The 144,179-nt window shown below is 39.3% G+C and overlaps 2 protein-coding genes across 2 annotated transcripts; one reads left to right on the forward strand and one right to left on the reverse strand.

Annotated features, from left to right (window-relative positions):
- Positions 1–20,218: 20,218 nt before the first annotated feature.
- On the reverse strand, positions 20,219–113,076 carry OLA1 (Obg like ATPase 1). The gene is made up of 11 exons (XM_063162163.1): positions 112,999–113,076; positions 112,676–112,776; positions 110,879–111,022; positions 101,871–101,998; positions 69,257–69,432; positions 56,780–56,860; positions 56,402–56,499; positions 27,587–27,727; positions 26,801–26,897; positions 24,607–24,729; positions 20,219–20,740 (listed from the first exon to the last, which is right to left on the reverse strand). Exons 2-11 carry the CDS (start codon positions 112,774–112,776, stop codon positions 20,639–20,641), a joined length of 1,191 nt encoding a protein of 396 aa, XP_063018233.1. The 5' UTR covers positions 112,999–113,076; the 3' UTR covers positions 20,219–20,638.
- A 27,411-nt stretch (positions 113,077–140,487) lies between these two features.
- On the forward strand, positions 140,488–142,734 carry SP9 (Sp9 transcription factor). The gene is made up of 2 exons (XM_063161376.1): positions 140,488–140,616; positions 141,339–142,734. Exons 1-2 carry the CDS (start codon positions 140,596–140,598, stop codon positions 142,689–142,691), a joined length of 1,374 nt encoding a protein of 457 aa, XP_063017446.1. The 5' UTR covers positions 140,488–140,595; the 3' UTR covers positions 142,692–142,734.
- Positions 142,735–144,179: the final 1,445 nt, after the last annotated feature.

Consider the following 144,179-nt stretch of genomic DNA (forward strand, 5'->3'; position numbering starts at 1 on the left):
TTGTTAGAATCAGCCCAAGTGTGGGATTCTGGGGGTAGCCTACACAGGTCTTTCCTTTGCAATGCAAGGCAAGGATCCAAGCATCTCCTAAGTGAACTGTGCCTTTTGGTGCTGATTCCTTAGCTGCTATACTGGATAAACCACAAGGGACTGCAAAAGAAATCATCCATTCTGCTGGAGTCTGGTCAAGCAGGAAGCAACAGGACCAGTAGAGTCACATCCCAGTGGTGTGGCAGGGACAGGCACCTCAGCAGGGCTGTGCCATGGCCAGTGTCTCAGTGACCAACAGTGATCATCCTGTCGTGTCTTGTGCTTTCTTATATCCCACCCCAAAGCTCTTGCTTCACTTTCCTGACCCCGTATCTTTTTTGTGCTCCCTTTGTCCCTAGCCATTCTTGATATTCATAGAAGTTTTAATTATCTTCCTTCAGCTTTGTTAATTTTGTTTTCTTATTTTTCTCAGTATTTCCACCCAAGGTTACATGCTTTCTCCTGTCCTTTCCACTTGCACACTTGGTACAACAGGCACTCTGTGAACTCGGTACTTATCCCTGCACAACCAAGGAGAAGAGAGGCATTGAGTAGAAATGAGAAACAGGGAACGAGGCTGACTTCACTGCAGCTGCAGTGCTGCCTCTGAGCAAGGCTAGTCCTCCTACATGAGCCTAGAGCCACCTACCTGCTTCATACCAACAGCAGTGACTTCAGCAACCCAATGCCTCATGGCTTTGCTTCCTCCTGCCTGACATTCAGATAGCGGAAGGCACGTGGGAAAGAACTCACCCTCTAAAATAACACCTTCAGCAGATCTTTCCTGAGCCCTCTGAAGTGCCAAGTGACTGCAGTTCTTGCAGCAGTTCAGTGCACAAAGCACACAGCTCCCTGGCATAGCCCACCATTGTTCCCAGCTCTTTTCCTGAACTCCAGTGAATCCTGGTGACTCCAGCATTGCACCCAGCCCAAGGGCAGCTTCAGCTGGCACTCTGCTGCTGTGACACTGGGCCCTGCCAAGAAAGCTCCTGTCTAAGGTCCCGGTTCCTCCAGCACGCTGGTGTGGAGGAAGTGGATTGCTGCTTTGGCTAGTGGCCTCCAAGTGCCCCCTCAGAAACCCCAGGGAGATGAATGGGCCTTGTGAACTCTTGCATACACCTTCCTTGATGTGATTGGAGGGTCACAGACTTCAGAGAAAAGCAGACCAGTTCCTCCTGTCTACCCCTCCGTCAAAGTAGTCTTAGAAATTCTTTTAAGTAACAGCAAGCTATTTTTAAGTGGCTGATGTCTTTCAAATACTGAGTGATATCACATATTCAGAGAGTCACAGCAAGGTTTTTTGTCTTGAAAAAGCTTAATTTCCTGAAGCACATATCAAAATCCTACCCTATGAATCCCTTCAGTGCAACAGAACTCTCCTAGTTAAAATTCTACACAAGCAGATTCCCTGCTCCCTGAGGTACCATTCTCTCTATGCACGCTACAATAACAACTGTGCCTTTACTAAAATTGAACAAAATAACCAGATCTTTGTAGAGGATAATTAACAGCCAGCAGTGAATCTTTGTGCTGATTCAATGGGATATGAATGAGTGATGAAAATTCTCCTTTGCTGGAGAGTTAATGGGATATTGTTACGTTTACATATGCTTTGCCTCCTGTATGATAGCATGTTATGGTGTTCATCGTTTAAAGTCAGAAATACGTACACAGATATTTTGTGATTCTGTTCAGGCAGTTATGCCTCAACATGTTTGCCTCTCTTTCCGTCATTAACAAAATCCCCACTCCATCTGCATCTAATCCAAATTCCTCGTGTCCATTCTGAGCAGGATGAGTAGACCTGAGCCTCTCCAGCTGTTCCTAGAGATACGAAGGTTCATTTCTGGAATTGAATTTCTGCAGTCTTACGTAAACTATCTAGGTTAGTGCCCTCACACAGGATACTTCACAGAGCATTAGGAGGTAAATCCAGTGACATTACACAGGTCTGAAATACTTGGAGCCCCCAGATTTTTGTGTGCTTTTCATTCCATGATAGAAAATTCTCATCTTGTTCTTTCCTATTGGATAACTAAGCATGTGGGAAAAGTAGCAACTCTCATTTGAAATACTGCATGAATATCCATTGAGTGCACTCATACATTATATATTTAATACAGGAATACCTCTCAACTCTACAGAACAATTGTAGAATAACTGAAATGAGAACATGGGCTTTCTAAAGTAGAAATACTAGTGAACATTCTTAAAAAGGCAAGAGGAAGAAAATATGTCCATATACGCTTAAAAAATAATTGGTAAATAAAAATTTATAATAATTAGAAAAACAAAGCAGCTCTCACCTGGCTGCACATGCAAGTGAACTCCTGCATCACCAAAACATATTGAGATGCATTTGCTTGAGTGCAATGGCCAGACAGGGACAGGCAGTTTTGTCACTGCTGTTACCTGGGTGTGCATTGCTAAGCACACAAAAAACATGGGAATGCTACCAGAAGAGGAGCCTTTTTGTCTGACCTTAGGCCTGTGAAATGGCTGGAAAAGCAATACCACGATCTCTGGCACATCAACAAGCCTGCCAGGCACCCGGGCTGGTGTCCTGGAGTCCTGGCAGGCAAAGGGCCTCAGCAGGGAATTTGCCATTGCAGGTCAGGGTTTGCCCAGACTGGAGGGATGGTCACACTTCACAGCAGCCTCCTTGCAACAGGCCTCACACCATTTCTGCGACTGCTGCTCAGGAGGTGGGCCTTTTCTTCTCCCCTGCAGCCTCAAAATCCCCCTTCAGTCTACAGAGTTATTCACACCAAAGGTGTGTTTCCAAAGCGGAGATTTAAAAAGAGGATGGGGAGTAAATAAAAACATTGCAGCCATCAGCTGCGGACAGCAGCCCTCTGACATGACCTCCAAAGGTGCCCTCAGAGCCTCTGACCTCCTCTGCCCTTGTATCATATTTTAAAAGCCTTGAATTATATTTTTCTTTGAAAACTAACAGGGATGAGAGGTTTTATAGGATGGTGTATTTGTTTGTTTTTCTTTTGACATGTAGGGCCTGTCTGTCCCAGAAGGGATTCTGGCTAACTGGGCAACTAATGAAACAATAATATTGTCTGAGACAGGGGAGCCAAAATCTGGAGAGGCAACTTTTTTTCTTTTTTTTCCTTTTGTTTTTAATCTGACTGCTTAACATTCCTTCTTCCTGACATCTACAGGAGTTTGATCACCAACTGACAATTTGGAGAAAAAAAAATTTTTTGTAAAACATTCAAGAGCTTCATTCCTTCTAGCAGAACGTCCACATTACCACACAGCTGCCAGCCCACAGAATGGTGTTTCAGGGAAAACAAGCATTTACCACTGTGCGCATTTAATGGGTTAAACAGAGCAGAAAAAGGGGATTCGTCTTTTAAGTATCTGTCCACTGCCTTTTTAACCATCATACAAAAGAAAACAATAAAAAGAAAATAAGAATTGCCCTGTAAGTCACCTGTGGACAGGAGACCTGATGAGTAGGAAAGATATTTAGTTCATTTGGAGGGATTTCTTCCACGCATCGTAAAATATGTGCTCTGTAGTCCTTAGCAAATGTATCCTGCACCGTGGTATAAATGAATGTGAGCAGTTTGAACTGCTGGCCAGAAGGGCAAACTCGACAAGTGCTGCACTTGAAGTTATTCATTGCACAAACAGTTGAAAACGAGTCTGATTCTGCACAGGTGCAAAAAAGTCACTCTTTGTAGAGGAGGGTTTTTTGACATTAAATTAGTTTCAATAGATGGTGATGGAGATGCACATAATGAAGTTGTAGCTATGGGGAAGCAGAGCGTTGCTTCTGACCCAGATAAAATGCGAAGAGCTCTGCTGATGTCCGCGCAGGAGCAGCCCTGGCCGCCCGCCCCCGCGGCTCCCTGCCTGGGCTGACGGCGCTCCAGCACCTTTCCCAGCTCCAGCAGCCTCGCCACAGCACAAACACAAACACGGATTACTACACTGAACACGTCAGGCTAAGTCAATAGTTTAATAACCACTATTAAGGCTTTTCCAAATCCATTTAACAACTGTAAATTATTCCAAAATAAAATAGCCTCAGCCAATCAGCTGTATAGTCACTGACCCACAACTATGTGCTTATTTCTCAATTAAGCAAATGTCCACATGCTGGTTGGCTTCAGCTGCTTTTGTGGTTTTGTATGTTGCAAGTTTCAGCATACAAATCCCGGTTCCCTGCCTGAGAGCCTCAGCTGTTTCCGACACCAGGTACCGCGGCTTCACCCCGGCTGAGCGAGGCTGGGATAAACTCCCCGTGCAGCCGCGCCCGCTCGCATCCCGCCCAAAGCCGTGTGCCCACCCGAACCCGCCGTGCGTACCTGTGCCAGGAGAAGCGCCGCCCTCAGAGCCATCCTGAGCTGGCCGGGCCAAGCCGGGGCAGCTGCCCTCGCCTCTGGGAGCGCATCTCGGCTGCGGTCAGGCTCCGGAGCCGGCGGTGTCCCGGCGCTCGGCGGGCACAGGGAGCCAGCCCGGCAGCGGCAGCGGCGGGGATGGGGCGGGAGCGGCGCGGAACGAGCCCGCGGCTCCGCTCCGAGCCAGAGGGGCTCAGGTAGCCAATCAGCCCGCCGGGGGGAGCGGGGAGAGCCGGCGGGCACAGCAGGAATAATTGGAGGGAGCTCCTAATTAATTTGATAATAACCCTATCCTGTGTTAACACACTCCACATGCAAAAACGGCTAAAAAGTGCCAATTAGCAGTGAAAGTGAAAGAAAGCACGTAAGGGGGAGTAACGGAACCTCGCAGCCAAGACCTGACAGCACACAGGTGTGCCAGGCCCTCACAGCACTGTCCCTCCTCCAGGACAGGGGTGACATGCCTTCGTAGCCTTCTGTCTGCTACAGATGTGTCTCCCATGGAAAGAGTTAGGTTCCTTCTCCATACTTGCATCCAACAACCTACGGTAGATGGGCTCATGATACATTTAGGTGAGCTGTAAATTCTTTTCCTGGCTGGTTTTGAAGGAGCTAAAATCCTCATCCTTCTCAAACAGAGGGTAGACTGTGGGATCTGAGTGGCTGCAAGCCCTGGGGAGAGGTAGAGGCAGTGTACAGGGCCCCAGCCTCTTGGAAAGCAGGGCTGCAGCTGCATGGCCAAACGGGGCATCAACAGGCATCCTAACCCTTCCACAGCCATCAGCTTTTTCATTTCTCCTGCCACTCGTCCAGTCTGTCTGTTGGGAGGTTTGGGGTGAGGAGGGCAGAGCAGCCTCAGGAACTCCTTGCCCAGCACTGATGGAGCCAGCAGAGCCAGCTGGGGATGGCACCTGCAGCCCTCTGGAGAGCCAGGACATGCACAGGCCTCAAAACTGCCCCTTGCCCCCTGCAGCACTCATCCCAGGCTGCTGCTAGCCCACAAATCAGATTTAGGATTTAATTTCTAAATACACATATTGGCCTACCACCAGCATTTAAGATAGCCTTTTTTTCCCTTCTCCTATTACTCTGTGTCAAGCTGTTTTGTATTTTTACTCCTGAATTTTCTCAAAACTATAAGTGTCCTGTATTACAGTCTAATCCCAGGCCAAAACTGGCAATTTCAATATATCTTCCAGAAAATAGACAACTCAGATGTCATTACATGTTGTTAAAGTTTTACCAGGTATCTTGTACTCACCACTTACAAGGCTTCCATAAAGCATGTGGCTATAATGAGTCCCAGCTTTCTTTCCAGACAAATATGAAAGAAGGCTTTTTTAAATTAATATTTGTGAACCAAAGTCCATGCTCTGTGGATGCTGTTGTGATTGCCAGAACACACAGATGGCTGTTTTACTTATTTCCTAATCCTGCAAAGCAGAGGGCAGGTACAGACATTTGTGTATACCCATCTCTGGGCAGGTCACAGAGCTGATAAGGAGAGGAAAGCAGGGAAGAGAGAGGGAGCTGGTGCAGGCTCCTGTTGGGACTGGAGAAGAAAAGGGGCCTGGAGTCCAGCAGCCCATCTTACAGCAGCTCCCATTCACAGAGCATGAGGTGACTCCCAGCCACTCGATACCCAGCACGTGCTCTCAGGCACGGTTGGGATGAAGCAGGTGCCTCCAGCACAGCAGTGTCCCACATCTCAGGTTCACCAGCCCTTGGGAAGGTCAGCTGGGGGCAAATGGATGAGAGGAGAATTGCAGGAGAGTCTCACTTGGGTGGAGGTGAGCTACACTCCAGCCTCAGAGGGACTCCCACCCTTGAGGAGCCTCCCAGGCTGAGGAAGCAGAGGGACTCAAAGTTGCAGCATGCACAGGGGTGAAAAGTGGGGTTTGCACCTGTACAGGAAAGCCAAGCACCACTCCTCTCTGCACGTGGCACTGACCTTAATGCTGGGGCCAAATCTTGGGTTTTAGACAAAGCCATAAAAGGCAAACTCTCTCCAAACATTCATAAGCCTCTTTAGAAAGGTTCAATTTAAGACAAACCACAAACTAGGCACCTTGCCATGGGACTGCACTGCTTTTAGCTGACCCCATACCTAATGGCAACCTGAGCAGGCTGTCAAATGCTGTAATGCAGCCTTCTGGCCCCCAGGGCAACTTCCTCCTGTGAATGCCAGAGCCAAATCTCTGCAACAGCAAGCTTTAAATCTGGAAACACCAACTGCCCTCCCATCTCATTAGAGAATCCAAGTATTCACTGGGACACTGTGAACAGTAAATTGAATGCCCAAGTTAGGGATAAGGGAGGCTACATCTCTCACTGCTGTGAGAGCACTCAGGTTTGGGAAGTGTCATTAAATAATAGTGGCAGCACTTGGTCACAGCATAGTCTGCCTTCTGCCTTTTAATTAAATGATACCAAGAGGCTGTGCTTCATACCATGTGCAACAGAGAAGGCATTGGCTGTGAAAACCATCCCTGCCACTGCTGTCAGCTCCTGTACCAGCACACTGCACAGGAGGAGGCATCTGCTCCTCTTTCCCTGGGAATTTATTAATTTTAGACTGCATTGCAGTAGAGCAGATTCACCCCCCAGTAGAAAAAGAAATAAAACACCCTCCTTCCTTAGAGCAAAGAGACCAAAACTGAAGCATGAGACAAAGTTAAAAAACCCCAGCAAACATAACTTTGATGTACTTGATGCAGGAAATGACATGGTTTCTCTAGCTACATTGCTATGAAATCTTAAGTGAAAGATTGCTTCCAGCAGAACACACTGATTAAATCTGAAGAGATTTAAGAAAAATTAAGATTCCAAGGCCAAATTAATTTTCTGATCAAGACATCAAGATGGGTAAGGAATTGGGAGTGGCAGCTGAGTTGTAAGTCTTTCTTCCTTGATTGTGCTTCTGTATATTAAAGAAGCTTTAAAACCAAGGTACAGGAGAATAAAAGGCTGACCTTTGATGTATGTGATATGCCATAAACTAGAACCAGTCCTCCAGATTTCTGTTTGTCAGCTTTGCATTTATGAAACAGAAGCTGCCTTTGAATGCAGTTTAACATGATTACAGGTCTTTCTATGACTGAAGTTCACTCTTAAAGAGAGTAGCCTACATATATTGCCCCTTTTCCTTCATGGAGTTTAAAGAAAAAAGGTCTGAAAGGTTTGAGAGCCATTGCTTCTTACTTGCCTCTTTTCCCTGGAATCTTAAACTCATGCAAAATCTTGTCCTTTTTTGCTAGAAAAATTTGTAGATTATTTTGTCCTCTCTGTGAGGATAGAGGGGCTTCCTTGCTCCTATGGAAAAGTAGGAGAAAGACAGTTCCTCACAGAGAGAGCTTTGCTTGTAGATGTACTAGTAACAAGCATAACAATGAAAACAGTCCAAATAAGACACATCTGTGTGCTGAGCAAGGATATCGTGCACTTGGCAGAAGTGAGCCCATATCCTCCAGCCAGCCACAGAGCCTTGCAGAACAGATGTGCTGCTCCAGTGTTTAAAAACTTACAGCTGAAAAGTAAAACCCTTTCCAAGATCTCCTTCACACATTAATAATAATGTTATTTTCAAGGAATAGTGACTAGAATTAATTTCTGCAGAACCATGTTCCTAACAAAATCTAAAACTCCAGCTGAAAAATTTGACTACAAAGAGGGAAACCAGCCAAACTCACCGGTGTGATGAGGAGTTTGAGAGACTTCTCCATGCCCAAACCAGCCACATGCAAATGCTAGAACAAGGATTCACCTAAAAAACTGGGGGGACAGGGAAGTCACCCAGGAGTAAAGTGAACTATAACTGAGATTCCAATGCACTGCAGGTAGTGAAAACTGTCTAACCCCCTGAAGTTTGCAATCCTCATCTAAAGTACTGTATACTCCATAAGTAAAACCTCCTGCCCCAGAAATCCAAGGGAGGGTGAAAGAACTCACTTGAAGGTTTGCCTCTTTGAAAAAGACCTAAGGAAAGGAAAAAAGGTCCATTTCAGGGCTCACAGAATAAGAGTATTTAGATACTCCTCCTTAAGAAAGGACCCAGACGCAAGCCAGGTTTGTGCCATAGTTTAAATCCAGGTTCCCAGGAAAACTTGCTTACAGAAAGATGTGAAGATCAGAGGATCATTACTGCAGAGGATTCAGAGAAATTATCTCCTAATACACAGTTGAAGACAGAACTAGTCTTGGTCTCTCTTTGGCTTGAACCTCTACTGAAATTTAATGCTGACAAATCAAAAAGGGATATATCCAGAATTTGTAACCCTGATAAAAATGGGAAATCTGTATCATCTTAATCAAAGGATATGCCACCCTGAGCTGGATCTGTGTCTTGTCCCTTGGCCTCATATGACTCCTGTGTGCTAGAGGTTAAGGGTTTGTTAAAGAATATCGGTTTTGATTAAGTGTCACATATGGTGTAAAACATCCTCTTTATCACTGGCAGTGAAGGTTGGGGGCCAGACAGTGCCTTTTAGAGAGCTTCTAATATAAATTAGGTGTCTTAGGTAATGGGTGGTTTTCAGACAGGATTGATCTTTCTATGGTCCAGTGAAAGTAGGTGTGTTTGGTGAGATGTCACAAAAGCAGCTTCCTGGCACCTATACTAATGGGCTGGTTACCCCTTTTGGAGTAGGACTTGAAAAATATAGCACAGGAATCCCCCCCTCCCCCTTCCTAACTTTTTCATTTTCTTGATGTAATGGGCAAAGGTCTATATATCCTTTACTCCTTTGGTATTTCAGTCCTTGTATTTGCAGTATCACTCAGTGAATCTTAAGCCACTCATCCTTTTAGTCACTTACACCTCCCTAAACTTGCATGAACTTAAGGATGAAGTGGTTATGAGTAGACTGGGTTACTTACTATTTTTATCCATGTACAACCTTTAAAGAAAAACGTATCAAGGATCCCATCACCACCACAACCAAATGATTTCTGTTCCCCATTAAGTCCTTCTTGGAAACTTTGATGGCACAGAAACCTAAGAAAAACTGTTGAGATGTTAAACCCAAAGTTCCCCTGCCTCAAAAACAAGAGCAAACATGCATTTCTATAGACATCAAAACGTGTCTGTATTTTCCTCTTTATGAAGCAGAAATTCTCTCAGCTTTGTGCAAAGAATGGCATGATCAAAAGCACAAACTGAGCACATGAGATCCAGAAGCTGTAATGCAGAGTCTAACTATGGACCTCAGGTAAAGAGGGTATACACAAAATAAATCTTTCCTTTATAGTTCATTGACATATTGTAGTTAAAACTTTTCTGAAAAGTTTCCATGGGTTTATGAAGAAGTGAAAGCATAAATGTTGGTATTGAAGGCTCAAAAACTCAGCTGCTGAACAAAGTCCTTAAATCATTAAACATATAAGAATATTTCACAAACATTTTAATATTTCATTGCATTTCCCATATACCCATTCATCACAGGAGCTCTGGTAAATAACAAATTTGATAAAAACATTTAGATAATTAAGATGCAGAAGTCTATTCTGATTCTGGCCAGAAAGGTTTCCTTGGACCCCAATTTAACTAACTGGGATAACAAAGATTTAAAGCATGATTACCCTTAATTTGCTTATAAAAATGTATTTGTCTTTAGGCAAAGATAGGCAGATCAGTAACTCCAAGATCAGAGCAGTTTCACTGGATACAGTGGGATCATTATGATTAAAATTGCATTTGCCTGACAACCAAAACAGAACTGGCTCTAGATATGGCCTTCCATTTAGGTTATTTCAGATATGAAGCATAAAAACTCCTCTGTTAACATGGGACACCTAGAAAGCATTTCTCCTATCTCATGATCTCTCCTGCTTATTTTTTCTTATTTGCTCATTGTTATAATGAAGCAGCTTTGGCAAAGTGCTTTTGAATATCTGTCTTACTAGAGATACTTTCCAAAAATTGGAATAACTAGTTGAGGTTTGGGTTTGGGTTTTTTAATACCATCAGATGAAGGACACTCATTCCTACACCCCACTTGGGTAGGAAATCCTAAGGGAGCCAACATGCTTGCCAGGCCCCCAGCAAGGCTCAAGCACCAAAATGCCTTTGATCTCCTGTGCTGGCCTCTGAGCCCCCAAAAGAAGGTGCCCACTGTGACTGTCAGGGGTAGTACCTGACTTGATTTCTAATGTATTTAAAGATATTTTGTCCCAAGTAAAAACATCTGGTGGAAAACAACACATGTATTCTTATTGATTGCTAGAAATAATCCATGAGTACTTCTAAGATACAGTTTGATACAGTATTAAAATACAAGTCCTGCAAATAGACCTTCACTGCCTTTGAAAATAAAACCACTGATTTCAGAGTGAACATACTCATCCCAGACCTGCTGCCATGCCAATGCCCTTCCAAACCATTCCAGGAGCTTACTTAGAAGATAAAAACACATTTTTCAAGCCTGTCTTATACAACACCTCACATTATTCCTCATGGAAGAACCAAAAAATGTTTCAAAACTGCAGTTTGCCAGAATAGGTTTTTGCCCATTAGAAACACTCCCCAGTCCTGCAGGAACAGTGGCACAGCAGCAGAGTCCCTGCAATGCTCAGCACCACTTAGCTTTGCCAATTTGCTGTCACTGGGACCCTGCCATCAGGAGCACACAGGACACTTGTAAAAGCTGATGCCAGAAGCAGGGGAGGGAGGCAGGGCCCCCACAGCAGAATCACCCTACAAGCTGCCTGAGCTCTGGCAGGGCTGCCTTGGGAGCTGTAGGCAGCCTTGGGATCCCACCCTCTGAATCCCATTGCCATACTAACTCCTTGTATTTTTAATTTGTCTTTGATGGCTCAGATACAAAGTGCTCCTGTATCCTAAAACAGATGTTACAGGTTCAATATGCCTGATTTGTCACAGGAGCACCCCTTCTCACTGGAGAAATGGAAGGGGTGGTGGGATGGAGCACAACGGTGCCGTGCTCATTGCTCCACTCCCAGGCACCGGGCTGGGGACTGGCACAGAGCCACAAGAGGTTATTGGTCAAGTTATTTCTCCATCCTTTCCAAATGTGCTTTCATACAGTCTTGGGATTAGTGAATAAGAATGTTCCCAGCTGGTTTATTCCCAGCTTGCCCTGTGTGTCAGTAGTGCAGGAGTAAATTAGCTGTTTACAGGACCAGGAGCAGCCTGCACCTCCCTGCAGCCCCATTTATCCAGTGGAGAGGTAAGGTTGCCTGGGGCTTACCTCACACAGCCAGGATGGCAGCAGCATCCCAGCAGCACTTTCTGACCTTCATTGCCATCTCCTGTTTCCCAGAGACATCACCTGTGTGGGGTCACGAGGAGCACAAACAGGATTCAGCACCTGCCAGTTCATTTCCTCTGTTCCACAGCAAAGACACATAATAGAGATTTATCACTGCTGCAAAAGGTTATAGAAATATAGGAGGCTCTCCACCTATTTCACCCTATGGAAGTTTTGTGCCTGCCTTGTGTTATTTAGATGGGCAGAGAGAGCAAGGGCTGAAAGGGTAACATCAAGCAGAAGCTGCCTGAAAGATCTGTCCTAGATTAATTACTCTCTTTTTTGTGCTGAAAATGCAAATACAAATAATGAAAGTTATGACCAAAAAAAAAAGTGATTGGATTCCTGGGGTTCCCCTGTTCATCCAGTGGCCATCAAACAGTGGGCTGATGTCCTGGAGGGCCAGCTGCCCTTGCCCGAGGTGTGAGGAAGGGGAGGTCCATTCTCTTTGGGGATGAAGCATGGAGAGAGGGGAAGATTTAAGACCCATAAGCCATGGGGTGCTCATGGGGCCTTGCTGGTGGTCCTAATTAAATGTACAATAGATTGTCCTACTTGAAAGGCCAACCAACTGTAATGCCAACACAGCCCAACAAAGAGCAATTAAACGCAGTTTGATACCCCATCCCTTCTATGTACCCCTATAAAGGGGCTCTCCTGCAGCCCTCACCAGTGCAAAATTGCTCTGTACAGAACTGGCCCTTCCAGGGTCTGATGGTTTCCTATTTGTGAATGGAGGAGAGGTAAAATATGGCCAAACTCCCTTGACCTCTAAAGAACAGGGGACAATTTTCATGAAATGGAGTGTTCAATTGCTCAGCACTATCCCTAGGCACAAGGCCCTCGATTACTACCCCGCACCCCTTTTGGGTTTATTAATAATTTCTAATTCCTATTAGTCTTTCTCCATTAGAGGAGACAAGAGTGGGTTTCACGTTCTGTGGTACAGAACCTCCTCTGCTCTGGAGTCCAACCAGAGGCTGACCCCCTCTCCCGGGATCCCTGGCTGCCCTGCCCGGCCCTTCCCGGCCGTCCCAGCCCCTCCGCCCCCTTTGTGCCGCCCCGGAGCGCCGGGCTGTGCCTCGGGCTGCTCTGGCGGTGGTGACAGCCGAGCTTGACAGCCTGCCCAGTCCAGGTGACTGAGCATTAGCTCGCCCGAGAGTGCAGGCGCTAAGTAAATCTCATTCCTAATCCAAATTGCTTTTGATAAGAACAAAAGCTGTGTGCAAATGAATATTTCCATCTTATTTCAAATTCTAGGTTTCAACTGCAATATTAATGCTATTTTACAGTGTAATTTACTTGTAATAATATGTCATTATTGTCATTTTACAGTTTTCTCTTAAAGTAGTAAAGAAAATGTTTTAAAAGGCACAAATAGCTGCAGCACAAATCTCCATTCAGCCTAAGAATCTGTGCTCTCCCATCAGAATGCACGTAATTGAAAACAATGACATCCCCAATGGGCTAAACACTCCAGTCATTAACTCATTTTTATTTTGGGATAAAAGGGTGTGCTTACAGCTTTTTTCCCAAATAGTAAATATAAATTAAACAGTTCTCTTTCTTTTCCAGAATGGCATCTGCCAGTGAAGCCAGCAATGACCTCTAACACTGTCCAGAAGCACATCCCAGGCCAGCAGCTGGTGTTGGACACAAACCTCCTCCAGGTGAAGGGTTTCCCACAACACAGCAGGTAGAGGTGGCATGCAACAGCACAAGTGTCCTTATTACCTGGTGGCAGGCTCCTGAGCACCATGAGACTGCACGGCGGGGCTGGTAGGAGTCACAGAGAGCCCAGGCAGCCTGCAGAGGCCGGGCTGTGTGCAGGGATGGAGGTGCCACAAGAACTGGCATCACTCCATGGAGATGACGTGTGTCACACTGTATTCCAGCTGTGTTCCCATCCCTCCTGTGTACCTGTGGATGAAAACTGATGCACTATGAGTACCCTTGAGGACAGGCAGAACCCATCAAAGGCTGTCACAGACCTCTCGTCCTCCTCCAGGAGGATTCCCACCACACTTCCCCCATCAGAAAACTCCCCAGCCTGAGGAGGTCGAGGCTGTTTGAGATTGGTCAGGAGGGTGTAGGTTACACAATTGTCTCCTGCAGGCTGGGAGTTTATCCCAGCAGCAACTATTGTGGAGCAGCTGTGAGATTTATACCACGTTTCCAAAAATATGATTTCTCAGTGTGATCTCTGTCTGAATTCGACAGAAAAATATTTAATGGCTGGCAAAACATTAGTAAATAAAAGCAGATCAAGATGATGTTGTTACAATAACAGATTACATTACTATTCCCTGTCCTCAGGAAAACCCTGATTAGACCAAGATCCTCATGGGGTCTTATGAATAAGTCAGGAAGGGGCTCTAATGACCCTGCTGAGCTGCAGCACAGCCAGCGAGGTGCCAGGTGCTCTCAGAAGCAGGCTCTAGCCTGGATGACTAACAGCACTTATCACAGGGGGATTGTTGATTTTCTTTAACAATTTGGGACATATTTTCTGCTAATATAAACTAGTAGCCAGGATAATGCTGTCAATTTATAACAGCAAAATCTGAATCTATTCTTAATCCCTTTATTAGTCATTATCTTTTTGAAGACGTGTACTTCAGCCTGAATATTCCCCACTACAGAGAAAAGCCACAGACTTTTCTTGTTAATCTCTATGGGAAACTCCAATAGCTGAAGTATCCTTCCACCTTTGCAAGCACACCTAGCACTGATTGCTGATCTTATATCTTGAAATGCATAATTACTGAACTAAGAGAAAATTACTTTTTGCTTGTGAGTGTCAGGACAGCTCTGAATCCATGAATGACTCACCCTCAGGCACTGGTGTTTAATTTATGAGTTATTTATCTCCTTGCACACACCCCAGCACAAACAATTATGCTTAGTAATTTGTTGATCTTATCAAGGCTGTTTGATGTTAGTATTGCTACCTCCAATAACGCTTGTGCTTTGAAACTTAAACAGGATTTATAACCAAATTTGGATACTTTGCACATGATTCATATTACAGGGAAGTTTAACTCTTCAGCAACCAGAGGGGTTTGCATGCACTGTTGAAAGAATCTTTTGCTGACAGGTTTGGCAAGGTGTCCCTTCAGCAGCATGAGAGCCCCTGGTTAGTTTGTTCTGTCCTTACCCAGCATGGCTGAGTGTTCCTACCCAGGACAAGGGAAGGGAGCGAGGCCTGGGCCTGGCCCAGAGCAGCAGCCCCAGCCCATGCCCCTGCCTGGGGCCTGCTGCAGTGCCCTGAAGAGCTCAAAGCCCCCAGTGTTCACAGGCTGGCCTGCAGGGTCTTCCCTCAGAGCCTGCCTTGCTCCTGGGAACCCTTTTATGTGGGCAACAGCCTTCCTCATTACTGAGCACAAGCTTTATTAGCCTTTAAACTGTGACATGTTTACTATAAATGAAGCCCTGTGAGCCCCTTAGCCCCGTGTAACTCCTCTGTTGTCATGTGCAGGTACCAAGCCTGGGCTGGGCGCGCTCACCTCGTGCTGTGCTGTGGGGCAGGCAGCTCCTCTAGGCCGTGGGGGCTGAAGGTCCTCACCAAGGGCTTTCCCAAATCACCTCACAAACCCTCCTCCCTCCCCCGTGCATGCTGCTGTGATCATTACACCAAAATACAGCAAGGGAACTTGCTATCAGAGGCACAAGCAGTGCAGGGATTTTACAGACTCACAACATGGTTTGGGATGGGCTGGCAGAGACATCAAAGATTGAATCCGACCCCCAGCCTTGGGCAGGGACACATTCCATTACACCAGGCTGCTCAAAGCCCCACCCAGCCTGGCCCTGAATGCTTCCAGGGATGAGGCATCCACAGCTTCTAGGGCCTCACCACCCTCACAGGGAAAATTTTTTCCCAGTATCTAATCACAAACTCTCCAGTTTAAAGCCATTGTCCCTTGTTCTGTCCCTACATGCCCTTCTAAAAATAATTTGCCTTAGCTCTTTTGATTCCAGGCTCAGGTGCCTTGAGGCGTGGTGACGCTGCCTGGGAGGGATGGAGGGTCTCTGCTGTGGCTGTGGTGGGGCCCAGTGCTGGGCCTGGGTCGCTGGAGATAAAAACATGGTCAGTACTTCCTCCATTCCCACTCTTACCTAAATAGCCCTTGATGTGTTATTTATCTGTGTTTGGAGAAATCCCCATACCCAATTTAAGCCTTCCCAATTCCCTGTTGTGCAGAGTTCTGCCCTCAGGGCCCAGCAGTGCCAAAACCACAGCAGCAGCAGAGCTGCCGAGGGCAGGAAAGCCCCGTGCTCCTGCTCGGCCCGCCCCCGGCTGCCAGGCCCTGCCTTTCCAAAACTCACTGCATCTCTTCTGTTAACTTACACGTCCCACACCCTCCTCCGACAGCTGCAGATTTGATTTGCTGTGTGGTTTATCAGTTTCTCTGCTGAGCACGCTCATTTTGCATGTAGAAAATAAAACTCTGCAGGCACTAAGTGCACAGAGCCACAAAGAGCTCTGATGGCAGCACAGACCCAGCCCCGCTCCTGACAGCAAGTGCACACATGGAGCATTCCTCAACATGCAACACACTGCCATGTGTGTCTGTTCCATGGACCTGGAATGGCCACTACCCATGCAGAGAAGTCAAGAAATAACTGCTCCAAAGACAGCCTTGAAATGCAGAATTTACTTTAAACTTTCTAAACCCAACCTTTACACCGTTATTTCAATCCACAGGGATACTGTGGTGAATACCATTACTTCGATTTTTTTTAAATCCTTCAGTGGTTTTCCTGTTTTAATTGAGGTGAAACTGTGGAATAGTGTAATCAAACATTTGGAATTAGTATGGAGGGAGTAAAAGCTAAAAGAAGTGATTATTAATTTTACACAATTACAAATTTTTAATGACTTTCTCTGCTTCATCCTCTGTGAGTTGAGTCTGTGAGTGGACAACAATGGTAAAATTTAGCCAATATTGTTCAAACTGAAAACTTCACCAGACATACTGATTTTTCAAAAAGCAACATTATGGTCCTATCCTGCAGCTGGCAGAATAAATGGTGTTCAAACCACCCATTGGAAGGGGGTATGCAGCATCCCTACCTCAGTGAGGACCAGCAGAGCTGTGCAAGGGCAGCTTGAACAAGCCTGGCAGCCACCAGAACATGGAACACTGTCCCAGGAATGCACCTCCCTGACGTTTGTGAAGCTGCAAGGATGGTTTGCCAGCTTGCTGGGGGCACAGTGGGGCTGTGGGGACACTTGGCCTGAGCAGGGCTGTCCCTGCTCTCAGCTGGCACCACTGAAGTGCCAGGAGGTGCTCAGCAAAGCCAGCCCAGCTGCAGTGCTGCCACTCCAGCTGCAAGCCTGCTTTCTGGGAAAGGAGGAAAGGAAAACACAGCTAATAGCACAGGGCTCCAAGCAGGCACTCTGCCATACAGAGTCCTTGACAGGCCCTGTGGGCTGCAAAGAGATCACGGTGACCTTGGGTGGGAAAAGGCAGATGGAAAGCTGCAGCAGGTAAGAAAGGATCCTTCAGGAAAAGAAAACCTTTAAAACAACTGTGGCAATTCTACCAATTTCTACAGGGCTAGACATAGGCAACGAAAGAACAAATAGTCATGAAGGTAAGACAGTGCTTCTATATTTTATCTGATACGTTAATCCCCACAGAAAGGCCAAACCTGTTTCCCATGTGTTATTAGGAAATGCCTATAAGGACAGAAAATTGTATCTTACACCTGAAGTATCTATGGGTACAAATAGTCTTCAAAAGTTAAATTTCTGTGCTTTTTATGCTTCTTAATGGTTTGAAATGTCGCACCCTGGGGTCCCCAAGCACATCACCTTGATATTGCTATTGATTCTGCCAAAAGCCAACAGTCATAAGCCCTTGTCTACAGCATTGCTGTTATTTGACAGGAACATAACTTTAGAAGTGAACCTTCTTAGCACACCTCTTCACACACACACACACACACACACACTCTCCCTGCCTGCTCTGCACAGCACAGGACTCTCACAACAGGCAAAGCGGCTACTCCTTGGCTATCTTAGAGCAAACTGCTTCTCTTGGACCTGAGGTGGAAATTGCTCTTGTAACTCCTCACGGGACCAGCCTGCCACCAGCCCGAGCAGCCCCAAATACCAGGGGAGCATCAGGTCTCCCAGCCAACTTCTGCACTCTCCAGATCTGCTCCTACATAGTAAACCTGAGGGGCAGTTTTCACTGCCATCTCCACAGCATTTTGGGTCACTCTCTTTTGGAAGCTTGGAGGCTGGTAGCAGCCTTTTCCCTGTTCCACCAGTGTTTGTGTAACCTCAGAAACATGCCATCAATGTCACTGAGGAACACCAAGAGGAAGAGTTAGTACTCCTCCTCCCTTGCAAAGCTCCCTACTCTGTATTTTAGACGACCACTGCCTACAATGTTTTTTCATCCTCCTGCTGGAGAAACAACATGTCTCCTACCCACTGCCACCAAGCCAGTGGCAGTGAAAAGTGTGCAGACAGATTCCACAGGTTTTTTCTTAAATAGCAAACCTGAGTAGGATGGATACATTGCACCTGGAGTAGCCAGTGCAGGTTGAAATGCAAAATAATTTGTGTTTAGCTGAAGTTAAATCACAATTCTATTTACAACAGAGTGCTTTACATTTGCTGTATATATCTACAAGTTTTAAGGAGTTGTACATCCTGAATGCATAAACCCCCCTAGGAGAAACATGGGCGGCACATATTTAACATGGCAGTTGTCACAAGTCACTGGTGATAGAAATAACAGCTTATCACATTACTCTTTTAATAAAATTCGTGATTATTCTGGAATAATTTATTAGCTTCAGTAGTTAAAAGAATCTAGTTGAACAGCTCAAGAGAGAACTATTCAGGCAAATTAATAAACTGAAACATAAAACATTACAGAATCTATATTTTTTAAGATATGGTCAACATTTCAAGTTCATTTTCTATATTCAGGATATTGTAGTAACTTCAAAGAACCCTGTCTACCAGGAACAACTTAGTTTGATTTTTAATTATTTTTATTTTTAGAGCAGGGAGGCATCATGAAGTACACACAAATAAATAGGAACAATTCAGGACCATGGGAGTATTTTGGAAACCAGAACAAATTTCAGCCAGGACAAGAGAACACGTTTCAGTGGGTATTAGTGCAGTAAAGAGGTTACTTCTCTTTCAGCAGCACACACACTCCACTTCTCACTCACCTTTCATTGTGTCTAAAACCCAGCATGAGCCCTTCTCTGGTACTAGCACCTTGCTGACTTCCAAGAGAAACAGGTAGGCTCTGTTTTCTTTTGGATTTGACTTCTAACACAAGATTTGATGGTCCTAATCTTTTCTCAATTATGTAACATCAAAATAACACCAGCAACAAATACTGGCCATGCCAGGGAGATGATACAAAAGAGAATTTCAAGGATTCCAAAACATCTGACGCCCCAATACTGTCCCTGCTCCTGCCACCATGAAAACAGGAGATGCTCTTTAAAACAAAACCAACAACTACGTGTTGAAGTCATCTGCCCTCCCTCCTTCTCTTTGGCGCAATTAAAGGCACGATGCCAACAACAGGCTCTTGGCTCTGGCTGAAGCATGTCTCACTCTCCCAGAAAGGAGCAAGGAGGCTCAAAGGTGGCATCTCCAGGGAATGTCTCCAGCAGGATGCAGCCAGCACTCCCAGTGCCCTGCACACAGCAGGGGGTGAGCTGGTGACAAGCTGCCTTTTCCAAGTTCCCAGCGAGGGAATTTATCACCAGGACACAAGAGGCCTGGCACACCAACAAGACACAGGTAACAACAGCATGTCTCCCAGCCTCAACCCCACTGAACCTGTAGCCAAAACTCCCAGCACAGGGGCACTCAGACAAAGCCAGGCTGTTTTAAATACACTAAACATACTGTGAGAAAGGGCAGCTCTACACCTCACACTGAAAGGACAAACTTGGTTTTATTTTGCCAACACCTTATATTCCTGTTACCCAGAGTGACCAGCTCTCCTTCATGGTTAAAAAGCAGAGGTAAAAAGGCACTCCCAGCTGCAACCTCATTTCAGCAGAACAACTTACCTATCCAGCACGGTGTGACCTCTTCCTTCACAGCACTATCCGTGTGTGGCCTGGCTTCAAAACCAGACCTGAGAGGACAATGCACAACATCAATATTACAGCTCCAGCCTGATTTATTAATTTCAAGGCAAGAGTGAAATACTTTTTCAAAATGATTTGAACAAAAAAGCTTCAGTCTCATAGATAACATGATTTTTCTACATGTATTTCCTCTCTCTAGTAAAAATAATTTATGCTGCCATGATTATTATCCTTAGTATCATCTTTCAGTGAAAGTCCATCTACAAATTCATTAACTTTTTTGAGACAAATCATTGGCATCCTAATCTTCTGATTCCCATGAAAGACTCACTTTCAAGATACAATTGCAGCTGCCCCACACTGCCAGTTACTGTATCATACACGTCTTAAAATTCTGTAATCAGCATCCACCAGGTGCCGTATCGCATTCAGCACACCACAGTCAGTCAATACAGACATCCCCAAACACACCAAGGCTGGTTTTGTCAAATGTTTTATTGAGTGTAGACATCTGGAGTACTGTAAAACATGCATTATCTGTAGATTCAAAAAGGAGCAAGCCACATTGTCCTCACTGTCAAACGTGTCAGGCTTGGCATACATGATGGAGATTAATGAAGTATCATGAGAGTAATATGGTTCCCGAAAAGCTTCTACAATTTGGAGTAGGGTCTTAATCGTTTGAAATGCAAAGCTGTTCACATTTAGTGAACTTGCATGTTTGCTGGAGGTGCCATATTTTAATTCAAAACAAACAAGAATAATTTCACTGGGGGGAAGGGAGGTTCCCTAGGTAGAAACTGTATGCTTTTTGTTTCCAGATATTCCAATTCCAAATAAAAATTCATATGCTTTTTGAAGCAGCACAGTTCATTTCTGAGCGAACAAATCTCGTATTCATTTCTTCTTGGGTTGTTGGGGTGTATTAAATTTAAAGAAGATAATATCTCCATCCTCCACTACGTAATTTCTGCCTTGTTGTCTGTATTTTCCAGCAGCCTGTAAATGGAATAGACAAAAGGAAAATTGGTTACTTCATTAGACATTTTATAGTATTTTCAAATGGCAATTATTTAAATACATTTTGGCTAAGAGATGGTAATACTTCAGCTTCAGAGTTTGACAGTCACAATACTCCTCAGTTTGACACTTGGTTTGACATATATATAAAATATATATAAAAGTAATTTAGCCTCCACTGGATCTGTAGTGCTTAAAATGCACCTGCATTATAAAGTGGTAGAGCCTGGCAAGATAAAGGACACTAAAACAGTTCCTTTTTTTTTTCCTTTTTTCTATTTGGCTTTCTTTTCCTTCATGTGAAAGCCCTGCAAATGGCAAACACTGGCACAGGAATGGAAAGCAGCATTGCTGGAAAGGGCTCCCAGCCCCCAAGCCGCTGGACACGGGGTCCTGTCCCCACTGACCACGGGGACACCCAGCAAAAGCCACAGCTGTGCCTGGCTCGGGCCCAGTGGGGCTCTCTTGTCTGCCTGCACCCACATAATGAAGGGCTGAGGAGCAAAAATGCAGGCTCAGCTCTTCTGTAAGAAATTTCCTTTAGAAGGCATTTGCTTCAGAAGGACAGAGAGCAGAGCAGATAGGCTGTGAAACCAGGATACAGGAAAAGGCATATGGACCAAAGACATGAAAAGAAAATTCGTTATTAAAATGCTGTACTTGAGGAGAGCAGAAAATAGGCAAGGAATCTATTAAATATCAGTACTTTCTGCATTACAATTTATTATTCTATTTTTCTACTGTTATCTCATTGTAATTAAACCCAGTATTACAGAGGCTGTGGCATTAGGCCTGACAGGCTGGGCGGGAGGTGGTCTGTGGAAGCATTTATCTTGAAAAGTGTCTACAATATGGAAAAGTTGAGAGCTTCTGCTTCAGTTCAATAACCATTCCTGTTTTGAAGTTTTCTCTTGCAGGAGAAAGTGCTTCCATGCAAGACCTCACTGTGCCATTATTCTCAATGACACTATCACAGTGGTGGCATGCTAAGATCCCATTACAGGAAAGCTGTTAACTAATGACCTTAGTTGCTGTAGAACAGATGAGATTAATGGTACACAGTTAACTCAGACACCTTTCTTTCACAAAACCTGCTCTGTAAAGCAACCCATTTCCCCACATTGCTGCCTAGAAATTTAGAGGCTCGATATCCTTGTTGCTGCCATTCCTTATTTAAATGTGGTTCCCAGTGATGCTAGCCTATGGAAAACAGCTGCTAAGATAGCCCTGACAATAAATATATACTGAAATAGCAATTGACCTTACCCCACATGACATTATTGATACATAAGAAATAGTACTTTGCAAACATTTTCCTATTTCTTTCCCCTAGAAATCTGTTTAGACTGTAAAATGTTTCAAGTTCTTTCCTTTGAAGATCCTAATAATGCTTAAAGTCAAGAGTAATTAGACAAATTGATGGCATAAATACTAATAAAACAGTGCTGTAAAAATCATCAGAAAACATAAGCTGCAGGCACAGGTACAGAAACATTTACAGTTGAATACATTTATTACTCACAAATATTTGTAGAAAAAACTGTCCTCCACAAAGTAACACAACATATTTTTTTTAGTACAGTAGTGCACACAATCAGTGTGACATAGACTTCTTTAATTAAATACATTTTGATACACTAATATAAGTTTATGTATTTTTGTTACCAGTTTACAGTTAATTAAAAGTGACAGTGTTCCTTTAAATTCTCTAGAGACCATTTAATCCATTTCCATTGCTATCAGAAACACTGGTTGAAAAAATCAATACCCATTTGTGAATCTTGAGTATGTATTAAACAAGACACGTCTAACCAGTTCATTTGCACTTGAAAGCAGCCATCTGTAGAAGCCAGCTTTGCCTAAGCAGATATGATTGCTAATAATGTGATATCCCTGTAGACTACAAAGCCCACACAGAGCTATTCAGTGCATAGTTCACAGCACTGGCATTAAATTAGTTATGCTGTACTGGTGTTAAACACACACAAAATCAAACTTAAAAATCGATCAACTTGATAACATACAAAGCAAGCAACTCCCATTACCACTGTTATTTAAGATGACTCCTACAAGCGCCTAAATTTAATTTTGAAATTTACCAGCAATATAAAAGCAATTAGCATTGTCTATGGCATGAAACATTGTATTAAATGCAAATTAGAAAAGACCAGAGGAATATGACACTTTATTCTAAGAACAAGGTTTTTTCCCCAACCTTGACTTTAAAACTGAGTAACAAATGCAAATCTGCTTGTTTTACAGCTACATCATAACAATAAAAATTTAATCATTAAATATGATTTGAGCATGGAAGTTTCATTTCTAGAATTTCACATTGTGAAAAGCAAATAAAAATATACAAGCAAAATACTGATTAATTTAATAGGTGTTAACTGATGTAGCCTCTCAGGGAGAACACTCATATTTGAGCATCAAAAATGATAGTGGCAAAATTTGAATCTGTTACGTAAAGTGGTTTCTGACTGCAGAATATTAGATTTATTTATAGCTGTGGCTTCCCTTTACAACTACAACTCTACTTCCCTTTTCATAAAGCAGTTCACATGCCGCAACGAACCAATTATATGGGATTTTTTTCCCTCACTTCCTGGGGTTCAAACAAACCTATTAAAGTCCCGCTGCTCAGTATGATCTTCCTTAGTGATACCACTGAGAATAGGCTGAATTTGAAATCATAGTTTTGCATACCTTTCAAGCTATCGAATAGCAAACAAAGCCGAACCTCTTAAATTCTTTAACACATTATTGTGTGTAGAAACCTACAAATACTGAGATTGAGTAAATCAAACTAATGTGCTTTGTAATTGCAATTTCATAAAATACAAATCTTAAGAAAACGTCAGAAGTGCCAAACGAGAAATCAAATGTATATGACAAAAAGGTAAGTTTTTCTGCTTAGAAAGAAGAAGGAAATAACGCATTAGCAACACAGAGAAGAACAGCTTTCGTTATGACATTTTTTTGCCATGTACAAGTTCATTTCATACTTAATAACATCAAATCAGATATAATTTGTCAGCTCTGAAAGGGCACAACTTTGGGCACCCGAGCAGTCTCTGCCCTCTAGTGTTGAGAAAGCAGATGAACCTCTTCTCAACACAAGTGTTACCACAAAGAAGAGCAGGCTCAAGGAGAAAAGTTTTACATTAAATATCTTTACTGTCTATTCAGCACATAGTAGCCACCCTGAACGACCAAAGTAAGGCATGGCATTTTTGATTGAGACATCAAAGGGCAAATGAATAAAATACTGAAAGGGTAAATTGTAAGATCCTAATTATGCTTACCAGAGCCTAGAAGTAGAACCCACTAATCCTGAAAAAAGGGTACAATTTTATAATATAATATTTTCTTAACCATTTGCATCTGACACTTTTAATACCTTTTTTCAAAACAAGATGACACATTTTTAGAAGAAACAGATTTTTCTGTTTCATGCTTCCCTTTAGAAGTGATTAATAAAATCTCTTGCATCTTAAAAACCTGATTTTTCAAAACCAAGTCAGTTTTAAAGCTTATTAAATTCTGAACACAAATATGTAAACAGAGAGAAAAACACCTCAAAACATTAGAATTACATTTAGTCTTAGTGCTGACTTGTAGTCCATGCACTGCTACATCTCGAGTACTGAAATAGTTGCATTCCTGTCCAGTAAGTTGGTGCATTTGAACTCTTTCTTAAGTAAAAGATGAAAATGGATTTTGATCAATTGCTAGAAGTGACTGAAGATTCACTTAGCATTAAGAACTTTTTCCAGTGAAAATTCAGATTTGAAATGGAAGAATGGCACATTTGGAGGGAGAAGAAAAAGTGGGGAGCTCACCTTGACAGCAGCCTCTGAACCTTCTCCTTTAAAATCTTCATATTTCATTACTTCAGCCATAATGAATCCCTTTTCAAAATCTGTGTGAATCTTCCCTGCTGCCTGAGGAGCCTTCGTCCCTTTCTGTCAAACGAAAGACAAGAAGAAAATTAATTGCATTTAAGAAGATTGATTGCAGGAAAGAGGTTTCTTCTTTTTTACATGCTTTAAGGTTCTGCTGAAACTTTGTTTCATATCAGCTAAAATGCCACACATGCAGCTGGGCGATCCTCAATACTGGGACACAGACAGTGCCTTTGCCACAGATAAACCAACCGACATTACAGAACAGCAGCTTTGTTTTTCCTAATAGCTATCGACAGCAGTATTGATTTTAGAAGCTATGACTGTGTTTTGTTGTGAGATTTGCTTCGACCCCTAGCTTTCTACACAGAAAGTGAGGAAGATAAAGATTTTTAAGTAACTTTAAAATCTGAATTACTCAAGACTTTCACTTACATCCAAATAATTTCAATTAAAGATAACATTCATGGCGAACAACATTTGCAATGAGAAAGGATGTATGGATGTCAAGCCGTACACATTAGCTTATTTTTATTTCAGAAAAATTTTAGTAAGTTTGCTATAGAACAAACTGAGTATTCTTACCAAAACATCAACAACTGAATCACTAAAAAATAGAAAATTACCGACAACTATACGATAATTTAAGTTTATGCAATAGAGGAGAATGCATTATAGCTGCATGCTTCAAATTACAAGGACATACATTCTGTGCACACACAACCATGGAGAGAAATTTGAGCAATAATGGTGACCTAAAGGCTGCTTAATAAAGCATGTTAAAGTGCTAAGGAGTCTGACACTGTAAAGCACAGTTTTTACAATAAAAGATGTATTGGCTTAATATGGCTACTCACTGATGCTTACCTGACTAAGTATCTTTGCACATTAAATCAAAGATACTCACAATCAGTCTTAAGATAAACCAGCTTTCAAATTCTCTAATAAAGAGCAAGCACTTCTACTGAAAAAAGTGGAATTTCACAATATGCTTTTTTTGAAACTATGGCAAGAATCAGAACATGCTTTTATATTATTTTGGTTGCTGTTTCAGGGACCTCAGCAAGCAGTTATCATGTAAACAGAGATGAGAAAAAAAAGCTAAAAAAACCCCACACATGCTTTTAAGAAAATAAGTTTAACGTGCTAAAACACATACACAAACATCTGTAGCAGTACTATTAAAAATATAAATTTACAGGAAATTATGTTGATTAATGAAAACAAATTAATTCCAGTGAATGAAATTAAATACAGCACTGAAACTCATTGCACAGCCCTAAATACACTGATGCAAAAAACAGAAGCTCAAAGACTGAACTGCACCTTCAAAAGTTCATATTGCTGTAATTTTTAAGGCAAGAGCTTGGAACTGTACACATTCCAAAGTATTTGTTCTATATTGATCTTTATATTGCAACATATTTACATTCAAAGGCAAACCATTACAGCTCAGCTCTTACTGTCCTCTGGGAATAAAGCGAATAAATCCGTTGATGTCTGTGGCTATAACCATTCTACATCAATATTTAAAATACATAATATTGTTTTAGACATTACCTAAGTTCCCAGATAAACATATAAAACTATCAAAATAAACTAGGTCTAAATACTAAAGTCAGTAAAAGACCTGAATTACTGCACACTGATTTTAGGATTTGGAGCCCAACTGTGTATCCATGAGGAATATAATGACGTTATATTGCTTTTATTGCTAAAATGTAATCCCAGCAAAGCACAGGAGGAATGAACCATCCGCAACCCAAACAAACTTAGTGAATACAAAATGAAAAGCAACATCAATTTCACTGCAGACAAACCCAGTCACACAGATTAAGCAAGCACAATACTGGTACGTCTTATCTCTGACCACAGGAGGAGGGTAGACAGATTCTACAGGATGAAGAAATTCAGACTATGTAATAGGCAGAATCAATTGTTACCTGCCTCAATCAATGCAGCTCCACTTTCACTGTTCAGCAGCTCACAAATAATTAAAGTTATCCTGGACAAAAACCTCATCTGTAATGACTAGCTAACCGCCACCATGACAAACTTCAAAGTCAGTGATATCAATCTGAATTCAATAGTGTGGAACTGGATATAGCTGATGAATAAGTATGAATCTTACCCTGATGGTCCATGCACGCACTTCATCTGGGCCTGCAGTGAAAAAGTATTCTAGTTGGAGTGCTGCATATCCAGCCTTAATGATCTTTGCTAAAGCACTGAAAAAAAAAAGGGGGTGGAAGGAATCCAATTCATTCAGCACATACACATAAAACAGCTAAATGCGCCAAGTAATCAATTTACGTGGAAAGACATCACATATTTTGAAAATATCAGGTCTACTTTTGAACAGAGCAATAATTGCAGTAGCCTTTTACTTTGAACTCTCCTCAAAAGAAATACTTTTTTACTCCAAAATCATAAAGATAGCATTTTGATTTGTTTATTTGGCAACCTACAGAAACATGGGATAAATATAAATCACCCTATCAGGCAGCACTCTTGTCTCATGCAATTTTCAGGACTCCAGGTCATGAAAGCGTATCTGTTTGACTGAAATTCAATATTGAAACAATTTATTATAGTTCCTCAGAAAATTATGGCAAAATTTTCTCCACTGTCCTTATTCCCCATAGATGACGAAACAGTTTTGGTGATCATTCCTTCTCAAAAATATACATAACTAATACCTATGTTATAATTAAAACACTGTACAGAGATGACAGATGACATTAAAAACTTAATTTAAAATAAATCTTTTCACTCTGTCTCATGGTAAAGAAAGGAGAAGATTCTCTCTTTATAATGGTAATTACTCTGTCATTTATTATTCTATCAGCGCAAGCAATTAAATTACTGCAAGGAAATAGTTGATAATAAAGTGTAGGGAAAATGAATGCTAATTAACCTTTGTGTCATGTTCTCTTCCAGATACTTCTGTTTCTCCTCAGCACTCATATCTTGCAACTTGAGTTCCAAGGCCCCACTAAAAGGAATGACCAAAGCTCCAGGGTCGTGCTTGTCCACCCACTCTTTAATTTTTATCAACCTGTAGACAACAAAGGGCACAACATTATCTTGTAGTGCATGCATGGCTGTACCACATTCATTATTATCAAGTAGCACATACATATTCATAAGAATTGCACGGATTTATGATGCCATCTTTTTGTGTATTGCTTTCCAAGGTCAAGGCATTAACAGGCAGCAATTGCTTCAGGTGTACTCCATTAACATTTCACTGTTTCCTGGTTTCTGTTTGGCATTTAATCTACAGAAATAGGCATAATTTGGGACAATAACTAGGTGTTTGGTAGAGGTTAAATACTTGCAATCTAAAAAGTGAATAAAACTTTCTGAGAGAAAAATGTACTTCCAAGAATTATATTTACCAAATGTGGTAAAACTGAGGGCCTTCAGTTTTTCCTGACTTTTTTTTTTTTTAAATTTAAAAAAAAAAAAGGCATCTCAGTAGCTAAGACTGCTGATATTAGCAGATAGGAAAGAACACTACACTCCTATATAGCAAGCTGTACGTCCTTTTTCTGCATATTGATCTTGGAGTATGCCATGGCTGATCAACACAGTTCCATGTTTCTACTGGTTTTTCCCACCTTTTTACTGTTGTCCCAGGGCAAAGCTTCCGCCTTCTATACTACAATTATTTTTAAATAAAGAAAAAAAATTCCTATTCATCTTCAGTAACTGGCAGCATTTACAATAGCTTGCTATGCATAATTTCTTTTAGTTGAATGAAACAACAAATTCGGAGCTAAAAACTCAGTTTTTGAATGTTAATTACTCTACTGAAGTAAACAAAACTGGCAGCCTCCTGGCAGCCAGCAGGGTCAGGTGTGTCCTGGGGTACATCAGGCACAGCATGGCCAGCCAGGCAAGGGGTGTGATTGTCCTGCTCTGCTCTGGGGCAGCCTCACCTCCGGTTCTGGGGGAAGTTTTGGGCACCACAATGTAAGAAGGCTATAAAGGTCTTAGAGGGTATCCAAAGGAGGGAAACAGTGATGGTGAAGGGCCTTGAGGAGGAGCTGTGTAAGCAGCAGCTGAGGTCACTGGGCCTGTTCAGTCTGGAGGGGACTGAGGGGAGACCTCACTGCAGTGACCGTTTCCTCTGAGGGGAAGAGGAGGGACAGCACTGATGTCTTCTTTTGGTGACCAAAGAATGAGGGAATGGCCTGAAGTGGTGTCAGGGGGGGTTTAGTTTGGGTGCTCGAGACAGTTTCTTCACCCAGATGGACAATGCTCTCAGGCACATGGCGTGACTCTTGGGGATGGTTTTGTGCAGGGTCAGGTGCTGGACTCAATGATCCTTGTAGGTCCCTTCCAAATCAGAATATTCTGTGATTCTATGAAAACTTTAGAGCAGTAGATGGTGTTTAAAAATAATCTTTAAACACAAGCATCATATTCATGACTGCAAGTATTTATTGTAAGTTTAAGGGAGACATTTATAAATTACCTGGGAGGAGTTCACTACTACTAATAGGACACTATTTCTAAACACGTATGAAAGGTAAGAATGACAGCTCTATGCTCAGCAAGCAAACACAGGAGCCATGGGAATACTTCCTGTACACGAATAATGGAATCATAAAACACAGCACTTTGGGTGCCAGCAATGTTTCAGACCTGAAGCACCCACCATACAGCACAGGGCTTTATGCTTGCTGAGTTCTTTTTCTCAGTCCTGCTAATCTGTAAGATTTAGACCAAGGTTTTAGCTGCTATTATACTAAAGTGCTTTGAAACTGTGGCCTGCAAACCTTTAAATAATCAATGCAAATGTCACTTCAGAAAAAAATGAAGTCAACCACAAGTTCATCAACACACATTTGTCAGAGAAAATAGCAGGGGATCAGAGCTATTATGAGATTAAGTGCATGGCCGACTGAGTAGGGTTTTAGATGGTACAAAGAATATAGAAGTTCACTCAACAGTTTTCACACATTTGTTATATAAGGCTGGTCTTCTATCATTTACTTATGTAAATACCCCGTCAATGTTCTTCAATCCTCATTATACTAATCTTTTCCTGCCTCCAGTTATCCAGTGAAAACAGAGTTTGGTATCCAGGACTGATACTGAAGCACTACTGCCTCCAGAAAAATCTGAACTGAAAATCACAATTAAGGTGTGTTTCTCAATGGGAGATCTGACACTTAACAGCATTTCTAAAACTAACATTTGCAGTTAACTAATTTATTTTGGCTAACAAATTGGGTGTCAAAGTTCAGAGCTTATAAATGCCAACATTTTACAGAAAATATGTCTCAAAATGAATCTATGATTCATGAGTGTACTTCGACACATGTGCATACATCCTTTATAGATGGGTTTTTTTAAGGAATTACCTAACACTGGTATCCAGACTAATTAAATAATGTGCCACATGAAGAAAGATGGAATGAAATGTGTAAACCTGAAAAAGTGAAATGAGCATGAAAATAATGTCAAAAATTTGATTCAAATTCTGTTTGGTAAATATGGTCATCATAATTAATAAACTAAGAACTATTGTGGAACAACAAGATAAGAAATAATTACTTTGGCTAAAACACCAATTCAGAATAATAATAGTCTTAGACTGTCATTTTAACAGCTTTTCTATTGAGTCCTTAGAGGGATTATTTGCATTCCTCAGGTATTCTATTGTACGATTCAGATGAATAAAGACTTACAAATCATTCCTCTACCGCCAGTGTGAGACTTTGATCCAGTGAATACACCATTGTACCTTAACTATAATTGGCAAAAAACCTGACAGTGTAGAGCATCACAAGCTTAATAACAAAGGAGAATATCTCAAAGTGTTGACAGACGATCTTCATAATGCAGGAGCAAAGCTGGTACATTTTACCAATAAATGAGCACTGAGGTCTAAAGGTCTCTGAAGTGACTGACATCAGACCTGCTACAGCCTCTCTAAAAGAATAAGGTAGTGCATCACACTCTGTACAGTCAGGTTCTCTGCCCGAGTCTTTTACTTTTGTGACTTTCAGTGTCACAGGAATTACTAAAAAGTACCAAGGAATTCCCCTAAATGTGATCAAAATAAAGAAAACACACAAAAAAGTAAACACTCAAACATAAATACTGATGTATTTCTAATTCACGTTTTCCCCAAAGTAGAATGCTTAACTAATAATCAGTAAAATAATAGTGCATGTTTGCCTTCCTGTTACAGATAACAAAGTGTGCCAAACAGATCAAAATGGTCTTAACAAATGGTAACAATTAATGTCATAGTCTGTTTTATTTGAGCACATAATTTTTCCAAAGAAAATTATGTATGTCTGTAACAGGACAGCAATAGTACATTCATTTTGGGCCTTTAAGATAAGCAAATTCTGGAGTATCTCTCCATTATTTCATGCTATACTGGAAAATGAATAATGAAAAGTATTGGATTTTATGCTTAAAAACTTTTAATACTTAAAAACTGCCACTGCATGCTAAAATGTAACAAAATGAAAAGTAAAAAACCAAAAAGTAGAACTGACAGCACCAATGACCATGATTAACAGCTGAAACTACTTTAAGAAATGAGGACTTGCTTGAGATGAAAACCCTTCTTTACAAAGTAAACCAAAAACTAAGTGAAAACAGTGTAAGAGAGTGGGATTTCTGCAACATCCAACAGACTTTCTCGGCTGGGGTAGCTTGGTTCCTCCCTTCCCTGTGGAGAGGAGTGTGCCAACAGCAACTAGAGAGGGTTCCACAATTGAAGTCTGCCTGATGCCAGAAAACAGACAAAATATCTTTTCTGGAAAAAAATACAGACTCAAGAGACAGCAAGACATCCATTCATTCTGTGATGGCAAGCAGAAAAGCATATTATGACTGTGTAAAAGCCTGACACAAGAACAAAACCAAGGCAAGTGCAAAACCAGACCTCATCAACTTGCAAGTGAAGGCAGCACTCAAATTTCTGATCAGGGAAAACACTTAAGAGGAATTCAGATGCTCATTTCCACCTAGCACTGAGACTGTTGTTTGATAAGGACATAAGGACTATCAGCAGCATGATCAGTATTTCCAGTAAACCACAGGGGCCAGTGACTTCAAGTGCAGATGGATCAGGACAACTACCAGAGTTAACTCCTGATACTAAATCAGGATGCAAAAGACCATGGAGAAAGGTTTAAAAATGATGGCACTCACTGAGAAGGCCAATAAGCAAAGAACACCAGAAATGGGAGTTGTACAGAAGGGGGTGCCTTCACTTTAAAATGGGGATGCTTACTGAGGCAGAAAAAACCAAAACCTGCAGCCAACCAAAATAAAAAGGTATAAAAGTTGCAGAAGGTACATTACCTACAAATCAATATTTGAGAGAGTTTCACATGAGAGATCCAGCTGGGAACAGAGACAGAGTTCAGATGGAAATCTGAAGTAGTGATGGAAGAGAGAAGCTGCAGAGAAAGCTTAAGCTCAGTGGACACCTGCAAGACAAGATGATCTGAAAACCTGACCCCTGAGAAGGAAAGTGATTTGTGAAAGTATGCTTTTGTACAAGCAAGACCAAAAAGACTAATGGAAGAGAAACAAGTGTTTTTCTGTTCTACACCTGAACTACAAGTGAAAACCAGCAGAAACAAAAGAGCACGGCAGGGAAAAAGAAAATATCAGGCAGCGCAAGAAGGAAAGAAACAAATGTAGGTAAGATAAAACTAAATGATCAAAATTTACAAAAGAATGGGAAAAAGATCCACAGATAGGAATGAGAATAAGGACTTAGAAATTCCAGCAGGCTCTTCCTGCTGGCAGTTCTGTACAATACCAATTTTTAAAGGCTTCTAAACTCAATCTGTTTAGTGCTTGCTCCCTATTGTTGAAGTTTTCCATAGGTGGAGCCTAAGCCACCTTTATTTTAGTTAAACTGAGCCTATAGACTGTGGACCAAGAATATACTCTCCGTATTTAGATCTTTTAAAATGTAGGCAGTTTTTATTTTCAGCTTTCCTTGTAAGCCACGTATTACTTCTAACTTTGAACCTTTTTGTTTGGACTTTCTTCAATTGGTCTAAAAGTTTCTGAAAGCACAGTCCCCAATGCAGTTCTCAGAGCTTTCAATAACAGTATCTTATAAACATTACAAATAGATAGAGGATTAACTAATTTTTCAGGTGATTTTCCTGTTTATTAAATCCAGTCTAGCATTTGCTTTTTTCTGACAGCACTGCAACATTATCTCATGCTCAGGTTATAACTTATTGAGTGACCCCATTTGACTAGCTATTTTTAATACTATGTTTGCATAGCTAATTATTTCTGTATAAAATCCTTCTCAGGAGCTGCACCATGGCTATTTTTTCCTAATGATTTCTTCTGTTTCTTGAGATGCTCCTAAGTTCTAATTTTGTTCTACACATATGTGGACATCTCCTAGACTGGGGGTCATCCAGAGATTTAACAAGAGTGCTCATCATCCAGCTCATTAATGGCAATACATAACAGCATTCAACCAGTAGCTGCTTCTGCAGGTTTCATAATGTGATATTCTTTGTTGGGGAAGTGTACCACTGATAATCATGCTCTGTGTATTATCTTCCAACCAGTCTTGCACATTCTACTTCCAGTAGTTTCCATCTAGCCAATATTTCCTATCTTGTTCATGAGAATGCTGTGAGGCACTGAAACCTTTAAAGGCTTAATAAAAATCCCAATATGCAGTATATTTTTTCACTATATGCAAGACTGTTACATTTACCACAAACAAAATATTAGACTCATCTGACAATCTAAACAAGTAATGAACTGTCAACACGAATTTGTGAAGACAACTGGGTTGCTTTTAGGGGATTAAAAGGTTGAATTGTTCCAACATTTTTCTTGAAATTAAAAGAAAAATCATTGACTTAAAAATACTCTATTTCTTCTCTCCTCTTTGTGAATTTCTTTTGTCTTTTGAAATCACACCCATTACGAGGTTCCAAATGAAACCACAAATTATCAGAAATGATGATGAGTTAGGAAGAATTGTTTCTTTTGCCACTACCCAAAACCATGAGGACAATTAGGTTTAGTTGATTTGGCAGGATGGGAGAGGAAGGCCTTATCTAGCTAAGCACCAGTACTGCATGGCACAGCGCCTAGGTGATGTCCTTCCCTTCTGTTCCGGTAGCAGGCACAGATCCATGGAGATCTGGTCCCACTGTTCTCACATGAGGATAATATGTATATTATCCTTATGGATAACATATATATGTACCCTTATGGATAATATGTACATGTATCCTTATGGAGATAAGAAACACCGCTTCAGTAACCTTTCATTCCAAATTTCTACAATTAACAAAGGATGGGATGGTACAACCAACAAAACAAATGTATATACAAATACAATGTATAACAAATGTGTGATTCTGTATCACAGAAATGCTCTGTGCCAGAAGTGAAGAAGGGGAAGAGGAAAGCACAGGTGGTTGTCACTCTGCTGTAGTGGAGCACTGTGCTCTAACTGCCTTTCTCTGAGTATCCCTTTCTTCTTGCATCACATAAGAAGACAGAATGACTAAACAGGAAAACATAGAGGAGTAAAAAGGTACCTTCTCCCTCACCATGATGAGTTTTTATGAAGATGACCAATCTACAGAAGGTTTGGGAGTACCTGTTACAGACCTCAGCAACCACGTCTTAAATCACCAGTGATGATTTTAAGTTTATTTTTTTATTCCCTGTTCCCAGCTGGCCAGATGAAACACAGCAATCCTTCAATTTCAAAAAGCCCTTTCCCAACCCTCACCTGCAAATGCTTTCTAGAAACAGTTCAGAACAAAAGCCCTGCCTCCATGCACTGGGCTGCTCCCTGGCCAAGCACTTCCTGTCAGCCCCTCAGGACAAGAGCTTGAGGAGCTCAGCTCTGCATTTATCCTGCATATCCTGAGTGCTTTCAGCTCCTCAGCATCTTCCCATAGTCCAATGTCCATAACACCTCCAATATTTAGTCACTGCACCCACCTGAACATTCTAAGAGGCCAGCGTGGAGGACCCATCTCAAATGATTGATGTCACTGACATCTCCTAACACAGATTGACTTGAGCCTCAAAACAAGAAGTGGAACAGCCCTTAAAATTCTTTACCTTTTAGGGACTTGCCACACATCCCATGATCACAGGAATCTTATGGCAGAATGGGTACATCAAGTATCTCATTCTACCAGATCCAGATTTAAAATTTTTAAACTTCATTGTAATTTCAACTTACACTGTTATCAAAAACAAAATCATGGAGGTTCCTTTCCTGACCAATACTTTTATTTGACATTTATTACAGATGGGTTTATAACTCCTTAACATTCTCCTTTGAAATGTAAGTAATCCCAGGTTCTCTGCTTCATGTGTCAAAGCAAGTTCTTCCAAAGCCTTGATCTCTATCATGGCCATTATCTTAAATCCCCAATAATTCTGCAAAATCATTTGTTAGATGGGGTGACTAGTATTGCACCTACTACTTTATTCAAGTTGCATCCCAGGTTTTAAAGAAACATTTTCAGAACCTGGACATGAGCTTCTCATCTCATTCCTTACCCGTCCAGATGTTACACTTGCTTTTCTGCTAGCAGCTGCAGCACATGGAGCAGGGCCCCTACAGCACTCCCTGCAGGCATAGTCAAGCTGTTCACCAATAAAAACAATCCAGTAAAAAAGCAGCTTTTGGAGGGAGAATTTAGTTCTTTCATAGCTCCCCTCTCCAGCTATTGCCTTTAAAAATGGACCAGTTCACTTTCCCACATATCCTTAGAAATGGCTGTGCCAATATAACTGAAAGGTGCTGCAGGAACAAGTAAAGACTACTAAGGACAGGATGTCTTAAGTTAGCCAACCACCCAAAAAACACCAATGCCATGGAGCCAAGTTCAATCAGGAATTTCATTAATTATTACTGAAAAATGCTTATAAATGGCAGGACTCCTGAGTAAAAATTATCCCATATGAGATCACTTATAAATGGATTCTTCCAAGCTGAAAACAATGGTTGACAACAGAATTTTAAAGATCAAGGCAATATTCTGAAAATCCCTATCAAAGAACTTTATGCCCCCAAGATAAAGCTCTGTTAACAAATTAAGATAATATGGCAGTAGCAGAGGGTTCTCAGCTTGCCTGGTCTAGAGAGCTACACAGAGATATTGGCTGTTTAATGGTATGCTAAAAACACACAAGGACACAATGCTTCACTTACAAATCTGTATGTATGACCAACCACTTTTTGAATGTATTTCATATAAAGATTTGCCTCAACTGACATGAAACTTTTTTGGTTGGCAAAATGTGGGAGCTGTGAAAGAAGTAATATCAGAGAACATGAACCTGTATATCAAGAATCAACAGTAGTTAATGAACAGAAAATTTCTGTATCTCGGAGAAGCATGCATAACAGAAAAATAAACTTTGTGTATTGCAGCAACTTTTAATTCAAAGACACCAAGATGGTAGAACGACAAAGAAGTAAAATAATCCAGGATGATTTTTTCTGCAGATATATATATGTATAGCTCCCACTAAAAAAAGATTTAGCAGTACATTATACAGCTTATATAATCTAACAAAAGCTCAGTCAAGGTAAAACATTTGTAAGACGCATCACTTATTAAGAATAAAGATCTTAAAATCCAATTTCAAAACATTCATTTCTGATCTGATTTCCAAGACTGTAGTAACATCTCTATCCAAACTATGGTCCCCACTAAGGTGAGTGAAACCAATTACGAATTGGTATCACAACCAACTCAAACAAACAACAAGTGGTACTACACTGCCACTGCAGCACCTGCTGGCACATGAATGGCTTACAATTCTCCTTGGGCTGCCAGCTGGGAACACTAATTCTGTCTGAACTAAAGAGACAAAAAAGAGATGGCTGTTGCAAGGATCAAGAACAGCCAAGACTCAACTACTGATGAACCCACATAACAACAGAGACTGCAACAAACTGTGCATATTACATTTCCTAGTTATGGGCACAACAAGCCCTACTTAAGCACATATACTTTGGACCAGAAAGATACTTTTAAAGTCCCGTGTTGTCATTCTTTCTGCTATCATTTATAAAATGCATAATTTACAATGGTTATCTTGAAAACTATAACAAAATAATTTAACAATTATTCATTCATAAATCATAGCAGAAGGAGCAAATCTCAGTCACAAAGCTTCCATGCAAATTGGTGATAACTGAGATACTATTACAGATTAGTAGAAGAGTTCCTATTCCATAGTCAGGCTTATGCTATGGCATAATAATTTTAAGTTTTGTCTCTTGACAGGACTTCTTTATGTCACATGAAAACTATTCTTGAGAGTCCTGTACATTGCAAGACAATTCATATCAATGCTACTATAGTAAAGTCTCAAATATATAAACTCAAAAAGTTATGAGCCATTCATAAATAAGAGTATTGACCAAAAAGACATCAAAGATATTGAATGGTTAATACTCACTCTAGAGCAACTCAAAGAATACAAGGCTTTATTTCAGACCCCTGATTTAGGCACCTAATCTAGCTCTGCTCCCTATATGGTTAATGAAGTAGGAGGCTCTTCTGAGGGCAATTCAGAGTACTTAAATTAGGGCTCCATTTCTCATTTTCTTCTTAAAGCATCTCCCCTCTCCTCTTTTCATAGGCTGCTTTAGAAACTAACCCTTACCTTATATGCCTGAGACACTCACATAAAATTATGTGATGGGCCTCAGTCCTGCCTCCTGCTGATAAACTTCCCCAAAACAATGTCTAATAAATCCAACAGCATACACTGTACTGTCATATGAACATGTCCATGTCTGAGTAAAGCACTAAATGAGTTCAGGATTTTCACAGCATGCAGAGATGCCTTGTATGAAATGTACTTCACTAATTTGAAAAGCTGTCACAGAAATGTTCAATTCCACAGACACAGTCTGTTTACCCATTGTCTGTTGTCCAAACTATGGTGAAATGAAAAAAAAAATTAACCATGTCTGAATCATCTACTAAAACATACTTGTCCTAGGGGAATGGTAACTTTGATTTTTTTCAGATGCCAGAATAAGTATCTGGATCAGTGTCACGCTTAATTTATCTGACAGACTAAAGGATCTGTTAGACACAGATTTTTAAGGCTGAAAATGGAATGACACAGTATATTTCTGTCAGAAGTAAATAATCTTATTCTGTGGGTGGGTATGCACAAAACATTTTTATTTGAAAGCACAAAACTAAAATTTGATTTATCATAAAATTGTTCGCTTACCAAGCTTCATTTTTGTATCAGTTATGGAATTAGGAAGCATTCAACACCCTCAGCAATTTCAACAATAAAAAAACCAATTTCACTGAGAAGAACTCCACCTTGAAGTTACAGTGCTCTGTAGTATGCTTTACCCTTACAAACACTAGCACTAACAATAGGATCAAAAAGCCAAACCTAAAAAGCAAGCTACTTTTATTTTTGTGACTTGGCCCAGAAACCATTTTTCAATAAAGTCAGAACGTAAGCCCAAAATCATACTAATCCATGTTCAGTCTCTCCTGAGTAAAGAAAAGGCTCCATGTGTGGTGGCAAACATGAGAGTTGTCAACATAAATGAAAATGTTCATGAATAAAAAACAGGCTGTTATAAAGAGCTAATTATAATATTACTATCAATTGCTAGCTTGCACTTGCAAATCTTTCATATCATATAAATGCATTGTTTTTGATGTTTCTCTGTAGCTAAACATCACATCATTTCACTTTTTCAAAGTAGTTCAAACATGCATGGGATATACTATAAGGAATGTGATCTGATCTACAGTTACACTGAAAAGAAAAACTATGACAAGAAATGTGCAGTCATTAAAAATGTAAAACATTAATCATCTCCCAAGCAAAAAAAAAATCCTGACTTCTAACAGCCTCTATAAAATGATTTCTACTTTCTTTAAATTCATTCTTACTGTCCAAAACAGCAGTTGAAAACAGTTATGTGAGTGATGACAAAAACAATACAAACATCCAAAGCACTACTGACACTGAACTATTCAGCTTCCATCCAGATGCTTTCTTACCATGAGAAATGCTGTTTATTTGCTTCAAGCAATCACCTTAGCACATACAGTTTGAGAAATGTTTCAGTAACAATGAACTTCTCAATGACATTTTCAATTAAAAGCACTGCTCCTATTTTAATGCTCACATTTTCTTCTGTTTCAGAAGCAGCCTAGAATTTGAGTTTGGAAAAGACCTGTTCAAGAGGGAAGAGCCCCAGTAAGTAACAGATGGTTAAAAGTAGACCTAGCCAAAGGAAAAATACTAAAATATCATATTGGGCAGCTATTCTGGGCAATGATAGTCTATGCATTTCTCCACCAAAGAGTCACTTAATCAACATACACAATGCAATTTTAGTCTTAGTTTGGTTGAGTAATGACACCATCAAAGAAGAAATGATGACAGAAAATAACCTTGGGTAAACACAAGTAATTTGGTTTAAAGGAAAAAATAAAGCATGTCCTGAAAATTTATTCTCTCATTGATATGACATATGATTTTCTGTGCAGGAGGAATGCATCTCTGAAGTGTGCTGTGTGTAAAACTACTCATTCAGCTCGAGAAGAAGGGGAAGTGGATTTGTAGAGACTGAGGACTGAGCAATGCGCTGGATATGATAACAGGAGAACAAATGAATCTTTTAGGGTACTAAATCAAAATTCACCAGGATCAAACTTAGGACTGATCATGTTAAATACATTAATGACCTTGACACAAACATTAGTTGCATGCAAATTTTATGTTCAATGCAGGGGCAGGAGACATTTTCCTCAAGGAAAGTCATCATCATTGTCAACTGCAAGTGACAGAGAAGAGAGTTCACACTAGGTTAGTACTCTTCAAAGCAAATCTAAGCCACCAGGACAATGCAACAGGGGAAAGGAAAATATCATCTACAGATCCTACTGGAAATGCTTCTCTTTGTCAACAGTATGCATTGTATCTGCATATAAGGTATTCCTGAAAGCATACGGAGCCCTAGGTGCAGCTGTGGTCAGCTAAGTTCACAACAGGTCTCAAATTATCAGAGGGATCTGAACCTTGTGTAAATGACACAGAAAGAGAAAACCGATAATACCTGCTTTAAATAAGGAGATAAACACCAATTAGATAAGATACAATTTAGTCTACAGGACAAAGCTGCCTTAACACCAATGAAATAAGCCAGCCATGGAAAAACAGAGGCTGGAAATTAGCAGAACATTTTCAACCCAAGGCAGCAGCAAGGTTCTGTGAACTGCCTCCCAATACTAAGTGCAGAACAATCAGCCACTGTTAAAAAAAATCCACAACAAATCACCACCTTAATTAATTTATGGAAGTCATTATACTGTGTAGCTACCAACAATAACTGGTTCTGTACTGAATGCAGAGGAGGGATTACAGTAATTTAGGGATTACCATATAGTTACAAGGAAGCACTACACTTTGTGAATTCAGAAGTACTTAAACGCTATGCAGAAATGCACAGGAGGACAAAGAGGTCTCAATTTCATACAAATCAAGTTCCTCCACCTTTTGTAAGAACCAATGCCTTCACTGGGAGGAAGGCAGAAAGAACTCAAGCCCCACATACTCGAATTGGCTAGTGCTGGCCAGCTGACCAGCAGCAGTAGGACTGTCAGACTGATGCTACCTGTGCTCACTGCCTGATGTCACTGCTTCCTAAAGGAGGAGTATAAATTTGGGATCACTGTTGCAAGGAAACAAGACTCAAAACTCCTGGACAACCAGACTTCTGCTCTTCCAAAATGAAATGTACACAAAGTCAGAAGTAGCCCTCTATACCATACTTAGTTACCAGTACCACTCACAAGGACAGGTAAAGCAGAATAGGTGGCTGAAGCACAGCTTGGCACTAAATCATCTCAAAATTTCAACAAGGTACAATTTTTAAAATAGCACTAATAATAGCACTGGACTTCAATATACTAGCTGGTCAAATGAAGAAAATTAAGAGTGTTTTAATTTTGAAGTATGTAAAATTTTTCAATTAAATTTTCCTACTTGGTATCAGAAACGGAGATTTAAAAGAGACAAAAAATCCAGTCCCTCATCACCAAATCTCCAGGCATGTGGCTTTAACATAAGGCCTTCCTTCTACAGTATTGAGTTTTGCTTCAGAAAAAGGGAATACCATCATCAGGGGTCTCCTATCTACCCAACCCTACTGCATCCTCAAGAGCAAGCTTGTCCTTTCCATGGAGCAAGGTTGGCCATAAAGGAAGGGTACACCCCTAAGCACCACTAACAATCTTCTTTGTGGCATTTTCTGACTTTGAAATGTGTCCCATTACAGCATTAAGACACTTAATATAGCAGGACATAATTTCCAATTTATAAAAAAGCCACCAATAAACATGCTGAACCCTAAAGTGAATGTACTCATTAAATACCCACTACACAAACCTATCTTTGAGCTAATGGAACTACAGTGTGCATTTGCCCCTCAGTAAATTAGAAGCTGTTCTGCTGCAAGGTGTCACAGGTACTTGCTAAGAGCTCAGAAACAAAAAGACATAGTACCTCTGAATTTCATGCCATGCATTCCAAGGAGAAAAATCTATTGAGTGCAGTCTCTTCTGATAATTTTCCCTAAAATATGGCCACTTTCCCATCCAACAGTTCTTCACATTCTGTTGCTCACTCTGCTTTCTTCTCCCAGTGTTATTCTCCAGTCTTCAAAGCCTTCCATCCTGGTCCAAGAGCTCTTTAGCAAGATGCTTCCAAAGGCAAATCTCAGAACTGGCACTTCACTGAATTCACACCTCCCTCCTACCCTTGCTGTGGTCACTCCTACACCCCCACTTCCTTTTATCTCCTTTGCAGGGTTACCAGTTCTGCTCCTGGTCACAGACCCACTTCCTGCTCAGCTTCATGCTTCAACATACAGAGGTACAACTGAGACACTTGCAAATCCCTCTTAGGTCTGCTCAATTCTTAAATTTAGCAACAGCTATTTCAAAGAAAAATTCCTTTACCACTGTGTATCTCACAGTATTTAGTATTACATTAATCATCTACTACTGTACTTTCTTAAAGTTTTTTAAAATAAATTGTACAAATACTGACATTCTGAAATTCGTTCTGCACAAATCCAATGCATATTGATGATTTTTCTCACTAAAAAGTGAACAAGGTATTTATGTAATAGGCTGAAATAAACAAAGCTCAGGTATAAAATACCAGTCTAGTAAACAAAAATAAACAAACAATCCACTGCACAGTTTAAGTACCAGAGACAATAAAGATGTATACCACATATATACAGTAATATCTATTATAAAGAAATATTAGATACAAGTCTCTCAGTAAAGTCTAGAAAAGCACAGAGCATATAGTTGCACTGTTAGTGCTTCCACTTACCAGATAAAATCTTATCTTTACACAGAAAAAGGACCAAAAAAAATGGGGATGTAAATATAGCAATGTGAAACATGGTAACACTAACTAATTCTGTGTCTTTCCTCAAAACAAAAATTTCTCTCAGAAAAGATGCAGTTGATAGTTTTTCTAGCACATTCAAGGTTATTGTACATGTTTGTCTGGTACAAACCTGTGGAGCCCGCAATAAGAAATGCCAACAGTGCAAAAGACTTCGTACGACAATATTCAAGTTGAAGCTGTGCACATCCTCAATTTTGCTTTTCACCACAAAGAAAGCCCAACTATACATTATGAATCAATCAGAAAGAGGACATTTATTTATGTTGCAATAAAAATAACACAAAGTATGGAACTTCAGTGATGAGATGCCTAAACCAGAAGCACTTCCCCAGCCCTACAGCAGTTAAAACAAATTACATAACAATCCTTTACAGAGAAAGCTCTTACTGAATTTGAAAAAACACTTACATGCTGCAATTTTCAGAAAAGCACCATGCTAAAAATGCATTCCACTCATTCAGAAGCAACCCAGATTCAGTACTATAGAAGCTAAAGGTACTGCTCAATACAATGATTCATAGTTTCTCTAATAGGAAGATTCAGCAGTTTTCAGACGAGACCTTTATTCCCTCTCTGAATAAATGATGCCTGAAATTTTTATTCTTGTTCTAATGGAATTTCAATGGCCTTCACTGCAAATCTACTGGAAATTTTCGCATATTAAGTGGAAAAAATTAAATTATGTTAACCACATTTTAATGTGATTAAGGCTGACAGGGTCATTATTTCTGCTAATCACTCAGTTTAAAAAGCTCAAACAAAACTTTGTAACAGCCAACGTTTTTTCTGGTTTTCTGTATGCCTACTGTAGTTGAGAATTAAAGCCACTACTGAATATGAAACACAGCATATTCCATAAAAGGATACATCAAATGTTTGCTGCAATTTGTACACGGATTTCATAATAATTAATTTAAAACTTTAAAAAGGGGGGGAATTGTTCTTTCAGAATGTATAGTCCTTTACTTCTTTTGTCTTCCTCAATCAAAAGACAAAACAGAACAAGGGAATATATACTTATTTCCCCATATGTCATATTTGCTAGTAAACAAGAGAAAACATTTCTGCATGTCTTTACTGCGAACCACAAGATATGTGTAATCACAGAAAATAATTTCTCACACCATGTCTGTTAGCCTCTGCAATAAGGAGTTCTGCTTATTACCATTTAGGTTGGCATAATCTGGAAATTGGGCATAAAGAGGTAGAGCAGAATGAGTAGCAAAGTTTATATAGTTTTCAGAGTGCCTTGTAGCTGACTTGCATGGAGAATCAAACAACAGGACAGAAAATTAAGGACACTGCTGTTCTGGCCACAGGCTCAGCTTGAGAGGCACAGCCTTAGAGCCAGCCCTCTTGCTCAGAGGTTTGGCACCAACAGCAGCAACTGCCAGTGGAGCAGCTCCCTAAGAAAACAGCAGATTTGAGGATGACTGAACAGGGCAGAAGGACTTCACCTAAAAAACAGACATAAGTTTGTCTTGTTCATACTGCCAAAGGAAGGGATATGGTGTTTGTGAGATTTCTATTTTCTTTCTGGGTGGGAGGAGGCTGTTCACAGGTTTTCTTAGGCTTGCATTTTAGGCTTTTTGAGGGATTACCACTCTCTGCAAAGATGACCACTGTAACGCTTACTGCTGCTTAATAATTAACACCACCCTCTGTGAATCATTATTTCCGGATGAGCTGTACTTCTCATGCCATGTTATCTCTTTCCTCACAACCTCTAAATTTAGAGATGATTAAAAAAGAGGGGGGGAAAAAAAGCATTTCAGCATTCATATTAATTTTTTTCTACATAAGTAACTTGCTCGTACACAAGTTACTTTAGAAGAGAAAGAAAGTGTGGACAGACTGATTCCCATTGATCATTCCCATATGGTTCAATAGATACATTTCAACCTAACTGAATCACTAAAAATCACTTATTGAATTACAAAAAAGAAATTTTTTAAAAATTAAAAATAGTAAACAAGATCATTACCTTATTAATCTTAGGGTATGTGAAATTTATCTGAAGAATATTTTATTTCCTTCCCACTCCTTGGCAAAATACCTGAACACAGATTGTAAGATCTACTTTATGATTACAACAACAACAACAAAAAAAAGCTGAGTAAAAAAGATGGTAATTATACACAAGTCTTTTCCTATAAGACTTTACTTCTTTGTATCTTGCATGTACTGCTAGCTTTAACAGCCAGCAGCTTTTTTTCCTAAAAAAACGTTTGCTTCACACCTGAATACTTTCCATAGCAAGACAAAAAGTCCAACGACATTAGATGACTTACTACAAGGAACAAACTACATCAATACATTACAGCTGTAGTCTGTGGTGTTCTCAAAAAGAAACGTTACCGGTATCATTGCATTTTCTAGTTTTAGTTTTTTAGTGTGAAGCCATGCACTAGTGCATCAACTAACAACCCCACTGAATTCTTGTGCTCATCTAAGAAGGGACCCTGCTGAATGTCCTAATGCATCTTATTGTGAATCTTCAGCAAATAAAACTTCATGTATGAGCTCATGATGTGCTTTGCTGCTGGAAAGTCACAGGCTCTGTGGGAAGCTTTTTATCTTCCCAGCAGTCAGTTCTCTGAGAACATCAGTGCAGCTACTGTAGTTACCTGTAGATTACTTGTATTTTCTCACATCTGTGTCCAGCAATCTAAACCATGATGATAAAGGGTCATTAGGTTTTGAGTGAGGAAGGGGATGGACTAGACAATTTGCTCTGATAAGCTCCTTGTTGCGAGTGCCGGTTTAGAATGTGAAATGCGGGGTTATGCACATTCTCAATGCCAACGCCTGTGCTCTCAGAGCACCAATTAAAAATCACACTCAGCCCATCTCAAACTACATCAACACATCTTACCTGAAATTTTTACTATTAAAATATTGCAATAAACTAATTCTGTCATGGTAAGAAGGACATGAGCTGTCTATTAACCACAAAAGAATTCAGGTACAATTACTAAGATAACTGCTGTTTGGAGCACAGCAAAGCAATTTCCCACAGTGGGGCTTACAGTTCAATTTACCAGTTGGGCAAATATTTTGTGCTCTGTAGTGGTCCACAGAGTTAACAGTTACCTGTAACATTTGAGTAGTGTTATACTTGGAAAAAACTTTTTTCAACCTAAACAGGTGTTTCAGCTTTACCCCTTCACATGAATACAGATTTTTTTTCCAACCTTTTTCTAAGAACTCTTTTAAGACTTCCATTTAACATTAAATGCAAATTTTATGAAAGAGCCAATGGGTCTATTTTCCCATTCCAAGCTACTCACAATGAGATATTGTAAGTTATAGGCTGCTTGGAAGAGGAATGAGAATAAGCACAATGTCACCTATAAAATTATGTTAATCCTCAAGTAACTTGATGAGGTGGTAACAGGCTTTTTTCCTTTCTTTCTTAAGGGATATGCTTAACTCAGTAAAAAAATAGTAATAATAAAAAAACTCCTATTCTCATGAACTAAACAATAATGAAAGAAGGTTGCATTTTCATATAAAGCAAAACCAGGTTATACCATGAATACAGTGAACAGTTCCAATGACATGGCCAGTGACAGAACTGCGAGAAGCCTTTAAAATATTTATCATGAATTTTTGTGTCAAAATGCAGCGAGTATCATGGTATTAGGCATCAGATAAATACATGGAAGCACAAATGGACCAATAAATATTTCTTGGTCAATCTTCAAGGAATCACAAGGAATTCAGGGATTTAAGAGTACCAAGAATGGAATTCCTACACTTCCCTCTTCTTGAAATTAAAGAGTAAAATAATTACCATTCCAACACCAACTCATCAGCTTAGATAGTTCAAAAGGGGTTTTCTTCATCGCCCTTGCAGAGATGATGATATCCTGCTATGTTGCTTTTGAGTCTTAATTTTAAGCCAGTGAAGAAAAACAGAAAGTCGATATTTTACATTAAAAAGGTCCATTTCCAAATTACAATAATTGTAACAATACATGAGCTCATAATGGATTTTCTACCAAAATTCAAAGACAGCATTTGAAAATGAGCTCCTTAATTTTATCACTTGGTTTTATTTTATAAAAATACATCTTTTAGTTCCAACTGCTGCAAGAGAACTGGCTACATAGACAACACTGGTTTGGCTTTCTTTTTTTATCAGTCCATGGTCTTCCATGAAAATGCATCATTTTGAGAACATTACCAGTCTGCATTATCAGAAAAAATGAATCCTTAATAATTATTCATACACCAAGTAGCTGTAAACCCAAATCATTTCAGAAGACCTGAATGTGTCAAGAACTTTGACAATTATGACTGGAGCCAGGAAACTGTAGCACTGCAGAATTTCTTATGAATTTTTCTAGTTACTTTTTATAAATGCTGTCCTAGATGACAGCTTAATGTGTACCACATGCAATATTTATTCTTCTTCAGTGTCAGACTGTCTAGCCATCCAAGGGAATACAAAGAATGTCACTTATTAGGATAAAAGCACAAGGAAGGTAATCAAGGACATATGTAACATCAGCCAATCATGCCCTATTTCAACATCCTATTCCATTCATAACAGTTCAACAATTATTTGCTTACTGATAACTTGCTTTCAGGCTGTTTGTGTTCCCCATAATGGTGGTTTGCATTTATTTTGCTCTTTAGAATTGGACACTTGCTGTGCCGTGCGTGTTTGTCAAAACTTTCTATCTTCTGTCAGAAAGAGCTTTAGCATATCAAACAATTTCTGTTTGTCAAAAATCAGTAATAGAACAATCTAGTTACCTTCTATGTCAATAGGGTACTAACATAACTAGAGACCAGAAACAAAAGGCTATCAGACACTACACACTACTGCACGACAGGCAGCTAAACCCACATTTCTATTTACTGTACTGATCATATAGCTGCGTCTTTAAGAAAAGCCTAGTACAAAAATTAGACACTGAATGGAATGGAAATGTACTTCAACAAGATACTGTCTGAGCACAAAGACTTTAACCTTGCTGTTAAGCTTGAAAACGAAATTTCTTACTAGTCTTCTGTGTCTCTTTACCATACTTCTATTTATTTATTTATTTTATCAAATGCCTATATAAAATACTTGTAGACATCTTATCTGCTGATTCTAATCGATACAATGCATCAAGTCATGAAAAAATGTTAGTTTACAAAGACAAGTAGGGACAGACAGATAGAGGGAGCCAAATACAAACATTTACCCTCCATCAAGTTATTTTTAAATAATACTACTACTAATAATTTTCAAAAATCCTATGGGAAACTGAACACATATGCACATGCATGCACACTTCATTATTCTGAATATCCTGGGACATTAAGACTTTATTAAATAAAAAACAGGTATGCATTTAATGAGCCTCTGAAATAAAACATGAGCTGGAAGTACCATCACATGGTTTAGATCGGCAACATTGTGCAGGTTTTCAATGCATTAGGTGTAAGACTTTATTTTCTTTTTTTTCTTTAATAAAAGCCATTTGGACTGAAATACATTTTTGCTTCAGGAATGTACTACTGTGCCAATGAATGAGAACAAGAGGAAGACTCAATATACAATGAATCCCATTAAACCCAATGAAGGACAATATCAGCACACATATTTAAGTCTCTTTTAAATATCTATCTTCCAAACATTTCTTCAGGCTTTAGAAATTAATACCATAGCACAGTAAGTCCCAAACATTATTTAGATTTATATTCTAATCAACTTGTCTTAAAATTAACAATAATTAAGCTCAAGCATTGGTAAAAAAGGATGACAAGATACTCATACCCAACGCCTCATCTGACAGTTCTTCAATTAAACATATATAATGTACAAACTTTCCTCTTCAATTTAAACATGGACACACATCTATTCCTTGCTTCCAGACAAGGATACATGGTTCCATCCACTGTAAGACTAGTGACTACCAACATCTGAACATCAGTCATCCATATTAGTGATTAGAAGAAACTCTAGCTGTGAAAATAAAATACTGTGCCAAAACCTTAGAAGATAAGATATGTTTCTTGGGAAAAACAAGCAGTTAAATGAAAACATATTTCCATATACTTAATACAAAAGAATGAGCTGTAAATAACCATAAAATTAAAAGGAAAACTATTTTTAAAAAAATGCATAAGATTTTCAAAGTAATCATCAATGAAAAATGTGTGTCAATTGTGAAACAAAGAAGTCACTTAGAAAAAGGAAGCTTAAAAAAAGGATGTCAAAGCCAGAGAACCTACATTTCCAATTATATAAAAGAATCATCCTCCTCAAATAGTATTTTTCCATTTATAATAAATGCTTGACTGCCTGATGTTTCCATGTAGTCCCTATTTATAGCAAACAGACCAATGTTACAGAAGGTGTTTCCCCCAGAGAAGGAGATGTTGCAGACCACTCACAAAGAACAATTTCAAGATGAGTATTTTTCCCAGACCCTACAGGTATCTCAAACACCATGCATGAGAGAAATAATGGTAGGTGGAATAAAATTAGCTTCAACTATGAGAACATAAAGATATTAGCACAATTCTGTAGGAAGTGATAGCATGAAATGTTTCAAGAAATTAATTCAATAAGCAGAATTTTAAACAAATATACAGGTACTTGTCTGCAAATCAAACACTGCAATACTGAGTAACACATCATGAAAAGAAAGATACTTATCAATTGGGACATTGTTCAAGAGATGGTGTTACAGCAATGCTGATTGCAGTTCCTAATCCAGAATACCAAAGCGATACAAGTGTATTGTCTATTTCTTAACAAAAGACAATATTATCAAAGCACTTTTTGCTTTAAAAATTTTCTAAAATCAAAGCTCATCTGTCAGTTATTACAACTGCTGATGTGCCTAACATGAGAGTTTTTCTCTCAAAACCCAGTTAGAGGCAGCAAGGAGGTATCAGATCCTCATACAGAGAGGGAGCTACTCCCATCAATCACACCAGGTGAGACCACAGCCACTCACCTCCAAAGTAATGCAACAGCTTCCTTTCAATCTTATGATTCTCAATAGATCCTCAAAAAAAACCAGCTGCTGGTTTTTAAATGCCATATCAGATACAGGAACAGTGACCCAACAGATTGGGACACAACCTCCCAATCTAACCTCCCCTCCTAGTATCTATTTTCCCCTTGATTTGAAAGAGAAATTTATTTGCTTTAAGGGCTATGCACAACTTCTCAGTTGTCTAGTTGACAAAGACAGGCTAACAATGTTCATTCATTCTGAAAGGCACAGGGCTTAATAAATTAATATGAAGAAGAAATAAGTAACAATATTCAGTAACTTAAGGACGAACAACTGTTAACAAGAATAACAATCTCTTGCAAAAATCTCTATTAATTTATTTGTAAAGCAAAACAGGACAAAAGCCCCCTCTATTAAAAACCCCAAATCCTACTTTCTAGGGTAAGACCTGTGCACAGTGCAGTGAAGGGGACTGTGCTTCTAACACTTAACAACCCAAAAGAAACACAGTCTCTGTGTCTGTTCTACTTTTCTGTTACTAATGGTGTTTCTCATGAGTATCTTCAAATGTGAAAGAGATTTTGACATGAGTATCTACAGGCTTACAGTCAAACTACTTTATTCTAAAATAAGTAAGAGTGAAATTCACTCAACTGCTATGGCAGATTAGAAGCATTGTTAGCAGACAGCAGTTCATAAGACTATACAAGCCAGCTATAAAACTGGTAGGGCATCAAACACCCATAGCTGAAGTCATTCAACAATACAACTGAACCCACAGAAACGGATATAAACAGATCAGAAACTAGTGATGATGGCCAAACCAAAAAATTAAAAACACTGGGAAGGGCATCTGCACAGGGAGGAAGAAAAGGAAGAGAAGATGGGAAGCAAAGCTGAACTGTTCAAAGCAGGTTTGGGTGACATGCAGCTGACAAGACAGGGATCATACACACAGCAATGAAGTTCAGAAGTCACTTGTAGCTGACACTGATGCTCTCCGAGTACGTGAAGCCTGGTGGGTCATTGTCACAGCAAATGTCAAACATTAGCTGCAGGTGAGGTGGCCGTGATGCACAGATATCACCACAATTTCAGAAGGCTTTAAGCATTCACCCATACAGTAACACCATACCACAACAGACGGCATCAAGTGTATGCCCAGACAGACCTACATCTGTCTGGAGATGGCTTCAAGCACCTGCCCTTCTCCTTCAGCACAACCTTTTATATCCTTATCTGCATGCATCACACCCGTGTGCCCCTTTGGTGGCTGGTCAGTGTCCCTGGGCACTCCATGTCCCACTGCCTCCAATGCTGCTCACCTGCCCTGCACAGCTGCACCCACTGGGGATGAGGCTCCCACAGCCCCAGTCCCAGTCCCCACAAACTGTGCACCTACAGGCCACGGCTGCTGGGCTGGGCTGGTTCTGGTGCTCTGGGATGCTGGGCTGTCACGTGTCACTCTGAACACTGGAGAGGCTCTTCTTCATTTCCCTGCTCACCCTTCTCTCTACAGTCTGCAGCCTTTGAGGGGTTCTAAGCATAGTATGATGGTACCTTAATCTGCCCAGGACAGGCCTTCCCAAAATCCAGCTTTCCCTCTACTATGACCAGTCCTCTTTTTGCTAGCTCAGGAGTCAGCATATTCTAAGTAAACCACTGAGGTTTCATTTCCTGACTTGGCAACCTACACTACAGCTATTTAGTAGTGCCATGTTGTAATCAGGTGGAACAGAATTTTTGAAAAAAGCATCACCATAAAACACTGCCCATTTTTAAAACATACAGAAACAACTCATTTGAAAAAATTTACTGTCCTAATACATAGGAACCAATACATTTGGCACAGACCAAACTTGCTATCAGAGATAGACCATCACATCTGGGCAGAAGGTGAACACTGGAGTGAAGTCAGACTCCAGGAAGGTGCTTTTGTGTCTGGAGGAAGGTCACACATGAAGCTGAGAATGGGATCCATCTTTCCATGCTTAAAGACATGTCCCCAACACCTGCTATTACCCAAACAATATGCATTCACATTCAAACAGACGGGACTCCAGAGGGGCAGGCAAAAGAAAGCACACCAAAGCAGGAAGTCTGGCAAAAGAAATCATCCAGGCCAAAAGACTGGACTGGAATTAAGCCAGCAAGGATGGGATGAAATCAAAGCAGAGAGAATCTGGCAAAGACCCATGGAGAACATATCAGCTAGGAAAACAGTGGGGCAAAAAGAATGGGATAAACAGAACAACTGAATGAAGTCACTGGAATTGCAAAACAGAAGACTCCAAGAAGTCAATTGGCAATGTCAGGACATGGTGCTAGAAAGAAAACAGACTGCCATTTGGCTGATGGATGACTAATTAATTTGTATTCATTAATTCATTTGTATAAGAAACAATAAATAATAACTGTTTATTAAGCAAATAACATGCACTATCCCTTACTATACTAGGTAGGTGCTCCATGAAAAACATTTGCAATTCCCTAGTTTTGAAAGTCTGAGCTGTAAGACACACTCAGTCAGGCAGTAAAGATGTAGCACAGGATGCCTAACTTCTGGATCTCATTAGCTTTGAATATCTGACTTCTCAACTTGTGTGTGCAAAACTTTACTTATACCCTTATACCCAGATAACATAAATCTCCTAATACTCTTTTAAAACATTTCAGTTGTAAGGCAGGAACAAGAACTGTAATATATTTTTTAAATATTATTTTCCAAATTTGTAAACATAGAAGACAACCTTAAAATCATTAAGCAGCTATGTCAAGAAAACATGTCAACACCACCTTGGCATTACAAGTTATGATTTGAAAATTCCTTCAACTAATTTCTCAAATATATTTATCAGAATAAAATGTCACTGCCTAAACATCCATACCTGCAGAAATACAACCAAGGATTCCAAGGCTCCATTTATTACCATAAATGGAGCCTAAATAATTCCATTTATAACTTTGTTTCCTAACTAGTTTAAAAGTGAAAGACCTACTGAAAGAGATTAGTTCATACTCAAACCTATGGAGTGTTCCTTTTACTTGACCCTTGATATTTCTTTCTTCATGTCAGATTTCCCTACTTCCTCCATTTTTTTTTTAATATTTGGAACATCTGAAGCAATATGAAAAAGATGAATAGAAAAGGATTATTCACTCTCATAATACAAGATCTAAGGAGCATCAAATGAAATTATGATGTGGCAGATCCAAAACAAGCATAAGGAAGTACTTCTACATATAGCACATAGTTAAGCTGTGGAAGTCCCTGCTTCAGGATATTGGGATACCAAAAAGTATACTTGAGTTCAAAAGGTGAATGGGTAAATTTATAGAATAAATATCAGTTAAAAAGTATTAACCACAAGTATATCATATCTGGCTTAGTCAGTTCTACAATAACAGATTGCAAGAAGCTGGATGCACATAGTCTGTTTGCTTAATCTGTTCCTATAATCTTCCCTGGACATCTGTTAGTGGCCTGTCGGAAACATGACACCAGAAAAGATGGACCTTTCATCTGATCTAATTATACCTCTTCTAGCTTAAGAACACTGAAAATGCTATGAAAATTAATGGGCAAAATTTTATTTATTATGACATATGTGTCACTTTTCTAAATACACAGGAGCAAAATACTAAAGTCCTCTATCCTATCAACACTGATCAACATTTTTAACAGAATGCCTACCATAACATTTTGAGAAACAACCCCTTAAAATTATGTTAATGTACATTTGGATATTCAACAAGTCTGAATTATATTAGAGAAAACAATGTTTAGAAATCCATAACTAAGTCTCAGACAATTTAGTTACAATGCTAGAGATAGTAGAAAATCTTTAGCAGCATAAGTGGCTTTTTGAATTACAGTCTAGATAAGCATAGGATGAAATTCACTTTATTGGGCCAGAGAAATTGAGTCTATAGATCAGATATGAAGCTTTAACATATAGCAGTATCTCTGGTGCTTGCTGCAACTAAGCCCAAAATACCAAACCAAACATGATGCTAAGCTTGATCCACTACATCCACTCATTATTTAGCTCAATATATTTCATAACTGGAATCCATTCTATGAGCCACTAGATGCATGCTCTATAGCAAGACTAAAATATAAAGCTTAAATATAAAGCTTACAAGGGCTGATAAATCAGATATTCTGGATTTATGTAACATCCTGGGGCTAGAATGCAGTTTAAACTGATTATTATTATTACTATTTTCACTATTTTCATGGTTAAACTAGAATACAGTACACCATGGTTAAGGTACTAGATCCAGATTTTAAAAAAAAATTAGGAATTATTAAAAGAAGAGTTTAAATACTCATTTAGAGTACAGCAGTACATATTAGGAATGGTTTCAGTGGATTCCCCCATAAACATCAAGATTACTGTCATCTGATCATAACACAAGTGCGACTAACACAGCTGCCGTGTCAGCTTCTCTTCAGGGGCTAGGTCTTAATCATAAATCAACTGAATGACTAATTCAACATTGTTAAAACCAGCAAGTAACTGCTTGGAGCCATTCCAGTTTTTACATCTTTCAAAAGGTCAATACACCTACTCAAACACACAATAGTCCTATCTTTCACAGTGTTTTATTCTTTCCTTGGATTGAAAAATGACACACTGGCACCTAAATATAAGTGTGCTTTAACTAACAATTAAAATGTTCATTAATTCTGAAAGAGTGACCGAGTAAAACAAAGAAAATTTCAGTTCTCCACTCTATACAAAATCAAAAAGCCTCTTCTCTCCTTTGCTGTTTTAAACACTTCTATAGTTGCAAAAGTCTGATGAAAAGAGTCTCTTGTTATATTATGAATTAAGCTCAGAAATAAACTTTTTTTAGAAGAATGACTACAACTAAATGTGGCTTGTAATTCAAATATGAATACCTACCCCTCAAAATAATAACAAAAATCAGAAAGTGGTATCTAACAGTAAAATATATTCTAATCATTCACATCTGCTTGCACCACATAAATGACAGAAGCCTACCGTTAGCATCCTTCATAGAAAACATTTATTCTGCTCTTAAATATAAAAGCTGTGTTGCATAAACAGAGGATTTAAGGCTGTGACAGAGTAGCTGAAGGAAAGGAAATGGCAATCTTTCTGGTTCTAGTAGATGCCTTTCCCTATCACACAATGTTTCCCACTCATAAATACATGACAAATACTTCCTCAATCATTTTTTACGAGCAGGGATGCACAGGGGGTAGTCAATGGCTAGCTTGAGGGAAAATAGGAACAGCAGGAGGCAGAAACTGTACTGAAAATGGCTATGTGGTAAATTCTCTTCTGGAACATCACTCAGATACCCAGGCTTTGATCTTTCAGCCACAATTACACTCACATCCATGAGATCTGGGTATACTTTTTAAAAACTACATCACTAATTGTAATAGAAACAGTTAAACTGTTTCATAATATGACTCCTCAACTCAAACATCTGATTTTTTAAAAATTAAAAATTGCAATTTATCCAAAGATTTGCTTTCAATTGGGTTTAACTATGTCATCATCACAACCAGTCTCACAAAAAACATGGGGTGACTGGCGACAGCTAAATGACAGACTGGCGTCGCCTAAGCAGTCTGGCTGCCATTAGGGTCTGGGCAATGGTGTTTACTGTACAATCAGAGCCACTGAGCTCTACCTGTAGTCAGCCAAATACAGGTGTGAGGATCCTTTTTAGGACATGGAAACTGACTCACCCATTTGCACATAAGCTTCCACATCCGTGCTCTTACAGCAAGCCTGAAGACCATAGCATTTTTACTTTGAAAAACTATCACCTTACAGTAACAGAGCAAATACAACTACCCTGATCTTAAATACTTCTTTGGGTAGAACTATTTCTTATATTTAAATTGTCATACTCAAAAAATATTTAGAGGAAAAAATTATTTTAAAATTATAAAATTCGGACAAACATGAAGAGCTTACATTATTACACTGCTTGTGAAGCCTATTTGAAGTCTGTGTTTGGGACTGAGAGGGTTTGCTACTGAAATACGTTAAATTTTGTTCTTTAGTACCAACACAAAATGTCTTGGAGTATCAAAAGGACAGTTTTAGTTGCAGTAATTTCACAGAACTTATTCTAATGATTTATTGGAGTTAACCATCTGACATTAATTATTGTTTTGGCTTCCAGTCTATGAATGTTTATTTTTCAGTTTAAAGCCTTCTCACTCTTTGATATCATATGGAAATGAGAATTTTTAATGGAAAATTGAAACCATGTGCATCTAAGTACTTAATGAAGTACAGGGAGAAACAGAGGGTGTACTTTAGGAGAATTCAGATATTCCGCTTTAGATACTTTTGATTTGTTTGGATGAGTTACATGCATATATCTGTTCACAAACATACATTTATACATCTTCAAAGTGTCTCACAAGTACAGTGTTTAAAATTCTGAATTGTAAGAAAATATTTGCTGTTTGGTTGGGTTTTTTTAAACTAAACACACTGCTATAGATTTTCCTTCATCATATGCTAACTACCCAATCTGTTCCCTCCTCCACAGAGGAATATTTATGCCATCTAGAGCTTCCAATGACATGCTAAATGCTGTACTTCCCAACAGTGGATTCCCACCTTATGTCTACCATGTTAGGATTGGATCTTCATCCACTTCACTGAACCTCTGATAGACTGATTTTGTAAACATTATGTACCTGAGTCACAACACTGATGCCAGAAATACCTGACTAAAATCTGAGCTATTCATGGCACTAAAGCCCACTAAAAGAGGCCTGTAAACCACAAGCAAGGCACAAGAAGTGGCAAGAAAGCCAGGCACCCAACTACAAAAGGAAGAGTAACACTAAAATGCGCAATTTTGCTTGAAAGACTTCTGTGCAACTCACATAGCTTTAGTCTTCTGGCACTCAATTCATTCCTTTGGAATGAAAAAGATGCTGTTCAGACAACCAGCATTAGAGAACATGATAAAGCCGCATGCTTATTTAAATTAGTACTTCTAAATTAAATCTATTTTCTTCAACGTTAATGGCTTCATGTTAAATTGTAAGGATGGAAAGCATATTCTTTTCTGCAGTTTCAGTCAAGGTTTCACCATATGCATTGTACTCCAGCAGCATGTCAGTGGGAGCATAACAAGTAACAGCAGTGCAAGATTAGTTCACATAGCTATTTCAGCTAATATCCTTGGTGATCTAAATGTGCAAGGAATTACTGACCATTGAAAAATGTGAAACAGAAATATAAGTTTAGACATTTAACCTGTATACTCACCACTTGTTTTTCTTTCTAATGTAGTCTTTTTCAGACAGATTAACCAAGTAGATCATCGGTTTTGAAGTAAAAAACAAATGTTTGTTCAAAACATCAATCTGGAAGTGAGAATAGAGGGAGAGAATTTTAAAAACATATTAAATCAACTTGAATGAATTTTATTATCATTTTCCTCATGGCATGTCTGAGAAGGCTACAAGAATTCAAGTGCAATACATAAATCATAGATAAGTATAGATTCAGCGAATAAATTCAACATTCAATAAGCTATGAATATGAAATTTTAAAAAAATACCAAAAAAACCAACAACTTTAAATAGAACCAGTAACAGGTAGCAAAATTAGAAGTCAATTCATGGAGTAATATTTATAGCCTACCTCTTTGTCATTCCAATCATGATAGAAGCGGACAGCTTTCTTTTCATCTATTACCCATGTCTTGATTTTGCACATTACGTCCTACGCAAGATCAAAAAAAAAACCAAAGTCAAAAACTCAGCTGGATATCAAGACTATTCTCTTCCATAAACAAGGCGTGTATCCATTAAGATTCAAAACATACACACAAGTGAAAAATTAGATACTACCTTTTATAAACAAATTTTTACTCTCCCAGACAAGCAGAAATTGCTGCTTTCAAAGTTGCTAAAGAGCAATATGGATTATTGAAGTCATCCAAATCCACAATTAGAAAGTTAAATACACAAGGCTCAAGTATCATCTCTTGTCACCAAGAACATCAGCAGAGATCATAAAATATATGTAAAAATCAGTACATTTTAGATTGCTTTTCGAACTCAGTAAGATGCAACATTTCAGCATCCAGTGGGAGAGACCACGTACAATATAAACATGCCATTAAGAAAAGGGAATGGGTGGGACAAAATACAGCAAAAAAAAAATTTTTTTTTCTAAATTGTGAGCAAAAGAAATGGAGCCTATTATTGATGATCCACCCTCAAGAAATTAATTCAAACGGCCAAAGCCCTTTTTATTCCGCATTAATTTTTCGCCAACACCTTCTCCCTCCCCCCCCAAAATGAAACCTGCCAAAGCCTCCATTACACAATGGCAAGAGCCTTGCACTGGTGACCTCCAACCAGCTGCATTCACTTTCAGAACATCTCTCTCGGCAGGAAATCTAAAGGCCTTTTAGTTAGCAAGCTAGTGTGCATTCAGAAGGAGTAACTGCAGGAAGAGCCCAATGTGCTTTGTTTCTCTGGCCTTTCTTCACAGAAAGATTAATCATCTGTGAAATGGAAACGGCAAACAGCAAGTGACACAAACTGAACCCTTCAAGCCTTTCCTCATCAGTTTTGTGGTCGTGAATCCGAAAGCTGCGTGTGGCACGGTTTTCCTTACAGGCAGGTGTTAATAAAAGGCTCTTGGGTCTGAAAGGTCAAACTCTGCTCTTCTAGGAGTAGTACATTTTAGAGTCGCCTATTTTTTGTTGTAGATAATTTATGATCATGCTTTAAATAATGCATTTTTTTAAGCTGAAATTGATGCAACTGAGCATTAAGATCTTTATAATACAAGGAAACATTCTCTGAACTGTTGAGCACACAACATTTTTTGCACTTAATGCTATGCAGTTGAAGTACATTTATAAACAACCACAAATAACATCAGTATTTACTACCGTCTTTTCTAGTCTTGCAGTAGCTTTAGTGGAGGGGAAAAAAAAAAAAAAAGCTCTTCTAAATCTTCAGATCCTGATTTGAAACCCTCCAGGAACAGGACTCCCCACAGATTTTAACAAGGAAGGGGCAAGCTAAAACTTTTAATGAAATCTAACATGTTCTGCCTAAGAATAATCACTTTTACTCTCCTATAACTGAATTTCACTCATAAATGTTTAAAAGTGGCTAATATAACACCATTTCCTACAAGGAGAAGATCAAAGTGCTATATTACAAATGCATTATGATTAAAAAAGCACTGTGCAGCTTTGCTATTAACTGTTCTTTAAACCCTAAAAGGCTTCCCATAGATCTCACTTGGCACTGCATATACAACCTTTGACAAGTAATGTAGACCATTTTTATTCATTGCCTAAAATTGTAGGCAATTATGTGTGTCACACTGGCCACCTGCAAATTCTGAATGCCTGCTCCAGTTGTCAGAGCAAAAAACTAATGTCGGAGGGGATTAATCTAGGGGGAGAGAGTCCTCTTTAATGGCTCCAGCAGGTGAAATGGCCCAGCTGGTTACTATGATGAGTGGCCAGAACAGCTTATGTAGAGACATGCAACAAGATTACACATAAAGAAGAAAACACTGGCACCATCTTATCTTTAACCCTATGTGCTTTTTATTTTTTTAATTAATCTGTATAAACAAGATAAGGGAAGCAATTCTACCAGTAAGTACTTTTCACTTATGATATTTATCCTCAGCTTCTCTTTAAATACATATATATAAAAATCAACACAACCACCAAGATTCCTGTTCAGCAGTGAAGGAATTCTGGTTACACACTATTTTGGGTTTTGAACTAGTTCTATAGGCACCTACCACATGACTTTCAGCATTACAGTTTCTCCCACAATAGCAATGCATTGCTACATATAAATTGGAGTCAATAAAAAACTGACAGAAAAAAAACCTACCACAGCAGAACTCACTGGAGTCAAACTTTTACGTTTCTGCTTAAGAAGAAATGAAATGTTTTGTACTCACACTGTAAGGGGAGCTACGTAACACAGAACCTCCACAAAATTTCAAGCATCAACACAGCAAATAAAGTTTGGCCTTTCTAAAGCCTGTCTAAGCACAGAGCTGCCAATCAAAACCTCTTCCACACTCATTTGCTACTTACAGTGACACACAGTCTAAATCCATTTTGGCACTGACGTAATTTTATTAATTACCTGTTTATACACCTGATTTAAAGCTGTTTGCAACTGCTGTTCTAAAGTAGTGATTACATGGACAATTTCCACAGGTAAGGCAGATCTACAGCTGAGTATGCTAGGGACAACTAATAACCATCTACTTGCAATTTTATTTTGGTTTTATAGGGAGGCTGGCAAAATATTGTAAAACTTTCTGTAGGTAAAAGGATGGAAACTTGTGAGCAAATGCAGCATTTTTGTATGAAGCTGATGAAGCAGTGAGATACAAAGAAGTTCTCTCATGGACTATATGAGCAGCAGTCACACCATGCAGAATGTAAGTATGCAGTCCAGAAACTCAAAAATGGGTGAGCTGAACTTAGATTCCCCTGCATCAGTGGTGGTGTTCCACTGAAATGGGACTTAACTCTTTAACAAGAAATTGTTAAATAACAAATGACAACATGAAGTAAGGCACATATTTCCACGTAATTTTTTTTAACTCAGCTGCCCCAATACTCTCAACAAACATACAAATAGCACATTTTGGGGTTATTTCTCATGTAGCACCCTCTTTAATTATCTGCTTCTATTTAGGACTGGTAAAAGAGTACAACCTGATCTTTTTATCTTCTCTATCACTGTACTAGTCATTTAAACACATTTCATCACTACTCAAGTTAACTTTGAGATGCTTAATAAAAGAATACAAAGCAATGATCCACTTTGTTTTATTAGATCTGGCATCCCCAATTGTACACTTAGAGGTCAATCTGTCACAAGCAGAATGATCCACTTTGCCTTCTTTGATGAGAGGTACTCTTGTTTTCCAACTAGCAACATTATAACAAGAGCCATTCAGAAAGCCACCAAAAATCCGCCCAAATTTCAATTTCCTTACAGTTGTCAAAGCATATGAAATGCAGCAAACTTAATGAATATCAAATATCTATGTTTGTAAAATCAGTTCATTTCTGACTATATGCATGGCAATATATTTAGCACTTACAAATACTCAGTATATTTAGCCATACAAAATACAATGATTTTAATTATGTCCTGCACTCATTTTCCAAAGACCACAAGTACTCAACCCACAAATGCTAAGCAGGACATTAACAGTAAGTCCAGCAGTATAAAATAATGAAATACATGTAAATTGCATATAGCAGATTTACCAAGACCTACTCATGAAACACTACTGTGCAGAAAAATGTGCATACATTAATAAGACTTTCTGGATGAATGATAGTAATAATGTGTGCCAATGCCAAATTCTTCTTACAGCATGAGGGACTAAACTGAAGCTTGGAAACCCACTTGCCTACTTGGCATCAGAGAATTGTGATTTTTTTGTTGTAAATTACCAGGGCATGTAATTAACTTCCGTAAATTTAATAAAGAAATAAGCAGTTGTGAGGATTATCACTTCACACTTCAAAGTGCAAGTGAATTCCCTGTGATCCTGCAGGCAGTGCAAAAGTCTCCACTAGTACAGAGTAACTGTGAGTACAGTAAGGTTTTTCCCCCACCAAGGGACATATGCAGTGTTTTTCAGTATCTTATTCATTCCTTTCGAAACTTCCAAGATGTAAAAACTTACCATCTCCCTGTAAAAGCTTCAAAAGCACTTTTTATTGAAATGTTTCCATTGTCTAAAATTCTATTATTTACATTTCTCTGCTGCTAGGAAAAGCTACAAGGAGTACCTAAAACATTATCTGTAGCTCTTAGTTAGCTCCTCTCACTTCATTCCTAAGTCCAACACCTTTGCATATCAGTAATGAAGATGGTGGTGCATAAATAACCCAATCTGACTTCCCTAAAGAATCTGGCTCAGCGGCAGAAGGTGTTTCTTTAATAAATCACTGCATATACTAAATGGATTCAACACCACCTACCCAGTAGGTCTAAGAATACAACTGTAAATAAAAACCCCAATGTGTGTGTTTCTGATGGCACTCCAAAAAAACTCTCTGCCTTTCCCTGGTTACCATCTTTCAACAGCCAAAAAAGGCCATGTTAATGATACACACATTCTGGGAACAGTCACTTACAAACACTGGGAACTATGTAGGAACCAGAACTGCCCCACAGCTCTAAAAAAGCAAACCATACTTTTGAATACAAAACCCTGAAGTTCATACACTGTTGGGCAGGGGCAAAGGGAGGGTGGATATAGTATTTACCAACACAGCACTTCCCTCTTGCAAGAGTGGCTGAGAAGCCTGGAGGGTCATAAGCAAATGAACTGTACTGTAACTAGAAGAATAATGCAATCTTGGAGTATATAAATGGCCTAGTGTCCAACAGGAATAATTTTATACTCATCTCTGCTGAAATGATGAAAAACTGGAGAAAAAAACAGAGGTTTTGAGAATGTGCTTATGCATGAAGATCTGGCATTCTTAAATTCTATGCTTTTATTCTTATTGCATATATATATATATAAAACAAAAATATCACATATGCAGGGTTTTTCACACTACCATAGAGAAATCAAATGACTGCTAAAGCTTGACAAACATTGACTAAAATTGTCTCCTTTTATACAGTGAAGATAATTAATTATTGGCATAGCTAATACAAGTAATTTAACTCTAGCCTGAAAATACTTTAATAAAGGTTAATTTTTCCTGTAAGACGTACATTCCATTTTAACCACAGTTGTAAGAATTAAGTTGGGATATGCAAGGGAACAAACCAGATAATTATTATTCCATCTGACCTTCAAAATTTCAAAATGGTTTTTCAGATACAGATAGAGAAGAATGCTATTTGAGGTTCTCATGGCTACTTCAACTGTGCTGCACCAAGAGCAGTTTACTGAGTACACATGAGGTGGATGGAGTGCACTGAGCCCACAGTCCTATTCACAGCTTTCCTTGGAAATCTTTTCACTTCCCTTGAGCAGAGCCTCAGCTGTCTGCTCTTCCTGGAGGTTTTGTGGCAATTTAGAAGACTGAGGATGAAGCAACACGGTAAGAATTTATTCCAAAAACACTGTTTAAAAACAATGGTATTTTAAAGGACAACTAAGACACATTTGGCAGTTTAAAGAAAAGGCTAGATCATGTTTTTACATTGTGCTAAGCATTTAAATAAGCTGTAGCAGTGGGTGCAGGAAAGAGAACAAGACAGGTACTGCACCAATTGGAGTGACAATGAGCTCCTCTGTGGTACAAAACAATGTCTAATCTCTTACAATTCCCTTGCTCACTGACTTTAATAAAAATACAATGGGCCAAGTAATGGATTTAGGACAAGTCCTTCTATTTAATATCTTCTCACAGAGCCAGTACAAGCTGTACACAATAAAAGATTTACTTAGAACTAGATGCCAATAATGTTTATGAACCACAACAAGCACTTTCACCCAAAACATTCTACAGGCATTCCAAGCAATGTAATTCCTGTTAATAATCCCCAAATTCTCCTGTGTGGGTCATCCTTGCAGCCTCTACAGCATTATACACGAAACAACTCAGTCACGGGTTGTTTCTCAAAAAGCAAGCAAGAATAAAGAAAGCAGTCCATCTACAAGTGATTATTTCCAGCAGTTCAGAAATTCAGAACAGGGAAATTGCACTGAAAAGTAAAATTAAATATCTTTCGCAGAGTTTCATTAAACTTTCCTTATTCCATTAGCCAATCACAAAAATTTTCAACTACATCCATGTGTGAATGCATTTGTTGTAGATTTGTGTGAATTAAGCTGAATGAAAAAGGTGTCTTTTTCAGAATACAGTTATTTTTATACAGTGTTATTTTGGCATATGCACATAGAGTTTAAAATTACTTAGATCTAGACATACTAAGGAAGGCATGATTTACAAAATTAATTACTTTAAGCTACTTGTCAAATCTACACAGGAAAGATCAGACTTGACAGAAAGTATTTAAGCACTGACTTTTCTCTGTCTACTGATCATACCAAAAAAAATCCAAATGTGTGTTTACACATTATGTATTTTTAAGTCAGGCTTTACTACCAATCAATTCACAAACATCTGCCATGCTACATTCAAAATGTTCTCCAGAATGAACTTTAATTTCCTCTAAATACCACATTAAGCACAGTAAATGGTCCACTCAAGATTTTAGGCATAATTATGTGCATTAAGAATATAAATATTTTCTCGATTCCCTATGATTTAAGTTAGCAATTGTAAAAGCCATCAGCAGAGAGTATGTCAACAGTGCATGTGTACACTGCTCCTTTCTTTCCCTCTCCTGTGGAACAAACTGGCCTCTCAAACTCTCCTCGCACAAGGAGACGAAAGAAACTGGAAAAAAAACTTATACAATTCACGACTGCATTTATCTTCAACTTGGAATAGAAGAAAGGTGAACATTCCCAACTGACATCATCAGTTGGAGGAAATAAGAGTTCATCCATCCGTGAGAACTCTGGCAAGTGCTTGCAGCAAGGGGTCAGCAAATTCTGCTTGGCACATCCCATTCATCAGAATATTGCAGGAAGGAAAGGTTTTCAGCCAGTATATATTGGTAGTAAGAACAAACTGAATCTACCAGCTCTTTGCTGTATGTGAAGTATCCCCCACACCATACTGGTGATTTTAATGACAAATTATGAACAAAAGAACATCTTTCAAACACTTACTATATTCTCAGGACAGGACCCAAGACATTAAATGTTAGGGAGGAGAATGGAAGGGATTAAAGCTACTTAAACCACCATTAGGAATATTTTGCTTTACTCTTCATAGTACATATATGCTGACAAATACACTGGCCATAGGCTGAGTGTAAGTGTTCATTATTAGATCATTGTCCATCACAGTAACAAAACAAAGCTTGATGCCTTTCTTTTAAGCTGAATAGGCACTATGGTGGTTCTCATACCATTATATAAAAAAGGAGTCTCTAACTGCTCTTCCATAACTGCAATTGCTCTTCCTATTAAAAAATGTGCTTGATTTGATAAACTAATCTTATTTTTAAAATGACAGACTTTACAATGGAGACTGGTGAAAGCATCGCATTCAACCCAACACTGGAAGATCAAATCCAGTGAATGCTGATCCTGATCTACTGTAGAAGCTGCCTTTCAACAGAGAACTGGAAGGTCAAACACTGTGCACACTGATTCTGACCTAAAGATTGGTTCTTCATGTCACTAACATCAAAAATCTGCATCAGCTCAACTATAAACAACAGCCTTGCAGTCAGATATGTAGATCTCAATACTGTTAACATAAGAATTCTTTTGTGCTGGAATTCAAGATTTTGGGCTCTATCTGTTGCAGAGCTGTCAATTCTAAGGACTAGAACTGAATCAGCCTAGAAGGACATTGGAAGAGAATCCTGAAATAATGTTCACTTCACTGCATTAGATAGTATTAACTTAGAGACTTGTCTCCAGGACTGAAAAATCCTACCAATTAAAACATATTTTTTAAGATTAATTTTATCATTTGTACATTCTGATTTATAAAGTCATTCATATTTGAATTTGACTTTCAAATCCCCTGCTATCCAAAATGACAGATCAATCATAAGCTAATAATAAAGTTTAACTCAATATCTATCTAATGTCTCTGCATATACCATCATCAGACAGATTTAAAATATAAAATCAAAAGTACTCTGACTGCTTTCTGAAATTATATCAGCACTGTTTTAATACATTCAAATAACAGGAGTATTTTTATTCTATAATATCTCTTTAGAAGGTTATAGCCAAAATAATATTTAGAGGTATATAAAGTCTGAAAGACTAGTACCCTTAGTAACAGTAAACAGTCATTTCTGAGAAGGCAGTGGGAATACTTGCAAAACGGACAATACATGTGTAAAGGAAGCTATTCCAAGCTTATGTCAACATGACATGTTGGTGATCTTGGATCATATTGTGCCACTGATTTTTAAGTAGAACTTGAAAATTATTTCACTGATAGCTCCTTAACAACAGTAAGCTATTTTATTTCTGCTGACAGGGGATCAATTCTCTGAGAGACAGAAGAGTTAACATGATTCAACTGCCAAGCCAGGTCACTGGACAAAGGTAAATTTACCACCTGTAGGCAATGTAGGCTTTCACAGAGGAAAAATGATAATTAACAAGTTATAACACCATGCAAAATGCAGGCAATCAAGTACAAATCTCAGATTTAAGTCTTGATGACTGATATATAGTGTCAATTTTTTATTTTTCTCCTCCAAAACCTTTTGGAGATTTCAGACTACCAAGTTACAATGGTGGTGGCTTATTGATAAAGCAAATATTCTAAAGCAGAAAATTCATATTTATAAAATGAGACAAATTACTTCTAAAACTCTCAACCAGTTGAAATTCTTGAGACATTCTCAAGCATCTTCACCTTGAATTGTTCCAAAAGGAATGGGGGAAAGAAAACAATAAAAAAGAGAGATACTAAAATTTTAACATAGTGCTTAAAAAAAAACCCAAAACAATCCATGAATATCAAGTCTTTTCCTTCATAAACTCCCGATTTTCCTGAAAGGGAAAATGACTGGGAACACTTGGTGCACAGACAAGAGCTGTTTGTTCCTCATCTCTGCTACAGAAGAAAAATATTCCTAAGAACAGAATATTAGCAATAGCTGTGTATTATATTGGAAAATAATTTTAAAAGGCAAATCTTGAGAAGTTGTCTCCCAGTCCTGTCCCATCCTCTATTTTTTTGAAGACAATCTGTTTGGAAAAAAGTATTCATTTCAGGCCATACTGTCTCTTCATAATTTTTTTTTTTTTGCACTAGAAAAAGCAAGCCTTGAACAGTAGCTGCAAGTGCATGGAAACATTACAAATTGTGCTGGACAGGGAACTTTCCCTGTGACAGACAAGCTAAATGCAGAGTGCAATGGACTGGGGAAGTGCAGACTGACCAAACTGCCAAAATACACTCCTAACGTCTGGCTACCCTTTTAGGAAGGTGGAATAATCTTTAACTGCTTTTTTCACTAATCCCACAATGTTTCCCTCCTAGACTTGTAAATCATTTATGCATAGTCAATCCTGCTATAGTGTACTATAGTATATTACATATAATGCAACCACAGGCCTTGTGCAAGCCAAAACATGAAAGGAAAAGAGGCAAAGCAAACTGCACAGGAGTGCCTCCCAACCCAGTGGAGGAACATCTGAAGCCCTGTAGTGGCCAGAAATGCCCAAGAGCAGCTGTTACAGTCCTACAGCTTCACAAACTTGCTTCTAGAAGCTGCATAACTGGACCTAAGGATTGATTTACCAGGAGAAGAAAGGAGGTTTCACAGGCCTTCACCAAAAAAGTCCACTTTATGAAGTCTAGTGTATATACATTACAATTCAAGCATGCAAGTCACAGGGAAGAGAGGCAAGAAGGTCCAAGATCAGCAAGATTCAGAGGCAGTATGCCCCCCATTTCCTTGAAGAGATTCCCTAGTGACTATAGTTCCTCCATGCAGCCTTTGTCTCAAGGGAAGCATTAATTTGTGCTTCCCCACTGTTTAGCCACCCCCTCCCATGAAACAAAGGAATTTCACGCCTTTGAAACCTCCATTGTTGTTGACAAACTCAGCTGAGACTGGTCATGTGTAACAGCTATTATTGGGAACAGAACGGGCAGAGCAACATGACGTCAAGAACCTGATCTTTTCTGTGCATGTGCTCATAAAAACAGGATTAAGGAAACACAACAAATGACAGGAAGTGTGTCACAAATACAAGGTGACAAAGTCATTTTGACAGGTGAACAACAGATGAAGTAATAGTAAGGAGACTGAAGGAAGAGGCAATGAAATGGAGGAAAAACTGAAGCTGGGTAAAAAAAGATTAATAATAAAGATTTGAAATTTTTCTTTAATCTAAATTGCATTTCTAGATTTGAAGTTTTTTATTTACTGTCTCTCTTAATTTGACGATAATCTGATATTTTCTGTTTTCAAAGACATACCAACTTCCTGTAGTTAAAAAATGACTAAGAGCAACTCCTACCATACAACCATAACTATACCTACCACCCATCAAGTTATCTGATCACTTTTACAAACTCTATTTAAAACACACTTCAGTTATGATTCTTTGTAATCACAAAAGTGCCAACTTCTTCCTTCACACACGAAGAACATACATTGTGATATAAAATCCTCAAAGCATCCACAGAGGTACACTCAAAAACTAGATAGGAATGTTCCATCACAAGGAGCTGAGCAGAGCTGTTTCCAAAGACAGCCACACAACAAAGTGAGTGAGAAGAGCTCGAGGCTGGGCAGAACAGCATCACAGCATTCCTCATTTTCATCCTGTCATACCAATGTGAAATTTAGCTTTAGGATGAACTTTGAATTCGCTACGGACAGGATTTTTGCTTGCCCCTTTCTTTAACATGAATTAAAAGGTGAAATACTGTGTGAATGCTATTTGAAACTGCAGGCATAAACTGCACTGTTCGTCTAAGCATGTGAAACCTTTTGTGACAGATAAAAATCGCTGCCCACATGTACTCAGGGCTGGGTTCACATGACAGATAAGACCTGAAATGAAGGTTCTTAAATGAAGGTTCTCTCTCTCTGGGCTTACATAAAGCCTTTAAATCTTCCAACAATAGCTATTTTTTCTGGCCTAGACAAATCAAGAAATAAAACAGTTTTCATGCCAGATGAAGACTAGTTCTTCACCAACAGAAGGTACCACGGAAGTGCTTTTTAACACTGCATCATGGAGCAGAATATTTTGGAGGGGGGTGTTCACTTTCAGCTCCTGTCTGTTTCCAGACACTAGGCAGGGTCAACAAATTTCACTGCACTTCAATATTGATAAATTAACCTGGCAGCACCAATACAGCAATGTTTTTCTTCTTACTTGGTTGTCACCGACATCTTTTCATAAAAATCCTTTCTTTAGGATTTTTCCCCCTTCTGAGAAGCTGTGGCCTCAGCAACAAAATGTAAAGAGTGGTTATCTGCTGCTGGGGAATTCAACAGGTGGATCCGTGATTGGTCTTGGGTGGATGTTTGGATTTACTGACCACTCACGGCAGAGCTGGGTCTCGCTCTCTGCTGAGACACAGACCCTTGTATTCATTCCTTTTCTATTCTTAGCTTAGCTAGCCTTCTGAGAACTTTTCTCTCTATTCCTTTTGGTATAGTCATAATGTAATATATATCATAAAATAATAAATCAAGCCTTCTGAACATGAGGTCAACATTCTCACCTCTCTCTTCACCCTGCAACCCTTGCAAGCTCTATAATACTTGGTATCAAAAAATCCATCTGAGAAAACAGTATCTTCTTAATATTACTTGCTAGACATAAATAATTTATTTCCACACTGATAAACTGTTGTAATAATTAGAAAATGCATTTTATATATCACCTGAAATATTTACAGAATATTAATGACAAAGAAAAATGAAGGACTATTGGCAAAGTATAGGGGAGTCAAAAGACAAGTAGGAGTAAAACAACAATTTGCAAAAAATATACTCGGAAGTTGATAATTATTATACATTACTAATTTACAAAGAAACATCACTACTACCCTATGATAATTGAGCTCATTTAAGCAGATTTCTACAACAACATTCTAAAATTAATTTCAACTAGCAGTCTTCATTTAACATGCGCTAAAAGACACAAAGTGCAATCACAAAAAAAAATACATTCACTTGCTGGCTACAGGAATACTAATATCAACATAATACTAGAACTTAACAGTAGGAATAAGTCAGAAGTAACTCTGAACTACAACTTAGACATTGATGTAAATTTGACAAAGGATTGGCAATTCGCATACAAAGCTGTATCAGCAAGAAAATAACAGCTGAATTTCAAAAGTTACAATTAGCTACATCTATGAAATCTTACACTGACAGCACAGCCAGTCATTCTAGTATTTTTTCAACTCATAATAATTACTTTAAAATACATATAAAAATAGTAGTAGAGTTTTGTATTACATATGTGGGATCAACAAGAAAACCCAACAATACAAATATTTCAATTCAATGCTGACAAGACTTAATGATTTACTTTTATAGGTCATGTACTTACATATTCAGGTTTTAATTTCTTGTCTCCTCCTCTTACAGCTACTTTTTCAAGCTTATCTATGCTCTGCAGGATCAGCTCCTCATCCTTCAGTCTAAGTTCTTCATGTATAATTTCGATGTCACGAACAGGATCTACACTGCCTTCAACATGAGTAATATCATCATCTTCAAATGCTCCTAAAACAAAACAACATTTAAATTACCTATTAAGCTAAAAAGACATGAAATATATATCTAGAACATACTATAATGAGTCAAGAAAGTTTGAAATTGAAAAGCCACGTGGTTGTCCCGCCCATGTACAAGTGTCCTGTGCAATGTTTTATATCATACTGGTTTAGTATGTTAATTTACACATCCACTCCAGGATCCAAAGTTCCCTCTCTGTATATCCAAAGCATAGCACTTTGCCATTTCAGGACAGGACTTAGAGCATTTAAGAGATTCTCCTAGAAAGGAATGGGCTGGAGCAGTTTCCTGAAAATAGCTGGTGTGTTTTACAATATCTAACCCAGAAGTAGCAAACACAATAGCTAAACTGAACATTGTGGAACATTTTAATACACACGGTAATGATTACAAGAATGATGGAGAGAAAACCTTTCAAATCACCTTGGCAGACCTCACTGGCTGCCCAAGAAATGCATTAAGAAATGAAGAAGTTCTAGACAAAGAATTCTGAAGTTCTGAATGACTCTTAGTGTTTCCAAGGGAAACAGGGCTTAGAAAAAAAGGCCTGAAATCATCTGGCAGACCTCGTCCCTGTTTCAATCTACTTTATCACTGTGGTTCTGACGGTGATTAGATAATGAACCACTCAGACACACAATTTACACAGCAGCTAATTTCATCGGCCTGATTTGAGGGTATGGTTTTTAGGGGGCCATCAAAGAAGCAGATGAAGGTGCATTTGTCATATATGAGTGACAACCATTCACCGTATCTGAACAAAATGGTGCTGGCCCTTATTAGAAACACATGCTATTATCACATATTTAAAGTGCAGTTGAAGCCATAATTTCAAATTGCCAACTGGAAACATAAGGTTAAAACAACCAGATATTACTGACGCATGTGTGCTGACTTCATGCCCTTCTGATGACAATCTGGCAACATAATTCAACTAGGATTGAAATTATCAGATAAGCAGCATCACTTAAAAAAAATCCTACTCCCCCAAAAAAACCAATGCATGCTTTAAAAATAAAAATATTAACAGATAAAAAGAGTTTATTAATTCTTCCTGCATCAATTTTCAGAGTACTTGCATACCTAACCTGTAACATTAAAGATATGCATGAGAAATCAACCATGAAAAGAATGTTACATGAACATTGCCAAAGTTAAAACTTATTTCTTACACAGGAAAAAAATTCAAGCCATTTCTTGTACTGAAAAACATAACAAAAAGGGTAAACAACAAACAATTCCTTAACTGATATACAGAAAGTTGTGGGGGTTCTTTGTCATCATTAACACCTTAAACTTCATCTTTTGTTTTAACTTACTGAAAACCAAGATTATAGCAACAAAGCCTTACACCAATGCACATGGAACACAGGTTTAAAAGGTTGTTCATAGTCAAATATCAAAACCATTTTTACATAAACCTATGAATAGCCTTTCAAATAGTGGTTACCAGAAGTTCCCCCCTCTCTCATTAACTGTTACGCTCCAAAGCGGATCGGTGAACTCCCTGGGTACAAGCACAATTACCTCAGCAACAGATCCTGGTGCTGGCCATGATGGGAGAACAGGCTGCTCTGTTAAATGGAAACACTCCACACTAATCTATACCAGTGTCAGGCAATCAAGGAAGAGATACCATAGCCCCTGTCTTCCATGAATCCTTACTTGCACACCTGACAGAATGAGATGTAGGCTATTCAGATGAGCAAATATTAGAGAACAGCTTAACTGCTCTGTTCTAATTTACAAGGAAAATATTGAATAAAAAGGGTAGAAGTAGGAAGATGTCACCACACAGACCAACAAAAAGTCTACTTGCCTCAGCCTTCTCAACAGATACATTGCATTCATTCACTAAAAGGTTAACTTTCTTCCTTATATCGAGAAAAAAAGCCTCCATGACCATGTAAATAATATCTTCTGACATCCCTCTGCATCTAGTGTCCATGGGTTTAAAAAGCAACAAAACTCCCCACACTGTTAAAGTCAGGGAAAAGCTGCATGACCATGAAGATCTTCCATTTAGAACATAAAAATAAAAACTAAAATAAACTGTTTGTTTTGGTCTTAAGGAAGGAGCCTTCTTGAAAAAGCAAGTGTAAGGTGAATTAGCAACAATAAAAACCAGCTTATATATTAGTTATATTTTTCTGTTTTCTTCAACAACAGCTTCTATTCTTCACATCTTCCCATTCCTTTTCACAAAAAAATTGTTCTTTATTCATTCAAACCAAATTAATTCAGCGTATTTCCACCCCTATAAAATTGACACTATAACTTCACCTTCACTGTCTTCTCAGCCCACTAAAGCCTTTAACCCATGGACCCTTCAATGTTCCGCCAGAGTTTTCTTCAAGTTTCTTTCTTCCATCATGCCTGTGTCAGCAGCCACCCTGCAGTTCACTCAGGCAACAGGCGGACAAGAGATCTGTGTTTGGCACAGGCGGCTGCTTGCTTGGGTAAAAAGCCCCTCTTACTGAGCTTATGATTTCCCACTAGAGGCAACAATTTACCCTTCTTTCCACCTCACTGGGTTGCTTGACTCTCCTCATGGAATGAATGAACACTAGCTGTATATTCCATTAAAGGCATGGATTTTAAGTAAAATTCCCAATTTTACATTTAGAGGAATTCCCATTTAGACAGACACAGTCCATACAAAAGTGATAGCTTTAAGATTTTTTTACACACAGAAGACCAAACTGGCAGTAATGTCCACATCTTAGTACAAATGAGAGATTCTTCAAGGCAACAAGACACTGAGTTCTTTTTGTGAATCTCTTGATCAGAGTTTCAATGTCAGCTTCAGCCATCAACCTAAAGCAGATCACACCCTGCCCAACAGCCTAGCTAGAGAATGACACGGATACGCCCTCAGGGATGAGGGAGACTCAAGAAGAAGGGAAGGAACAGGCAGAGTGACACCACTAGGATGGAAGAGCCTTAGTTTTTAACTTTGTCTCAATATCCATGTGGGACGTATCCTGACGTATCCTGATCTATTATGCCAGCCTCCAGCCTGCTCTGCAGTGACGGTCTGCTACAAATCACACTGAGCACTGTAGGGAATTCAATTCCAGTCTGCAGAGCTGCACGCAGACATAGCAAGCCAGAAGGTGGTAACCTTAGGAATTGGGCTTTGAGCAAGAGAAGATCTCTAGGAAAAAGTACAGAAGTGAGAAACTTGCAGTTAAACTACTAGAAAAATGTTTTACTCAGTACCTGATTTTAAAAACTGCCTATATTAAAATGCAGAGTAGTAGGAAAAATGGAGTTGCAAAACTGAGTTTATAAATAAGATAAACAAGAAAATGTGCATATTATTTACAAGATTCAATGACAAAAATAAGAACCATAATCTCAATCTATAAACCTTACCTGTAATAGACTGTTAACAGCATATTGCTATTTATTACTTTGTCTTTCTGCCTTTGTGTGAAATACCTCTGTCAAGCAAGGCCTTTACTTCTCTTTTGTTGGGGAAGATGTTATGATAGCCCCACCTTCCCTGCAGCACACACAGCAGCAAAACAGAAAACCCAAAGGCTTTATTTTAAAGTACAACAATAAGAATCCCATCACTGTCCAGTTAAAGATAATGCAATATCTGTACCATGAACATGATGCACAAGGTGGACACAGGCTAGGAACGCTGAGTAGCACCAGACTAGTAGCTGGTACAGCGCACAGTGTAGAAAAACAGTCTGATGAAACTAAAAACTGCCGAATTGGAAGAAGCAGGGAAAATGGGAGGTGGGTCTAGAGATACAAGATGACAGCCAACAAATGAGAATTTTGTTTTTCTGAAGGAACAGGTAAGACTGCCTTGAGTATCAGGCAAAAAAACCTCAAAATCAGTTAGTTTATGGACATTGAAGAAGAAAAATGAAAAACAAACATTGACAAAGAAATCCTCAGATTAGCTTATCTGATACTGCTCTCTCATTACAACAGAATCTATGAGAAAAATAATGGGGACAAGGCAAAACAGACATTTGGTAGTCTTATTTTGATCTCAAGCTGAATATAGCTTGGGAGAGCTTGGTAGAAAAATGAGGGAGCAAAGGTTCCCCAAAATTATACTAACAGGGCATCCAGATAAGGAAGCAAAGGACTAGAATGGGATGGCTGTAAAACAGCACAGACTGCAAACATGGCCACGTGTCAGAGGTAAAGCCCACACTGATGATGAGGTGTGTTTAAATTTTGTGAACCTCAAACAAACCATGTCTGTCTTCTTACTGACATAATGAGGCCTCAATTTCTGTAAATAGGAGGGAGGCTTACAAGGTTAGCAGCTTGTTCACACAATATCCTCTGTAGTACATGCACACCTGCAGGATACAGGCAGCTGAGCTCTGTGGTCTAGCATCTCAAGTTTTCATTAAGAAATTAATTTTTTCAAAGTTGTGCTAAAAATTCATCTTTTAAAAGCTGTTATGATATTTTGGAAGTTCAACAAACAACAAATTGATCTAACTACTTTATTTATTTTAAAATAATACTAATTAAAAAGCATATTTACAATTAACATCTCCAAAACTAGTCACACCACTGAGTTCTCATGACAGTATGACCTATGGACATAATGACCTTCTCCAATGAATAAAATGAAAACCCACTGTACTTCCCACATCTTCACCAATGCATTTGTTTTAAAACATAAAGGGCCTCAGCATTTCTCAAACATTACCCCAAACCACACCACCTTCCTTTTGACTTCTTCCTTGAGTTACACTGCCTGTGCTCCAAAACTGCCTTCTTTCTACTGCAGGAAACAATGGCATACTACTGTAAGAGGAAAAAGGAATCAATCTGCCACATGGGCAAAGAAATACATACATAAAAGAGACTTACTCAAGAATCTCCCCAAGGAACCATGTGTTTGTCAACAGCCAAGCTAATCACACAGCAGTAACAGGAAGGTCAACTGGGAAACTCTAATTGGTAATTTAATTACTTTAAAAAATCATTACTAGTTCTCAGGAATCTCTCTCACATATCCTAGCAGAGGTAAACCATAATTTTACCAGAAGATTGTCAAAGGAAGTTGAACAGAAACCATGTTTCTTATTTTAAATATTATATATATATATATATATATATATATATATATATATATATATATATATATATATATATATATATAAAAGCTTTTTCTCAAATAATCTCCCATAACATCCTGATGGATTTGCACTCTACCTTCAAAAATCTGTCACTTCCTTTAGTGTACAAGAGCAAAGACTACAGAGTTAAAAACATCAGGCTCACTGCAAGTACACATCTGCTGTGGTAAATTCCCTTCATGTTTTAGCAGTATCCAGATACTGCTATTAAAACAAGACAAGTATTTAGACAGGAAAATGGTAAAGCATAATACTGGAGCAGGATTCATTTTTGCCAGCTAACAGCCTCAAAATAATGATATAAACTGAAATTACTAGAAGGAGCTTGGAAATTATCACTGCCACACCCAGCTCCCTCTACCATTGCCCTTAGGCTCAAACTTGAAATATTCTTCAGTTTTGGGGAAGGGTTTATCTTTAGCTGAGCACTTTATCTGGGCTGTCTGGGTCCAAGTGTGGTGGGCCAAAAATATGTTTTTAAGTGGCATGAAAGATAGAATGCAGCAATAGCTGGTTCTGCACATTTCTTTCAAATTATTGGCTTAAAATGCAGAAAACAAAATGAATGGAGAAGATGTGCAACTTGAATCTGTTTTTTTCCTGTGGAAGTGCAGGAACTGTCAATTTGTAAGGTCTTGATGGCAGCCAGGACACACAGTCTAGATTTGTTCTTGACAAGCAAAACTAAGAGCACATAAATATGTATACAGGACAGCCATAACGAATGTCACTTTTAAATGGTATCATCTAATGGCATGCACATTTCTTCCCATTTCTTTCAAAAATCAGCTTCAAAATTCCTTTGACAAAATTTACCTCTCAGCCTCCAGAAATTTTTGCATTGCTTATGTTATACCTGTCAAGATCTGATGACTGTATGTTATGTATTCATCTGAACAGAACCACTACACTTAGTTACAGGCTATCATCAACCAATTCATTCTCTTGCTAAAATCAAGTCATCCAATTACTCCTTGACTAATCAAGGCTGTTTTGGCTTTTTCTTTTTTCAAAAGGTACTCAACAGCATAAACAGTTCACTTACAAGAAATGGAAAGGGGCTAATCAGCAGAATTATTGTTTTGCTGCCACAATTTGCAGTATTTAAATGTAGTTGCTGATTGGACTGAAAGTTTTATGATATAGCATATAAAACTAGTTCGACATAAAAACGAAGAAGATGCCTATAGCCTAAACCTTATTGTTTTTAGCTGCTCCAAGTTGCCACTGAGATGCTAAAATCTAAATCAAAATACTACTTCTAAACTTATCTTATTCTGCTCCTAATTGCAATTATGGAAATTAATTATTATCTTCAAGATTAATTTCTCTTTTATATACCAGTCGCTTCATTTCTCTAATTATCCTTACCCTTAAAGTAAAATGTAACCAAACATTTGGCTAACACTAAAGCTTCCCATAATGGCATTCTGGCATCTTGCATTCATTTACTAAAGGTAAGCAGTGTACTGGTACATGTTATGCTGCAATTAAGGGGGATATTTACAATTTGACCAGAATCCGAAGTGCATCACAAGCTGAAACTCCCATTTAGGGTATTTAGGGTAATGACCAGCCTTTTTTGTCAATAAACTATAAGGGAATGTTTAATAACAGCACCACAAACCAGAGCTAGGCAGTAATTGGTGCTTGCACTTGCTCTGCACATACATTCAGTGAGTGCTGTCAAAGGGAGCTGCTCGGCACAGCCGGGCCCGTCACATCACGGCACACACAGAGCCCCGGGACAAGCCCTGACGCCAACGAGCAATAATGTTATCTGGCCACTCACTGTGGGAATGGGGGACACAGCAAAACAAACTAAAATACTGTAACTTGAGTGGGAAGCTAGAAGGAGGGTATTTCTTTGAGCTACAAAAAAACAAGACTAGAAGTGTAAAAAAAAAAAGTATAATTAATATCTATACTTAGACTGGCTTGACATGCTATCATCAGTATTCCAAAGACTTAAACTGTAAAAGATACTGCTATTTCTGACTGAGGTGTAGGTATATTTAACAATACAGAATGTACTAAACTTTGATGATAGTACATTTTACTATGCATATTTATTATTAGAAGAAAATAATACCATCAGAATCAACATTTTTACAGCTTCTTAAACAAAGCACATGTTAACAAAGAACCAAAAATAAAGTAGGTTTAGCATGTTTTCCCTTACAAGCTAATTTCAAGTGAAATTAATCACCTGTAACACAAACCTAATATTCTTTAAGCAGAGTAATTTTCAGTTGAAGAAGATGCACCTGCCTACATCTTCAACATAAGCAAAATCAAGTACAAAAATACATTAAATAAAACGTTGTAGTAAACCTTGACTTCTGAAGAAAGAATTTTTTAGACATCTTTTGTGGCTTTGTTTTGTGCTACAGCCCCTTAAGTTTTGTCTTCATAAAGCCCTAACTAGTTGTAATCACTTGCAGTCTAATTGTGGACATTTATCTGCTTTTCTTATGCATAGAACATAGCTATTAAAGCTGAATGGTGATGGTGTGAAGTATAGGTTAAATTGGGTGAAATTAAAGCAAATTACTCTGGGATGTGGAACTCTGAAAATAGAAACCGCCAATGATTTGCAACCCTCTTGATGATCAGCTTCACAGAACCCTAAATGACAAGAAAACTTACATATTTTAAAGTTAACTAGATTTTTTCAAAATAATATGTATAAATTTATTTCAGATGCAAGCAGTCACTCTGGCAATAATTATTTTGTCTTACCTGCATCGTAAAAATATAAGAAAAGGTTTTCATTTCCATTTAAAACACTTGTTTTTATTCTCAAGTTTAGCTGATTTTTAGCAACAAAACCCAGTTCAGAATATTAGGCGCAGCATTAATGACTTTGAACACAACACTGCAGTTTATGTGTACCATATGGCTATACAGACACAGGATGGTAAAAGCAGCTGCTTTGGGCTTTCTTGACTGGTGTAGTATTAGGACTTAATTCATTACTTACCTATATAAAAGACAAAGCAGCTCCATTTACCCTGCTGAGCCCTAATACCACAGCAGTCAGGAGAGAGCAAACCGCTCCCCAAAAGTCAGAACCAGCAGCTGAATGGCAGCCCTTTCAACACCAAACCTATTGGGAGCATTTGACAAAAAAGGGCACGTCTATTTCTGCACCAGCAGACACACAATGAGAGCATGGAGAAGCAATACGGGACTCTAAATGACTGTAGTATCAACTTCTTAAGCATACAAAGAATTTACATTTGCATAAAAGTACTCGTAAATCGAGTACTGCACAAGGTCAGAGATAAAAATTAAAATCTCCCCGGGAAACACTGAGGCAAAGCAATTCACTTCAGGACAAGAGAGTTGGCAGAAGAAGCCACAATCCAGTTCCTGATGGAGGCAGTTTTATCAGAGAGAAGTTGTTACCAAGATAGTCACTCCAATGAGCTTCTCTATAAAATCCTGCTCCAGAGCTCCTACTCTTGAGTGGGCCTGGCAAATATTAGTGATTTATTTCAGATGTAAAATGTGTTTACTTGCCACTGCTCTCATCCTGGCACCACTGGGCTGTAGTCATCCCTCCACAGGCAAAACCTTCTACCTGCTTTGATTTGCTATCAAGTTGGTCATACTGAATAAAGGACATTATTTGACAGCTGAAGTAAAAAACCTTTGTCCCTGTTTGCCAAGGGCTTGCTCTGACTGCCCTTGATTATATATTGTAAATACTAACACTGCACTTCCCACCAAATAGTTGGGACACAATTGGGATATACTCCTTAATTGCCTTTCTTGCAACGTGTTACCTGAGTAATTCAAACAGATTCACTATCAGAAGACACCTTGGAAAGGGCAGCACTTGATGTAAAACATTTTGAGATGGCTAGGGCATCACATAAATTGTTTAAAATTCCCTAGGAAAAACTAGCCTCTTTGTTCAGATTTTTACAAACCACAATTGTGTTAACAGTAAGAAGGGGCAAATTGGGAACTTAGCCCGGTCAAAAGCCTAAACACCAAAAGAATGCATATGCTTGCTTCAGAGACAAGTGCTCTTGTCACCCTGGGCTCAGTCCCATTCTATTTTATGTTACTTTCTGTTCGAATGACTGAAAATCTCCCTTTGTGAGTTTAAGTCACAAAAAGAGAAGCAAACAGGAGCAAGGGGGATTCTCCACAGAACTCCCCTCCCTGGTGAGTGTTCTGCTGCAGCACTGCCTGCATAAAGCATACAGCACGCAGGAAGGTTTGGCCACAAACACCAGTGGATTACTTCTAACATCTCTGTGTACCATACATCCAGATTTTCCTACTCCAAAGCAGACTGAAATTCATATATTTGCAATCTGATGGAATCTACACTGTACAAAATCATAGTTTCCTAAGCAGAAGCCATTTGGAAAGTAGAAATATGCCCAGGTAGAACTGTGCATTCATACTGCCTCCAGAAACACCCTATCTCTGTGCTGCATTTTGCCCCTTTTTTTCTGAAGCCAGTCATCCTGGTCTTCTCTTTAGGAATACTCAGTTTCAAGCTCCATGGTGCCAGTCATATCTGCAATCTCTCAGGATCACCATAACAAAATATAACTGCTAGCAGTAACTATGTTTTTAAGACAATATATCTGCAGAGATCATGAATAGCAACTAGCAGCCATTAGCAGAAACACACAGGGCAGTTCTACTTAGCCTTGAATGACAAGATACATAGGAATCATCTTAATTACTCATGGACTATTTATGTGAGTCACAGATTGATTATGTCAAAGGTGCAGTAATATAAAAAACCTACTTGAGCTCTGAAGTTTTTATTGGGTCTGGAATAGCACTACTTAGAGGTTTCCATGACTGTACTCCTACTGAAACACTCTGAACTCCTAATGCTAAAACAACAAAGTCCAAGCCACTAAACTCTGCTGAGCCCACTCTGACTCCTGTGCAGAGATAGCTCAGCTCCCTGTCCCACATTCTTCACAACCTGTAAGGTTGGTCTTTGCAAAATAATGAAGAGAACGAGCAGTTCAGTTCAGCACAGAATGCAAAACTACAGCCCTCCTGAAACCCACAACAAAGAGTACAAAATTGTTTCAATACAGCAACTTCTCTTCAAAAGCATTTAAAGCAATAACTTAAGATCTATAAATACCAAGGGAAAAAAACTCAGCAAGAAGTTTTCAGCTACAAGAAATGCTTTATCCAAGAAGATTCCAAATATTCTAAAAGTTAAAATTTTGCTATGATAAAACAACAGCCCTACAAAGCTGTCAAAAGTCCTTGCACTGCCTTACAAAAACGCTATAAAAATGGATTATAGAATTTGACTGGTGAGGGAAAAGAAAGCTATGTTTCAGAGCAGTCATTGTTTACCAGAAGAACAAGATAGTATTTGGAAGAAGAGTACTTACAAGGAGTTGTAAACTCAGTCCATCACATGTTAACAAAGAACCTTATTTTCCATTATCTCAGTGCTGCACCTTTAAGGATCTATTTTGTTGCAAAAAGGAAGTGTGGAGGAATAAACATACTTAAGGGAAAGCCAGTTGATATATAATAAAAATGAGAGTTTGTAAAGATTTAGATCAGCAAATATTGTTTTATCAGTGCCATTAGGTATGCATATGCCCTATATAAATTTGTAATGAAGTGCAGGGTAGCTAAGTGAATAAAATAGCTTTAAAAAGAAAAGCAATATGCCTCTCAGTAAATTTACCTTACAAAAATATGCCTCATCATAAAGACTTCCCTCTGGACATTCTGACCCACATTCATAGTGTAAAACAAATTTAATGCAAAAGAAGCAATACTATTAATCCAGATTTATCCTTTGCAAATAAATTCCTATTTTAGAAGAGTGCTGCCTATGGGTTTCTAGTAATAAAAATTAATAACAATAATTTTAAAATATATCATTAGCTTTAGCTGCCTCATTAAGTTAACAGCTTATTTTTCACACACTATTTTTCACATGTTTACTTCTCTACAAATTAAGAGATGTCACAGTTCTTAGGACCTCACATCACAGTACAGGCTTGCAATTACAAGAAATCTCAAATGATCTTTCCAGAACAGAATCTGAAATACTAAAAACACAAGGTAATATATAATTTGCATCTTATCTGCGATGCTAAACTTGATAAAGAGGGTTTGCAACATTTCCTGTTCAATGTTCAAATCTTCATGTAAAAGCTGACCACATAAAACTTGATACTAATATTTTATTTTGGATGTTAAGTCTCTTCCTTCACAATCATCAAAAAAACATCCCAACAAAAAAATAATAAATTGTTTGCTATAGACTGGCTGGCCCATCACATGGGAAGTAAAGAACTCATTTTGTACATTATTTTAGTAAAGTAATCCCTAGCCCTCAGACATGCACTTTTTTCCTAGCAACGTTTTACTCAAATGGCAAGTATACTGTGGAAGATATCAGTGTGTTCTGTAACTATCTGGCACCATCTAGTAGCCACTGACATCTTCTTTACTAGGAACCATTAAGAGATTGTGTTAAGAAATTGTGAAAGGCTGATACTGAGTATGCAAGGAATAGTAACTCAGACTTTTTGAACATCATACAGTCAAGAAAATGTTTTATGTTCAATTAGGTAGGCAGGTATAGTCACTAACTACTTGTGTACTGTGCAAATGACGTCTGGCTTCCTTGAAAAAGTACATTAAGTACTTGTGTGTATGTTGGAGTTTTCAAGCAATCTAAGAATCTGCCAGCAAATTTTAGCAGCAGTTGACAAAATGCATTGTTTTATACATGTATGCAAAAAACTGGCCTGTTATTCCCTTTTCCTAGCCTCAAAACACACAAATAAATCAGAAACTAAGAAAGAAAACACTGACTTTGATTAACCTGAATCATGGCTATACAGGGTGTTTTTCCTATGACTGCCAGAGCAGAGTGCCTTCTAGGCCTTAATATTGGGGAGGAGGGATGGAAGAGGAGTAATATGAATATATCAAGGCTACTTCATTATGTTCCTGAGGTGTGACTGGGTAGAAATCTTTATTTCCAACAGTATTACTCCGTTAGCCTGCAAGCAAATACAAATATGCAGCCCCGCTGTTCTGCTCCTTGCAAAATAAATATATTATATTTTTGCAACATCTAACCACAGCTTTTTAAGCTGAAACAGTTGTTCTTCTTTTACTTTAGATGTCAAATCCATCACAGAAAAGAATTTTGTTTTGAAAAGACCTCCTCAATGAAGCAGTTCGTCTCCCTGCCATTTAGCTCACTGTATTTTTACAAGCACCAGGCTGAGCAAACTATGATTGAGAGAAGCCATCTTATGCACATTGCTGTTGTCCCACATCATTCAGAACAAACCTTTTTAGATCGTTAACTACCACAGGAGTGCTGATTACACAGGCACCAGCAATTTCCTAACCAATGACCACCTGAACAATGATGTGTTCAGCTTCTCAGACCCTGAAGCCTTTCAGAGGTGAATCATTTCACAGTTTGGAACTAGATCTCCATAGCAACTTCCCTTTGAGGGTTTTAGAATCACCATCCCGTAATTCTATGATCATCAAGCTCAACCATTCCCAATGGTTCTTTTCACAGCAGATGGAAAAGGAAGCCTTGAAATTTTACAGTCTATTTCAAGCAATTCATCTGGCAGCCTATTAGAATTCAAAATATTTCGACCTTCAATCACAAAGCATGTTATCTGAAGCTGTGGTGATCTCAAGTCAAGACAAGCAGACGTTTTAGTCTAATCATCCATGATGAGAAGAGACTGACAAAAACTCTTAATTCAACCACCATCAAAATGCTTATTTTAACTGCATGAAAGTCTTTCAACAGGCAATGAAAACACACCATGTACCATTTTATCACAACCTTCCATTCAAGGGAAATACGAATTCTGAATATTGGCATGGATCTTTGCACTCCCTGACTGCTTTTGAACAAATATCTCCTCCTTGGAAGTCAGTATAAATCCAAATCTACCACATTATTTTTTTTCAACAGCTGTCAAGGAAAATGATAGAAGCAAACTGCAATTAAACTTCTCATGATTGAGTACAATAATGCTGCAAATGAGTTACTTATTGATAGACCCAGTTCGTTACAGGCATCTTCTAAGAAATACAAATCACTTACTACTCAGAAAATAAATACCCATTAAATTATGAAAACACAGCATTGGCTAAAACCTTGAAGCAAAGCTCAGTTTCATGATAAACATAATCAGAGGGATGTTTAAAGTTGCGGATTTTTTTCCTTTTTCTGTTCCCAATTCCTAGCTCAATTCCCTCTGTTTGGCATTAAAGAAACGTTTCCCTTTCTCCTGAATGCTTCAGTCAACCACTGAAACAATCCCATTGGGGCACAAGATCTTTAAACTTGAAAATATTTTCACCTAAAACCCCAGGCTGATTCATTTATATTCATCAACCTTAAACACAAGCTAAATTCAAATGTTTTAAAATCTCACCTATGCACTGCTATACACTACTGTGTTATTAATACTGTTATCTGATAACTAAAGAATCCAGAAGACTTCAAACCTCTCATATGCCAAAATGCCACTAATTTTTTTTACAGATTTTACAGAATGAGCAATAAGTTTACTTTTAAAAAAATTCAAAGAATCACCATTTAGTGACTTGGCAGTGAGATGCTGATATTTAACAACTGCAGTAAAATGCACAAAACTTAAAAGCAACAAGAGAAGGCCCCCACCTGCACCCAGGCACCAGTATCCATGAAGAATAGTGAAATGAGGGAATTAAGGGAAATTAACATATATGTTATATTTTGTAACATTTGTAGAGGAAGGAACACTTAATTGTTTTACTTTCTTTGAATGAAAAAATGCATATTCAGAGTTCTTAAGTAGTTAGTTAACTGAGAGAGTGGCCACAATTGAGACCCTCTCCACAGCACTTAAAATGCCACATTTTATTAGCCTACAGAGAAAAGAACAACCCCCTCCCCCTTCACTGACCTTATTCTCCTAGGTATCAGCACTGCCGAGCCACACTCTTACACTACTTCAAAGAAAAACTCTTTAAAAATTAGGAACTTATAAAAATAACCCATAAAACTAAAAGATCTTGAATATATGATTTACTGAGTGGTAGCTTACTAAGAGTTAAAATACTGGTGAAGTAATTTTGAAAAATTACTGTAAAAGAAGTGATGATGAAAATCTTTGGGGAATAAATTGGCACAATAGAGGATTTATGTTCATATATTTTTCACTGTTTGCAAAGCAGCCCGAGATCAGAGCTACACAGCTGCGTACATGCACTACTTGAAGATCTGAGGGGAAGTATCTGAACATAACCACAAAATTTAACTAAGGATCAAGCTAGAATTTAAGATAGAGTAAAGCAAATAAAAATGTTATGCATCAACTGAAAATGCAAACTGTTTATTTCTATGTACAATCGACTGAAATAAACACAGACCTTATTCTAGCAATCTGAGAAAGAAACACCATGGGAAAAAACCTTGAGTATGTTAAGTACCATCTCCTGCAAAGACCAGAGATTACAGCAATTACATATGAACAATATTAAAATTTTTAGTGGTTTTCAATGCTAGATCAGTTACTACTGCAAATATCTTTTTAAAGAGACAGAGCAGTTACAGGATACATTTTACAATACTCATCATTTTTGCTCAAGAAAATTTTCAACTTTTTTTATTTCAATGTGGAAGGCAATCAAATATCTTTGTTTTCAGATGTTTTAAGTCATCTATAAAGTTTAGCTTACTTCTTTTTGTCTGTTTACCAAACATAATATACCCACCATGTACAACCCTTCATTCAGCATTTGGTCCAGCTGAAACTGAAAATAAAATTGTCCATGACCACCAAGTTAATTAAACATCTTGCTAATTAAAAAGTACAACTGTCACTGCAACAGAACCTAAATGTATAGACAGAACTACATACATACATGCATGTTATTTTGCAGTGTAGCTATTGCTAAATGTAACTTGAACAGGAGCATTTTAAAAAATTCTTTTGTAATAGTAAATTAGAAATATCTTGCATTGTACAATTAGACTGCCAGCAAAGGATACCTATTAGTAAGACATAGGCAAATCATCCTAGAGTTACATCTTTACAATCTATCCCATGATTATGCACATGTTTTAAAGTATTTTCATGGTATTTTACCAGATATTTCTCATAAATATTAACTTCAAAGTCTAGGAGGCAATTCTAAAAGCTGTCTTCATATGCCTCTAAGAATGAGAGCTGCACTTCCAGCTTTTCCTCTTCCCAATATTCCCACCACCATATCTGAAAAACCTCATCCTAAGCACAGTAGTTATATATTAGCTCACCGTTTAACAATCTAGAATAACCTTAAGTTTATTTCATAACATATAATCAAGCAACATACAGTAATTAAAGCACACTGAAAACAGCAGTTACTAGCTAATTAACATTACAGAAACACTTTTCTTAATGCTAGAAAAAGACAAAGATTATATAAAATACGGTAGCATGACGAAGAGTTTGTTATGAACCTTTTTGTTTAAAACACTGAAAACTTCAACTTGAGAATTTGAAGTTCAACTAGTTTTAATTCATGAATTAAAAATGTCAGTGCAGGTTCTGCATGATTAGGTAAGCCATTTAGGGACTGCCCTTGCACCACACGGGTCTTGCAGGGCAAGGACCATTCACATGAACCACTACGTCCCAAAGGACAGCTCACCATCCATAAACATGCCCAACCTCTACATTATCCTCATTCCTGCAGAGCTGAAAAAATAACACAGTCTCACTATTTTCATGGCCAATGAAGTATTTTGGCATCACCACAGCACCTGAACTGCAGCAGGGACAAGCAGCAAAGGCTCTCTCAGGCTGTGACAATGACAGGCACCCTGGGCTGGACTTTGGGGATGGCTGCCTCTGGGCCCTTCTGAACACACTGGTTGGCAGCGCCAGTACAGCAGCAGACTTTGCTAGATAGTTATTTTCTGCTTTCCTATTAAATCCCCGCTTTCAAACAGTAACGGTATTTTACCTCTACATTACCTCTATTTTTAAACCCACCTTGTACTTCTTAGAGCATATTTTATATTTTATATCTGTCTGTATTAAAAATAATACCTGAAAATGCTTACGAGGTAAAACTGAGTGCACAATCAGCTTTAGCAAGCAGTCTCTGTGGAGACCAACACTTTGGTATGAAAATATACTCTTATCTTTTTTCCCCATTATTTAACAGTTTCCATTTATTCTCATCTGTTCTGACATATTTTTATCACTTAACAGAATTTTTCAATGTCAGGAATTATGTTGTGCCATGTTTTCTAAGCTTTCCAAACACAGTACAGGTGTATTACCTTTCTGCACAGTTTCATGATGACTAGATAGGCAAACACAAGCAGTAGCTGGTCAGTAGTAAATGACATCAGACCTTCCATAAAGCCTGGCACACAATCACAGCTTGTTTTGTGCTCACATCCAGGCACAGGGCAGTGCACAGGCAAAAACATGGCCAACACCAAAGGGAGGGCAGACTGCCTTTCTCAGCAGTACTGCCTTTGTTTCCTAGGCACTATAAGCTGGCAATTCTATGCACAACCTTGCAGGGTTTCTTTAAATTTTGAAATCCAACAGATGTGCTTATACAAAGGTACACCCAAATTCTCAAAATTCTCTACACATGAATATCAGTACAGACATTTGTACCACACTGCAAAGAAAGCCTGTATCAAGCAGGCCACTTCAAATTGCTTTTTAGCATGAGGAAACATGTATCTTAAAACATTTTCTCTCTGATAAAAAAGTATTTTAAATTCAAACATTCCAGAAAGAAAAATAAATATTGATGTTATTATCCTTCACTTGACCCCTGCCTTTTTCAACATCACTGCTACCACTACTTCATTAGGCTGTGATACAAAGTATCAAACTCACCGGCAGTAAGACACTTTCAGAAAACGCTGAAAGAGACAATGCTGTCAGCTAATTCCAGAACAAAACATCATTTGTTCAAGGTTTGGTTTGACTCTAGTCTTATTTTCCTGAAAAAATAAACCTAAAAATCATTCTTAAGACAGAATGAAGGTTCTCTCCATCTCAAAACACTCAAAGAAACTCTTCAAAAGAAAAGGATCATACTGGCTATCACGCTTCTGGCAATTTTTGAAGTCTCCGAAGCAAGTTGTCATCCATCAGATGCCCTTAAATCTATAAAAAAAACTTTCATCCAATTACTGTAGGAAGGTTCCTTGCAATTTTTCCCCAAAAGCTATCATGTAGCATTTGTCTTGGACCACATCTATCCTGAAGAGGCTACCATTATTATAAAAAAAGATAGAATTATTTTAGGGTCCCTAAAACTAGTAGACACTCAGAAGATGCTGAGCCACAATACTTAAACTTCTTCAGCATACATAAAAGATGGCAAAAATCCCCAAATGTCAAAGGACATGCAAGAGGCACATGCAATATTCAAGCATTTACATCCATGCCTCTAACAGCACTGCTGCAGATGCCCCCCAGAGCAGCAAGCCCAGCCCCTCCATCCCTTCCTGCAGTTTCACTCAATCTACAGCCTGCTCACCCCCTGCCCACGGACACAGCTGGCAGCAGCAAGCCAGAGGCCAGAGCTGCTCTACCAGACTTCACAGCCCTGCTAGACCGAGGAGGAGAATCTGACAGAAAAGATGATTCCTCAACATTTCCATCCTATTTTGGAGTAACCTTATGATTCCAAATGAGCTTGTTATAACAAAGACAGTTCACTGTTTAATTTCTCTCTTTTTGTAACAACCTTGATACAGAATACTGTATGTATTTTTTACATAATGTAATGTTCTAACCTAAATTAAAATTAGATCAGGGATTACAATAAAAACTCAACTATATCATGTAACACAGAATGAAAGTGTTACTATTTCCTTTTGATATGGCAGGAAAACCTTACTTCAGATCTTTTGAAAATATGCTTAAACTTCAAAAAGTTTAGAAGAAACACACAACAAATCAACAAGAGACTTTTCTCAAAAAAAAGTTCTGAGAAAGCAGAGCTGTTTGTTGCAATGCTATGAAAACAGGATGCATTTTGTTTTTCAGCTGGTCAATGTTAACTGAATGCTTATTTTTCAAACAATTTATGTCTATGAAAATTTTCAAAATTTTATGACATGCTACTGCAGAAGAAGGAAATTTCCAAAAAGCTATAGAGCTGTTAAGTTTCCATTCTGACATTTATTTAATAGCACATATGCATATAAAATCTTTTTCTTTAAATAAATTGGTAGGCAGTATAGCTAAGAAAAAACATGTTAAGTGAACAAAAGATGGATTACCCTTGACTAGACTTTCCATTCTGGTGAAAAATCAGAACTCTGATCACAAGCAAATTTCTCTGTGGTTTGCTGATTACTAACATTAGAAATGTTCTCCGAATCATTTAAATCATCTGTTTCATCACAATGTGCTTTCAGTTACTTGTTTTCAGTTTTCAATACAACATTGCTGATAATATTACAACATCCCTTCCTCCTAGGAGAGGCAGTCAGACCCTGTCTGCATTCCACAGGAACACAGCCCTGCTCTGGTGCAGCTCCATCTGCCCTTCTCCCCCCCACGGCCAGCCCAGCTCACCCATCCACTCACTCCATCCAGACATGAAAACTGGTGGCATATGATACTGATTTATGAATTCAAACTGCATCAAAAATTCAAACTGCAGTTAAATACAAGTACTATTTCCCCTTACCAAAGATTTCCAAAAAGTTCTTTCTTGTCAAAAACGCTGAATATTTCAGCCTAGTTTCGTGGAAGTATTTCTATGCAGTGCTTGTATAATTCACAATTAATGCACTTCCATATAATTACAGATGATCTGAAACAAAGAACGTCATTTGTTCATCAAGGTAAAGTTTAAAACAGAAAAAAAAAAGTAACTTCACAGTGATTTTATGGCTGAGATTTGAAATTGCTTTGTACTAACTTATCAAATTTCAGCAAATTTAAGGCTTCAACTTAAAACAAGTCTCCTATAGCTGCAGTGGTTTTAGAAATATTTGACTTGATCTTCCCAGTCAAAAAGATTTCAGTTCTCTAAGACTGTGAACAAATTATTATTTCTCATATTTTCAGTGCTCTAATACAACAAATTAACAACATTCTAGTAAATAGCACCATTGGTGTACAAAATCCTGTTAACCAACATCACCCTGCTGTTAAACAAGAAAACAAAAGTGGGAAGGGGAAAAAAAAACGCAAATCGGCAAACATGCAGAGGCATTCTAGGGAAAAAAAATCCACAAAGAGATGAGAGAAACGCTTAACGTGATGTTTTTAGCTGACAAAAGAAGCATTTCTCTCCAGCAGGGAGGGAATTTGGAAGTTGCTCATGGGAACCAGATGAAGGGACTCCTCCTATGATGGCAACACACGGGCTGGAAACGCTGGTGTTCTGCACCAAGCTGTCCCTCCAGGGGCAGCTGAGGGCACCTTCCAGGCGGGCAGTGCCAGCCCTGCTTCCCAGCATCACTTCCCGAGTAACCATGTCTTGTCTCCCAAATCCACACGAGACCACAACATGAGGACAGCCAGTAACAAGGAAGTGAGGGCCAAGCACGGGCACACAGGCAGGAAGAGCCTGGAGCCTTCAGCTCATGCCCCTGCTCAGGGAATCCACACCCATCCAGGGGCACCAATGTGGGAAGCACAGGGCACACACCCACACACACAGCATTCTCCTGGACTCCACTGGCTCCCTTCATTCACTGACCAGCAAGCTGCAGCTTTCCACCCACAGCAAGGCTACGAGAAACTGCAAAATTCTTGCCCAAAATGCTGGCTGGTGAGGAGAATCAGAATGAAGACATGAATTACCTTTAGAAGTGTCTAGTCCATCACACTATTCAATGCTCAAATGAGGTAGTCAAAATACCTTAGCATGGCAACATTACAGTAACCATATAGGAGGAAAATAAAAATTTAACAACACCTAACACTTTTTCTAAAAATAGGGGGCTTCGTTAAAAGCAAATTATTAAATAATTCAGAATGGTTTTATCTTCTCTTAGTAACTGAAACCCTGCTGAGGTTAGGTGAGCAAGGCAAAGGAGGAGCTGAGCAGCCAATTGAGCCTGGCAGCACCTTTGCTCTGCTGGGCCTATTCACACTGCACCTCCCAGCTCCAACAATGGCTACAGCAAGTCAACAATGACACTGCAATACTTCTCCATAAGGAAATACATATATACAATGACACCCCCCAATTATTTACTTAAGAATGCAACTGCATCCACTAATACTAAAAACCATTCACAGTGAATCCATACAGAGAGGGTGAAAACTAAATTTAAACACGTATATAACAAGTATTGTTATTTTACTTCAGTTTGGGACAAATCAACTAGAAGGAAACAATCTATATCCTCACATGAAGAATGTGAAATTGTATATGATCAATCAACTCATACACTAAATTATTCACTCTAAATGGCACAGTCACCTTAATGTGAGTCTGCGAAAGTAATCTATACAGAAGAGAGGAAGATGTTTATTTTTGCTTTCTATAAATATATAATGATTAGTTAAGGTTCAGACCAAGCCATCTTTATCTACACTGAGCAGAACTTGACTGCAATTCATGGAACTTGAATCACATCCCTGGAGAAAATACAGAAGTACTTTAAAAGGTCACTTTTGCTCTCTCTCCCTACTTGCTTACATACACACTTTAGGAAAAATGACAACAGGAAAACATGTGAAAGGATGACAGCATAAATTAATAATTAGCCAATTAGCAGCTTGGAATTATGCTGGAATAATAAAATGGAAATATCTTAATAAAGTGAATGTTGTTAATGGCTTATCAGTTTAAAAATAATCATATTCTTATTAAAGCCACTGTATGGGAAGAGACTAAATGAGAGCTGTATGTTTTAATATCGTTTTGCATGGTCTTTAGCTAGCATTTATATCTTTTCATTTCCCATCCCCACAGGATTATTGCTGGAACAGTGCTGTAGTCATTTTCTGACTGTAAGCTACTTTTAACTTTATTTCTATCTAAATCTCTAACTTGGACTATTCCTCAGAAGGGCAAGTTACTAGACCATTGTGCAAGAATAGGAAAGTTGAATTTATATGCTCCTGTCTCAGGGTTTCAGGCCCAAGGAGAGGTGACTGCTGAAGGGAGCCTTTAATGCTCCAGGACTAGTATACAGACACAGAGATTTTACCACAGATTCAGTAGATCCAGTAAAGTCCTGCACACAAATATGGAATTACACAGTAGTCACATTCCTTCCAAACACAAAGCAACTGAATACAAAAATCTGCAATAAGGTAGCTTTATTAGAGCTTCATTTCTTCAAATGAGAACTATGCCTCACCTGACTTCAGTAGACTGAAATTCTGAAGAGATGTTATGCCTTTCCTAAGGTTATGGGGCCTACAGCATATTCAGCTAATACTAAAAAAAAACTACTAACTTCATCCCCTAGGTTGAATTGTCCATAAAAAAACACATTTTACTCAATACAATGTAATTTAAGAAGGGGACAGCAGATTTTTCACAAATTTCTATAGCATTGAATATCTGTTTTAATACAAGGAGAACAACTTTCAGAAATCATGACCAAGTCACATGCAAATTCTTCCCATTCACTGTGAAATAGGAAGATACGTAAATAAAAGAAAAATAGAGCAATAGCAGAGGAACAGCACATCACAGATGAGGTACTTCCAACAGAGAAAGTCATTCAGTAGGTATCTGTACAGTCATTAGTACAGTAGGGTCAGAATCAGAAAAACGTCGTTTGCTTGTGGGTTTTATTTTAAACCATGCAAACAAAAACGATTCTGTTCACATCAAAATGTGTTCACATGGAACAAAACATCTCCTGCAGTCCAGATCACTTCACTGCAAAGCTTTTTTCTCTGTTCCAATATCATCATGTGCCATTAATTTGCTAGTTGAAAAAAAAAGAAACCCTGAAGCCTAACATGTATTTTTATCTACTTGTTAAAAAAAGGACGAGCAAAGCTCTCCATAATGGTGAAGGGAGGAGGAATGGAGGGGGTGGGAGACAAGAACAGGACACAAAAAACCACCTTTTCCAAAGACTGTTCTAGGCAAAAGGGACATGTCATGTTAAACAGTAGTCAATAGCTGTATACAACCAGTAAACAAATTCAGCTCTATGAAAAAAGAACTACATCACCATTTAGTGGTTGCAATTTAGATTATTCTAGCGTGTAATACTTTAATTGTATAAAACAAAGCTGATGTCACAAACACAAAAGAACTTCTTGCAAAGCAAGCACCACAAGTAATTTTTATGCTGCCACTGATGGCTGACAAGTGATGAGCACTTTGTGCGAATTCATATACTTATGCATCTAAGGCAACAGGTGGCTTATAAAAAGAAAACACTAAGAGCTTTTTAACTCTTCATTATCAAAATTTTTATGTTAAGTTTTATTATCATGACTAAACAATCTCTACAAATTAAAGCTCAACATACTAACTACAAAGATGAACCATGGTTCAGGGAAAATGATCTATTATTTTGCTAAAAGCAGAAACTGAGGTAGGGTTCTGGATCCCACTGACTTGAGCTCTGCCTACACTCACAACATTCTGTAATTGCACAAAGCCCTCAATATTTAAACAGTAGCTGAAGATATATAAATTAAAATCACTTTAAGAAAAAAAAATTATATTTTCTTGCTGACTGTCTTTTCTATATCCATCTCAAACAACAGCTGAATGTTGTGGTAGCCTTGGAAGGAAATTTCTGGAAGTGTATTTTCAAGTCTTAAAACCCACTGAAAGTGATGCATTTCAGTTGTCGCTTAATGTAGTTCTGGGCCAAGAGTGGCATTATAGAAAAAACATGGTTTTTTCCTAAATATTGCACAGTCCAATGAACACTTCTGTCTTCTTTAAGCACAGAGAGTTAGTAAAAAAATAATTAAAGCAGCTATGCTGCACAGAATGAAGGAACATAGTTAATTTACATTTGCATTTATGTGCAAAGAACTTCAAAGCAAAATAAAAGACACCATAAACACAGAGATAATTCAGATTAAAAAAAAAAAAACAGAAGTAAAATAAAATAACCTAGAGCGGTTTTTGCTGATTTGTTACATTTTTTAAAAATCGGAAGGTAAGTTGAGAAGACAAAAATGCAGTAAGAATACCAAAACAATCTTTATATTCTGCCTTGTAATTAAGCTATGAAATAATCATCTGCTTATGATTAAAACATTTTCGTGTTTGCTGGTTTGGATAGATTAAACTCACATACAACATATTAGACTCTTTCCTCTGCATGGTAGTTTCATCATGCTATCCCTAACAATTGAAAAATACGACATCAATATTTCTTATCTAGTACACTACACACACAATTTCTATGGAGATGTTCACTGGATTAATTTTTCTGCTTTTTGACACTTCAGAGAACCCAACCCAGAGTCTTAGACTACTCAACTTTTGGATTCTCTCTGCTTTTTTACATATTTTGTCTGAAAGCAAGCAATCTCTCTCAGGTAGCATACATTCCTGTACTTCTACATTTCCCCCCCAATTGCAACTCTTTCACACACTCAACTTCCCATTCCTGCTGCTATTTAGCTTTGAGATAATGATTTTCACATCAAATTACCAAACTGGGTGCATAAAAATATGCAGTAAGTGTCAAGCAGCTTTTACCTCAGCAACAGTCATCTAGGCTAGTACTGAAATGCAAACCTCTATGCTCAAACATATTTTAGAAATTTATCTAGTAAAGTGAGTATGAGGTACAGAAGCTTCTGCTATCATCCATATAAGGTGAAAAATGTATATGATGGTGGGGGGAATGAAGAAGGCAGAGAGAAGGAAGAAGGGAAGTTGCTTGATTTTGTAAAGAAAGTCTTTTAAACTAACTTTAAAGAAAACAAATTAATCATGTATTACTTGAATACACAGAAACTTAATTACATACCAAATGAGAAACACTGAGGTTCTGAAGAATCTTCTTGCTATTTTATCAACAACAGATGAAGCTTCACTTTAATTGCAAAACCTAAAATAAGTACTGAAAGTAGCATTTCTGAGGTATTTCACAAAAATGAATAAATGTTTGTCTTGGTATTTTGTTAATTGTCTCCAGGCAAAGAGGCTCCAGGGTGTTGTTTGAGGCTAGAGACCCCCTGGCATCAAAACTAAAGCAAGAGTTTCCAAAGCAGCTCTTGCAACTACTGCTGATAATCACCCAGCATTTAAATCCAGCCCACTGCTAATTCTATTTTCTGCAGAAGATAGCAGGATAAAAATTCATCTTAAAATACACTAAAAAAGAGCTGGGAGAAACTGTGTGAAGCAAACACAAGAGTGACAAGTTCCAAACAGAGAAAAAACCAGGCTATAAGAATTTCTGCTGAGATGCCATTGATAATTGACTAATACATAACTTGTTGTAAACCCAAGTAGAAAAGCAAAACTTCATCTTCACCCAAAGTGAAGCTGGACTTCATCAGAACAGAATAGAGTCTGGACAGCATACTGAAAACATACCCACTATCTTTGTTGAAGGCTCCCCAAAAGAAGTCAGCAGATTTCCACATCAATACTTCAGCATTACAACAGCACAAAGGCACATCTGCAACCAAACCCTGCATCTCAATAACATCTCAGCATAAATAACAGTCATAAGAAAGTCAGATTTCTTCAGACTCCAGCGGACAACATGCAAGGTCTGAAAGAAAACATCCCTACATCTTGTAAACTTAGAAGAAAACAGAAAAGAAAAAAAAAGGATGCAACTGGCATATTTCCTATGGCTGCCTTTTTACAAACATTTTTCATCTTAACAATCTCAGCTTAATGCTCCCTCAGCTAGAACAGCATGACTGTTTGCTGTATTACATATTGAATTTGATTAGAGAAATTACCTATTTTTAAAATAACCCAGCAAGAAGAATATGGTTATTTTTAAGACCCAAAGCCCCTTTTAGTACATGGTTTCAAAATCAGTTCCAACAGCACAGAAGAAAGTGGCAGCATATCCATGAGAAAAGGTGTTGGAGTATGGAGCCACTTCAGCTTGCAGAAGACCTTCCTATCCAATGTACAAGTCTGGCACAATGTATGACTTGGAAAGGGACAAACACCTATTTTTCTGAAAGTGGCATTTTGGCTGTTGTAGAAACCAGGCAGCTCACATAAATAGCAATTCTGAAAGGAAACCGAACCAGAGCCTTTTCTGTCAGTTTATTAAATGGTCTCATAAACTCTCATAGGCAAGACAAAGGAACTCTAAACGAGCAACCCAAAGACCTCAGACAAATTTGCTTGACACAGAACAAAAAGGAGGTATATATTAATTAAATCTTACAGCATATCTTAACTAACCAAGAAGCTTTGTTTAGTTTGTCTAGGATAATTAACTTACAGCCAGAATAAGAAACCCAAAGCCAGGCTCCTCCTGGTCTTCATTTGCAGTAGTTAGTCCACTGTTCAGTACACAGCAACCAGGTATGTAAACTGCTCCTTGTCTATTTTAATATTGAAGGCATGTAAACCTTGGAAATGATCACCTCAGCTCATTCAGTATTGACTCACTTGCATATTCAACTCTAAAGTAGCAAGGGACAGTGATAGAGAGCCCCTGAGCAAACTCCTGCCATGCACAAACCAGGGCAGCCCATGCCCTCAGCTGTGCTAGGACGCATAGCCATCATCTACCATTCAACTGAGAAACAGAAGTGCTCCAAGGAACCTCTCCAATTTAAAGTTTGCCTTAAAACTCTGCATTAAAATAAAAACCAAAACAACAACACTTTCTCAAAAGCATTAAAAAAAAATCCAACACTTTCACAAAAGCAGCTTTCTGAAAGGGATGATACAATATTCTCAGTTTACAGACTACTCACCTTTCTGATACAATCATGCAGCTAATTAAAGTGAAAATACTCAACCACTTATCTTTTTGCAAAGAACTGTTACTTTACCTTTTCTGAGGTAGAAAAAAAAAAACCCAATCCATCTTCAGTACTTTTCCCTTCAAGCTTTCAAGAAAGTCCATGAAACAGCAAAAAAAATTAATAAATTATTAAACTATCACTGTTTTTAAGAAGTCCGGATACTCTACACCATCAGCAAAGACACCCACTCAAACAGGTAAACAAGTATTTCACAGTCACCTGAACACCCCAACTCTATCACACATTGACGATTTCTCTGAAGTATTACAGAGGAAAAGCTCATCTGCATTGCCTAAATACAATTACACACTGCCAAATCACACACACCGAACTGTAATAAAAGTATTCGTAGGTCAAATAATAGCAATGACTCAGTAAAGACAGCCTGCCTGGTCTTTATTCTCAGGGGAGGGAGGGTTTACTGGTCAAGTACTTTATGACTCACAGTACAGTATATTAGAAATTTTCTATGTATTCTTTAGAATTGAGAGATTGCCCTTGTAGCTCAGTAGGTAGCTCTCCTGTTTCTGGCCTGCGAGGTCATAGCTTTAAGTCCCTGCTGAGGAAACTTAACAAGTTCCATCTATAAATAGAATGGCATTAGATGCTGCTACTCTAGCAAGGGTGGTGGCCTTTAGACAGGAAATTTTATGTTTTCATCTCTTCTCATATAAAAAAGAAACTGGACATAAAGAGGCATAGGATATTATGCTAAAGATGAATGACAAAGTGGGTTCCAAATCCACTGTCACTTCAATCAGCATGATACTAACAAATCTAGCATTATCAAGCTATGATAAAGGCTAGACAAGAAAGCAAGAACAGTAATTTTCCTTCTCAATGAGAATAAGTAATTAAATAAAATTACAGACTTTACAATATTTGAGACTGAAACCTCGTAGGTACAATACAATCAAAATTCGATTTGTGACATCAAGAGGCAACCTCAACATAAAACAAATTTTGGACTGTTTGATTAATAACAATGTTTGAACATTCATAGCTCTCTCTATCTGAAGAAGTAAAGTACATCCTTGAGAGATATTTAATTATCATGGATTAATATGATACATATAAATTTTTGCTCCTAATATCCATATATTTGGGGAGGCTTGTTCAGCTCTCAGAACAACTACTTGTGAGAAATTTTTAAATGAAACCTATTTTAACACTTACCTGAGTTTATTTGTGCTTTCAAGTGTAACCACCTGGCCTTAGAGGAACACAGATTAAAGCTCAGGTATCAGTTTCATTCAGTCTGGCAGTGTAATTTACTGCTCAATAAAGACAAAGGCTAACTCACTACAGTGATGACAATTTGCCAGCACCTGTTCCACAATCTGCACCCACATGTCCAGGGAAACAAATTTACTCCCCTGCTGGAGACAAAGCTGCAAACAGAACACTGTGAACAGCTCTGAGGTGCAAACCCACAAATTTTGTTCATATACACATACCAAAAAAAAAAGAACACCAGCAATGTGACAGGAGATTAGGGTGACTTTATAATGTGATTTCCTGCATCTCAAACACACTAACATTATGTTCAAGGATGACAGATCTTGCAAAGTTCTTCTGCAATTTTTCAGCAAAAGAGGTTACTGCCCTTCCTAATTATCTTCTTGCCTAAGTGAAAAATCTGATTAGTTAGAAGTTTTCCACAGCTGGCCAAATTAAGCTGGTTGATCCTGCACTGGCACTGATCAATCAAACAGGATGCTGGTGTACAAAACCTCTCCCTCTGTCCTGCAGGTGTAAGTTTCAAAGTAGTAGCAATTGAAACTGCATGAGATAAGATTGACAAGAATCCCACCCCGGTCCTTTAATTCCACTATCAACCTTTTGGACAATAATGTACAAAGCACACACAAGGCTCTTTTCTGCTCTTCAGATCCTTCTACAAACAACTGCTTTTAAGCATCAGCCTTCATCCCAGGTCTTCTTCCATGTTCTTGTACTGAAATTTTGAAATTGCAGCACACAATGCAAAACCAGTGCTGCAAATATAAATTATTTCAATTTTAGGGATGATTTTACTGAAAGGAGTAGAGGAATGCCATTTTCACAACTCTGTGATTAGAAAAATTTCCTACATGAAGTCTTTTCTCAAAATCAAAACACTGTACAATATTTAACCAAAAAAATCCCAAACAAAAAAAATCTAAAAAGAAAAAAATCACAAGCACTAGATTAATACACAGACAGAACTGCCAGTTTTATTTGAAAGCTTTCCCAATTTCTGGATCTAATATGGAGAAGTTACTGAAAGCCAACTGAAAGTTTACCAATCTGTGAGCTATTGCAAGTATTTTATTAAAATTTAATTCAGTTGCTCTAACAATAAATAAGAAGAGAAAATTTCAATAGGAACTCACATCTACTCAGTAGCACACATCAATACATCTTGATAGTGTAACACTAACAAGTTTGATAGGTGCAGAGTATTTTTAAACTTGGGTAGCTTAGCAGTGAATGATTTGTATTTGTAAACAGGCAACACTTTTTTAACAGGTGTCAACTGCACTTAGTAATAGAAAACAAAACCAAAGCATCTTCAAAAATTTGAACCAAAATATGTCAAAGACAATACCACTTTTTTTAAGATAGATATGTTAACAACATTTCAAGGTGAATTTTGACACAAAGATGAAAAAACAGTTTCAGGTAACAGAAGTGACAGAGCCAAGCTACAGCTGCATAAACTGAGCCACTGTGATTCCCAAAGCACAGAACACACATGCTGAAAGGATGAGATCTAAGTCATACTTAGTTCACTGAAATGTTAGTGCAGTGGAGTGTGGCCAAGTGATATCCTCACAGGCCTCCTCTCAGCAGCAGTTGGATTCCAGGAGCAGTCATCAGCAAGTATAGTTTCTTGTTAGAGAATATGGAGGGAAAAATGCATCATACCTCAAGCATATAAAAGCTACAGATTATTAGCATCTTCATATAGAAAATACACACATTTTTATAGGAAGTGAGGATGTATCTTATTCAGTTAAATAACTTTATCATCACTTTGGTTTTTGTGGGCAAATCAAAACACTAGCGGTATTACTAAAGGTTACCATTAACCTTCATGATCATAAGATAAATAAGCTATGTCAACTTGATTTTAAATGCTGAGTAAAAATCAGCAAAAATATTGTCAAACCCAGTTTTGATTAGTGCTTTTAGCAAGTAAGAATAAACTATGCTCAACTGACATGATTCATAGCTATCAAAGCTTTAAGTAATGACAAATAGCTTTAGAAGTTATCTAAAACCCTGGAGGAGGCAGAACCAGGGGGTGGACTAAACATTTCCAGTTTTAACAAACATAAAACTGGAGTAAAAGCAATTAAAGCTTTCTAGGAACCCACGGGCATTGGTCACACCAGTCACTTCCGTGAAACTGCAGGGGATGTTTACCCAGCTTCACAGCTCTTTCACTCCTAGCACAAAGAATGAGATTTCACGGATTATCAGTTACCAAACTCCCCATCCTGCTGCTGAAGGGCAGCTGGAGCTCCTCTGCTGTGAAGTGAGAGCACTTGCAGAGGAGCAAAGCAGGAGCTTCCCAGCCCTAGGAGCCTGCACTGCCCAGCACTGAGTCACTGTGAGCAGCAGGGAGCTCACAGGATCCTCTGCAGGACAGGCACACCGGGCATGCCACAGTGAGCTCTCAGGTTCTTCCAAAACCCAGTGTTGCCTGCCCTACTTGAAATGTCAGGCATCCAACTCTCATGTCTTTTTATTAACTGAAAAGGAGCATTTGATAGCAAAATACTTTTACAGACAAGCTTACTCCCATTTTCTGTACCTTTGAAGAGAAAGACTGGATTTCATTAAAGAAACTAAAAATAACAGAAAAATATGGAACATGTTTTCTAGAAAACTAGGACTGCAGAAAATTAGTGGGAAGAGAAATTCAAACACATTAAGAGCTCTGGCTCTTTACCACCTAGTATGTTCAAAAGTTTGACAGAGATGCAGCAGTGACTAAATACTGATATCTACCATTTTCCTCACTGAAGCATTGTTTAAGCATAATCTGTAAATTTACACTTGTAACAAAATTGCCATTTATAGTTCACTGTACAAAGTAAGTAATTTTCTACAAGTACTTGTGACCGATCTGCCATAAAAGTTGAAAGGTGGTTAAAGCCATTAAACTGGGGAAGAAGGGCTATGATAACCTTCAAACAGCCTGCCTTCTGTCATCACACAAAACACTGCTGCACCAGTCAAAATGCAGTACACCTGAAACATGGAGAACAGAGCTTCCAGACATGTTCCAAATTAAACCATGAAACTTGGAAGATGTACAAAGCTGTACCTCAAAGCCCATGTCAGCTTAGTGTGGGACTGCAAACACCACTATCCAGGACAGACAAGCATTTCAAAATTAAATCCCCCATTCATTCAGCCAAGTATATCTTAGGTTTTCAGAATTGGGTATGACCAAAAGTAAATTATACACCTACCCCTAAGAAAATCGGATAACATCTGAAATTTTTATTTTTAAATATGGAGACCAACTGGTTTAGTATAAATATCAGTAAAGCATTTTCAGTTTGTGCACTTTTACAGGAAAAAAAATATCTACAGAAAGTATCAAAACCCAATAATGGATTGCTCTATTCTGCAGGAGGAAACTTAATTCTCTTGTTTGCTGAGCTAAGAGAATCTACTTTGTACTGTCACTAATCATGTACAAAATACAGTGGTGTTCAACACAAATTTACCTCTCCTTTTACTTGTCCTGTTACCCTACCACGTGTGGTTGCCATGTGTTGCCTGTTTCTTTGGATACATTAAATATACCTTAGACACATAAACAATGTTTTTAATGATTTAATGAAAACCATATATTTTAAGAAAAGTAACTGTCTAACAAGGATATGGAAATTTGAAGGCTGAACACTCACAGGCATTTCAAGATGAAGATATTGTATCTTTTTAAATAAAGAAAGTAGAGAATTAGCTAGGTGGAAACAGAATTTCTTCTCAGCTCTATGCCATGTAAGAGCTCAACTGTGTACCTTGTGATGGATCAACTGACAGGCAACAGCCCTCTCCAAAAAACACCTCAAAACACAAAGAGGTAACAACAGTGTATTCTGTTATGGCAGCTAAAAAAACAACAAATATACCTTCTGTCCTAAAGAAAATGCAGTTTAACCCATCATCAATAAATAAAGAAAACAGGACCAAACCCTTCAGCCTAGAACTATAAAATACCTTTGCTGAGCTGCCCAAAGTTTGTGTCACCATACTACACTCCATTCCTATCAAGCCACTTGCTTACCTATTGTTACCTTAATTAATGCATCTTGGGTAATTCTCAAACTGCTTTCTGCAAAATTACCAACTGAACCAAGCTAAGTCAGAGCCTAACAAACCTTTCTTCAACATATTCAGGCATGCAGAGCTTAAAGTCTACAGCACAAATCCACAATGACCTGCATCTGACTTCCTGCCTGGCATCCATGAAAAAGAAAAAGACCACTTCTCTGAAGGACTCTGCTTCCCATGCTGGCCATCACCACAGGCAGTAGTAGTGTGCATCACAACAGCACAAAGACAGGGAGCAACACCTTCAGTGCTCAAAGGTGAAAATGTGTTCCAGATCAAATCAAAATGAAACCAAACACTAAATTTTTCATGCTTTGAAAATGCACAATCCCCAGATCACTTCCCATTACAGCTCTTCCTACCAACATTTTATAATTCTTATTTTCTCTTCACCTTCACCAACACCTCCTTTCCAGCTTGCTGGCATACAAGTCTCACCCTCCAGTCCCCTGCCTACTACTCTTGAACAGGAGCAGCCTGCCTGGGTTCTCCTTAAGTCACTTTCTACTGTGACTGCAGAGATTCAGTGTTCACAGTGTCCACCCACGAGGCTGAGAACTGACACTTGGTTTCAGGGCACTGGTTGCCAAAGATACACAGTTCATCCGGAACTTGGACCACACCCTGGCAAAAGGCAACAAAGAAACTTCATGCTCTCAGGATCTGCAAAGTTTAAGGATTTACAAAAGCAGCAGATTTCTACTTCCATCTCTGTCTTTTATTATTAACACATTCCACATTTCCTTCTTCATGAAATTAGACAAACTGCCATGCACTGCCAGCAGAAGAAAATGAAACATCATTACTGCAGATTTCCAAAAACCCAGCTGTTTTTTAGGTCTTCAGTACAAGGCTAATGAAGAAAGTCATACCTGTTACACAGCAGAGGATGAGGACTGTCTTGGCTGGAAAAAACTGATGACTTTGAATTGAATGGCAGAAGTTGAATTGTAATGGATATTTGCTCCACAGTTATTAATTACAGTACAACAATGCTGTCCTTAGCTACGGAAAACAGGTAAGTAAATTTACGTACGCATCAGATGAAAGATCCCATCACAGGCGTTAATGTGAGACAAGAAGGAATTTCCTAAGCCTTGTCCAGTGTGGGCTCCCTTCACCAGGCCAGCAATATCCACCACATTCAGAAATGCTGGAATTTTGCTGAAATATAGAAGTTAGAAGTTTCATTACTAAAGCATATTAGCCAATATTTTTGTCACAAAAATAAATTCAGAACATGAAAATCCAACACTTCTTTGCTGAAACAAGTTAAACATCACAGTGTGGAACACACAAGACAAAATTCCCCCCATCCCATGTAAAACTTCCATTCTCTAAGTTCTCTGTAAATATTTATGTAAAATGAAGTAAACTAGTTTTGGAGTGTGGAATCATACAGACAACTACACAATAATCAAGCAGGCCTGGAAGGCTGTGGCATAAATATACCATGTGCAATGCACAGTTTTCACAGGACCAAAGGGGTAAACACAAAAGGCCATTGCACTCTGCTATTGCACACCTCCAAGGTTACCATTTAGTTCAGCAGGTTATGCAACCTTCTCAGAAGAGCATTTTTTTTAATACAGTGCTGATTATAATTAGTAGTGACCAGGGTAATGCAAACAATTTGGAAAAAAAAAAACAGATAAGACAGTATTAGAATATAAACAGTTGTGATGTTTTCCACCATAGTGAACAGCAAAGGGTTAAGCAGACATGTTCACATGATATTTTATACAGCAACAACAGAATAGTCATTAAGTTCAAATTAGCTGACAAAAAACAGAAAGAAGCTTTTAAAGCTACAAGAAACTTACAAACTGCAAACCTTCTATCCTCCACAAATTCTCAACTTGTTAAAAAACGAACAAATAACATAATGGGCATTAAACTTTACATGTACACTCTAAACCAAATTACTTCTCAAAATCGAGCTGAATCAGAAAAAAAACCCAAGAAACCACTAAAACTTTGTGATAAGGTGTTGACTAAAAGAACCTTCATATGCTCTATGCAACTAACACCATCATCATGAACAGTGGCAGAGACAGAACCACAGTGAAATGCTGCAAATCCCCCACTTGCCAAAGACCAGAAACTGCACACACCAGTCTCAAAACCTCCAGCTTGATGGCTCCAAAATAAATAGGTGGGAGAGTAGTTCATTCCTATCAAACACCTCATCACCATCATACTTCATGAGCACTATGCTAGGACTAATACAGCAGCTCACCATTTTACTGGCACTAAGTACAGCAGCAAATCCCAAACCCACAGCTTCCATACAGCCCCAAGGAGTGGAGTGTGACCACCCCAAGGCAGCACGGCTGAAAAGAGCTGAGCTGGAAAGCACTCCCCCTGTTCTGTGGTGAGTGTTCTCAACAGGACATTCAAATCCAAAGATATAAATTCTGTGGTTCACCTTAAGATGCCTTTTCCAAAGCCCAACCTTTGCAGTGCTGCCCACAGACAGAATCAACCACAAAGGTGGGAATGAGGGCTAGGGATAACCTAGCCAGTAATCTCCTAGGCAGTATTACACTTCTGAAATCTTTATGGTCCACAGCCAAACTAAGCTTTATTTTTATTAGTGTGACAACTTGCTGATAAATAATACTGAATATTGACAACATGATTACGTCAAATCTGTAACAGCAGCAAACTCCACTAGCAGGAAAGTCACCTGTTTCATCACAGTGCCTGGTATGGTAGATACAGCCCAGACAGAAAAAAATGTAGTTACAGAAATCTGTGGATCTTTGTCTCTGCTCTGAGCAACTGATTAAGGTAGAACAAAACACAATTCCAACTTTTTTTCCTTTGGTGCTACCCCACTTTCATTTGACTGCAAAAAAATCAGCAGATGTGCTTCCTCACTTCAAATTAACTCTCTTTGGGGAGATATGATACACTAGACTCTGTTTGAATACAGAACATCAATTATTGCTGGAAGAGTGGTGACCTAAAGTTTTGTTTTCAACCTTGCTCTAACACTTCCAAAGAAAAATTACTTATTTCAAGTACAATAATTTCACAATACAAGATCTGGACAAAATCTCTTTGTTTACTAAGGTGAAGTTCAAAGTCACTAAGCCTGTAGATATAATACCGTAGGAACTTAGTGACATGCTCCATGTAATTAATATCTGTGATGTACTTAGAAAAAAAACAATTATGTAACACAATACAGTGTGTTACTTGCATTCAGGTAACACAGCAGTAACTTTTAACTTCACTAGGCCCATGAAAAGAAGGGCCCATCCTTGGGAAGACAGATATTGTGTGCTGCGAGTTAACGCTGTGGAATGCAGTCAAAAGTACACGAATGTAAGTACACTATGAAGTAAACCAATTTTACAAATTTCACTTTTTTGCCCCACTACATTTTTTTAACTACCAGTACACAAGTTCAGAACAAATCCTCATTTAAGACACTAGGAAGAATAATTTACATTCTGAAGACAGAAGTCAGTAAATATGAATGCATTAACCCAGTAACTCCTTTTGCCTGATACAAGAACTAACACACTTCAGAAGTAACTGCAGGCAACTTCCCAGTCTTTGCTTTTTGACATTTAACTACTCAGCAGCAAGACAGAAAAAGACTCTTTTTAAAGCACTTCTCCATTGTCATTTTAAACTGTGTTTTAAGAAAAACAAAGGTGGTGTAAGAAGTGTTCTATGCTCCCCTCTCACCTTTCTGGTGGGATTAACTTCCTGGCCAGCCATCAGAACAATTCACACTTTCACTACAAAGATGCCACATTAGGGCAAGACAGAGACCTTCATATGCAGATGGCCACTCTATCACCAGAATCAACCTCATTTGCTACACAATGGAAAAAAAAACCCAGCACATTTCTTTCACAGCTGAGTAACACAAGCAAGAGACCTTTGAAGTGTGTGGGTTTCCAGGGCGCTTTCTCACCTTCACTTCGGGTACCACAAAGTTCACATTCCAAGCAAATTAAAACTATTCCCGCTGTTAGACACCTTCCGGGTCTAAATCTGTTTCATCGTACAAAGATGGACTCACAGAAAAACAGAAAAAGGCACAAGGTAGTCACACTTGTCTTTACTCTGAAGGACAAAGAGCCAACATTATGAAACTAAATAAACAGAGAACACTGCACAGAATGAGGGGAAAGTACCGTATATATTGAATATGGCTTATTGAAGACTTAACTGCATTTTGCTTTTTTTTCCTCCTCCTCTAAACATATTCATTTCAATTTCTTAAGATTCATTAGTCAGCATTAGCATAATGTCACTGAGCCTCAAATGATCATCAGGAACAGGTGGCATCAACTGATCATTTGTACAAATCAGTGCTACACCAATCTACCATAAAGCACGTCACAAGGATTTATAACATGAAACAGTACACCAAATCCAGAAGTATCTCTATATTTTAACCACAGGTTTAATTCTTGAGCAGGGATTTTTTACCACACTTGAAAAAGCATTAGCATTGAGTTCATGTTAGTGTACCAGCTTCACTGTATGAGCAACCACACAGTAAAGAGCACAAGACTCACTGGGCCAGAGAAAGTACAGTTTTGCAGCCTTGTAGTTAGGGCTTTTTCAGGAATAAAAGGCTTATGCATCCATAGGGTTACATATTTTGCAGAAAAGAGAAATTCTTCCTTCCTGAAAATTCATACAACTTAAGTAAGAGTCATCTGTTACCATTCACAAATGACCTGAAGTAAAAGCAGCAAGACAGAAAGAGAACATGCATATTGTGGCAATCTCTTTGAGAGCCATTCAACTCTCTGTCTGTCCTCACCACTATTTTTGGCTCATTTCCAAACAGAACAGTTTGGAACTCCCTCTTCCAAGAGACTGTTACAGCTCCCAAAATCAATCTTGCAAGCAGTTTTGATCAATGTAAGCACAACTGGGCAGTTAAAGGAATCCGTTTCCAAAGAATGAGGTACTGCAGACGAACCACGGTCATTTCTAAGAATAATGATTTCATTAATAGCATTTTATCCATGGTACTGACAAACAAGACTTGAACCTAATGGCACATAAACCAGAAGTGAAAAATCTGCTAATTAAATCGTGCTTATATGAATTATAAGAAGGTAAGAGAGACTCAATGTGGATAACAACACATGCTCTGTGTCCTAGACATGCCAAACACCTGCATTCTCAAACTATTCTGTAAGTTATTACACCAACAAAATACAACTAATTACATTTTGCCTACTCTCATCAGGCAGAAAAAATGGCTCAAGTCATTACTTAAGACTTGTCATTCATTGCTGACAAACAAGCAATGCCAGTACACACATCACAGCCCAGCTGATTTACACAGCTCAGAACAAACTGAAGAGCAGGCAAAGTCAGTAACACCTAAGGAAAAAGAACATTAACAACAGGATATAGTTACCAATTGCCAACAATTTTCATTAAAAAATGGGATTCTTTTACAGATGCTGATATGTTAAGAGTCCCAGCCTGCTAAGTTATTGATCTCTCACTTTGAAACTACAGGTGATTTCCGTTTACATAAATGGTCTTCTTAAACACAGCCCAAGTCCCACAGGATGTCTCTCAAACTCCCTCTGCTGAGCTGGCTTCTACAAAATGCTTTCCAGCAACTGTTTACATAATTTTGACTTTTAAACTTTTATCATGTATCTGAGTATGCTATCCTACAATTAGCTGAAGGGAACTTTCATTTAATATTGCAGAAGACTTTTCTGATCTAGACAGCGATGGGATTTACTCAGATTTAGTTCAGTAACCATCACTTGGGCAGTAAAGAGCTAAATGAATGCATTTTATCAATCTGCAATGCAATAGAACAAATCAAAGCAATCTGCTGATAAGAAGAGATCCTGAAGTATAATGGACAGAGGTGGAATTTAAGAGGGGTATATATAATATATATATAAAATACCTATATATATAATACCTAGTTAAAACTTAGATATTATCCTCCTTTGAGATAACCAAAATTGCTTTAAAATTGAAGTTTGAAAAGGACATCCAAGACAGACTACAAATAGGCTACATAGAAGAGAAACATTTGTGGATGCAATAAACTTTGTGTTTGGGAACACGTGTGCAAGGCAACTCACAGGTGCAAACCGGGAATGAGACAAATACTGACAACTTTTTAAGCAGTTTGATTCATCCCTTCTCTCAACTCACTCCTGCTTATAATCTCATTTGATTTAAAGCAAGGGAGGAAGCAGAAACATAAGACTTCAAAATGACCTTTTCATTAAGATTTTCAGACAGGCTGATTCCTATCAGCCAAAGCAGTCATTGGGTGTAATTACTTACAGTTAGGCTGTAGTTAATTACCTTAGGCTCACAGTGCCTCTTCCTGAGTACTTCTTTTAGTTAGTCATGTAACTTAAAGTAGAAAAAATGCAAGTAATTGCAGTGAGGAGATTACTGGGGCACAAAATAAATTAAATAAGGAGGAAACTGCAGTTTCCTCTTCCACCTCGATGAAAATCATTTTGAGGCTGGACTCCAGTGTCACTTGAGGCACATCTCCTCGTCAGGCACAGCACATCACAACTGCGGCAACAGGCTGGGGGACCTATGGCCTAAGAGTGGTGGTCACATACACCCAGAGGCTTTCAAGCTATTTGTGAGCTGGGACACAAATCACTGGTCAAATTACATGAGTTTGACATGCTTACATTTAAAAAAAGTAGTTCTAAGTTTAAGGTGATAAAGCAGCAATTTAATTAAATTTAAAACAAAAAAAAAAAAAAAAAAACCAAAAAACATTATAATGAAGAAAATAGCTCCATTAAAGCTTTTATTAAGTTACTAAAATTTCTTCAGATGCACTATGCACACAGTTCTTTTTTTGTGTGAGATACTCATCACTCCTAAATACACAGTGTCCCATAAAATATTAATTGCAGTTAACAGAGCAACTCTTTCTGGCTTCCATGTCATTATTTTCATGTCAGGAGCTACTTGTTGAGATGAAAAACATCTTTGTTCCATTACAGAATTAGCAGACCTCATCCTCTGCTACCTACTTAGTATTCATAGATAGGTGGGGGGAAAAACACCTTTCTGCTTTAGTTCCTGCTGAAGTCAATCAGTCTACAGAAAACACTCTCTTTCCAGTTACAAAACTGGAACTAATCCAATCTTTAGTCTGTAAAACCTTGCTTGACTGTATCTGTACTGCAGTAACAGAGGTAGGAGGACAACAAAATTCAAAATCAACCATCTCCTTTCTGAGAAAGCTACAGATGGGCACAATGTAACAAATGAGTTTTCACTGAATATTGTAGGAAATTCGTAACAAACAAATAAGTAGTTTAAATACATACATTAAGTTAGTAACATAATATAAACAAATGCCTTCAAATCACGAGCATTCAGAATTGTGTTTAATATATTAAGGTTTCTTTTTTTTAGTATCCGCAGTTTCGTTCACACCAAAAAGCACACAGTAGTAACACTGAAGCTCAAAGAAATCATCTATATCATTTGGCAGCAACATAGCAGTTTTTACTGTAAGTTCTTAGAGCCCACCTTCTGTGTACAGTCTATATCATTCAGCTTATTTACTGTCAATAGTCACATACATCCCACTGCTGCAGAAAGAAAAAAAGCATACTTTACAAGTTCTGCCAGTGTACCTTAATCTATTAAATACAGATTTACCTGTAGATAATTGTCTCTCAATTTTTGCCTATGTGATTTCACTTACAAACATTTACACTTCCAATTAATACCAGTCAGCTTTCAGCATGGGCTAACAAGTGACAGCACAGCAGCCCCAATGAAGCTGATCCGTTCCTCTCTTCCCTTTTGGAGACAGGAATGGATCTCCAAGCAGCAAACAGTACCTGAAGATGCCAACTGCTCCTCCAATGGCAGCCGGGCCCCAGGCAACAGAGTCACCGTGGCTGCAGCAGAGCAGGCCCAGCTCAGAGGCACAGACAGCAGCTGCCAGCCCAGCCCTGCCCCTCTCCCCTCTCCTGGCTCCCTGCAGGCACCAGGGCAAGATCACTCTGTCCTGTCACACACTATTTCAGTTAAGACAAAGTCACCCCTTTTTTCTTTTCCCCATCTCCCAACAATGACTGCACTTCTGTGAAGACTAAGTGTAACATATGGGAAATAAAAACCCAAATGCTTTAGATTTTGAAAGACAAAATCTTGAGGCTAGACAAGAGTCCAATTTAAAGAGAATTCACTGTTTATAAACATTGTGTGTGCACAGATGGATTACATCTACTAATCCAAACAAGTAGAAAATTACCACAGAATGTATTACATAAAGATGAAGAACAAAATCAAGACTATACAGAGAAATTAAGACATTTAAATTACAATTCAGTAGCCTATCTTTGTGACTACAGCCTTCTTTTCCTGAGTTAGTCTGAGGCAAACAAGCACAAAGAGCCCAGTAAGTTACCTCAGTCTAGTGTCCTACTGGACTACCACTAATTATCTCTGCTTTATTACTGTTACAGCGAAATACAAAAATCATATAAGCAGCATAAGTGAACTCAGGAGATATAACTATCCACTAATGCCCACATCCATTAAGTAACAAATGTCTGTAGAAAGTCAAAAGATCATTCAAATAAAAGCTGATTATCCAGCTTGTTATCAAACTCAGTATATTTACAGAGTAAAGACAGAAAATATACTATTTTCATTAATACTTTAGAGCGATGAGTTAGGAGAGAGGGAAGGAGAATTTGTGAGTCAGAGAACATACATACAAGTATTTACAATCTTAGCACTCCCTGAGAAGATAGATGGCCAAAGGCAGGGTGAGGGAAAAGGTAATAATCTCCGTGTCACTTCAGGTATTAATATGGGAGTAGCCCTTCATAGCTAAGAGAGAATAAAAAGGGATTACTGACATGGCCAAAGCAACACTAATAGTACAAGTTAGAAGAAAACTGGCAACAAAACTTAAAATCTGTGTCATTACCTCTGCACAGTCAACAGCCTGAAAGCTCTGTCTCTAATTCAGCAGTTTTAAGATCCATGCAGTAACCATCATGCTTAATACTGACTTGAGCAGGAAAAACAAAATAACGTTATAACAATCCACCTAAACAAACAGCTTCATATTAATGCAGTATTTAAAAACTGCACAATAGTTACAAACAGAAACAGCTTGCCTAGATCTGACAATTAAGTCAGAAAATGGATTTTTGGTTAGCAACTAATCAATCTTTTTTAAATGTGGATGAGATCTGGCTCTAAAACTGAGGCCCAAGAGTTGGAAAAAAGCACATGAGTGCATGCTAGTTTGCCCCATGATTTATGTACTCTCACTTGATTCAGGATACCTCTGCAAGTAACTGCAAACTAAAATTAATGAGTCACAAGTCCCTATTTAAGTTCCTGTTTTCTGAAAGCACCTCAAATTTTGCTGTTCAAGCAAAAAAAAGAAGTTCCCACATTGAACATACACAGCAGTTTACAGTCAATAGCAAAAGAACCAAAAAATGATGTGACAAAATTAACACACTCCTGGAATAATGAAAGAATCAGGACAAAGGTACAAGTAGCAGAGCCGAGAGAAAGGAGAGAAAATCGGGGACAAAAAATGACTGCCCACAAAACTTATTGCCAAATAACTGAGGATGCAGGGATAATGAGAGATATTTGTTTAGCTTCATAGAGCACATACAATATTCTGAATGTTTCAAAGTATAGGGTGGAAATCTTTCAAATGAGCAACCTTATGACAAGTTAAGTATGTCCACTACTGTTTATTTTACAAATCTCTTCAGAAGATCCTCCATGGCACCTGGGAGCAACCACCTTCAAAGACAGGAACAACTAGCACCAAATGTGCTGAGCAATGACTGAGAGCTCCTACATTTACCATTCTTATAAAATAAAGGTCTTATCAGGGGTGTGGGAAAGGTAAAATCCAGGTAGACATATAATTTCACATTCTAAAACGATGTCAGTAACAAACTTCCAGACATTATAGTTGCATTAAACTTTCATGAAAAGTTTTGGTTCAGTAATACTACTTCAGCTGCCTAACTGCAGAAAAATATTAAGAATTACCTTGGAGGTTTGTGATACTGGCATAGGAAGTCAAATCTGTCATCTGGCACAGGCACTCGACTCTCATTCGGATCAATAGTACAGAAAGGAAAATTTTCGGCTGCCGCTTGACTCTTTGTTAACACGTTGAAAAACGTTGATTTCCTATAAATGACATACAAACATTCTTAAAGTAGCTCAATTTAGAAGCATTTAAAAGTACTGGATTAAACCCCATTTTAACCCAAAGCAATACTGAGCTTTCCATTTACTTCAACAGCAGTGACATTCCCCCGATTCTAGCAGAAAGCACACACATCTGGAATGCCCCACTGAAACCCAGTGATGCTTACCTCTCCTCTCTACCCTTTAAAACTCCCCTAAGTATGTATATTGCACACACGTTAGCAAAAAAGAAGTCAAAAGCAAGGCACAGCCCTACTGGCTATTTCTCATTTTCTTCAAGTACAGCGAGACACCAGTATGGATGCTTGAAACTTTTCTTTTAACTAGTTTTGCCATGACTCACCCTTTCCACAGGTGTATATTGTTCCTTAAGATTTATTTACATTGTGACACAATTTCAGTATCTTAGCAATAAAAGTCAACAATGAAAAGAGAAAACAAGTGGCACAAAAAGCAAACCACATCAGTTAATCAGTTACCAATAATCTTTGGTGCATATGAAGATAAAGTTATACCTTACCAAACTATTTTCATCCTTGTTAAGTATCAGTAGCAACAAGTCTACTCTACCAGGGGAAAAAAAGAACACTTTCCCTTAAGCCAAGTAACAGATTACTTTGTTAGCTGGCATTTATTAAGCTGAAAGAGCAATTCTTGATTTATTAACTCCCAAATTTTCTACAATAAATATTCAGGTTGTTATGATTTTCAGAGCTGCTCTGCATACAGCCAACAAGCTCAAAAGTCACTAACAATTTTCTTTGAAAGTTACGTCATAACATAATTGAAAATGCTATTTATCCCCATTGACATGCAGTACAATGCTACAGCTAATTATTTCCTTTATGGAGCACATCTTAGCTACACCCTGAAAAATAAAATAAATTATAATGAAAACATAAGACAGCAGTGCTTCCAGCTTTAAGACATGCACACAACCTAATTTGTTAAAGATTGAGAATGCTGAGACCTTCTCTTAGCAAACAGGATAGAGAAATTAATACCAAAAAGTTTCACATGTATATCCTCCAGGTAATCAATTCATTCTCCTTTTCAAGTAGAACTCCTATGAGGAGCCACAACAACTACAGATGAGAAGCATGACAGAAATCAATTATTAACATTCCAGCATCTCTTCCAAACTGTCACTTAGGCCTGTCTCACTGAGAAGACTTCTTCTCTGAAGAAGTTTCAAGAAAGAAAGTCTTCTTCACTGCTAATGACATGGAATAATTAACCCCTTGTTGTACATCATCCCAAAACATAAAAGGAATTTGTTGCGCACGTTTGCCTAAGTATTTGCACGAAAACATGCATTACGCATACACAACAGTGGAAGTAAGAAAACAGAAAAGACAAAAGACACAGGGTTTTATGAAACTCAGCAATTACTAAGACTTTTCCTTTCTTTGAACCCTTGCCTATTATCCTGTCCAGACTCGTACACACCTGCCTATCGCTGCCAGTTTTGCGTCGCTCCAGCTGCAAGTACTTCCAGCTAAAGATGGAAGCGCATCACAGAGCAGTGAGACTCGTGTCCCCCAGCTCCGGTCCGCACCTGTCCGCGCCCACCCTGCGCAGGGCACCCGCGGGAACACCGGGCAGCCTCCCCGCCCGGCCCCCAGCACCTACCCCACGTTCGGCAGCCCGACGATGCCGATCTTCAGGGACGTCCCGAACCTTCCGATAATCGGGTGCGACTTAACCCCGTCGCCTCCCTTTTTCGGGGGCATCTGCAAGCAAGAGGAGGGCACACTGAGCTCCCCGCGACACCCCCGCGCCCCCTCCACGCCCCGTCCCCTCCCGGCGCGGCGCAGCGGCCCAGCCAGGCCTCCGCCTCCAGGAAGCCGAGGAGAGGCCCCCGCGCGGCGGCGGCAGCGGCGGCCGGGGCCCGTGCGCGGCTCCTGCGGCCGGGCAGGCGGGCGGTCCCGGCCGTGGTCGCGGTCCCGGCTCACCTCGGCGCGGAGCCGCCTCGGAGCAACAGCGCCAGCGGCCCCTCGCACGCGGACGCGCCGGCGGAAGAGGCGGCGCCGCCACGGGGGAAAGGTCGCGCCGGGCGGGAGGGGCGAAGCCCCGGTCCCGCCCCGGCAGCGACGGCACGGCCCGAGCCGGGCCCGGCAGTGACAGCGCGGTACGGCCCCGGTACGGCCCCAGCTAACAGCAGCGGCTGCCGCGGAACGGCGGAGCACCCGCGCTAATCACAGAATCGACGAGGCTGGAAAAGACCTCCGAGATCGTGGAGTGCAAGCTATGCCCAAACACCACCTTGTCAACCAGACCATGGCACTCACAGACCGTGGCACTGGGTGCCACGTTCAGTCTTTCCTTAAACACCTCCAGCAACAGAGACTCCACCATCTCCCTGGGCAGCCCATTCCAATGTTAAATCGGCCTTGCTGTGAAGAAATTTCTTCTCATGTCCAGCCTAAACCTTCCCAGGAACAGCTGAAGAAGACCATGTCCTCTGTCACTGGGTGCCGGGGAGAAAAGGCTGACCCCTACCTGGCTACAGCCTCCTTCCAGGGAGAGGTACAGAGTGATGAGGTCACCCCTGAGCCTCCTCCTCTCCAGGCCAAGATCCTGGTCCTCTGTTTGCCAACCCAAGCACACCAGAGCAGGAAGCACTGGAAAGGTGAAAGAGCCCATGCCCAGAGACGTGCCATAGCCAGAGAATGCTTTTTGGATTCAAAGGAGCACTGGAACTGAGGCACACCACTAGATTTTTGTGCATGCTTATCTAGATAAAAAGGCATATGGTCAGGAGACTCTTGTAACTACATTGTGATTGATTTATAACATTTACATGGCAAATTAATAAAATAAAATAGAGAGGTTATGAAGAACAGATGAAACATTTAGAATCTATGAAAAATTAATTGTAGAAAATGTTACAGAAGTGAGATCAGGACTCTTAAAAAAATTAGACATTTTCTTTAACTCAGGCTCTGCTTCTCTGAACCATTAAAGACAGGCACCATCAAGTGTTGCCTGCTAAGAAAATTGAAGGAGAGAAGGCAGTAAAAACTATTCTTATAGCATGCCCTATTTTAAGGCAGTAAGACAAAATTCTCAAAACTTGAAAAACACCAGAGTGAAGGAGTCAAGGTGAGAGTATCATCAGATATATATCATCTTAGCCACAGTAAAAGGAATATACTATTGAACATATTTTTGATTTTTTTTAAAGAAAGGACACTTTTACTAAGCCTAATCTGAAATTATACATAAAAAATGTCTGTTACAACTTTTACATTTCAGTGGCATGAGATTTTTGCAACAATAATATTGAGGAAGAGAATGCTGTACCTGTTCAGTTTTTCTATTAGTATAGTGATAATAACAGTTTTTATGTGGTCTTTCTACTGTCTTAAAATCTACCATTATACACATAAGAGGGGAAAAAAGTATATCTAATTCAGATTCAGATACAATTACTTAGTTGTTGGATAAAGCTAATGTATTACTACACCAAACATTCAGTAAAATTGAAATTAACAGAAATTATTATAAATTCAGCATAGCACCAGCACCCTTCACATACATAAATGACAATCTTCAGTAATCAAATTTAGTTTCCTTTTCAGGAACAAAATAAAAACATCATTGTTTTCCACCCTTTTAAAGTTCAAGACTCTTTACTTGTCCTGAAAGCAGTGTTCTGCAGGACTTCTTCACAGAAACAGTACAGGATGGATTTGCCTACCTCTATTAATAAGGCCACAATCTTCCTGAAAGGCTACTTTTGGAGAGCTTTTCTGCTTATTAAATTTTCCCACAATCTAAAGCTCTTATCAGACTATTTTGTTGTCCAGCCTAGGCACAATAGCTCTCAGCAGATGAACATCTTGTCTTCTTAAAATAAAAATATTTAACTTTACCAATTTGTAAGCACAATACAGGTATAAAGCATAAGCAGTCTGATACATGAAGTAAAGGAGTGTATGTGTGTGTGTTTGTGTATACACAAAAAATAAAGCCTACTATAGATATAATTTTAGCTGTTGGGGAAAACAGCTGAACTGGAAGAGAAAAGGAAATTAAAATCCTGCCTACTTTTGTTGCAGTACTTCAATGTGACTACATAAGGTACCACAGTCAGCGATGTGTGTACAAAAATGTGCAAGTTTGAATGTAAGTTTTTAATTTATGCTCTTCATTTAAGGTACTGTAAAAATGGCCCACTTCTCCCCTTCCCTCTCCCCTCTCCCCCTCCATAGCTCCTATATCCAACTTACTGTTAGCACGGCCACTTCACCAAATGCAGATACAGGACTTCAAAGCATATGATTCTTTCAGCTAGAAATTGACTCATGACCACCTAACACTTCATCTTACATTCTTACATGCTTTTGATTTCAAGTTGCTTTTAAAGTCGAGGTTTGCCTTATTTGGCTGAATTTTCTATCCAAATCTGTCATAATGCTGAAAACCTCATTTTAAACTGGCATACATAGTTTAAACCATAATAATCTTGACCATATTACATAAAAAAATGTGTTTTATAAGTTTAATGGAAAAAACCACTAACATCTAGAAAGCAATCATCTCAATGTCAACTCTCCAACACTGAAGTACTGCACAAATACAGCTTATTGTACAGCTGGATCATGTGCAGAAGCCAAACAGCCCTGGAGCAACTCTACCTGATTAAAAGCAATGTTTAAGAGACAGTAATAAAACAGTTTATTGTTTCTGCCACCAACAGTCTTTGCTTTCTGCTGCCCAGAACATATATTTACAGCAAAGTCACCATTAACTGCAAAAATAAGCGGTTTTGTAGAACTGAGAGAATAAAGACAGAGCCCCTGATCCTTGCTGTGACCAGGTAATATTCAGTGCAGCCCAGGGGGTGAGAAGAACACAGCTGCTTTTGTACACTCCAGCTTGGAATTACCCAGGTCCCTGCCACTTGAAGGGAGCCAGATGACTCCCAGTAATAAATACACTCAGTACTAAAAAGAAACACAACTCAAGGGCATGGTCTAAACTAAATGGTTTTCATTGAGTTCTATGAAGTTTAAAGGTAGTCATCACACAGCTGAACTGTTCCTGAATACAGTATTTTTAAACATTACATTTGGTAGAGTTCAACAGTGTTTGTTCTTCTAGCTGTGGATTTGGCTGATTTCATGGAGAATCTGAACTTAGTCCATTCTTTATACACTTCTATTCATACTGCCCTTTGCATTTTATATTTATGCATTTCTATTCTTTTGTATTGATAACTGTCCTTGTTTTAATGGTAACAGATTAGTGGTTAATGGTGTTAGTGCAACTCCAAAGATGGTCAGGACTGCTGTGGTGGCATAAAACATCTCTCTCACCCCTTTCTGTGGCATCCCAGACTCTCTCAGTCTAGAAGCATCTAGTGCTAGTGCAGAACAGCCTGATCTGCCACATATTATTAATATTTCTAGATCATACCTCTGGAAATATCAGCTGAATTTCATAGCTTTAATATAGACAATGTCTCTAACAAGCATAATGCATACTGAAATGTTCATAGTGAGAATAGTGAAAGAGATGTGCTCACAAGAGAGAAAGCCAACAAGAGAGAGGTTCTATAGTAGGACAAATTACCAGTGAATTAATAAAATTTCAGTTCAAGAATGACAGGTCTACTTTAAACATTCCAGTACCTTTGCAAAATAAAAGTACTACTATAAAAGAAAAATATTTTTATGATTAATACTAATAAAAACAGAGAAAAATTAAATTGGGACTGATCATGAGGTGAGCAATACTAGGGTTTTTCTAGCTCTCCAAGAGGCATTCTAGCATGACCTTTTTTTCCACAAATAAACCATATGACCAAAAAAAAACTGTTAAAACAAAAGGAATGGTAGTGGTCTAATAAACAGATGTAGACTTCACTTTATTTAGCATTGTAGATGGTAGCACTGAATTGTGTACTAATCAAGTGACTTAATAGTTAAACAACAAACTATGAAAAAGGAGTATAAGTATTAAATGCTTCTCATGCCTTGAAGGTTATTATTGAACATGAAAGAAGATCCTCTAATTTATAAGTAGGGAGACTTCTGTCTCTGCATTTGGACTATACCTGAGTTTGGACTATACCTGTGTACTTCAATAAAAGAAAGCAAACAAAAATTCAAAACCAGCCCACGCAGCAAGAATGCTGATTAGGAATAAACCCACAGGAGGACTTATTCTTGAATCAGTTTTTTGCAATCTTTGGACAGTGTTGAGCAGCATTAGAGACAACAGCAAGAAAGAAACCTTAGGGAAAATAAAATTACTTTTCTATAAAGGTCTCTAAACTCTACATTTTGTGTGGGGTACAAGTTTGAAGTTACAACATCAAAAGCCAAAATAATGTGAGTTTTGGCATTTAATGTAGATTTTTAACTGTGTGCAATTAAATGCCTATGCAAGAATAGTAGACTTGCTAGCTTTAAAAGACAATTAATCTTTCTCTTCTAGGGCACAAAAATGTTTGTGATGTAACTTCTTAGGATAGACAGAATTATCCCATTTATTGAACACAGCAGAAAAATGTATAGAGAGATCTGTCTGGATGGTTGAACTTCAAAACATGATCTCAGAAAAAAAAGCCACAAACCTCATTCTGGATCTAATGCAGATTGAGCAGTTATATTCTAGCCTCATAAGATACATTCTATTTTGATGGAAGAACAAAATGAGATACCTAATAAAGTGTGCTAGTTAGGTGATAATGATACATTTTATACACTACATATTTGCAAAATGACTGTAAAATGAAAACCAAACAAAATATTGAAAGACATCATGTAGCAATTCTGGAAATCTTTAAAATTTTTTCTGTATTATATTTATTCTACCTCTTAACTTCAGATTGTAAAGTATTTTATAACCTGCTAAGTTCAGATAAAAGGGATTAATCATAGTCATCTACATTTCTAGAGGCCTAGAAAAAGAGTTACTTGTGGGAAATAGTTAGGACAGTATTTGCAAAATAGCAAAGAATTCTTTATGCTCTTGAAAATCTGCAGCCTTTACCAGGTCACCCAGAGTGCTCACAAAAACTGCACGTAGGGCTGGATGTGGAGCTTGGTGCACAAAAAGGGGGTGGGACATGTTCCTCTGGGCTTATTGATTAAAGCCCAAAAGCACATCAGCCCTAGAGAGAGGGTAGCAGGGATACAGACTACACCTTCAAGATGGGATTGCAGAGGAAAATGTCAAGAGTTTACAACTGCAGTCAGCTAGTTCTGCCTCATGAAGCTATATTGTTTAGTATGAACAGATGAGTATATATCTCAGTCCAACTCAGAAACATTGTCATGGGTAGCACTGCACCCTTTGAGAAGGTGGGGTGACAGTTCTGTTCTACATTAGCATTACAGTGACCTCTGTAAATACAATGGAGATTTACTCTATACAATGCTTCTGTTTACATGTAAACACTAATAGCATACTACTGATACTGCATTCTTATGGTTATAATAAGAATCCAATCATTTCTTCCTCATACCTCAGCTACTATATTACAAAAATCCAATAAAATCAATTTAAATCTCAGATCACATATATATATAATTTTCTTTAATTTCATGGTAGTGTTTTTATTTATAAGAAAAAGTCACAATGCAATTATGCCTCACTTGTGCGTTCAGGAAAGGACTTTTTAGCTACTTTGTCATTTCATAACTCTCTATTTGGAAAAGCTTAGAAGCTCAGCAAAGCTTCACTCCATGCCAATGTTTTCCCCATAATTTACTTACAAAGTCGTTCCTAACTTTCTATTCTCAACTGTGCAGTACTCTCATCTGCATATGTGGGATTTGCCACGTTTTAACTTAGGAAACAACCTGTATATGCACACTATTGGTAGTGCCAGCATAACGCAAGAGCCCACATCAACTGCAGAGACCCTGGCAGTCCTTATCACTAAAGGTGCCTTGTCACAGCTGCCTTGCACCCACCATCATCTGGCACAAGTGCTCAGGTGCCAGTGCACCTGATATAAACCTGCTCAGCAGTCAGCTGCCCACTGTATCCCATGCCCTGCTGTCCTAAAGGAGAGTTACAGTCACATCCATATCATCGCTGTCCTGCCCTGCTAGCTGCTGCTCTGGAGGATGCACACAGCAGGACAGACTGAGCATGCCACAAGTGCCTGCTGAGCAGCCAAAGCTTGAGAACAGCTCTGCAGAGGAGTTCTGGAAAGACAATAAAACCCTATTACCAAACACTAAGAAATTACTTATCACGTGGTAAAGCTTACTATCACCATATTAAGAAATAACACGTGATCATAGAAATTCCATTGCCTCATGATTGTAATATTTTTGTGGGTGCAACCAAAGCTTGACTTAACAGCATGACTGCTTGGACACAGATTTCACTAAGAATTCCAGAACCCAAATAAATTCTGGAAAGGGATTTTCTGCCAGGGTTTAGCTACTGGCTGCCACTACATAATTTCTGCCCCAATGAAGAAACACAGGAATATGGCCTACCACAAATAACTGTTTTTCTGCCAAACCTAATCTACATTATTTTTGCACTAATTCCAGTATCTTTTATGCTGGAATTATGTACTTTGTAAGGCAAAGTACAATACTTTGTAAGGCATATATATATGTATATATTTATATCCCAGTCTCCCTTTTAAACCAAGACTTTGCTTTACAAAGTATTTTTATTCCTCTCAATAGCTTTATTTAGACCATCACATCGTTACTACAATGTAAAAGAAAGGTTTGTGCATCAGCAGCAAGTGCATTGAGAACCCTAAAGTGGAGAAGAACTACTGCTGATCAGCTGTGGGAAGGCACTGAAATAACATCAGTGACGTGCTATAAGAAGAAAGACGTGGCCATTCTTGTGACAGATGAAAAAACCTTTAATAGTTTAATTTTTTACGTGAGTGAAACAGATTGAATCTCTCTTTATGACACTGAAATTTTGCCTGTCACAATGAACATTCATAGGGAAGAGCAATCTTTATCAGAAAGGTACTCACTTGCCCTGCTCTTGCGCTAAGGATTCTACAACATTTGATATGCCAGTCACAATTTACAGGGCTCCTGACATCATCCAAGAAACTACACGTTTGTGTTGGTCTTTGTTAAAAATCAGGTTTTTAAAGTGTGCCCCTTTGTTTCTAACCATAGGCTATCTGATGAGAAGTGAATACAGTTGTCAGCTGGTGGCACAGAACTTTATAATGTCAAGAATATGAGAATCTCTAAAAGATCCATGGCCTGTACTCATGGCTGTCTAATATGAGTGGGCAGCTCAAGTAACTTAGGTAAGTTTATTTCCTGACTGCACAGAGCTTTTACTGTCAAGTTACATATTATGGTTATTCGTTTTCAAGATGGGCAATATTTTCTTGTGCATTACATAAACCTGAAGTGGAACATATTATTAAGGATTTGAGGTATCTAGCTCTTTCAGACTGCTTTAAAAAAAGAGTCAAAGACTGCTACTTGAAGTTATACAAGATCCCTTCAAGATATTTGTAGAACATTGGACATGAGAAAATACTCTTCTCTGCTTATTTTCCTAAATATCTCTTCTATGAACCATCCTTTTATAATAAATGCCCGTGCTGATAAATCTTTAAAAAGCACTACAGAAATATTAATTATGTTGTGATTGTTTATAGTTTTTCCCATAATAACATCTTGTGTGTATTCTGTTCATTTTTGGGAAGGTCTTATGATCTAATCTCCAACCTATTTAAAAGAAAATGCTTTGTGTGCCATTTTGTACTCATGGTCATTTGGAGTTCTATTTCAGTTTCATTAATATTGATGGAACTTGTCTCTGCACTCATTCTCAGCAGATTCTTTGAAATTAATCTTCAGCATTTACTATGATTTGTTTCTGTTTTCTGCTTCATCCCTGAATCCAGCTCTTCTCTAGTTAATTTTGTTTTCTTTATTTTTATCCACTTGCTATGACGATTCTACTACTTGTGCCACTTGGTGTGTCAGTCCTTTATGGGATCCCTGTTTCGTCTCTGCCTTTCACTGCGATTTTCCATCATTACGGGCCTCTTGAATAAAAATGTAGCCCTTGTTTCTGACAAAGTCCATGTTCCTTTTCTTTCTGTGTGATTTTCCATCATTATGGTTCTTAAATTTCTTGAATAATGATATATACTATGAACAAATGCATGAAGCAGTAATGGCTTCATCAGTGTTTTCTAAAATATATCTGCAGCTTTTAGAGCATACAGTGCTACAGCAGAGTCTATGTCATGTTTGTAAAAGCATGATTTTTAAAGTGTATTTTGTAGGCTATTGATGACTACGCCACTCTGCATTAAAAATCCGCCTTCTTTCAAATATTATTTACTCCTCGGGATAATGGTCTCAAAAAGATAGTTGGGGAATAAGTACGAGCATTGAACATCTTTGTTTAAAATGGTAAAAACATACCATAACAAAAATGCTTTTACCAAACATAAATGTTACCTTGGTCCTGTAACCACTATGTTACAGAACTAACAGAATTCTTGTTAGATGTTTTACATGAAGGATGTATGAACAGATGTCAGAGTTCTTATTAAAACAAGTCAACATTTTAATTTGAATCAGCATATCATATTAAACGAATAATCAGAATAAGTGTTTTAAAACTATATCTGCAAAAATGTGATAAAAATTGTACTTCAGTACTAATTAGTTACATTAGTGTTATGTCAAATCCACGATGAAAACCAAAAGTGTAAAGACATTTAAAGTTAAACATCAGTTCACCAATGTGAATTACGGAAATCTTTAATATGCCATAATGTAAATCGGGGTAAAAATAGGAACCGAAATGTTATAAAATATTTTCTACCTTATTTGACAGTAGTGGCACATTAATCTAGTCCACAAAGTGCTTTAGTGGTTTAAAAGGGGGGAAAATGTTAATTACAAAACACTAAGTATGTCAGTGATTTCAGCATTACTTTCTTTTTTTTTAACATAGTCTGTAAAATTATATCCATTAGTATTTCATTCTGGATAACAGATGGAAAGCTTGAAGGTCTTAAAGATCTAGAGAGGCTTGCCAAGGTAGACCATCATTTCCAAAAACATTTATAATGGTATTTACATTTGGCTACAATCTCTCACACCAAAATAAATGGGTCTTGTGATATTAATTAGAGAAAACCTGGTCCTACATGTCCTGTTTCCTTCCATTTGAAATACAAGTATCAAAATTCCTTGAAATTCTCTAAAAAAGCCAAGTGTGTAATGCCCCTGCTGATGGCTCCAGCTAACTGCCCCGGGGCTGGGAACACTGTCTCCTTCTCACCAGGGCAGCTGGTGGCCTGGAGCAGGTGAGCCACACACAGAACTCCAACCAGGCACAAAGGGTGACAGCAAGACCAGTGGGAACAGCTTCCCCAGATCAGGCAAAAATCATTCACTGCCAGAAACGTCAGCAGTGACAAAACAAGTGAGTGGTCAAGCTGGGTAGCCAAGTGACAACAGACTGGAGATTAGATCACATGATCTTCATAGAACTAGGAGTTGGCACACCTACAACCTCACACCTGAGTGCAAACATATCTCTCAACAGACAACAAGTCCCCAGTGAGACTCTCTCCCACAGGTCTATCCACAGCACCTGATCCCAGGTGACAGTCCTGCCCCAACACAGGCAACCAGGTCCTCAACAGGTGGACAAAGGCTGTCATGACATAAGTGACCTTTATGCTTCACTCAGGGTCCTGACTCAAGCAGCTTTCAATAACTGGCACTCCTTACCTTGGTGCCTTGATACAGCTGAGAATCCTTTTATGTCCCTCTCAGTTTATCTTCCAAAGAATCAATGACTGTTTAATAATGTTTGTATTAATGATTTCTCCTTACTCCATTCCCTTACAATATGAGCATAGAGCCTCAGTGACAGCTATTTAGCTGCACTGCTGGTTCAGTGAAAAGCCTTGGGAAGATCACTAATTTATGATATGTATCTGCCAAATGATGATCCCACTTCAATTTTCTTCCCTCACAGTGTTTTGTAGATTGGAATGCGTAGGTAGGTGGCCAAGTTTGAATAGCTGTGTTATGTTAGTTCAGTAACAATGAAGTGTCATTATTTTTGGAGAATGTTAGTAACTGGTGTATGGCCTGACAGATCCATCTGAAACATTTACAGATCTGGGAAAGGAATCTACAGTCACTCACAGAGCTGTCTTCAGCCATTCTAATGAGAAGATGAGATTGTTTTGCAGCACAAAGTGGGAGAAGACTTAATAGAATCAGTCACAGTTTTAGTGGTACTTCTGCTTCAATAACAAATTTATGTCAATTTATACCAAATTTTCTTAAGTAGATGGTTGAGAAAAATGTTACTATTTTTTTATCTTCCAGGTAAAAGGTAATTCTCTTTTCATTTTATCTGAGATAAGTTTTGAAGTAATTTCTCAAAAGCAAGTTTCAGTCCATCATTAAATAATAACTTGAATTATTGTTTCTCTTTTCTTAACTCTAACACTGGAAGCATACTTGCCCTTTCTGAATATGCAAGTTCCAGTCCCCATCATTCTTTGTTTCAGAGTATACTAGCACAAATAGTATATGACTACTGTCCCAATCAGCCTTAACTCCCTCCTATTACAGAAAACAAAAGTTACAACATTTTTCAGTGTATCCAAGTTGTTTTCCCTAATTCAGCAGACTCAAGATGACATTCTTAATTTTACTATGGAAAGAGACAAACCATGTCTTGTTTTCAAAGCAAAAGAATAATTAAAATACACAAAAAATAAAAATATTCACACTGCAAAAAAATAAGCTAAAAAGGAAAAAAATATACTTGGGAACAAAAATAGGGGCTCACACATTCATTGTATGTTTCACAGAATAAAACTCCAGATGATTTCACAGATGAATCTGAGATAAAGGTAACCACTTTCACTGCAGCTATCTGTGACAGTTCTCACCTTAGTTAATGTTTTCTGCATGATACCAGCAGAAACATGGGCTAATTTTAAAGGCATTCAGCAATCAAGGAAGATTCTGAGTGACTGAAAGTCCACCCAACACAGACCCCAATACACTTACCAACTCAGATTTTCTCATGGGAAAAGAGTAATCATACTTTGCCTGTATCTTCTGCATATTCTTGAATTATTCATGTGTGGCAACACAGGAAACATCCTATCAGTTCACTTGCAGTCTCATGGGTCAGGTATTTGAGGGAATTAGCAATAGCAGTGGTAACATTTGAGAACTCACCTATGTGCAGGGCAGGGTAAGAACTCCTATTGATTCAGGTGATTTCAAGTCTCTCCTGTTATTTCTTCTGTAATTTCTGTGGGGTTTTTGTTCAGTACTTGGTGCCTTGCTGGATTTCAATGAGACTAAAATAGCATTTGCCTCAGGAGTCTTTCAAGCTTAAGATTCCCACTTCTCTGGAGAGGTGTACTGCGAAGCACAAAATGCCTAAGAACAGCATCAGTCTAGAAAGAGATGTCGGCCACCAGTGTGAGTATTCACCTCACTGCTGTGATTACACAGGGGGTAAATGACCTCCACAGAACTGAAGCTATGTCTGCTATCAGATTAACAGCTGTAGTAGCCACAAAACTACCTTTAACAGCCAGATTTATTAAAAAGAACATGCTCTTTGTAACATAAACAAATCCCAGCCAACCTCCCCAGTGTGTACCTGAAAGTATGACCAGCAGAATAATCATGGTGCGCTATCCACTTCCCAAAGCCAGGGAGAAGTAGGCAATTAAAAACATGATTGGTCTCTTATCTAGCCTTATTACACTCAGCACCTGCTTGAATGCCTTCTGCCCAGCTGAGGAACATCAAGCTGTCTTAGAAACACCCAAGCAAGGGCTTTCAGGAAACAGACAAAGCTCAAGAGATCTTTGGCCTAGAAAAGAAAATATAGGAAGCTTCTCTAGTGTTTCAGGGAACTACAAAATTACTGAAAACCATTAATTGCTCAAGTGATGTTTTGTGGATGAACCTAGTTTTTCAGAAAATTTCCAGAGATTCTTTTAGAAATAATCAGCAGTCTGGGAACCACAAACAGTGCCTGGGAGATGCTATGTCCAAGAGTATAACATGAACAAATGTAATCGTTATATTTACCAAATAAATATTTTCTGGTTGGACTTTTTTCTACTTCAGGGGTCAGTTTCATATCAATACTATCTAGTACATAACATAATATTATATGTAATGCACTCAGTTTACAAATTAATTTCAAAAGTAGTTTTACTTCTTTTACTTTCTCTGCTTAAAATTGAATAAATATATATGCAGTCCATGTTCAACTATCACAGAACTCAAAAAATCCCCCAGAGTTGTGACTTCAACTTAAAAATAATAAGCACATGTAGCATTTTGAAGGAGGGAAAAAAGGTAAACCAACTACTTAATTTTAGATTTTTGATATCTCTAAGGAGAGTTGATAACTCCATTTTTAAAATTTCTGCCTTCAGTGAATTTCTAAATATGCCTGGCGGCAGCTACAAGTGGGATAGAGAAGCTGCAGGGTACTGAAGCCACTCCCATAACATTTAAGTGAGGGTGTACATCAAACCAGGAGATTTATAGTAATCCCCTGCTATTAGACACACTTTTCTTGAAAGTGTGAGTTCCCCTATTAGCTACTCAGCAGGGGACTCCATTTACTCTGCAAGTGGTCTGAGGCATGCAAAATGTTTAAATTTTGAGAGAATCACAAACAGCACTATCTCCAGAGTACAACATATGACCTATTTTTTTTAATTGCTCACCAAACAAGACACATCCAAAGTGACATGGATACAAATGGCTTAACTTGAACTTGCCTAGAGCCAGCTCTGTAACTCACACACCCTGAAGATTTGGTTGTGAAGCCTCATCAACAATCCATCAGGTGAAAAACTGATGCCTCAGTATCTCAGAGACCTGTCTTTCTGGAAAGATGAAATTGGAACAGCAAGGCTGCCTCACACTTTGATTAGCCTTCCCATCCATGACAAAGAGCTCACTACTCAAAAGCATGCTGCCAGCAACTTCAGTAGTGCAGTTCTAAATTTCCGTAATTCCCAAAGACTGCATGAGTTAAGCACTTGGAAAATACTTGATATTTTAATGTTTTTAGGGTTTTCCTCCCTTTTCAGTATGTACCTTTCAGCATTATTGACTGAAGAAATACCATCCTACTTAGTTTTGAAATTTGAAATTGCAATAGACTGTGAGCTGTGGTAGGTATTTGCATCAACAGGTTGGAAATTCACCCACAGAAACTGTTTAGGAAAAAAAACCCTAACTAAAATTTATTTGTGCTTAAGAATTTTGAGAGAGTATCTTCTGTTTAGCTGAGATTAAAGATGGTAATCTACAGTCTCAAAATCCTAACTCACAAAGATTTGTCATATTCCTGCTTATTAAAATGTTCTTTAAAAAATTTATGAAATTATATCTATGGTGGGGTGAATGAACACTAAAAAAGAAGTTCTGTGATCATTCTGAAGTTGGATTCCAGTCATTAGATAATAATTTGGCTATGAGACTCTTATTCATTATTTACATTTTAGTTTTGTAACATTTAGCTTCAACTCTTCTGAAAGAGATTAAATGGAGACTATTTTTAATGTTGATTCCAAAAACTGCAAAATAATCCTTGAGATTTAGTAATACCAATCCACAATTAAACAATTTGCAAATGCGGGCTAGACATAATTAGTAGGGCTTGCTGAACGAGCTCTTTTATTCACATTTTTAAGATTCATGCTTACATTGATCTGAAGACAGAAGAACTTTAGTTTTATTGTCCATTTTCCATAGTGCACTGCTGAAAGCATATTCATATTGCAATGACTTTCCATCACTAATAGAGACCTGCATTTGGAAGTATTTTCCTCAAACTGATGGATCAAATGCAAAACTGCTCAGAAATATAGGTTATGAATCTTTTCCACTGTACATCTCTATGGCTACCCATTACTTCCAACCATTAAAAAAAACAAAGAAATGTTGGCATTGGTAAGAATTACAGGTACACTTCATCTTCCAAGAGTGTTGTGTCTGGACAGTTGCAGCATTGCAATGGCATGGTAAACGGCAGCTGGCATATTCTAACGTTAATGTATTCACACTGAATAGTTAACTACTTTGCATTTTGCTCCTGTAATTTTTTTTTAAATCAACGCTCTTGGCTTTTTTAAAATCCCTTTTGGCTTACCCCAAAACAGAAATTAAAGTTACAAATTTTTTCTGGTTTAGAATTTAAAAGGTATACATGCAAATGGGGTATAGATGTATGAGGCCTGAGTTGGGTAGGTCTTTACTCCTTTTCACTTAGTAAAATAAATACTTGTACGCAAACATCAGATCCCACCCTAGAGCTAATATATACAACTAATATGTAATTACTTGGGATTAGATGCAATCCTAATCTAGTGGTAATGAGGGTATAAATGAGGTGGGATTTTTAAATTAACCCCTCAGTGTAGGCCAGTACAGCATCTCTTAACATTAGTTCAAATTCTGTCATTGGAAAGACTCCAAGTACAGCAGTATTTTGCTTCCTTAGACAGAGCAAAACTTCTTTTGGCAGAGTACTCTTTTATGAGAAAAGTTTCAACATTGTGAAGAGTATGAAACTCTACAGGAAATTAACTACAGTGAAAGGTTCTGAGGCCCTAGGACTGATTTCAGTGTGAGCATTGCTCCTCAGGACTGTTATACTCAACTAGATTTCCTGACTTATATTATCCACATATTACTATTTTTAGAAATTAGGCTAATATTCCCAAACTGTTCTCTGCTGAGAAGTCAATGTTAACGAAATCCAGCACTGCAGAGTCATACAGTACATACATTTAAAAAACAAAGCAACATTAACCCAAACGCCCTATTCTGCTGAAGGATCGTACTCTTCAACCATGAATTTAGAGGAATAGTTCTGGCACAAGTAGAGACAGCAGTATAATATATTCCTAAACAATCATTTATTTGGCTTTATACAACTATTTTTTCCTGCTCAGATATTGGTATGCCCCCATTCCCATTCTCCTAACCATGTGGAACACATACTCTTCTGCCACATGTTAGATTTCAAACTTTATATTTTTTAAATGCCATGACACTGTATGTTACTAATCAAAATCTCAATATTTTGGAGCTGTTTGTTAAACAATTTTCTAGCATCAAAACCTTACAAAATCACAATCTGAGGCACTCAGTTGCCTTGAAGATCTCTTCAGAGAACACTTCAAAGAGGAAGTTTTTGTAGAGGTCACTTAACTATATTCAACCCTATAAATACAAAGAAAGATTTTTTTTGTTTTAAAGATTGGAGAAAAAATGTTATGCAATTGTTTTAAATGGTTGGACTATTTAAAAAGTCATGTTAAAATAGTTACATTCCATGATGAGACTTGTCTTATAACTTTTGACATGCATAAGCTATAAAGCATGCCTATTATTAATTTCAGGAATAGTTTTAGGTACCTACGCTGAATTAAACTGTCACAGTTGATGTAATTATTAAACAAGATTATAGACCATGCTCAGAAGTTCAAACAGTGCCCATTTCAAAAGTCCTTTCAGTAGTTATGAGGCCAAGAGCAACCTACCATGGCTGGTCACACTCCTGGAGCAGGATATGAATGCTCTTCCTGTTTAAAGCTTGTCTTCTCAATTCTAGTTATAGCAGAGCAGGGTGAATGCAAGAGATTTTTGTTGTTAATAAATTTACTGCATCTCATTAACACTTGTTACATTTACATTTACATGCATTTACAACCAATATGGAGCATAAAAGAGGAGCATGCAGTACTCTTCATTTCAAAACTTCAGATTTGGTGCCTGTATGAAATGATCTCAGGGTGAGTAAACTCACTTCAGCAAAGCAAATCTAATGGACAGTGTGTGGATGAACATTCTTAACATTATCAGTCAAATTGCAGGCATCTGCAGTACCACTTCCACCTTTTCATGTCAAATCACATGTGATCAAAATGTGTCAGTTAAACCTGACACAGCTGTGTTGCTAAACCAGAAACTCCAGCAAAAGGACTTGTTGCATTCTTAAAACTGGAACCAGCATTCTTAAAAGTGGAAATACATACAAGTGTGTATGTTTTTAAATACACTGAAATATGGGGGGGAAATAATTTACTTACAGAAATATTTTCAGCTACATATTGGAAAAAAAAATCTGAACTTCACCCTATCTATTGAGAATTTTAATCAGAGCAACACGATTTGTGATGCTGTTTTCAATACTGCTATCTTCAGGGTCACCCAAATGTTTTATACCTTCACAAATAAGCAGAAGATTTGATGTTGTGGCAGTAGTCTCATTGCAGCCTTATGACCAGATAACCACTTTGTTTTGCAGAGTCATTTACACTTGCATAAATGTGGAATGTCCTTTCTTAAACTACTCTTGTGAATGTAGATTTACATAAAAGAGTGTGGAAATTAAAGTACACTGTTTAGCAACACTGTTTTAAGATTTTTCAATATTATTTTTGGCTAGTACAAAGAAAATATGGGCACACACATATGCACACATCTGGATGCACACAGTTACACACCTTCTCTAGAAAAGTAGCATGCCCTACGGGCTGGCTAGCTGCCACTCATTCTGATGCAGGTAATTAACACAGAAATAACATACAGCAATATTTTCTTCTCCTCTGAGAAGTTTTATATAGCATTCAAATATTTCGTGGAACCTTCTCTAATTCTGCAGTAAATGCTTAAAAAAATTCAAACAACTTACACTAAAATATGGTCCTAGGTGATTATAAAATGAAAAACCTGATTATAAAATAAGCCTTGCAAAAATAAATAGTTGTGTCTCTGTTTCCAGAAACAAGATGGTATTAGCAGAGGAATTATTAAATATAATAATCTGGACATGTTATCCACATTCAAGTGTGTGTAGGGGCTGGAAAAGCAATTATTTCTTAGTCATGCAAATTACCTGAATCCAAAATAAAATTGCCAGTGTTGCTGGGGCAGCATCAATGTTTAAAGTGGATTCCTTTTCTTCCACTTTTTCCAAATCTGATTGAAATAAATTGTCTGATAGAGATAAACCACTTTCATCTACAGCATTTACATTAAGAATTTAGTAAAATATGTGCTACAGAATTGGAGAGAAATACTGGCCTCCTAAAGGATTTTTACCTCCTTTTTCCCTCCTTTCCCTTCTCATGTTTTTTGATTTTGTTATAGGTATGGCTCCAAGGTCTGTCTCTTGGTGCTTGGTACCCTATTGCTGTGTTAAAGGAGAATCTTTTACAGTTCTGTCTGAGATAGTTTCTCAGGGTGGGTCACATTCTGCTGACAGGTATCACGCTCCTTGTCTCTCTGCAAATGATCAGTTTGGAGTCTCATCCTAACTGATATTTGCTCTTTGGGAATGGATGAAAAACCACAACATGTTCTATAAAGCTCAAATTGGCCTTATCAAACAAAACATCTGCTAGATGTGTGAGTGACTTGTGACAGCAGGAGACATCAGCACTGGCCTCCCCAACAGAAGACAGTGCTATTAATGGAAGCTATTATGGAAGAATTCTGGCAAGAATTTTTTTTCCAAACAGCTAAAAAAATTTAAAGAAAAAATATGTTGTTATGGTAACAGCTATTTGAAAAATACTGTAACAATAGGCAATTTAATATCAAACTACCAAGCTGTTAGTTTGACTATTTGGTTTTCTTTTTAACCAGTTTATTTACAGAGATCCCCTCCCTCTCCCTTATGCAGTTGCAAGTGTGTGTGCAGACACACACTTGCAAGTAAGGTAAGACACCATCTGCAAATAATTAGTGTTTGTAAAATTTCAGTCTTGAAGCTGCAAAATTCCAGATACTCCAGGTTTTTGCACACCCTTAGAACATCTGGTGTTATATGGGCTCAGTCCATCCCTCACATGGCAATAAACCACATTTTGTAGCATATCTAGCATGTACTTTGGCACAAAGAGGTGTTCCTGTGCTCCTGATGCTTCATGGAATGTGGCTAGTCAACGTGTGGGTACCACAGCTACTCCCTGGAAAAACACAGTGTTGCATGTCTGTGTTCTGGATATCAGCACTCCCCCCACTGCTGGGAAAAGAGGGTTTCAGAACAGTCTGTGGCATTACACAACTTATCTTTCCAAAGCTTGCAATTTTATTTTACACTTCATGCCTTTTTAGAAAATTTAGACATTTCCTCTGAACAAGCACAAGTTTCTCTGTGCACTAACTTCAACATCTTTGACTTAGGAGCATGTAATTCTCACTCAGATAGTCTCTTTTGAAGTTAGTGCATAACAGCCTGGGTACTGGCTGAAAGGTCTGGCTACTTATTTCACATCCTGATGTATGTGCAGTGATAATAGGAAAGAGCTGGAGGACACTGCCTGCTCTTGCTCCGAGAGCTGTGCTTTCTGCCAGGACGTTTTCCAAAAACCAGACACACAGGACACATTGACACATTTTTCTACATGTCTCAGGTGAACAAACCTTGGAGCTTTGCTAAACATCCTCCAAAATACATCATGGAGGATCAAGTTACACTGTCTTAAGTACTGCATGGGAATTGTGACCATCCTATTTCTTAAATGTGGAGATGAGATTTTAGAAATGTGAAACTTGCATTTTGTTTCCCTGCTTTCAATCCCTCTGAGGTGTATAATGGTTTGCCCCTACAGAGAATCACATTTCAATAACTAGCATGTTACTCTAATGTAATGGGATGTGATGATAGAGATTTTGGCTTCTATTTATTTTGCTTTAACTGGGAATTTTGCAGTCAAGTTGTTTTCTAAATAGATAAACATTTTTATTGTCAATATAAAAATTTAGTTATGTTCATGTGCAGTAAAAGCACATGAGAAATATTAGATAACAAAAATCCACTACAGCTTATTTTGCATCATTTTGCAAAAGAGAAAGTGAGTTATTTGTTCTCAGTGACAATCCAAATTCAGCAACAATGTGCTCCACAGGTCCTGTGGACACTCATCTGCATATATGGGAATGCATTTGGAAACTGAGTGCAAGTAGTGGTATTTTCTAACCTCCCCCTCAAAATCCCCTGAGCATTTCAGACATTCCACTCAAAATGATTTTTTTAATGTGGGACCTACTTACCACATTTGTTTTACATTACAAAATGCTGTATAGGTTGTTTACATATGGAAAAGTCAGTGGGGAGAGATTTCTGTAACTGTTCAGAAAGAAAGATTGCAACGTTAATGTAAGAAGGACAATTATGGACAGACACAGGTAACAGCTGTTTAGAAAATGTTAGGAGCATTATTGTGGATAATAGACATTCTTTTCTTAGCATTGCCCTCGCCCAAGTTTAATTTTCCATTGGTGGTGTCCATCTAGATTGCTTAAAACAGCTGTAGTCTTCTCATTTACATGAAGGTAACAAAAAAGTTGACTGCTGAGTTGTCCCAGGTGGAGTTCATCTGTACAAAGGTCTGAAACTATGAGGGAATACCTAAAATGTCAGATACATCCAACATACAGTGCTGCAGCAAATTATCACCTCTACCAGGTCACAAAGGTCAAAATAATTTCCAGCTCTATTTTCTAAAAGCCATTTTCATTTAATCTGTCCTTTACAAATGGTAAATTTAATGAGAACTTCAGGAATAATTCAAACTAAAATTAAGAAAAAATACCTTGATATATAATGTTCAATTCAAATATATTTTAGTAAGCAACAACGTGGCCACTATTAAACTAGTTCTCAAATACTATTGAAATAATAAGTATGCTCGCAAAAGAAACCTGCTTTCTTTTAAAGTGACTGCATGCATTATTCCAGCTTCTTCTGATAATAGCACATTTAATACTGAGGCTAAGATGCAATCAATCTTTTTTGTTGGAAGAAGGTGTTATATTGTACCCGTATGCTTATACTCACCTAGGAGTTCCAATCCACTAAATTAATCCAGCCTGAGGTTCAGGAGGGCTGCTGCTGGCCTGGCCTCCACTGTGCTCTTCTTGCTGGCTTTGTGGAACAGTGGGGAGCAAATCAGGTGAGAGAGGGAGCAGAGGAAAGAGGAAAGGAAGAGCTCTGTCTCTAAACAGACACTGAATTAGACTGGAGTGAATAGCTGACGTCCTCTGTAATTATACACACATTGAACCCTTTATAGTTGACTTAAGTTACTTCAAACTGCATCGGTCTGGCCCTCCATACTGATTAAAAGCAGCATCTATTTACCTTAACAATAAATGTGGAGATTAGTAAAAATTCATTTGATCACAATAAGAAGACAGATAATTAAAGGGCAATGCAAGCCAGATTGGAATGTAAGGGCCTGAAACAGCATATTAGGAAGCATAGGCTGCTTTTGTATATGTGTAGTTAAGTACTGCAGAAATCCCTTCAAGTAGACTGCTTTTGTAGCAACACTTAAAGTAGAGGAAGGCCAGAACATGTCCTGAGGAGATTGGCCCAGCAACTCTCCTGGGCAAAGTGACAAATACAAAGCTTTGGAAAAGGAAAAAGACATTAAAGCACAATGTGACTAAATGGACAACCTCTACAAAATCTTTGAAAGAGGCCTCCAGATCTTTTATTCTTCTTTGATGTCTCCTCCATGATAAAGAGAAAGTTTAAGGTAAGCAGGACACACTGCTGATTCTATGGGTAAAGCTCTCGATAGCGTAGTGTCTACAAGAAATGGAACAAGTGGGTTTAGTGTATGACAGACTCACCAGAAATGTTCTTCTCACTACATAAACGCTCTTCTGAATGTGGGATCTCCTTTGGGGACGGGGGAGGACTGCCCTTATTCCTATTGAAACTCTCATTTGGTTTTACATAGTGGGCATTGTGTTTTAGTAATCGCTTGCTAGCTAGAAAGAAAGCAGCTGATAACTAAATAAATGAGTAGTATCAATCCCATATGGACAACTGGAAAATCAGGAATGTCTGTATCCACATTTTGTAGCAAAAGGCTGGTATCTCTTGATAGAGCTCAACACTCCTTCCTTGTTTCTTTTCTTTGTACCTATACTGAAGAGCTCTGTGCTTACCTCCTTGCAGAAAATTATGGGATAAAACAGTGACTTTTGACAAGCATAGCAGCAATTTCCAGAGAGCAGACTGTTGCCGAAACACAAATAATAATTGGAATCTTAAGTTAATAACATTTTCTCTCGTATGATATTCCAAAATAAATTTCCAGCTGAACCACGACTTACAGATGTTTTGGCTTTTTTTCTAACAAACACTGTCACCAGTTACACTGGTCCCATTAAAGTCACATTTTAAAGAATGGTTTAGTTCGTTCATATGTGTGGGGTTTTGTTTCTCCATGGTTTTAATTTGAAGCATGTCAAAACTGTTTCACACCAAGCCAAAGATTCATTCCCTCACTTGGTATGTATAGAGAAGACTGATTTTGGAGTGCTAAGTCTCAGGGTAAATAAGGTTAGCAAAAAGGTAAGAAAAATGCAAGAAACAGGGGTCATCAGTTCAATGAATGTAAATCATGGTCCTGTTCCTTCTGAACTGAATCTCTGTTTACCTAATAAATTGCTAGCAAGTGCAAAGTCACCAATCTCTCCCAACTCTTCATTTTGGGGCTGGCAGGAGCTAGGAGGAATTTTCCAGGTGTGAGAGGTTCCGTGGGCCTTGCGAAAGGAGGCAAGTGCTACAGGCCCAAGTGCTACAGGGGTAGCAGCTCCGGCTTTCATAGTAACTGATATTTTGTAGTTTTTTAGTTGTAGAATAGTTAGAATAACCACCCATGGTGGTGAAGACTGCCCCTACCATTGTCCCTCCATCAGCTGGCACATCCCAGCCTGCTTTCCATTCCTTAGCTGTCTTGGAGCTTCCAGGGATTGTGGTTCTGCATCCAGACTGTCATTAAAAGGCTACAATCATCTAACCAAACACTTCGCTGAACACTTGTGTAAGCCCCTGCTTTCCTCCTTGTGTTGCATCTGCACAGCAGATTAGTGTCCTCTTTAGGAAGCAGTCAGGGATCTCTTTGTTTCCTTCTTTCAGGTACAAGGTGAATTAATCCATTTGGAAACCAGCAAATCTACCCCTCCCTTTCCCCCCCACAAACTCAAATTCTTGCAGCCTACATCTCTTGACAATAAAGGGATAAAGCTCAGATGCCCTACATGACGAAGAACTGAGCCTGTTTCTTTGCATTTAAGTTTAACTAAATAAATTGCTTTTGTTGTTCCAAGCTGTGATGAATGGAGACAGAGGGCCAGGTTGGTCGCTGGAACAGTACAATGGATGTAAGAAGGTTTTTTTCTTTGCCATATAAATCATTCACATTGTTTAAGGTACATTGATCAATCTAATGGCTTGTAATAGGCTCCTAATTGCCACTAGGAAAGTATTGCAAGCTTGCATCTGAACGTGAAATGGTTCATGATCTGAGCTGAAATTCACCTTAAGCCTGAGTTCCAGTAATTACAGAACACAGAAAGAGCATAATGAATGGCTCCCCTTCTTTCCTTGCCCTAATCCCAGGACAGGGTGAGGGGGAAGAAGAGAACATAGGAATGGGGGTCTGGCATATTTTCCTCTACCAAAATAGCAATTCATTAAATGGCAAAAGCTGCAGGAGGATTTATTGGTCATTGTGGACAGAAGAGAACTTTGTAATGTCAATCATGCCGCCAATTACGCTGCCACATATCTCTATCTGTAGATAGACAGCTTGCTTAATCACAGTCAACATTCTGAGTCACGCCTGGCTAAAAGCGCGGTGTAAAAAGCTAGGAGGGCACCGGAAGCGGGATGCAGGCAGCGTGTGGGGCCAGGGCTCCTCCGCGGGGAGGCTGCTCCGCCGAGGCACCCGCCCGTTCCCCGCGGCCCGGCCGGGCGGCGGCGGGCGGAGGAGCCGGGCGGGCCGGGGCGGGCCGGGGCTGCCCGGGAGCGCCGAGCTCGCCGTCCCGGCCCCGCTGCCCTGCGCACCGCACGCACCTCATTACCGAGTCAGCAGAGCTGCTTTAATGGACTTGTGTGCAAAGGCGCTTTCACGCTCTATAAACGTTGGGTCCGAGCGTTTACTAATTAAACTCTTTCTATTTAGAAACACCTGCGTTTTAAGAAAGCTTTCTGAACGCTAGCACTGGTGAATTTCCAACCTGCTGCAGTCTGAGCTTGTCATGCCTAACCTATACATCGTAAGAGCACTGGAAAGCATGCGAACCAAGAGGTAAAATCCTCGTACAATGCTCCTCGCACAATGTTCCTCAGACTTTCATACCAAGGCAGAAAACAAATCTATGATGCTGTTGAATAATCTCCCAATAATTGTAGTAATTAAAATCATCATCCAGTCTGCAGTCACCTTCCTTCCTTTGACACCAGTCTTCCCTGGAATTGTTAACGTGTCTCCGGCTGAGATAAACAGAACAAGGGAGCTTTAAAATTCACAGTCCAAATAAATTTAGCGGAAGAGAATTAATTCCAAAGACACGCTTTTGAGTGCGTTCAGTAAACGACAGGATTTCTGAAACGACTGTGCAGATTTTTTAAACACAGGGTAATATGGGTCTCCCTGCTACTCCTAAACAGCGTCACCTTAAAGATCGAGAAAATATGAAAGCCCAGCCTGATGCTCCACCTCGGGGCTCAGTGTGCAGGGGGCAGGAGGAGAGGGGAGTGCACCGTGTAACAAACATCATATGAAAGATCAAGCAGAAATTGTGGGAGAGTGCCATAATTTTCATTTAATTTCCATTATCTATTTGATCCCAGTGCTCATTCCCTTTTTATTAACTATAAAAGATTTCCTTCTAATCAAAAGCTGCACTTCATCTTTACCCACAAATTAAAAACTCTATAGTGGAAAGAATTCAGTGGACTCAACAGGCACCAAGGTCTGTATTTTAACACTATCTCTATTTATACTTCCCCCTTGTAGTATCTAGTCTTGGGCAGAATAGCAGGGGAGCCTTTTCCTAACTGAAGTTATTAATTTATCACCAGGTACCCCTCTGAGTTGCTCTGATAATCAATGCTGGCTTCTAGATCACGTAAATGAAGAGTGTAATTGAGGGGGGAGGGGGTTCCGCACGGAAGAACTGTTGCTTAAAAAAAAAAAAAAATCTGGCAGGACGCAATTATTTATATCGGCAATGAGCAGTTTGCCTGTTTCCTGCCCATGTCCCTTCTGTTTGGCAGAAAATTAGGCTGCTTCTCTTAAACTTGGAAGGGTTTGCCCCCTTCCTACCCATAACTGCCATGGGTAAAACTCCGTGCTCCTCCTAGAATGCAGGGGAAAATGTACAGCAAGCTTACATTTAACTGCTGCTAAATCGATTTATTTGGAAAATATTTGGCAGCTCTTTCCCAGAGCTCTTTTTGAACAGACGAGCCATTTCATCTGATGCTCTTGAATATAAACCCAGGAGCTTCCCAACCATCTGTAATGAAAGAATTGTTTCCCAGCTCTACCTCCTAAAGACAGCAACTTTAGTAGCTGCACACATCAAAAGACACTCGTAGAGAGAAGATGGGAAACAATATTGTTCAAAGAAAGTGAACTGTTGCATTTAATTAGGCTATTCTTTATTAGCATTCATATTGAGATTTTTTTTTTAGATTTACATTGATTTAACTGTAATGTATTTATGATGTAAATATATTCTGAGATGAAAACGTCACGGATCAATTGTAAAGGACCCGGATACATAATTTTTAAAAATCAGTTTCAGTTTATATGAGGTTCTCACCCCACTTTCGCTTCTTAGTCAGATTTGTTTATGCAGAATCGACATTTAATAGTGCTAATTGCACTCCAGTTAAATTGCCCTGATTGCAGAAAGGGAAGCAATTTTCGTGCTCTCTGTCTGGGTTTGGAAGAAATTGTTTTATATTCACCTCTTTATAAAGAAGTGGAGATAAGGCACCGAGCCTTTGCACAAATTGCACTTATGGGCTGACTGGCAGCATTCAGGCTCTATAATAGAGCATTATTTGGCCGTTTTGAATAATGTAAAGCATTTGCTGAAAGCTATTCTCCTGAAAATTGCTTTAACTTTTAAAAGGGTGATGATTCACTCCAAACCAGGCCTTTGTTACATTGTCATTATCCCCCCAAATGTTTTAACAGTCAGCTCAACACTTTAGCATAACACATTGATCTTTGTTTAAAAACTCGATTTTTGGAGTATGAAAAAAATCTGTCAGAAAATACTTGACCCCCTAAAGATTTTAGCAGCGTTCCCCCTTCCGCCGCCGTTCGCTCAGCCTTTGCACCGCCTGCCTCGTTCCTGCGGGTTTTAGTTACTTTTCCGACTACAAAGGGGCGAGGAGATGGATGTGCGGCAGGCAGAGCCGCCCGCCAGTCCTCAGGCACAGCAGAATCCCCACTTTGCTGTGGGAGCGCAAGCGGGCAGCGGATGCCTTTACTCGCTGATGTAGAGGCAACATTTTTAAACGTCACGCTCTCGATCTGCCTTCCAGCCGTATTTTATTGATGACTTTCCCCAGGATGAGAGGAAAGACCCTCTCCCCCCGCCGCCCTGGGGTTGGCCAGAAGCGCCGCGCTGCCACTTGACGACCACCATGGCAGGCTCCTGGGAAGGCAAGGAGCGGGTTTCCCCGGAGAAAAGGAAGAGAAGAGAAGGAAGGAGGGAAGGAAGGAAGGAGTCACCTGTTGGGCGACGGCTCCCGGGTGCCCTGTGGGACTCCTCGCCTCGCCCGTGGGGGTTATGCCGCTCCCCCCGGCACCGCCGCTGTGCCGCCTCCACCCGCCGAGCGCTGCAGCCCCCTGGGTACAGCCGCCGCTCGGGAGCTGCTCCGGGAGCCCTTCCGAGGGAAGGCTTTGCCATGCACCACCCGGACCCCTGCGCCGGCTGCGAGTCAATGTGGAAAGAATTAAGCGCAGAACAGAATTTTTTTCACCTACTGTCCCGACTCTGTTTAATACCCGGCGACAAAAAGGCGAGCGCCCTTTGAAAATAGCCTTAGACGTTTAAATAAAAGATAATCTCCAGGGACATCCATGGCAGTCGTCCTATAGATTGCATAACAATGTAGAAAAAACCGCAATGCCCACCTTATTTAAGCACACACACACACATACACATGTAAACATGTGAAGAAAAGCGAAATCATAATCTCAAATTCCCGGTTTCTCTATCTTGCTCCTAAGCGATGCCTATTTTGCATCTGCTAGAAGGTTTTACACTGGATGGCTGAGGCGGCACCGAGAAGGAAATATTGACTGAAATGCAGAGCAAGGGCCCGGCATTGCTAAACGCACTCATCATATTTCTGGTTCAGAATTGTACCCAGCTGCCCTGGGAACGGCAAAAAGGAAGGGGAAAAGCTCCTATTCCAATTCTCACAGAGCCGACCGCGATGATGAAAAGTTGCACGCCTATTGATCTTCCGCGGGCACAGTACGGGCAAGTTCTAGCCAATTACTTAAGAAGCCTCCGATAATTACAAATCAAAGGGACTAGCTTGCAAGACATTGACGAGCCGAGGTTTGGACTTACATTTTGCACATGCAGAGAGCAGGTATAGTCTCTGTCGCTCACTGGGTGCGTGGAGTGTGCACAGTGCAGAGGCCACAGGCAAGTGCTAGGGCGGCTTATTCCAGCAGCGCCCTAGCACTGCTAGGAGGGAGCAAGCTTTCTGCCATTAGCAGCACTGCTTCCACGGGAGTATATGAGGCTTGAAAAACGTGCTGCAGGCTGCGAATTTGACTTTCAAAGTGTTTTTCTGGCGATTACTCTGTAAAATAACGTCCTCTATCCTAAGCGACAGGATGTCAAATGCCCCTGGTCCCCTCTCCCGCCCCGGTGCGAGAGCAAAGAGATGCCTGGCGGTTCCCTGCCTTTGGAATTTTTTGGCACTTTACATAACCACAGAGCCTCCTCAGCTCTTTTTGCAATGAAAGTAAGAAATACGTTGTGCATGAAATCACCTCAGGCATTTAGTAAAGAAAATTAACAAAAAAATTAACGTGTTTTCACAGAATGTCATTAGGCGCTGTTAGGTTATTTGTATCCAACACGGACGGCTCCCAAATGGCTTGAGAAGGAGGCAAAGGGCCTGTTGAATAAAAGCGACGCAGGTACGGTTTACGGGCCGCGAGGATCGCAGGTGACTACACCAGCAGCAGCGCATCGGACACCTCCTGCACAGTTTACAGGAGACGGCGGAGCGGCGTCAGCCGTGACACCAGCCCTCCGCCGGCGCTGACCTCGCTCTCGCCTCCTGGCCTCTGCGGCCGGCCGCGCTCCCCGGCGGGCAGGCGGCGCGGGGGCGGCGGGAGTCGCGGCGCGGCGGGAGGCGCGGCCGGGCCCGGGGCCGCCGGTAATTGCGGCGCGGCCGCCGCGGGCCGGAGCCGGGAGTTTTCTCCCCGCGCGCTGACTGGCACGCGCCCCGCGCCCCGGCGCCGGCACCTCCGCGCAGCCTGATTGGCTGCCGGGCCGCTCCGGGCCGCTCCGCCCGCGCCCTCATTGGGCGAGCGCCGCCGCCAGCGGTACTTCAAAGCGGGCGCTGCCCGCACTTAGGCAGAGTTTGGCCCCGCCGCGCCGGAGTGTCCTTAGTGCCGCCGGGCAGCGCGGGGCGCTCACCGAGCGCCGTCCCCTCCGCCCCACCGCCCAGCCCACGGACGTGCTATGGCTACGTCTATCCTCGGGGTAAGTCGCACCGCGCGCTTCCTCGCGGCTTCCCCCCGGGAAAACTGGCGTTGCCGCCGCGTTGCGGCTGCCCCTTGCCGAAATCGCGTGGACCCGCGGATGGGAGGTGATCCCGGCCCGCCTCGGGGGATTTCATTGCGGGCTGCCCATCGGGTCGTTCCCAAAGAGTTTAGCCTGAAAACTCGCTGGGCCGGAGAGAAGCTGTGCTGCTTCTGCTTTCTTTTGTCTAGTTCTTGATTTGGTTTGGGATTTTTTTTGTTTGTTTTTTTAACTCTTAACTACGCTCGATTTCCGAAGATTTTCGCCGGCCCGGCGTTGCACGAGGCGACAGTCGGAAGGCTCCGCACACTGCTCGCCTTGCTGCCATCTCTTTTTTTTTCCGTCGCTCCTGTACGGTTGCTCGAGGAGACGCCGCATTTCGTTCCCACGGGATTTTTGGTTTAACGGCGGTACGCTCGAGCAGCCCTCTCGGAACACGCGTGTCGCTTGTCCCCGTCGGGACCCGCTTGCGAGGTAAATCTCTCGGGCGATGAGACCGGTGTCCCGCGGAAAACGAGTTGTGCCCAGCGTGGCAGGGCTGGAGCCTTCCTCTAAAATAAGAGAAAACTTTTCCGCGGTACCGCTCGTTGCGCCGCGGTTCGACCCGCGCTGCCGCGTCCCCGCGGGAGCCTGGCGAGGTGGCAAGGGTTAGGCTGACGGGCCGGCTTTGTCTGTTCCCTCAGGAAGAGCCGAGATTTGGAACGACTCCCCTGGCCATGCTGGCCGCCACCTGCAACAAGATCGGCAACACTAGTCCCCTGACCACCCTGCCCGAGTCTAGCGCCTTCGCCAAAGGGGGCTTCCACCCCTGGAAACGCTCCACCTCCAGCTGCAACCTGGGCTCCAGCCTCTCGGGCTTCACGGTGGCCACGAGCAGGGGTTCCAACGGACTGGCCAGCGGCACGGGCACCGCCAACAGCGCCTTTTGCCTGGCTTCCACCTCGCCCACTTCCTCGGCCTTCAGCAGCGACTACGGCGGCCTCTTCTCCAACTCGGCGGCGGCGGCGGGCGTGTCCCCGCAGGAGCCCGGCGGGCAGTCGGCCTTCATCTCCAAAGTGCACAGCTCGGCGGCCGAGAGCCTCTACCCGCGGGTGGGCATGGCGCACCCCTACGAGTCCTGGTACAAGTCGGGCTTCCACTCCACGCTCTCGGCGGGCGAGGTGGCCAACGGAGCGGCCTCCTCCTGGTGGGACGTGCACACCAACCCCGGCTCCTGGCTTGAGGTGCAGAACCCGGCGGGGGGGCTGCAGAGCTCGCTGCACTCGGGCGCCCCCCAGGCCTCGTTGCACTCCCAACTGGGCACCTACAACCCCGACTTCAGCTCCCTCACCCACTCCGCCTTCAGCTCCACCGGCCTGGGCTCCACGGCGGCCTCGCACCTGCTCTCCACCAGCCAGCACCTGCTCACCCAGGAGGGCTTCAAGCCCGTGCTGCCCTCCTACACGGACTCTAGCGCGGCGGTGGCGGCGGCCAGCGCCATGATCTCGGGCGCCGCCGCCGCTGCCGCCGGGGGCGGCTCGGCCCGCTCCGCCCGCCGCTACTCGGGGCGCGCCACCTGCGACTGCCCCAACTGCCAGGAGGCCGAGCGGCTGGGGCCGGCGGGGGCCAGCCTGCGGCGCAAGGGGCTGCACAGCTGCCACATCCCCGGCTGCGGCAAGGTGTACGGCAAGACCTCGCACCTGAAGGCGCACCTGCGCTGGCACACGGGCGAGCGGCCCTTCGTCTGCAACTGGCTCTTCTGCGGGAAGCGCTTCACCCGCTCCGACGAGCTGCAGCGGCACCTGCGGACTCACACGGGCGAGAAGCGCTTCGCCTGTCCCGTCTGCAACAAGCGCTTCATGCGCAGCGACCACCTGAGCAAACACATCAAAACGCACAACGGGGGCGGCGGGGGCAAAAAGGGCAGCGACAGCGACACGGACGCCAGCAACCTGGAAACGCCGCGCTCCGAGTCCCCCGACCTCATCCTGCACGAGGGGGTGGGCGCCGCCCGCGGACCGGGCAAGGAACCTACCGCGGGCCCCGGCGACTCCTAGGGGCAGCGCCGCCGGAGCCGCTCGGACTGTGCCCCGCGCCGGCCGGAGGGACGCCAGCCGCCCCGGGCCGCGGCGGGGGCGGGCCGGGGGACGGCGGGGCCCGAGAGGCGCGGCCCTCGTCCCGCCCGGCCACTAGGTACCGAGTGACACTTTCTTCCGTTTCCCTTTTCTCTTTCTCTTGGAAGGCAAGCATCCTAAGAGAGGCTTAAGGTGAGAAATACAGCTGCAACTCTGAGACGGTCCCTCTGTATCCCATAAACATCTGTATAAATAGGGTTCAAAAAAGAAGAAAAACAGGAAAAAAAAAAAAAAAAAAAGAAAACCAGATCGTGTTCCCTTATTTTTCTTGTAAATGTTGATCTGATAGGGGGGTTGGGGATTTTTTTTTTTAATTGGTGAATTCCTGAAATTCAGGGAGGTTTTGGGGTTTTGATTTTTTTTTTAATTATAAATTTCTGATGCACTTTGTGGAAGTCAGTATATATGTAAAAGATATTTAAAATGTTGAGTTAACACTTCACTCAAATACACGTAAGTTAAGGTCTCTTAAAGAAATTAAATGCGTTTATCTGTATGGAAAAAAATCTTGACATATTTTCATTTTGGTATTATTAAAGGACTCTGAACAATATACTCACGGGTTTGTTCTTCTTCTTGTCCCCTCCTTCCCCCCCGCCCAGTCCTCGCAGGGGTCACTTTTTGAGTAGGAGCCCTCGCACCCCTTTCCATCGTCCTCACAGTCACTGTGATTAAAAATACAGTCAGCAAGGATATAGCTGGGAGGGGATGGGACCGGCCCCTGAGCCAGGCGCACTGAACCACTCTGCTCGCTCTTTTCAAGCCGCCTTTGCTTTGATTTACTTTAAAAAACAAAACAAAAAAAACCAACAAATTTTAACAGAGTCCGAGCCCTGCTACAGCCGGAAACCATGCTGAGACCTAAGTGGCTTTGGTGAAACCGTCCCCAAAATCGAGTGCAGGCAAACTGCGCTGAGGAACTATTTATTTAATTTTAAAAGCCTTCAGCGCCACAAGGCTGCCTAGGCTGGGAGGTGATCTCGGGGGAATAAATCGCTAGAGTCAATACTCCGGAAAAGACATTTCATGCCTAAATGAAAATCTTGTTAAATGTTATTAATTTTGACTTAGAGCACACAGCAGCCCCCTGTGCCTTGTATTCCCTTATTAGGGATTCATGTCTTATCAAATATCTAATTAATCTCCTAGACATCATTTGTTCTGGCCAACTTTATCTCAGCTGGTCCGCGGGGAAAACTCTGAATATTCTCGGTGACAAAGCTCCCTTGAAGATCCTTTTAATTGTCCAAATTAACTGCACCAAATTTGCATGTCAAACGGTAAAGGGCAACCTAAGATAAAATGTAAACGTTTTAAAAGCCCCAAACTAAGCACTTGATTTGATAACTAGGCTTTTTAATGTTATGGAAGACAACTGCTCCTTTCCTTTTCAAAGACAGTTGATCTATG

This window comes from Melospiza melodia, chromosome 8 (assembly GCF_035770615.1).
Source record: "Melospiza melodia melodia isolate bMelMel2 chromosome 8, bMelMel2.pri, whole genome shotgun sequence".
Classification (NCBI taxonomy): domain Eukaryota; kingdom Metazoa; phylum Chordata; class Aves; order Passeriformes; family Passerellidae; genus Melospiza; species Melospiza melodia.

Coding starts and splice junctions, on each gene's coding strand:
- SP9 (XM_063161376.1), top strand. CDS start 140,596: ATGGCTACGTCTATCCTCGGG. Junction 140,617..141,338: donor TGGCTACGTCTATCCTCGGG/GTAAGTCGCACC, acceptor CTGTTCCCTCAG/GAAGAGCCGAGATTTGGAAC.
- OLA1 (XM_063162163.1), bottom strand. CDS start 112,776: ATGCCCCCGAAAAAGGGAGGCGACGGGGTTAAGTCGCACCCGATTATC. Junction 111,023..112,675: donor GTCGGGCTGCCGAACGTGGG/GTAGGTGCTGGG, acceptor TGTCATTTATAG/GAAATCAACGTTTTTCAACG. Junction 56,861..69,256: donor AGAAATTAAAACCTGAATAT/GTAAGTACATGA, acceptor GATCTTGCGTAG/GACGTAATGTGCAAAATCAA.